At 48.1% G+C, this 144,179-nt stretch overlaps 3 protein-coding genes across 3 annotated transcripts; 1 reads left to right on the top strand and 2 right to left on the bottom strand.

Annotated features, from left to right (window-relative positions):
* Positions 1–55,346: 55,346 nt before the first annotated feature.
* frk (fyn-related Src family tyrosine kinase) lies at positions 55,347–68,913 on the bottom strand. The gene is made up of 8 exons (XM_056295016.1): positions 68,191–68,913; positions 65,967–66,088; positions 63,320–63,483; positions 62,265–62,433; positions 59,514–59,672; positions 58,403–58,584; positions 57,985–58,150; positions 55,347–56,672 (listed from the first exon to the last, which is right to left on the bottom strand). Exons 1-8 carry the CDS (start codon positions 68,571–68,573, stop codon positions 56,464–56,466), a joined length of 1,554 nt encoding a protein of 517 aa, XP_056150991.1. The 5' UTR covers positions 68,574–68,913; the 3' UTR covers positions 55,347–56,463.
* A 1,564-nt stretch (positions 68,914–70,477) lies between these two features.
* Positions 70,478–141,766, top strand: nt5dc1 (5'-nucleotidase domain containing 1). The gene is made up of 12 exons (XM_056294449.1): positions 70,478–70,908; positions 72,248–72,339; positions 72,846–72,917; positions 73,087–73,196; positions 73,400–73,479; positions 73,579–73,660; positions 109,105–109,279; positions 114,436–114,533; positions 124,799–124,920; positions 133,858–134,031; positions 137,843–138,011; positions 140,378–141,766. Exons 1-12 carry the CDS (start codon positions 70,816–70,818, stop codon positions 140,494–140,496), a joined length of 1,386 nt encoding a protein of 461 aa, XP_056150424.1. The 5' UTR covers positions 70,478–70,815; the 3' UTR covers positions 140,497–141,766.
* col10a1b (collagen, type X, alpha 1b) lies at positions 73,853–80,613 on the bottom strand. Its single transcript, XM_056294448.1, has 2 exons — positions 80,493–80,613; positions 73,853–76,292 (listed from the first exon to the last, which is right to left on the bottom strand). Exons 1-2 carry the CDS (start codon positions 80,611–80,613, stop codon positions 74,437–74,439), a joined length of 1,977 nt encoding a protein of 658 aa, XP_056150423.1. The 3' UTR covers positions 73,853–74,436.
* Positions 141,767–144,179: the final 2,413 nt, after the last annotated feature.

Genomic DNA, 144,179 nt, shown 5'->3' with positions numbered 1-144,179 from the left:
GGCCTCTTTGACTCCCCGTTCAAATCAGCGTTCCTCCCTATCAAGTATACGTGCACATCCTCATCCTTGAAAGAGCGGCCACTGGTCTGTAGATGGTGTAGACTGAGTCCTGGCCTGACGCATTAGCTCTTCTGTGTTGTGCCATCCTCTTGGCCAGCATCTGTTTGGTTCCCCCTATGTACAAGTCACGGCAATCCTCCTGGCACTCTGTGAATAGTACACACGGCCACTGAAACTCTAGTTAATGGTCATGCCTATTTGCATATGAAACCGATCATTGGTTTCAGTCATTATGCCACTGTATTGTTTATAAGGGTGGGGACACCTGCAGTTAGCTCAGACTGAAGAGGCCACTTAGATGAGGGATGAAACGTATCTGTCAATAAATGTTGTGTCCAGATGAACTGATTCACCTTCCTGGTATGTTCAGATCAACACATTCCTCCATTTAATGAGTGATAAGACCACATGAACCCGCCGTTTAATAAGGTCACAATAAACTTCTGTAACGACCACGAATGACTAGACACGCTTGCCCTTGGCTAACGGGCTGGACCCTTTAGTTGACTGGTTAGCGCAGTCACCCGTGGTGCGGGTAACCCCGGTTCGCTTCCCGGCTGCCCCTGAATTCGCTACACTTCCTCACTCAGGACGCCCACCTAACGTTAGCGGGCGTTGTGCTAAACACTGGGATCAAAATGAGCAAAACCTTCGATAGCTACCATTCAACTCTGCAAAGGTGTGCTGCCATGGAACACTCGCATGTGCTGTGACATTTATTTTTATTATTTATGCAGAAAACGATCGCCACTTGTAACAAAGCAATCCAGTGGGTTTTAATAAATTGGCCCTGGGGTCGCGTAGCACGTTTACTTCCTTTCAGTTTGTGATGGCTGTCACAGGAAGTGCCATTTCAGTTATGACTTCAAAGCATTTTCACTTGTCACCGAGATCATTTCCTTGTGGCATTCCCTTTGACTGCTGACAACAACAAAAAAAAGCCTGGCTATGAAAAGACAAGCACAATGAACCAAAGCATTTGCAGAGAAGAAAAAAAAATCAGGAAAACAGTTGGACTCCCTGGTCCATTTGCTGGGGATGGACACCCCCCTGTTAAAAAGCAACCTTGACCTTTTTCTGTGACATTCTCTAATTTGGTCTGAAAGGTAATTGGATGGATGATGGATGTCTCGCTCTTTTATTATGTTGATTCACCACTGGATCCCAAACTGTCTGTCAGGGTATCTTTTTATAACGCTCCATCATGGGCACTTTGAATTGTAACGATCCTCTTAAATGGCTTTAATTGATGCCCGCTGGAAATAAATTATCGTGAGAGAGGCTAGTGGGGTCATATTGTCGAGGCGGCTTGCTCTAACGCCTTCCTATTATTGTCGCGTCAAGCTAAATATTTTAACCCGTCACCAAAATGTGCTCGTGACTCATATAGGTCTCCCCTTTGCCGGAGTTCAAGTTTGACTCTTGCACCCGGTAACAGTGGGATGACTGAATGGGATGACTCATTGGTCCACCCAGAACCAATGTAATTCTGTGTATAGATAAAAGCACCGCATTCAATTTCCCATGCGGTGATGGGCTCTGCCGCCCGGAGTGGTGATACAACCCAGAAACTCAGTAACAGATGATGGTGTCCAGTTTCCAGTAGTGTGGAAAATGAAGGCTGCCTGCGGAAGAGAGAAAAATTCGCTCGCGGTCACGCTGGGAGTTCAAGTGCCACTGGCGCTGGTTAGCCAGCACTGCATTAACATAGTGACTGGGTCCACAATGGAGCCTGACTCTGTCTGCATGTCTATGTGTGGATCTGTCCTTCTGTCCTGTCTGTCTTACTGACAACCTGTCTGTCTTTTTGTCTGTCTCACTGTCTGCATGTCTATATATGGATCTGTCTTACTGTCTGTCTCACCGTCTGCCTTTCAATGTGTGTACCTGTGGGCATGGCTGTGTGAGTGTCTATCTAGCTGTCTGCTTGTAGTGTTTGTCTGCAAGACTATCGGTCCTGCCTTCTGTCTGTCTCACTGTCCGCCTGTCCAGATGTGGATCTGTCTGCATGTCCATGAGTGTTTAGCTGTCTGTCTCTCTGTGTATGAATGACTTTTTCTGTGAAAATGAAAAATGCACCATCTCTCATTATAGTCTGTCTGTCTATATGTGTCTGTCTGTCTTCACGCATGCTCAATAATCCAGGTAAGGAAATCACAGAGAGGTGAATCAGTTCATCTGGACACAACATTTATTGAGAGAAACATTTCATCACTCGTCTAAGTGACCTCTTCGGTCTCAACCAACTGCAGGTATCCCCACCCTTATAAACAATACACTGGCATAACAACCGAAAGAACCCGATTGTTGGTTTCAGTCGTTATGCCACTGTATTGTTTATAAGGGTGGGGATACCTGCAGTCAGCTGAGACTGAAGAGGTGTGTGTCTATCTGTACATCTAGCTGTCTGTTTCTGTATCTATCTGTGTGTGTTCTTTTGTACATTTAGCTGTATCTCTGTCTGTCTCACTTTTCTCACTGTCTACCTGTTGACTATGCCTGTGTCTGTCTATCTGTTTGTGTGTCTAGCAGTTACTTGTGTCTGGACATTTTGCTGTCTTGCTCTTTCTCACTGTCCACCTGCCTTACTAGCTGTGCTGTTCTCTGCGTGACTATCCGTCTAGCTATCAGTCTGTCTGTCTCAGTGTGCCTATGAGGTTATCGGTCTATCTTCCTGTCTTTCAATCTGTTCATCGATCTTTCTCACTGTCGGCCTCTATATATGTGCGCATCAGTCGGCAGGTCTCTGTCTGTTTGTCTATCTGTCTATCCTCATCATCAGGTCTGTTTGTCTATCTGTCTATCCTCATCATCCTGTTCTTTGACAGAAGATGGAGCTGACAGATTTGCTCCCAATGCTCTCAGAGTGTCACTACCGCTCACACACGACATGTGTGCGTGTGCGCGTGCACGTGTTGGTGAGCATCACCAAATACAGACAGGCTCAGGAGAATGCCGGCGAGGCACATCGCTCTGCCAGCTGTTACATGGAAGAGCTAAAGCAAATTTTCTGGGCAAGCAGGCCCTGCGTATTTATCTATTTTATTCATCTATTTATTTACTTATCTGTTTTCCTCTGCGGCATTTATATGTCATGTGGAAGATGGAGCATTATGTGACCTCCTGCATAAACTTCCCCTCCCGCTGATGAGGACGGATAGTGATGGCCCTGAGGAGGGAGGCAGAACAGAGTCAAGGTCAAAAGTAGTCCGTCATCTCGTGCACCCGAGGGTTTGGTAGCATTATCAAAATGCACCCACCCATATAACCTGGGGAGGCTTCATGGCCCTTATTTCATGGTATGCTCAAAGCTAAAATCCACAATTTCCCTTATCTGTCCCTCCCTCTGTTAGTGAGAACTACAAACAAGGTGCAGCAGCCATTGTGTACCGTCCATCCAGTGTCTTTGTCCACATCCACGTCTAAGTTTGTGTCTTCGTTTGATGGCTGGGAGAGCTGGCACTGGATTAGCTGGGAGAGCTTGGTCTGCTGCGTCCTGTGGGCCCAGGGACCACGGCCCTGCCCGGAGCTGCACCTGAAGAGGAAACACCAAGGGCGGTGTGACAGGACGCGGAAGCGGGGTAGGCTAAGCTAACTGCTAGCCCATGCAGACCAGCAGTTCCGATAGCACCAAGGGCGGTCTGGCAATGGCCTTGCCTAGCGTTGACTGTATCTTAATGCCGTCGTGTGGAGTGCGGGGAGGTGTGTCAAAGGTGTCTGGCTGGGAGAGCTGGCGTTGGATTGGCTGGGGGGGCCTGGTCTGCTGCATCCGGTGGGCCCAAGGACCATGGCCCTGCCTGGAGCTGCACACAAAGAGAACACCGAGGGTGGTCTGACAGGACGCAGAAGCGGGGCAGGCTAAGCTAACTGCTAGCCCATGCAGACCGGCAGTTCCGACAGTCATCCTGGCTGGCATTCGTTCTTTTGGACATTGATTTTTTTGTTTAGTTTGGATATATGTGTTAGTTTGGATATGTGTTCTTGTAGTTTTTGGATGTGTTTTTTTCTTTGTGTTGTGCTGCTGTGGGCTGGGGGAAATTATATTTGCATTTAATTTCATGTACGCAAGTACATAAAATAAAATGACAAATAAAGTGTTCCTGATTCCGGAGCATCACGTTTCAATCTTGTTTCCTGTTTGAGTAGGAACGTGTTTGCTGCTGCACCAGTGTTCATCCTACCTGGTCATAAATTTCAACAGCGGTATATGGAGTGTCTCCAGCTATGCTGAAGATGCCAGTTGGTATCATGTAACTTAACTCCATTGTCCAGATGGATATAATAACTATCTGTTAATGTGGAAAAATCCCAGATTTCTGCCATGGCTCCCTTATACAAGCAGGGAGACGACAAATAGGGGGCTGTGTATGTTAAAGTACAGCGACACCCATTTTGCGGTGATGATGACTGCAGGGCCACACTGATAAACTCCTATGGCTGTCACTCATGCACACATAGAGACCAAATTGAGTTGGCAGCTACAGGGGATTAACTGCGCATGGCGAAGCCCCATAACGGCATGAGCATGGCTGATTACCTTCCTCTCTCGTCAGCATGGACTACATGGAGGGGAAGGAAATAAAAGAGTGATGCTGCTCCGACATGTCCGAGCTGTTTCATAATCAGGCGAGGATGAATTGGGTTGGGACAGCTCTCTCTTCACCACACTGACGGGCACGCTCTCCGCCCATCTGCCACTTCCTGTTGTCACGCGCAGTGGCCCTCCGCCACCTCTCAATTGGCCCCCGTGTGCCTGCCTGTCAAACTGATATTCAAAAAAAGGCAGACAGCCCTGTTTTATCGCCTGCTTGCACCACCCCAGATGCCTAATTACAGGAGTACCATTAACATATGGCAGTGTCAGGGCGAATATTTCTCCACCTCTTCTTTCTACATGCTTTAATTTGCAGTGTTTTTACCAGGTCCAACACCCGTGTCAGAATTTGGACCAGTGCTCTCTGCTGGTATTGGTGACCCAGAGGGGAAGAGGGGGAAAGCACTTTCATCTCATTTTCTTTGCCTCATGATTATTTTGGCTAGCTTTCTGCAGTCTGCTGTAGCTGCCTTTCACAGGGCCTACCTATTTGAGTTGCAGAAATCTGTGAGGTACATGAACCTCAGATTCCACCCCCCACCCCAAGGTGAAGCAACTTACTACCCATGTTTTGACCTTTTAATTTTTTCAGGTAAAATGAGCAGTCTGCAATTGAGTAGAAACAGAGACAGCATAGTGGAGCTAGTAGTGGCGACATGTCAAAGAGAGGAGGTTGTATGATTCAAAGCCAGTGTCGCCACGTATTTGGCTCCAGACACGAGGATTAAACTGCTGTGGGTGTGATGATATCTGCATATCACGACTTACAAAAGTATGAGTCACACCATACAAGTGGATTAGCATGTTGGCTCAGTGGTTAGCACTGTTGTCTCAACATGAGGGGATCCTACGTTGAGTTCCGGCCCTTTCTGTGTTGCTGTTTGCACATCACTCTTGTTGGTTTCCTCCAATAACACATAGATGGATAAGAGTACAAGTGAATTACCTAAGGTATGCTGATGTGTGATGGAAAATAACCTCTAAAACATTTTTATAGTTTTTTTTCCGAACTTGAAATCACCAAACACCAAACATGGATCTTGCAGGACCAGATATGTACAAGAGTGATGACAGCCTTCAGACGCCCACATGCTGAAAATGTGTAAATACACCTCAGATCATTACATTAGTTACCTATAATAAGATCCTTTCAACAAATTTACAAGCTAATGAACTTTTTTTCCACGCAAGCAGAAGATTTACTGAACCTCTTTTGGAAAGTTCTACACTCAAGTCTCTATGATGGTGGATTTCATCTAGAACTCTTGTTATTCAGTGAATAGCTCATGTTGTACAGTGATGTTATTGAAGTTGTTAGGTGTTATATAACGCTTGCTTGCAAAACAGCAACCTTTCCGAGGATGTAGTCTTAATTTTTTCCTTCTTGTTTGTTTGTTTTTTAAACTTTCTGCAGCACATTTCTCTCAAAGTGAAAGCCCTGCTGGATTTAATAGCATCAGAATATTATTCTATACTCACTGATGAGTCCTCAAAAGCCTCAGGAAAACTTTGGCTGAGGTTCTCGCTCCAGGAGACGAAATTGAACGTAGAAGTCTTACTTTGATCTATCATTTAGTACCTTAGGAGCATTGCCTTTGATCAGCCTGTTGTCCTCCGCCTGGTAAGAAATAAGCCTGACTACTCCTGTCAAGTGTATTGAGCATTGCAACAAGTGTCAGAATAATCCCCAGTAAGAGATGAGGGTGAGGAAGTGGAATTGGAGTGGGAGAAGTAAAGTCTGTGAGAGAAAGCTAAGTTTGAATAAAGTAACAAAGGGAATCACAATGCAAGCTGTAGAAAACTAGACCCCTTAAGTGTCATTTCGGGGCTCTCAGGCCACCATGCGGGTCCATTTATTTTTCAGCTGTGATCCAAATAAAAAGTGGTTCCAGGCAACTTTTCTGCTTTAACATAGCCGACTCAACTTTGGTGGCATAGTGTGACCATAGTGTGCACCCAATGCCACCTTAATCTGTCACCATTTTACAATGCTGTGATTGCAACTATTCCCTTATCCTCTGTGAACAGTACACATGGCCTTTGTAACTCTTGTTAATGGTCATGCCCATATTTGCATATGAAACCGATCGTTGGTTTCGGTCAGCATGTCACTGTATTGCTTATAAAGGCCCTGACACACCAGGCCAATAGTCGGCCAATGTCGGGCCATCGGTGAGCGTCTGTGACCCTAGTTTTTGCGGTGTGTCCCACACCGTCGGCACTAGCCGGACCCATCGACAGCTTTTCGGCCAGTTCAGTATGCTGAATCAGTGCTAAGCTAGCGAATCAAGGCTGTTGGCTGTAGTCTTTGAGGTGTGTTAAGTGCTACTTTTTGGCCCAGACAGCAGGCAATGTGAGGCGATGCAACAGTCGGCCATCATCGCTGCTAGTCGGTTTGGTGTGTCTGGGCCCTAAGGGTGGGGATACCTGCAGTAAACATTGTGTCCAGATGAACTGATTCAACTTTCTGCGACCACCTTAATAGGGTTTTTGGGTCCTGTTTGCTGATCATTCTGCTTTTAAAACATATTGAGTGATACAATTAGAAATTACATGTGACGAGGTTAATACAAATTTTAAGATGTGAGTGAGTTTTGAAGAAATATCTTGCACACAACCATGCATGTTGCATCACTGGGCTGTGAGAGCACACTTTTGTCCAATCTGCCGCTTGTCGGCACTATCCTTTCCACTAATTTTTATGACATTAACCAATTATAAATATTCTTGTAGACATGTTATATGATTAGCTGTTGATTGTTCATACTGTTATTGAAGAAGTTTGATGTAGTCTTGGTTTGTCAGTAGACATAAAATTTCTTCTCGGGGATGACTAAAGAATTCTGATTCTGCAAGAAAAAAAAACATGCTAACGACTGCTAGCTGTATCTTAATGCATCTTCTAAATCAACCAAATCCTCCTCAACAATGGTAAAAAAAATGTGTATCAGAGCAATCTTCAAATGAGAAGAGTCAATATTAGTGTTGGAGATAGTAAATATTTTACACCCCTGTGCTTTTTTATATCAGCCTGAAAGATGACTGGAATCCGCAATCCCTTATTTAACCATAAAATTTATGTTACAGTTTAGAAGTTTAGAGAGAGAGAGCGAAGACAGAGGATGGATAGATAGATAGATAGATAGATAGATAGATAGATAGATAGATAGATAGATAGATAGATAGATAGATAGATAGATAGATAGATAGATAGATAGATAGAAAGATAGATAGATAAATAGATAAGAGACAGACAGACAGATAGATGGATAGATGGATAGATAGATAGATAGATAGATAGATAGATAGATAGATAGATAGATAGATAGATAGATAGATAGATAGATAGATAGAGTCATTGGAATCCAGCTCAGGACATCTGTTGCATGTCTTCCCCTTCTCTCTCCATTACATTCACCATCCCGTGTAATAAAGACTAAAATCTCCCTGAAGAAATAAAATGAAGAAAGACAGTTAATAGGACTTGTCTTTATATGATCTTTACATGCAAAAAAAGCTGTTAATTTATGGAGCTAGTTTTTCAGACAACACGTGAGTGATAAATATCAAGATGTCATATCAAATCAATATCAAGAAGATCCATAGATCATAGCACTCCTGTTCTTCAGCAACTCCACTGGCTCCCTGTTAAATACCGTATTGACTTCAGGATCCGGCTCCTCGCCTTTAAGGCCCTTAATAACCTACACTACCGTTCAAAAGTTTGGGATCACCCAAACAATTTTGTGTTTTCCATGAAAAGTCACACTTATTCACCACCATATGTTGTGAAATGAATAGAAAATAGAGTCAAGACATTGACAAGGTTAGAAATAATGATTTGTATTTGAAATAAGATTTTTTTTACATCAAACTTTGCTTTCGTCAAAGAATCCTCCATTTGCAGCAATTACAGCATTGCAGACCTTTGGCATTCTAGCTGTTAATTTGTTGAGGTAATCTGGAGAAATTGCACCCCACGCTTCCAGAAGCAGCTCCCACAAGTTGGATTGGTTGGATGGGCACTTCTTTGAGCAGATTGAGTTTCTGGAGCATCACATTTGTGGGGTCAATTAAACGCTCAAAATGGCCAGAAAAAGAGAACTTTCATCTGAAACTCGACAGTCTATTCTTTTTCTTAGAAATGAAGGCTATTCCATGCGAGAAATTGCTAAGAAATTGAAGATTTCCTACACCGGTGTGTACTACTCCCTTCAGAGGACAGCACAAACAGGCTCTAACCAGAGTAGAAAAAGAAGTGGGAGGCCGCGTTGCACAACTGAGCAAGAAGATAAGTACATTAGAGTCTCTAGTTTGAGAAACAGACGCCTCACAGGTCCCCAACTGGCATCTTCATTAAATAGTACCTGTTAGAGCCTGTTTGTGCTGTCCTCTGAAGGGAGTAGTACACACCGGTGTAGGAAATCTTCAATTTCTTAGCAATTTCTCGCATGGAATAGCCTTCATTTCTAAGAACAAGAATAGACTGTCGAGTTTCAGATGAAAGTTCTCTTTTTCTGGCCATTTTGAGCGTTTAATTGACCCCACAAATGTGATGCTCCAGAAACTCAATCTGCTCAAAGAAGTGCCCATCCAACCAATCCAACTTGTGGGAGCTGCTTCTGGAAGCGTGGGGTGCAATTTCTCCAGATTACCTCAACAAATTAACAGCTAGAATGCCAAAGGTCTGCAATGCTGTAATTGCTGCAAATGGAGGATTCTTTGACGAAAGCAAAGTTTGATGTAAAAAAAATCTTATTTCAAATACAAATCATTATTTCTAACCTTGTCAATGTCTTGACTCTATTTTCTATTCATTTCACAACATATGGTGGTGAATAAGTGTGACTTTTCATGGAAAACACGAAATTGTTTGGGTGATCCCAAACTTTTGAACGGTAGTGTAGCTCCTTCACATCTTTCTGAACCCCTTCATATCCACACGCCCTCCTGCACTCTCAGATCCTCTTCTGCTCTCCAACTCACTACACCATCAGCCCACTTGACTACCATGGGGTCTGGACCTTCAGTCGTTCTTCGCCCCCCCACCCGCCTATGGAACTCTCTCTCACAAGAAATTCACAACATTGACTCTCTTTCAACCTTCAAATCCCATCTCAAAACGTACTTTTTCAAACTGGCATATTCAGTCTGATACACGCTTCATTGAGTTTAGTGCAGATGATGATTTTATACTTTTCTGTTGTATTAACTTTTTATCATCTACCCTGCTTTGTTTTGATGCTGTCTGATACAGTGCTGCTTGTTTTTTTAACTGTGTTCTGTAAGGTGTCCTTGAGTGCTCTGAAAGGCACCCACAAATAAAATGTATTTTTTCTTTTTTATTATTATTATCATGGATGACCACGCCCATGTCAGTTTTGCCTCATGAAGTCTTGTAAAAGGGAACCCTGCATGTTCATTAGTCTATAAGGAAGCTCATAGTCAGTATGCCTAATCCACACCATTGGACTGTGCCAAGTACCCCATCAGTAGTCACGGCAGCAGCCTGGTCGGTGCTCCTGCACACCCTGGCCTGCTTATTGTCCACACCCACTTCCTTTTAAAGATATTGCACATCAGCTGAGGTGTCTATGTCAAGATATTGCACAGCTCAGCCCTACTTCATCAGCAGGTCTCTGAGGTCGTCTGATCAGGGTTTGCCGGTTGCTCCTCAATCGAGGCTTCAAACTAAAGGAGATTATGCTTTTGACGTTGTGGCTCGTGAACTTTGGAACTCTCTCCCTTTGGACTTAAGATCTGTGGACACCTTTAAAAAGCAGCCCGAGAGGGGTGAGAGTTTAGACTTGCCTGTCCAATTTTTCTTTTTATTAGGTTTTACATCTGTATGTTTGTTTATGATTTATTTCCTCTGCGAAGCACTTTGTCACATCTCTGCTCTCAAGAGGTGCGATATAAATAAAGCTATTTATTTACTCATGGAAGAGAAACCACACTGACCGCTTTGGACGACAAGAGGTGGTGACAGGAGGATCGGGTGTCGAGCCAAAGGCTGTCGCCTCACTGTGGCAGTCCTGCAGCTCAATGTCAGTGTGACATGAGTCCAAAATGCAAAATGTCTCCCAGACCCCCTGTTGTGTCACTAGGATGTACTGCACACGGGGTCTTTCTCTCCTCACTCACTGTGTGTGTGTGTGCGCGTGCATGTGTGTGCATACATCTCACCCTCCTCCATCACACAATTATATTCAGTGCGCTTGTATTGTGTGACTGCAAGATGAACAACTCCGTTAAAGGCATCATAACATGCCTACACTGATCTCTAGATCCTCCTGTCTCTGACTGTCTTTCTCAATCTCTCTCCCTGTCTCTCCCTCTCTCATGTGGTCTTTTCTCACCCATCAGTAAGGGCCTGAGATGCCAGCCCCGGGGCCTGTGTTGTTGACTGCGTGGCCGGCGGCCGTGCCACATGGGCAATTTTCTTCCTCAGGCAATCAACACATGACCAGATGGACTTGAGGAAAGGCCACTCTGCTCCATCCCTGCAGATTGGATACACACTGGTCCATGGCGAAGGGTGGAAATGAACTGACGCCCTAAGGTGAAAATTCTCCATATCACGGAGAAATGGTTCTTAATCTAGGGGAAAATAACGACACATTTCCTGTTCTCGTTCGTCCCACGACAGCAAATGTCAGTGATTTTTAAAACTCATAGCTTTTGTGTGTCCAATTATCAGTTTCCCGCATTCCTGAATTGTGTCCACATGTAGTGCACTTGCAAATGGCATCAGAAGTCGCATTCTGTCTCTTCCATCATGGCAGTAGTAGAGGTAGGGAGACATGGTAGTAGTCTTGACTGGCATCATAAATAGAGTCAACGATATTGCACTGTTCATAGACGTATGACACGAAAGCATACGATAATCTCTCTGATGTATGACGCCATCTATTTATGTGGCCGTTTTCTTTTCCCCTGTATTTTCGACCGTATCTGCTTTTCACAAACCCTGAGAGTCCTCTGGAAGCCACAACCCATTACAGCAGTCATCGCACCCGAGTAACAAATGAGACCGAAACAGTCATAATAGACCACTCCGAATATAGTAAAGTGTGATTTTGTGTTTTTATGTAAAAAAATAAAATACACTGTCAATGGCATATGTCATCCGGGACCATCGGTCATACTGAAGAGAGAGAGAAAAAAACAAACAAGTGATGAAGGTGAAAAAAAAATTGAACTCACAACATCTCTGTAATTCTCCGCTAAAGGAATCATCGATGAAATAAGAACACCTTGCAGGTATTCTGCATCCCCCTCTCCAAGTAATGAATCATATCCTGAAAGAGTGTCTTTTTACCATCAATAGCCTGCGAGATATGAGTGTGGCGATGCGAGGGGGTTATTTATTCCTGTGGTATTGTCAAGAGTGTCTCCTCTCCACTGATCTCCAGCTGAATGGGGCTTGTAAGAAAAGCTTTTTCAGCCAGAACAAAGCAGGGCATTAATCATTCAGGAAAGAGCTCGCGTTGTCCTCGGGGATCCAACAGGGGCTCAATTCTAAAAAAAAAAAAACATTTGTTAAAAAGAAATTGTTTTGGCAACTCTGCCAAAAGGTCAAGCAGATGGATGAAGAGGTAAAAGTCTGATGAGATAGAGGTCCACCGTACAAACCGATAACGCCAAGGTGTGGGAAGCCTTGACCTTTCCCGGATCCCACGAGAGGATGCCCCTCCCTGACCCCACCCCCAAACAAATTAGCACAATTTGTCTCGACTTCACTAAGTACGCCGCTCCTGCTCTTGGCTGACAGCTTGCACACTGGGTAATTTCTAAGGTGGGTTGAATAAGACTTTGGACCCTGTGAGTTTTTGAGGTTGTGCGGGAATAACAACCCTCTTCAGTCTCCTCTGCCTCACTTTGCCAAAGTGTGGCACGGTGCCGCGGACAAGGTGAGGGAACGTTGCAGTCTGAAGATCTCCGAATACCTCTTTGCTCTGCGATCAAGGGCCCTTGAAAGGCTTTCTCATCTGAGAGCACTCATGTGGAGTTGCCAATTAGAGCCTGTTTGTTTCCTTGATGGAATCTCGTGTTATTTCCTTTTTTTGGGGGGGGGGGGTATAAGTGGTTCATGCTGCTCCAAAACAAGACACAAAATGTTTGGTATTTTCTCAGGGGTCACGGCAAAATGTCGTCCTTTTATTCTCTCTGAGAAGAATAGCTCCATCAGCCTGAGAAAGAGGCCTTTTTTTTTCCGAGAGCTTTACCCTTGAGATGAAAGCAGAGGAGTGAAGTGGTCCTCACTGTGAACATCACACATCCACAGCACATCAGTGCTTCTACCAGCTACGCTGCATCGTTGCTGGCTGACATCAAAGTGCTGTGTTGAAAACCGTCAGGAAATGCTATAACTGTAGATGCTTTCATCGCTCTCTGCCGTCCGGGTGGTGACAACAATCGAGCCGACAGCGGAGGTCAACCTGTTTATCACCTTAAACCAAGGGCATCTTCACACAAATCTGGAGAAACCGGAAACCAACTTTTTCTTTTTTGTTTGTTGGAATTTTCCCCCTTTTTCTCCCCAATCGTATCTGGCCAATTACCCTACTCTTCGGAGCCGTCCCGGTCGCTGCTCCACCCCCACTGCTGATCCGGGGAGGGCTGCAGACTACCACATGTCTCCTCCGATACATGTGGAGTCGCCAGCCGCTTCTTTTCACCTGACAGTGAGGAGTTTTGCCAGGGGAACGTAGCGCATTGGAGGATCACGCCCCCCCCCCCCAGTTTCCCCCCCCCCCCGAACAGGCGCCCCCACCAACCAGAGGAGGTGCTAGTGTAGCAGCCAGGACACATACCCACATCCAGCTTCCCACCAGCAGACACGGCCAATTGTGTTTGTTGGGATGCCCAACCAAGCCGGCGGTAACATCGGGATTCGAACCAGCGATCCCCATGTTGGTAGGCAAGGGAATAGACTGCCACGCTACCCAGACGCCTTTTCCAAAACACCTTTTCCAAGTTGAAAATTGAGTTTTCCATCCACGCCAGTGTGCTAGCACTATCATTTCTGAAAAGATTCCCTGTCCACGTTGGAAGACCGAGACAACAGAAAAACATCTTTTCTATTGGATATGAACAGGCTAACACAGCCTGGATCACATGACAATCATACACCTGCAATCACACGATAACCATGTGCCAGCTTTTTCAAAAAACTCTTGTTTTCCCATCCACATTACAACGCTATAGCAGTGTTTTCAGATTTGTCCACTTTTGAGAGCGTTCTCAAAAAGATCAATTTTCTGTGGAAGAAAACGCTGACTTTGTGTGAATGGAAGGCCAAAATGGAGAAAAAGAAAGATGCATTTTCAAATTAATCTGCGTTTGTGTTGACGTGGCCTAATTAAAGCTCAGCGTAACGAGTTGTGTTGGACACCGAGGGCTGATCTAAATGTCAGCAGCAGTGACGAGCTCCAAAGATGACGTCAGCAGCAGCGGTAAAGGTAATATCCATCCAGTGGGCTGACCGGTTTCACACTGGCTTTTACCGTGGGTTAAAAGACTTCTAAGGCCGATTATTCCACAGTATAGAAATGTCCTGCTGCAGAATTCAGCCAAAGCAGAAACATCCCAGACCGTCCGACAGGAAGTATAAAATACTCGTCAGGCCTTGTCACAGAGGCATTGGTTGTTAAACACCCTCCCAACACACACACACACACACGTCTACATCTCCAACTATAGATGCAGAATTGTGATTTCAATTCTACACAACACTATGAGACTCACCCTGTTTATGTTTGTGCGTGCTCGAGCACCTCCACCATCCACGTGCATGTTCATATATACAAACACAGACACGTACTGAGGAGGAGTCTCCTTCCTCACCAACTCCCATTTCACACCCTAGTCAGCTAATGAACGCTGGCGGAATGAGGAACTCTAATGGAATTACACTTTAATGATGTTTCTTTTTTTTTTTACGACATTAATTAATTAGATCAGTCCAATCTCCAACTCCTCAAAATGTTCTCACCAGACACCCATAAGGCACTCAATACCGTCGATGACATCCATCCCAAACAACCTCCCTTCCCGAAAGGATGCACAAGGAGCATGGGAGGGAGAAAGAGCATTTCGGTAGTCAAGAACCAACGCGAACTCCATCACTTATCACATTGCCTCCACGTCTTTAGCCCTAATAGGTTATTCTGTACCGCTGACATTCATAGACCAATTAACTGAGCGCTCGGCGTGCATTTTAATTTGAGATGCTGTTAACGGCTGAAGTCTCTGAGATCTGGGTCACTTAGTGCTCCTTCAAAGCGCCTACTTGTATGGGTTTTTTTCCTGTCTTTACTCAAGAGTGTGGTCTTTCAATCTGAGTGTATGACTTACTGATTTCACGTTCAGATTTTGTAATGCTTTCCCTCAAAACCTTGCCCTCGCACTCAAATAGCCCCTGCTTGCACTCAGATTTGCTCTGCTTCTGCTCAAGCTGTATGTTTGCACTCACGTATATAGTTGCTTGGACAGATTTGCCGCGTTCCAGCTTCGGCTGTTCTCCTCGCACTCAGGCTGCTTTTGTATGCTTGCGATGAAACGTCTGCTCTCAGGTTTCTGCTCTGCCCTTGGTTTTTTTTGCAATAACCCTGTCAAAATTCCCCAACCAATAGAATGCCAGGTGTAGGGCGTCCGGGTAGCGTAGCGGTCCATTCCGTTACATACCAACACGAGGATCGCCAGTTTGAATCCCCGCTTTACCTCCGGCTTGGTTGGGCGTCTCTAGAGACACAATTGGCCGTGTCTGCGGGTGGGAAGCTGGATGTGTGTATGTGTCCTGGTCGCTGCACTAGCGCCTCCTCTGGCCGGTCAGGGTGCCTGTTCAGGGGGGAGGGGGAACTAGGGGGAATAGTGTGATCCTTCCATGCACTACATTCCCCTGGTGAAACTCCTCACTGCCAGGTGAAAAGAAGCAAAGAAAGAAGCACTCCACATGTATCGGAGGAGGCATGTGGCAGTCTGCATCCCCCACGGATAAGCGGGGGTGGGGTGGAGCAGCGACCGGGATGGCTCGGAAGAGTGGGGTAACTGGCCGGATACAACTGGGGAGAAAAAAGGGGAGGGGAAAAAAAAGAAAAAGAATGCCAGGTGTAGTGTTGACCAATGAAAGATCCTTGCCTGTTGCAGGTGCGTTTGCTTTTCTTCTTAGAGCGTCCCGTACGAGCGGTTAGGATTCATCCACCCCTTGCATTCTTTACGACTTTTGGAATATAAGCACAGTTTATATACCAGTGCCCGTACATTTTACTATCCTACTTACATAAAATAGTAGACGTATAGCACACCAGCCTCCCGTCGTTGTGCCCAACATGGACCACCTCAATCGAGGACCTCGAATAAGTTTTGTTTTTTTATAGTGCTACCAACATTACTTCCTTCAAACTGAATTGCTAAAGTCATAATTGCGGAACAAGAATATATCTATGATAATATCCTTGGATTTCAAGCGTTGTATGTTATGGAAACACTGTTGCTAGGCAACTAAGAACAAAATGGCACCGCCATTTTTCTTTTTTCCCCCCTGTATTTTAGTGTTTAGGAATGGGAAAAATACCAGCAGCAAAAGTAACCAGCTAAAACAACAAGACTTAAAAAAAAAGAGAAGTAAATTAAATGAGCTACTACACTTTAAATACGCACTTGGTGTATTGTGTATTATATACATTTATAAAACCCAGCCACTGAGGATACACAAGCCAGTGCATTCTTAGTGCCAGTCCCAAGCCTGGATAAAGGGGTTGCATCAGGAAGGGCATCCTTGCCAAATTAAATATGCGGATCATAAATCTGATCATAAATCAGATATATATCCATCCATTATCCAAACCACTTATCAGGATGCTGGAACCTATCCCAGCAGTCATTGGGCAGCAGGCAGGGAGACACCCCGTACAGGCCGGCAGACCATCACAGGGCCTCATATATATATATATATATATATATATATGTGTGTGTGTGTGTGTGTGTGTGTGTGTGTATATATATATATATATGTGTGTGTGTGTGTGTGTATATATATATATATATGTGTGTGTGTGTGTGTGTATATATATATATATATGTGTGTGTGTGCATATATATATATATATATATATAAAAACTTTGTTAAAAGAAACACTCAATGGTAGGGAAAGTGCTCAACAAATAAGGAGCAAAATAATCCAGTGAGTCAAGTAAATTCTTTACGAGACAGTACAAGTCTATTTCATGCCATAAGCAAAGAAACGGAAGCAGTGAGTCATAATTTATGCCTAACCTTGCTGAAAATTTTACTGCTTACAGTTTTCTCAAGAACCGTTCATCCAAACAACTTCACACTACATACTGCATTTCCTTGGGTCCTCAGCAATACAACCGCCACGTGTGAAGTCAATCAGATGAACGGTTGTCGAGAAAATCGAAGGACAGACATACATACAGACAGACAAGATTCCTTCCGTTTTAATTAGACGAGAAATGAAATTATATATTTACACCGCCACCATGAACAATACTGTGGCAGAAGTGATTCAATTTCAGGAGTTTGTGCGCGATAAGGTGAACACATTGGCAGTTGCTTAAACTCTTGAGGTGAAGAAAATTGCAGACCGTGTCACAGCTCTACGCCTTTTCCTTACCATTCCAGCCACCAATGCAAGCAGAGCGCGATCTTTCTCTAAACTTTCCTTTGTTAGAAGTAGACTGGAGCCAACTATGCAGCAAGAAAGACTGAGCCACTTCACCCTAATGTACATCACGCATGACGTCCTGCGGGCCGTGGATTTTAAAAACAGAATCAACGGGTTTGCAGCAAAGAAGACCAGAAGAAAGCACTTCTGAACGTAAGACAATGTGCTCTTCTTTACCGGTTCTTTGTCTTTGCGGGTTTGATCTTCTTGTGTTACCACTGTGCACACAAGCCTTGGCTGACTTGCCTGATAACCCAGCTTTGTCTCGACTTATTGCAGATAGTCTTAATTTGATGAGTTTCATATTCTGTTTACTGATAAGAATGGCACTCCATCTACTATTTGTCGCTGTCCATTGATGCAGGGTGCTGAATGTTGCCAATACTGATCTTCTTGTGTTGCTGTTGTCTTTTTTTGACCCGATTACTTACATCATTGCTGTAATGATAGGGGATGGGGGTGGGGCAAAATGTCCGTAGCCCCAGCTCATTAAGTTATGTTAAGGCGCCTTTGGGGGTCCTTGACTTTGGCGGTCCATTTTGGCCAGCGGTCCACTAGACTCCTGCTCCTGACAGTGAGGAGTTTCGCCAGGGGGATGTAGCACGTGGGAGGATCACTCTATCCCCCCCCCCCCCCCGAACAGGTGCCCCGACCGACCAGAGAAGGCACTAGCGCAGCGACCAGGATACATACTCACATCTGGCTTCCCACCTGCAGACACGGCCAATTGTGTCTGTAGGGACACCTGACATAGCTGGAAGTAACATGGGGATTCGAACCGGAGAGCCCTGTGTTGGTAGGCAACGGAATAGACCGCTACGCAATCCGGATGCCCTTATGTAGCTTTTAAAATGACAAGTATGGGCACTGGTATATATATTAACTGTCCTTTTATTCCAAAAGTAGTAAAAAAAAAGGGGTGGATGAATCCGGTTAAATAGTAACCGCCGGTAAGGGACGCTCTAAGAAGTAAAGCGAACGCACCCGCAGCAGGTAGGGATCGTTTCATTGGTCAACACTACAACCTGCATTCTATTGGTTGGGGAATTTTGACAAGGTCATTGCAAAAAAATCCGAGAGCAGAGCAGAAACCCGAGAGCAGATGTTTCATCACGAGTGCACAGAAGCAGCCTGAATGCGAGCAGAAGAGCTGAAGCTGCAGCGCAGGAAATCTGTGCAAGCAACAACATATCCAAGTGCAAACATAGTTTGAACAGACGCAGAGGAAATCTAAGTGAATGAGAGGCTATAGGAGTGCGAGGGCAAGGTTTTGAGGGAAAGCCTTACAAAATCTGAATGTGAAATCAACCGGTAATGTACTCAAATTGAAAGACCACTGTGAAGGCAATTTGTCCGCCATACAATCATATATGATGTTTGCTTACTTTTAATCTTTGAGCGTGTATGATCTATATTATGTTTAACGTTAGTCTATATTGCTTGAATAGATGCTTGAAGATCATGTGTAGCAGAACAAAGGTAGTGTTATTAAGTGTTTTCTCAAAATCAACTAATGAAAGCCTATTATTAACTGTTAGCTGATAGTAGAGGGATGTATGGGAAGCTCACTTGTCTGCAGCAAGGTCTGAAGGAACGGCCCTGGAGAATTACAAGCTGGAAGATTAGGACGAGAGGAGACCTGATCTATGAACTCCTTGAACAATATGCAAGTTCTGTTATCCTTTGGGATGACAGTCCAGCGATAAAAGATAAACTACTTCCTCCAACCAGGATTAGGGAGAAACTGGGCACATACCATTGTGATCTTGACAATAAGCATGTTTGGGCTGCAAGGTATAAAGGGAGTGCGCTCTGAGATCAGGGCATGCACTTAAGTATCTCGGCTTTGTGTGTTTTGTTCATGAATATATTAAAGTGTGACAACACTGTAGGAGATTTTTGTCTCGTTCCTCATTTATTGTCAGAGTGGACCTGAATAATTGCCACAACACCATGCTCTTGAATAAAGATAGGAAAAAAAGCTCCACACTCTTGGACGTAAAACTAGAACGTGTGTGTGTGTGCGCACGCATTCAAATGAGGCTGTTGTTGGTTTGCTGCAAAAGCCTCCGGTAGCTTCTGGATTTGTTACACACACGCACACACACACACACACCCATAACCACATGCAAAACACTTTCATCTTCAGCCACTGCAGTTGGTGCCTCCGCCCCATCCCCACCCCACCTCCAAAAGCAGGTAGGGTTTAAGTATCTTGTCCAAGGACACTTCAAGAGATATAGCTACACAGGGTATTGCATCCCGCCCACCACCATCTCGTTGGAGGAGGGGGGGGGGCACAATCTTACTAGCCCTTCTGGGCCCCTTAAAAAAAGACCCTGCTCTTAAATGTGAGGAGCACAACCCATTTACTTATGAGCAAGAGTGCCAATGGCCTATTCACATGAGTAATGTGAGCAGGCAGTTGTTATGGAGCAGCAGGACAAGGAGAGAGGAAGAAAGGAGGGGAATACGAGACTCGAGTGATCATCAACTCCCTTCCACTGGCATTTGTGAAGCCTTTTCTTTTTCTTTTTTTTTGCTGAAGTGTCCTTTGTTCACCATTATACTGTTAACATCAGCAGTCATGTTTTTCAAAATGCTTCATAAATTTATGTCACTCGACTGGACGCCACAATCCTGATGACATTCATTTTTGTTTAACTGACTGACAACGCCATATAAACACTGTGGTCATTTTAGTGGTGTCGGACTAGTTCTCCTCCCAGAGAGCTATTTGAAATGAATGTCGCCAGTGTTTATTGGGTGCCTTCTTCACCGCCAAACAAACAGGGCTGAACCTGAGTTTTAGTCACTGATGCTTCAGTATCCAATGGTAAAGTTTTTTTATGCGTCAGTTTTACCCCATCTACTTGATAGCCACAACAACTTCACTTATTTTTCAAACCCATCGCTACCTCTTCGTCTCTGTGTTTGGCTGCTGTGGATGAAACACTGTGGCTTTTCTCTGGAGAAAACCAGTAAATCATCATCCGTCAAAATTGAGCAACTCTGGGGCACCCGGGTGGCGTGGTGGTCTATTCCATTGCCTATCAACACGGGGATCGCCGGTTCGAATCCCCGTGTTACCGGGTGGCTTTGCTGGGCGTCTCTAGAGACACAATTGGCCGTGTCTGCAGGTGGGAAGCTGGATGTGAGTATGTGTCCTGGTCGATGCACTAGCGCCCCCTCTGGTCGGTCGGGGCACCTGTTCAGGGGGGAGGGGGAATTGGGGGGAATAGCGTGATCCTCCCACGTGCTACGACATCCCCCTGGCGAAACTCCTCACTGTCAGGTGAAAAGAAGCGGCTGGCGACTCCACATGTATCAGAAGAGGCATGTGGTAGTCTGCAGCCCTCCCCAGATCGGCACAGGAGGTGGAGCAGCGACTGGGATGGCTCGGAAGAGTGGAGTAATTGGTGGGATACAACTGGGGGGAAATTTTTTGAGCAACTCCAAAAGCCTCCATGGTTTGGACATTCCTGGATCAACTACTGTATTAAATACAGGGTTGAAAGGACGTATCACAAAATACATTTTGTGTACCTATATTTTCAGGTTAGTAGTTTTAAGTTGATTTGACTGATGGGCTGTTAAGACATCCCAGAAAAAAGAAAAAAAAAACATCAGAGGATTGACTTGGGAACTTTTACCTACACCATTTGATAAAATAGTGTTCTTGGCACCAAAGACTATCCCAACCGCTGCTCCCAATACAGCTTGAATACATATGCATATTGATTCATCTCCATCTCTTGTTTTCAATTTGCATCTACAATGCGGCTGTCGAGTAGATTGTCAACCGCGAAAGTGAAACACCTGCCCTTTTGTTCATGCAACTGACATTGCGAGCGCCGTGCAAGGCAAGTGGAAACAAACACCGCAAATGAGTCGGTCGCATGGCGAAGACGACCTTGCTTTATGACTTAAGTGCTTCCCGTCTTCCCCATGTCCAATCTGCCAATTCAATCTATCATTCTAATGATGTGGCGGAGGGCCAGACCAATCAAGCCCAATTACTTTGGCCCTCATCTGTGACTGACAGTGACACAGCATCGTCCCCTCTCTGGACAGAATGTCATAAGTGTTAGACAACAGTCAACAGTTGGGAAGAGAAACCTTCCTGCTAAGGCATTTAGCTGGCATCCCTTTATTTGGATGGACTTGGTGAGACTCGGTGAGGGGTCAGATGATTTGCCTGATAACACTTAAACATACGTAGTTACAGTACAAACATGCATCTCTGACAGAGTTCAGTTTGTTATTGAAATGGTTGCCCACAATGATTAAACATGATTGGACAGATGAATGGCAGCAGCTCAGTGACTCGATCCCTGCGAAGCACAACAAAACAAACACACTGCACATCAGTGTTTATGAAAACAATGCAGAACGAGTATTCTTTGCTTTTTCACAAAATATAACAAGTTTTAACCCCATAATGATACGTATATAATTTGAAAAATAACTGATCTTTACTTTCACAAAACGTATTGGTGCATGTCATGAGGCCACATTATAAAATAACAAACATTATTCTGTTTTTTTTTTCTTTTGGATTTTTTCCCCCTTTTCCTTGCCAATCTATACCTGCCCAAATACCCCACTCTTCCGAGCTGTCCCGGTCGCTGCTCCACCCCCTCTGCCGATCCGGGGAGGGCTGCAGACTACCGCATGTCTCTTCCTCCTTTTATCCTGACAGTGAGGAGTTTCACCAGGGGGACGTAGCACGTGGGAGGATCACACTATACCCCCCAATTCCCCCTCCCCCCCGAACAGGCATCCAGACCGACCAGAGGAAGCGCTAGTGCAGCAACCAGGACACATACCCACATCCGGCTTCCCACCTGCAGACACAGCCAATTGTATCTGTAGGGACGCCCGACCAAGCGGGGATTCAAACTGGCGATCCCCGTGTTGGTATGCAACAGAATAGACCACTACACTAGCTGGATGCCGTATTCCTCCATACAACTTTGACAAGATTCTTTCCACAAGGATTTCCTCATTTCTCATTTCTGTGTTCCTGACATGTTTATCCCATACAGACAGTGACCACCAGTAGTTAAAGCTGGGCTAGGCAACTTAATTCCATTGTTATTTATGAAAAATGTCATATTCCTTTAGTAGCTGTGAGTATTCCAAATGGTCTGAGAGAAAATCAAGCCTCTTTATTTCACCCTGCATCTGTATTCAGAAGCTCCAAATCTCACCTGAGCTCCCCTAATTGGTCGAGGCTTTACTGCTCTGAGTAGGCCTCAACCAATCAGGGGAGTTCTCTGTGTTGGGGCGGTCCTACTGCCTGTCAATCATTTGTGTGCAATGTCAATGTTGGGCTAACTAAGAGATTCCCTAAAAAAATATATTTTTACATGCAAAGATTATCAAGGAAAGTACAAGTTTTGTCAGCTACAACAGCCAAACTCAAGACATGAGCATGAACCTGGTTTGGAGGGATGGGGGGCAGAGAAAGTAGCAAGGGTGGGTGTGTGTGTGGGGGGGGGGGCATGTCAAAATTGCTCACTTCTCCAAAGTTGCCTGCCCCAGTTTTAATGTGATGGAGAAACAATGGACAGACAGATGGAAAACTTCATTGTGGTTGGTGAGATCATTTCCAAACCACAGTTTTCAGGTTCAACATATGGCCATATCTGTTGACGTACCCTTTCAGATATTACTGGCCCAACCCCAACTAGGACCAGAGGTCAAAAACAGAATGTCTGTCCGTGTTGGTGTAGCAGTCTAAGCATCGGCTTTGTGTCGATGCAGTTGCCCACTGGGGACCGGGGTTCGCGCCCCGGTCTCGTCAGATCCGACTATGGCCGGACTGGATGAAGCAGCAATAATTGTCAACGCTGTCTCCGGGAGGGGGGCGGAGTCGGCTTGTGTTCGTCACATGAAAGTGTCTCTGGGTGTGTGGGAAAAAGCAGTGGTTCGACCTGGATTCGCCTTGTCACAAAAGTGGCGAGGCGTCTCCTTCGAGACTGCCGGCTGGAGAGATGCAGTTGGCGAACGCATGCAGTATGAGGGTGGGTGTTCGAATTAGAATAGGGAGCGACTGGCCACTAAATTGGGAGAAGAAGGGAAAAATCAGAAATAAAAAACAAAAAGAAAAAACAGAATGTCCCATTGAGGGAATAAGAAAGTCTATCGTGTTCAAGTATTTTTTTAATCATAAATATAGTAACTTTAAACAAATGAGGAAACTGAGATGACGGAATGCTCAACATAAAGAAGTCAAAGGACAGAAACTTGACATTATAAAATATCAAGAGTATCGAAGAATATCGATGAAAATACCAGATAAGAATATCTGTCAGTAATAATAAGTATGTAGTTAGCCCTTGTTAGTGATCATCCTCTGTGCCCCTGGGCAGCTGTAAAATGCCCCTGCTAGTAAAGCTCTCATCTCTGGCCAGCCTCCCCCTAACTCCAGATCAGGTTTCATCACAGCGGAGGAGGAGAGGTCAAATCCCACTGGATCAACAGGCTTCGGCATATGTCATCTACTTGAAATGTCATGTTTTCAAATCCGTCACGGGTCCTTGACCCATCCTTGGATCAGAGAAATAGGACTTGCACACTTAATTAAATGCTCCAAAATAGATTTGTTCCAGCCCGGCTAATGTTTGGACTCAAACCAACATGGGAAATATTTAGATTAACAATATTAACCGTGCAGGGATAGATGTTTCAAAGCACTTCATTAAGAATTATCTGATGCGCATTTGATTTCTTTTGACTCTCCACCTGAAGTCAGTGGAAGTTTTTAGGTGTGTGTGTCATTGGGACATCTTAACCCATTCTTACCATCAACCACTGCAGTCTTTCCAATGGAGTTAAGTGTAAGGATGGCTTACACCAGAATGAACTTTTAGGTCTTCCTTAAACTTGTGTTTCCACGATGCCATGAAGAAAAAAAACTGCTTTGCAAGATCTATATGTATTGTGACTATTCCAATCATCTAGATAGTCAACAGGGATTTTTATACAGTAACATGAGTATTAATGTCATCATATTTGACAACCATTTTTGCAAGACCACACCTAACACTCTTTCTGATGTCTTCATCCATCCATCCATTATCCGAACTGCTTATCCTGCTCTAAGGGTCGCAGGGATGCTGGAGCCTATCCCAGCAGTCATTGGGTGGCAGGCGGGGAGACACCCTGGATAGGCCGCCAGGCCATCACACAGGGCCCACCCACACACACACACACACACACACCTAGGGACAATTTAGTATGGCCGATTCACCTGACCTACATGTCTTTGGACTGTGGGAGGAAACCGGAGCACCCGGAGGAAACCCACGCAGACACTAGGAGAACATGCAAACTCCACACAGAGGATGACCCCAAAGGTTTGACTATCCTGGGGCTCGAACCCAGAACCTGCATGCTGTGAGGTGACCGCACTAACCACTGCACCACCGCGCCACTCCTGATGTCCTCAGTCCTCTTACAATTTAATTCAGGGGAGGCTTAATCCAAAGCGACGTGCATCTGAGAGCTGATACACCACAAGCAAGGATCTAGGTAGGAGAGACCAACATGAGTAAGTGTTATAAAGCTAAGTTAAGCGACTGACAGGACGTAGGTTCCAACAGGCACTGCACAGAGGCAACACATAAGAGTGCAGAGAAGCAGATTTTTTTTCATCAGTCCATCAAGTGCAGAGGTGTTTGTGAAAGAGCTGGGTCTTTAGTCTTTTCTTAAAAGATTGAGAGGGACTCTGCTGATCTTCTACACACGGCTTCATGTTCAAACCTCTCCTTTCTATTCAACCCCATATCCCTCTAACCTTTCCTCCCATTTTATCTAGACTATGATGTTACTGGCTCCTCCTGACCCTCCTAATTTATGTTTGGCTGCCGCACGCTGCTGGCAGAGAGAAGCCTAAGGGCCCCTATCAGCCGGCCAGATCATTAGGCTGAAGCTCATGCTTTCATGCTTGTTCACATCAAAACATGCTGGTTTCTGACCTCCAGGAAGGAAAGAGGGAGGGGGAATGAGATTCGATAAATACTGCATGGCACGGAAGGCCCACCTTGAGAGAGAGAGAGAGAGAGAGAGAGAGAAAGCGAGAGAGAGACAGACAGAGAGTAAGAGAGAGAAAACTGACACGTGTACTCTGATAACGGTAATTTTAACGATTGCCATCTAATCTGATCGAGGGCATCTTTGCTACGTCTGGCTTTTATAGGCAGAGGAAGTGCTTCATTAGCTGATAACATGAAAAGGTGGGTCATGTGAAACACACTTTGTTACTATATCAGTGTCAGCCACTCTTTGGGTTCCGATAACGCACAACATGTTGTTTACAGCGCATAAAAAAGTCCTATGGTATGTTACATAAACAGGAAATAGATGCACCACTGGTTCCACATTTTTTTATTTTTTTGGATATTTCTCCCTTTTTCTCCCCAATCGTACTTGGCCAATTACCCTATTTTCCGAGCCATCCCGGTTGCTGCCCCACCCCCTCTGCCAATCCGGGGAGGGCAGAGGGGGTAGCCTTTCTTATTCCCTCAATGGGACATTCTATTTTTTCTTTTTGTTTTTTATTTCTGATTTTCTCCCAATTTAGTGGCCAATCGCTCCCTATTCTAATTCGAACACCCACCCTCACACTACATGTGGAGTCGCCAGCCACTTCCTTTCACCTGACAGTGAGGAGTTTCGCCAGGGGGGTGTAGTGCATGGGAGGATCATGCTATTCCCCCCAGTCCCCCCGAACAGGCACCCCGACCAACCAGAGGCACTAGTGGAGTGACCAGGACAATTACCCACAACCGGTTTCCCACCCGCAGACATAGCCAATTGTGTCTGTAGAGACGCCCAACCAAGCCAGAGGTAATACAGGGATTCAAACCAGCGATCCCCGCCGGTTCCACTTTTTGATCATTTTGTTTACCCAATTAAAATTAGCTTTCGCGATGGATGTACAGGAGTCAGTTTCCTGTTTTGTCGCGATTGTTCGACTTGGAAAAAAAATGACCACACTTCTGTGTTGAGAAATGTACTTGGTGAAATGTATGCTGTTTTAAAAGAACTTGTAAAAAAAACTATACTATTTGTCTGGTCTGTTCATAGATGGCGCATCACCTCTCCACGTAATGCAATCGCTGGAGGAGCTTGTTCTTCACTTATAGGGTGATCCTGGTCCATGTCATCTGACACAATGCTAGTAGTACAAATATTTTGATGGTTTGTTGAATGGTAATGCTTGTGATTGACAAAAGCAAACTCGTTCTCATTTGGTGCTTGTATCGGAAAATGAGTGCAGTCAATTACTCCAATTACACTTGGAAAACCAGACATTGGGTGGCATGGCTGACACAGTGGTTAACACTATTGCTTCGCAGCAAGAAGGTCCTGGGTTCGAACCCCAGGCCATCCCAGGTCCTTTCTGTATGGAGTTTGTATGTTCTCCCCCGTGTCTGCATGGGTTTCCTCCGGGTGCTCCGGTTTCCTCACACCATCAAAAAGACATGCGTGTTAGGGTTAATACTCCTGTCTGTGCACCTGAGCAAGGCAATGGAAAGAAGAACTGGAGCTGGTCCCCGGGTGCTGCAGCTGCCCACTGCTCCTATCCAATAGGATGGGTGACATGCAGAGAACAAATTCATTGTAACCAAAACAACTGTATAATTACAAAAATAAAGTGGCTTTCTTTTCTTAAACTGGACACTACTGCAAATTGCATTGTGATGTCGGCCTGCTCATCCACAGCTGTGAGATCTAGGGCCAGGTAAACAGTTGCAGACCGGGGCACACAACCAAATGAGTATTTCATATGTGTCGGCAGGCAAGTAGTGCACAAAGCATTCTAAGAGAATACTTCAAAATCAAGATTGTAACAATTACTCCATAACGGTCCACTACACTCTCCCAATAGGCTACATCTCCTAACACTGCAGTGCATTGTTTGTGTAAGACAGACAAAGAGACAGACAAAGAGACAGAGAGAGAGAGAGCGAGAGAGAGAGAGCGAGAGAGCGACGGCTCTAGCGAGAGGGGGCAGAGAGAGCAAAAACTTAACAAATAGGCTTATGCACAATAGTCTACACAGCTTTACATATTCAAAATGTGCAACATCTCCCGATAATTCATGCCATCCATACAGTTATCCTGACATCGGCTTATACAAACATGCAATTCAAATCAAACTTAACTTGCAACACAAGATCACAATCATTGACCATGTACAATATTTCACAACGACCGCCGCTGTAATCACACAACAAACAATGAACAATACAACTTAAAAAAAAATAAAAATCCACACTCAAACCGAAGCAACAAGAATGGGAAACTGCACTCACAAGGCTATTACCACTATTATACTATCATACTACCCCCGGGTGCTGCACGGCGGCTGCCCACTGCTGTTAGCTACACAGCTAGGATGGATTAAATGCAGAGCGGAATTTCCCCACGGGGATTAATAAAGTATATCAAATTATTAGAAGGTTAACAACACATATGATATGACAATCTGTGCAGTTTGTGTGTGTATGTTTGAGATAGCGAGAGCAAGAGAGATAGAGAGGGGTAGAGAGAGAGAGAATGAAAAGAGGGAAAGAGAGAAAGCGAACATTAAGGCTTGCTTACTTTATTTGAAAATTAAGTCCATGCACCTGTCCTTCTTGACAAAGATGACCCCCCCCCATTATATAAGGGTTCCTTATACTGTGTCCCACAGTATAAGGAACCCTTATATAATGGGGAGGGGGGGTCAATTCAATAAGGCAATTCAAGACAGCAGGCATAATAGCGCTAAGGGATTGCTGCGATATTCCAGACCTTTCAGCCAGTTTGCATTGGAACGTCCCAGTTGCCAGAAAGCCCAGACTGGTCAATAAGGATCTGCACAGGGATGGACCTGTTCCACCGGGTGGGTCGTTCCAAAGCTGGGCCCAGTTCAGCACAGATTTCCAGGAGAGGGGCTCTTGGTAATCTGAATCAATTTATTAGCCATTCATCATCATGGGCTAGGAAGTCCTCATGGTCCCTGAACACGCATTCACGTCTAAATCTTCCATTTACCAACTCTGCAAGCAATGCCAAAGTAGCCATAATTTAGCATTACATAAATCACCATAAGCACTATTTATAGCCCTTGTGCCAATCAACGAGATTGATTTCAATACCACCATAGTTGTAAGGGCTGAGAGAGCCAGGGCACATACATTTCACTGCATTGGAAGGTACATGGTGCTTTTTATATGAATATGATACTGAAGTGAAACTTGAACTTGTACTTGAGAAGAGGAACAGTATGAACCGGCCCCTTACTGTGTTTATTTTTTATTCCTTTATTTGCAAAACATGTTGGCCTGCAGCATCAAGCACTCTCTGGGCTTTGTTTAGTGTGTCATGTTTTCCACAAGCATAAAATAAAGATAAGATCAATTTAATTAATCCCCATCAGGAGAAATCAAAGGACGAGATAGACTCAAAAACAATGCACCAATGCAGATCTAAACAGCGCATGAGACAAAAAACAAAAACAAACGTAATACAAGTTCAGGTTCAAGTTTTATTTATCAACATCTAAATTTGGAAATAAAGGAAATCTGACTTATGTGATGTTAATATAAAAAGATAAAAATTCCCCCATTCACACGCACGCACAAACAAGCAAACACACACGCACGCATGCACAGGACAAAATGAAACCAGCTTCAAGAGGGGAGACTAAGATCTCCTAAAAAAATATGAGTACCTCAGAATTACACAAATAGCAGCTGGACCGGTGTTACCTCCGGCTTGGTCGGGCGTTCCTACAGACACAATTGGCCATGTATGCGGCTGGGAAGCCAGATGTGGGTATGTGCCCTGGTCGCTTCACTAGCGCCTCTTCTGGTCGGTCGGGGCACCTGTTTAGGGGGGAGGGGGAACTGGGAGGAATAGCGTGATCCCCCCACGTGCTATGTGCCCCTGGTGAAACTCCTCACTGCCAGGTGAAAAGAAGCAGCTGGCGACTCCACATGTATCGGAGGAGGTATGTGGTAGTCTGCAGCCCTCCCCGGATCGGCAGAGGGGGGTGAAGCAGCGACCGGGATGGCTCGAAGAGCTGGGTAATTGGCCAGGTACAATTGGGGAGAAAGGGGGGGGGGATAAAAAATAGATGGACTGTATTTATATAGAGCTTTTCTAGTCTACTGACCACTCAGAATGCTTTACAGTGTGTGGTATGCCTCACATTCACCTATTCACACACACAGTCATACACTGATGGAGGGGGCTGCCATGCAAGGCACCAACCTGCCCATCAGGAGCAACTAAGGGTTCAGTGTCTTGCTCAAGGACACTTCGACACGCTCTCTGGAGGAGCCGGGGATCTAACCGGCGACCTTCTGATTACTGGACGACCCGCTCTACCTCCTGAGCCATGCCGCCCCGAGATGGTGAAACACACCCTAACAGTTGTGCGCGGCGCCATCTTGGATTCAAGATCACAGAGACAGGAATGTTTCCTTATGTATAAGGGTGCAGTCACATGACATCTTCATTACAATCTTGTCACGCCTCTACAGTCCCCCCCCCCCCTCCCAGTGCTCAGGGACTATTTCTGGAGGGGGTCAGGAATGATTTCATGCTTCTTTTGGTTAAGCCGCCTGTTCCGTCAGCTATTTGAAATACATCAAGCTAAACCTCTTCCAGAAGAGAAAAAAAAGGAAACCCTGTTGCAAACGCATAAGCGGGTGGTTGTTGCTGCTGCTGAAAAATAAATAAATAAACAAACTGAATGAACTTCATTAAAAATGGAAATCTTGCAGAGGATTAGTAAGGGCGGGCTGGAAGGGGCCCGCGGGGACTTCTCCCTATGAAAACCCTCCTCAGCATCAACACACAAAATGGTGTCAGTGCTGTTAATTGCCCCCCAAGTCCCCGTCCCATAGTGCGCCTCTCAATTGTCTTTCAGCTCTGTCTGACTAATCCGTGTACCAGTGTTAATCAATGGCACTGCCATCTCTGGAACAAGCAAACGACTCTGTCAATGTTTGCTGAAAGGATTTTTACATTCTGCACGTCATTTAATTCAGCAGGCTGAGGTCCGGGGAAAGGCCTTTACTCAAGCTTTGCTCCTGAGCAGGTGTTCTTCAATCAATAGCTCAACAGATCAGTCAATCCATCTTTGTATAGCACCCTCCATACATCATAATGCAATGGGCGTCACATGAAAGCATGTCAAAAGTGGAGTTACAAGATGAGCATTTACTTTTAAGTACAATACGATAGAGAGAGAGAGAGAGAGAGAGAGAGAGAGAGAGAGAGAGAGAGAGAGAGAGAGAGAGAGAGAGAGAGAGAGAGAGAAAGAGTGAGTATATGTTCCCCTGAATCGCCACCTTGCTGTGGTGGAGAAGCTTGCATGTACTAATGATCCCAAGAGCTATGCTGTCCGGAGCGTTTGCTCCTGGAAGGGTCACTAGAGGCGGATAGGTCAAGGGGGAGGTTCAAGACGAAGCGCGATCCAACAAAGACCTCAACGGCTGGCAGAAGACAATGCCAGTGAAGGTGGATGAAGGCTGCAACAGAGGGTGGTCCCAAATCGTCTTGGTTATCCATGCCATTGGACTCTGCACCCCCACCCCGCCAAGGACCATCTGGTGGCTGCATGCACACCAGCCACTCCACGTAAAAAGCTGTCACGCACAGGTGTCCTCCCATTATGCGGCTCCAGGATCGGCCTCTACACCCACCTGAGGACCCAGAGGGACCCAGAAGGAGGGCAGTCATACCTGACCCTGAGTGACCGCTGATGATGATGATGGTGTGTGTGTTCGTGTATATCTTTTTAAGCCATGGAATAAAAAAGAGTAACTTCAATATTATCCTGAGGCCCAGACTCATGAAAACATACTATTATTTGACCAGAAACCCATTTTAAACATAGTGTGAGATGCCTGCTGTCAGAATATTTTCTTTTAAGAGCAAACACATAGACATCTATATCTATCTATCATCCATCCAGCCATCTACCCATCCATCTATCCACCTAACCTACCTGTCTGTCGCTCTGTGCATATTGCACAACTACCCCCACACACACACACACACACACACACACACACACACACACACACACACACACACAGTTTATTCCAACAACTTCTTTGGAGGCATTATAATTTATCAATAGCAGGATATTTCCACTGCACTGTGTTTAGCAGAGACTCTCCGGGGACCCGGCAACGCCCCATTCTCTCCCCGCGATTTTGAAATGACAGCCCCAACCATGAGTTTAGGGCTCTCATCATGTGGCCCCTGTTTAATAATACGGACCTAAAGAGAACAGATGTGCTTGTCACAACATTATCAGGCTGGAGAAAAGGCATGACGAGGCCACTTGTCTGAGGGGAAACCACTGCAATTTTCTGGAAGTCAAATTATTCATCTGCGCCGGGGCCAGCCATTTGTCTGTGTCACAGTTTATGTGATGCTCCCAAACACTTTGCCTAGCCCCCAACTTTCCTGTCTCCCACGCTTGAAAGCCAAATCAATCAAGCTTCGCCATGCAGCAAAGTGCCGAAATAAAGAGACAATGAAGTGGAATGGGGGAAAAGCAGGATTGATAGCATTAAGGGGAATTGGGACAGGTTGTGAGGAATTTTCCGGGCTGCAGTCTTGGGGTGCAGTGCATACTCTGGCCCCGCATTGTTGAATAGGGAGACAGTGTAGACAAATAAAGTCGCCGGCATGTAATTGTATATTCAGGTGGAGGGAAGTCATAGCGACCCCTGATGTAATGAATGATTGCCTATCTTCATTTGCAGGGGTTAAGAATCACTAAGGGGCAATGCATAATGGGATTGATGATGTAGTTTCTCTGCCCTCAGGTTTGGGCACCAGATCAGAAGTACGACGGAAGCCTGGAGGAACACGAAACAGTGATTTTTTTTCCCCTATCCACCCTAAGAGAAGTTGTACTTAACATCAATAAACTTAATAAATTTTATTGCCACTTATGCAACAGTTTACATATTTTTTGCTAGCAATTTGAATTTAAGGAGGAAGGAACAGAGCGATTCTAATAACAAACTTTATCTGTGTAGTGAAGTTTTTTTGGCAAAGCGCCAAAGGGAAAAACAATATCTAGCCCAGAGCTCAGAAATATTCAAATAGGAATGTCAGCTACCCCTGGAGGTACACGTATATCTTTCACTGACTTGGCTCAAATCCCAACAGGAAGTTTCTTTTTTTGTGTCGCGCCTTCTCCGATTCTCTTTAAGCCTTCTTGTTAGTCAGAGACAGCGAGAAAGAAAGAGAGAGAGAGATGTCGTGTCTCACAACTTCAGAATCAGAATCATGTTTTTTGGCCATGTTGGTTTCCACTACATGGAATTTGACTCCGGTTTCATGGCTCTCTCAGTGTACTTAACATAGAGTAACAACACAACACAACAATCTTCAGCTATATACACAAGGATTGACTTATACAGACGAAAGATATCAGAGATGCTGACATAGATGTCACATGTATTGTAACACTTGGCTCGTGTAGGTGGAGAGCTAGCAGCATGTGGCTAGTTAGCAAGAGTCCCGGGATAGCTGATTAGCTCAGATAGGCGACACACAACGACGTGGGAATTTACACACTGCTACTTCATTCTATTGTACATACATCGACCACACAATGCCAGGTCTCCAAAGCACTACGATCACCAACCATACAGGAACAGTAAGACATAAAAATCATAACCTGCACCAACTTGTTACGGTGAGAGTTCGTCCTTGTGAAACGTTGGTCGAAGAAGCACTGAGAACGGCTCTACTCTAGTGCGTCACAACAAAAAGGGGAGCCACCCTGTGGCGCTATTTGGCATTGCATGTATATTTACCGGACTAAATATGTATGCATATGTGCATATGTATATATATATATGTGTGTGTGTGTGTGTGTACATGCAGCTGTGACACCTGGGTCAGTGTTGCAGATACCATCCATTATAACCTCAAAGGTCCATTCAGACTTGCCGTTATTAGAGGAAAAAGAAGGTCTGTACTAGAAAGTCACTGTGATGATGGCACTACGGATGTATGAACGGCGTTAATGTGCATAGTTGAATTTCAAAGAGTTTTTATGATTAAGTAATCTAAATACACTACTATCTTGGCTTGAACTTTTCCAATCCACTACAATGCGGATGGAGACGTTGGTTAGACACGTTGCCGTTAACGGACTTTCATCTCAACTGCCTTTTGGCTCCAGAGCCTCCAAACGATTTCAACTAGCATGTAATATTTGATCTGAACTGCATCACTGATCAGGTTAAATTAGGAAGATCACCATTTCATTCAACATTTAATTCATCAGAACTTGGTAGAGATCATCAAAAGACCATTAAAAAAAAAAAAAAACAGCAGGCCTGTCTACAGCGACTACACAGACATTCACACCTGCCCATGACAATGACATGCTTTGCACCATTCAAGCGGATGAAAAATGAGAGGACACCTCATGTGAAGGACATTCTCCTTTTTTTTCATTTTAAGTGACAAAGGCCCCTGTAGCAGATTAGAAAATCCAAGTGCTTTCTTGGCTGGCTCCGCCAAACTGTCATGGCGGCCCTTGAACACCATTTGATAGACTTGGACATCTGTGCCAATGTCAGAGAGTGCTTGGCAAGGCCGATATTTTATTGTAAAGAGGTAAAAGGGACATTTTCTGGCTGTTGTTCAGATGCTTAATCTCCCCGAGAAACACAAGCACTTGATCAGCATCTGTTTTCAAGTTCATTTTTCAAATTGGTGAAAGCTGATTAGCCCTTTATGGAGCGCTGCAGCGCCCGGACCTCCTCCGAGAATCCACGAAGATACTACAGTCCTGTTTCATCACTCTTATTAATTACTTTGATGCCGACCAGAGAGAGGAGAACTAAATGATACTTTGAAGTAGGTTGTGTTAACGGAATGGGATTATTTCACATCCATCACGGCACTTTGAAAGAATTTGGGGGCTTTAACAGCATCATTCTTGGCCTGGGTATATTTTTCTCTGTCTTTGTACTAATGGACCTCCTTTGATCTCATCCAGTTAGCAGCAGACCGCTCCTCAATGTGAGCCTTTGACAAAATGGGGTGAACCATATGGGGGCACAGTGGGATTCTGGGTAATTTAGCCCCCTTTCTGCAATACCGCTCTGCATGCGAATTGAAACCTTGACAGGAGAGGTGAAGCAACTTGGGCTGTGTTCAAAAATCTTGCTGCTGTAATATTCCCACCAGCGATGTACTCTATCGCTCCCCCGCCCACCTCAACAAAGCTAACTGAACCCTACAGCTCTCCGGACTTCTATAAACATATTAGTCATCCATCTCATTATTGTCTGCTACAGATGAATCCTATTACCATTCAAAACTTTTGATTCGATCAAGTGAAATTGCCCTCTAATTCAGTCACAAACTGACATTTAGTCTCACGTTTTTGGCTGTCTCACCTATGTAGTTTCGGGCGGGTTAACCTTTCCAAAAACGTTTGACTGAGTGAATCTATATGGTGTAAGACGTTAAAGATTCTTTTTCTTTCTTAATTATCATAATAATCCCCGTTGTATTTTATCACTTGGTATTTCACAGATGTAAGACGTGCTCTTTGCGATGCGTTTTCGTTGTGTGAGCTAGCTTTTCCGTCAGCTAAACACAATTCAGACGAGCTAGCTTTAGCGCTGTTGAACTGGTGCAAAAGCACCTATTTTACAATGTTAATGTTAAGTGCCAGTCAGAATATGATGTAAATAATATGTAATGTTAGCTTCTTAGTGGAAAATATGCAGTCAATACTAGACCTACTTTCAATCACCGTTTCCGGTGTGGGAAGACGGCGGCGCGAATTCACTTTGCAGCGGCCTAATCCAGTACCGGTGTGGGAAGATGGCGACGCGAATTTACGTTTGCGGCGGCCTCACCCAGTACCGTCCATGTATACCATCTTTTGTCCATGTCTGGGTCTAAATTTGTGTCTTCGTTTGATGGCTGGGAGAACTGGCACTGGATCGGCTGGGAGAGCTTGGTCTGCTGCGTCCTCTGAGCCCAGGGACCACATCCTTGCGGAGCTGTGCCTGAGGGGGAAACACCAAGGGCGGTCTAACAGGACGTGGAAGCACGGCAGGCTAAGCTAACTGCTAGCCCACGCAGACCGGCAGTTCCAACAGTCATCCTAGCGTTCGATCTCTCGGACAGTTTTTTTTTTTTTGTAGTTTGATATATGTGTTCTTGTAGTTTTTTGTCTTTATGTTGCACTACTGTGGGCTGGGGTAAACGGTATTTCGTTTTATTTCATGTACTCAAGTACATGAAATGATATGACAAAGTATTCCTGATTCCTCAATTAAAAATTTAAGACGATGATCTTGTAATCTGTTCACAACAAAAATCTCTCAACAGCTGTGTTTCGCATCTATTACAGTATGAATCCTTGTTTCTCATTCTTTATGCTTTAACACTGGAGGCTGCGACTGCCAAGTATTCCTCTGATAGTGAGTGACGGGTGCGGCTGTCAATGACGGACAGGTCACATGACCTCTACAGAGACTGTGGAAACCCATCCCGACAGCCGTGGGTGACTAGTAGTCCGGGCCGCCTGTGGATGGGACAGGTGGCCATTGTAACACACTGAGGCAACAGCTTGTCTCAGTTCGCGGGACCGGGGCAGGTGTCACTGGGCCTGGACAAATTACTCCTCGTAGAATCACCCCCAATGTCATCGGCCCCATTTAACCAGAATGTCATCCGGAAACATTTTCTCATAAGATGAATCCTTTTTTCTTTTTTTTTTTTAATCTGCAAAACTGCGGATAAAACATCAATGACCCAAACTCGTAAATGGGCTAATAAAATTCCAATTAACATGCATAGATTTTGATCTTTAATTGAGGATGTGAGTGAAAGGAACTGATGGGCTAAATGTTTAAACGAGCGGAGTCTCGGGAGAAGTTGGGAATTGTGTTTCAAAAAAGAAAAAAAAAATCAAATTAGACCTTGGACTTTAGTACTCTATCTATATTAGTCAGTCTAAGTATGAATCTTGCAGAGGTTTTCCCTTTAATTACTTGCTACGTTTTGTTCTGTGTGTCATTGCTGCTAAGATGGTGCATAGAGACTGCGTAATGTACCGTCGATCCAAGACGGGCTGAGCCTTACGTCCTCCACAGATCTTCCAGTCAACGCCAGTTCCAGACACACTCCAGTCCCCAAACTGTAGAACACAGTTGTCTGATTGGGACCCAGTCTTCGTTTAAGGCCTTTGATCACACTGTCTGTTATCCTGAGTGCATCTTTGATGTAAATCCCAGATGCTCATATTATCCTATGCGTGTAATGAGAAGTTCAAAAAGCTGTCACTGTCAGTCACCAAGCTGGCCTACTGTACGCTAGCACACCACCGTGCCCCGTCTCGTTCTGCAGCGCCTGACTTTGCCATAAAGGGAGTATGTGTAATATCTCACCTTTCCCGAAGCGAAATATTACTAGTAAATATTAATAGGGGTTTGCTGCGCTGTATATTGAAACCAACGCTTCACAATAAAAATAAACTATTAGCACTTGTCACAGTGTTTAACAAAGTGTTTCACCGAATAAAAGTACACAAAATAAAATGGTAGAAGAGCCTCTCGAAAACAGGATGAAACAGAAAGCAGGATAAGACAGAGAAAGAGCACTCTCCCACTCCCCACAGGTATGCATTCAAAAACAAAGAAGCCAGGCTGCCATGCCATCCTCACTGAACTGTGCAGTCACTGCAAGCTGACATCTATCTGAAATCAACAGTCAACAAATGTGAATCCGTTACCTCTCTAATTGAATGTGTTCATCTTTTATATTAGGATTTAGTGTTGTTGTCCACATTGCTGAATGATAGAGGAAGCCATCAGGGGGAAAGAATATCACATAGCTCCTTTAAAGCTGCGACAAGAAGTTTTTCCACTCACTATTTATCTGCCTCAATTTAGTTTTAATGCCTCTATACAACCAACCAAGTCAAATGAGACCATCCGCGAGAAGACTAGAGTTTGCTAGATGAAGAACCTAAATGCTTATCTCCAGGTCGGACTTCCTGCAAAATATGACAAAACAATTTTCTACACACAGAGGCCACAATTAGAGATAAATTACCTCATTGCTGTATATCTTACAAACAGCTATTTTTCCTAATCAGGAATCAGGAACAATTTATTGTCATTTCATCTCATGTACTTGCCTAAACAAAAAAATTAAATTTAGTTTCCCCCAGCCCACAGCAATGCAACACAACAGACAAAAAGACACATCCACAACTTCCCAAAAACGCCACCAAAAACATTTTAAAAAAAAAACCCAGAGAGAACAAAGCAAAAAAACACAAACAGTTAACAACACAATCCTCCCAGTGCAACACAGTCCAAAAATTCCACTGTCCAGAGAACGAATGCCGGCCAGGATGACTGTTGGAACTGCCGGTCTGCAAAGGCTAGCAGTTAGCTTAGCCTGCCCCGCTTCCAGGCAGGGCCGTGGGAATTGGGCCCACCGGACACAGCAGACAAGGCTCCCGCAGCCGTTCCAACACCAGCTCTCCCAGCCAGACACCCTCGACATACCTCCCCGCACTCCACACGATGACACAAACGCAGACGCAGCAAAAACACCACAGTCGACGCTAGGCGAGGCCACCGCCTGACCGCCTCGGTGTTTCCTCTCGGGCGCAGCTCCGGGCAGGGCTGCGGTCCCTGGGTCCACAGGACGAAGCAGACCAAGCTCTCTCAGTCGCTCCAACGCCACCTCTCCCAGCCATTAAATTAAATCAACGATCAAAATAAAAAATTTCACATGATGACACAAATTTAGACGTAGACGTGGACAAAGACACTGCATAGTCGGTACTGGGTGAGGCTGCCGCAAACGTGAGTTTACACTAAACACCCCTACACACATGACTCGCTATTCGTTTCAAGACAAGTGCACTGTCTACCAGAGGTTGAATGGAGATTTTTGCAACAAGAGGCAATGCTTATGCGAAATAAAGTCTTTCTACAATCAGAATCAGAACCCTGTTTATTGGCCATGTAGGTTTGCACCCCCATGGAATTTGACTCTGGTTTCGTGGCTATCTCTGTGTACTTAACATAGAATAACAACACTACAACACAACAATATTCAGATATATACGCAAGGTTTGACTATATACAGGCAAAATAAGAGGTGATAAAGTGCAATGGTGCAGAGAATATATCAGAGATGCTGAAATAGATGTTAGCAGCTGCTAACAGCAAACAAAAAAATGGCCCTAGCATGCCCTCAAAAGGTCCTCTCTGAACGTCCGGTAACTTTGTAGGATTCTCATTACGTCATGGGGACGCAATTGCGGGACGAACGTCCTGAGGAAATTACAGGGACGTTAGGGAAAAGTCTTCTAGGCGTCCCTGGGACGTCATTTGGGGATGTTCAAGGGACACTTGGGGAAAAATAATAATGATAATAATAATGATAATATTAATATTATTAATAATAACAATGATAATAATAATGTTATCATTATTATTACTACTACAACCATTACAAATACTGTTAATATTATCAACAAAATTTACTGAAAGTATCTGAAAGTAAAGTACAAGTACTCATTGTGCATTAAAATTGTTCCTGTCAGAGATTTATCATCATATATGATGTTTTTGGATTAATATTAACTCTGAATTAATGTCTATGTTGCATGTTACTGCTTTAGATGTATAAGGTTGAGCGAATTTGAACTACTTTATATACTGTTAAGTAGTTTGATCTAGCAGGAACATGTTAAAATTATGATGCATGCTCAATCAATGCATCATAATCTAGAAGTAGAATTTTCTCAACAAATATAAGAACAATCCCTGTTTATTAGAACATTCACATTTAAAATCAATACATTTGGATTTACACGGTTTTCACTGGACAGGAAGGGTATGAAAATTGTAACTGTCAAGTAACTAGTATCTAAAGCTCTCAGACAAATGTAGTGGAGTAAAAACTATTTGTCTGGGATATAGTAAAGATGGAGTAGAATTATTAAACAGAATAAAATGTTAATACTCAAGTAAAGTACAAGTACCTCGAATTTGTACTTCAATATTTGAATAAATGTAGTTAGTAACATTCCACCACTGCTAATCAGCTAATTTTGAGTCCAACAAAAGTCATTTTTATATTGTATATAATAGGTTAGAACTTTTAAAATGTATGTGTATACAGATGGGTGACAAAAGAAAAACTATCAAACTGTCTTAGTAAGCTGTTAGGCCACTATAAGCTTCCAGCCATACTTTTGAGGAAGCATCCGTACTAATCCTTTAATTTGTCACCCATCTGTGTGCTTGAGAAGGGTACCTGCCCAGGTGGTGTCCCACAACGTGGGACATACTTCAGCATGACAGCAATGAGCTCCTCCACACACCGGGTTTTTGTCTTGGGATATGCCTTGTGGCATGCTCCTGTATGATTTCTTCTTCTTCTTCCCTGTTTACTAAGATGTAGTGTTTTCAGAGTCACTGCGAGTTGGAAGTCAGATCAGACAAAAAAGTGAATTTTGACACCCACTCTTGAGCATTGAAGGGATTTTTATAATTGAAAATTGTGAAGGTTAGATAGATTACCCTTAACCCACTTATTACTTTGTAAATTGTTTTGTAAAAACAGAATTTGACTGATTCCAAAGTGGACAATGTTATCTTATACGATCTATATATTAAAATATGACATTTGTATCCAGCTACTTTCTAATGATTAAGATAGGACACAAGTGGGAAGAAACCCATCCAGGACCGCTTCGCTATGTTTGAAGCTGGGCTATGCCTTTCTCTTTTAATATGTAGTTTTTCACTGAACGGTCTGACATTGACCCCTGTCTGAAAAGTTTAAGTCGTGAAACTGTCCATCTTATATTACATTATAAAGTATAATGTTGAGTATCAAGTTCCTACTGAATTGGCTCGCTCTTTAAGCTTTCAGTATCTTCAGCACAACCAAGACAAATTAAGTGTTATGGCTGAATTTAGGATAGGGTGATATTGGGAATGAGGACAACCTGGCTGTTGGAGTTAAAACTTAAATGGCCTCAGATGACCACACGAACCATTTCAGAACAGAGATGGTGGTGTGTGATTTGACATGGAATGACACTGATGGAGCTAGAATTTGTTATTGCTATTATACAGTACAATCTGGAAAATTTTCTCTGAGCACAGACTCTATGTTTATGTCAAAATTACTTGACAAATACTTATCACTTCATTTAATGACAGCTTACAAAAAGGCCTCTTTCCCTTTCTCCCCTTGTAGCTGTATTTGCCCCAGAGTGAGTTGCTCCCAATTTTCCTTCACATCCTCCTAACACCATCGCCCTGGCTCACTCCAGCTTGCAGGCTCGGGTACTGAATCTGTAGAAATCAAAAGATATGTTTCTGTGGTGTGTCATTTGTCAAAATACCAGGAAAGAAAGGTCAGCGCACTCACTGTTATCTCAAGGTTGGGCAATCTTACCCAGAAAGGGCCAGTGTGGGTGCAGGTCTTTGTTCCAACCAAGCACACCTGTGTCTCCTAATGAAGTTCCTCAGCAAAGACTCTACTGGTTGATTAGTGGGATCAGGTGTGTAACCTCCCTTCTTTCAAAAGCTTCAAACAACTTTAAAAAAAAAAGTAGGAAAGTAGAAACTGATAACGCCGAGCTCTCTGACGCGCTGTTAGCTTGATTAAGGCGTAATTTTCTAAATATATGAAGGTCAGCTATTTGTTATACTTAATCTCATGCTGCAATAAGTCATGTTTAAGTCAATGGCTAGCGCTAGTTGCACATGCTGGCACGTCTCACACACGAAGCTCAAGTTAGCTCGGCTACAAGCTAACGCACGTTAGGTTACGTAGCGTACAGCTATTACCAGCAAGTTAGCTCTTACCAGCGAACTAAGCTAACACTTTAGCTATGTATATGATACGTGCTAGCATTCGCGGTGCAACGTTATCGACAATATATTAATTAATGACCTTACTTAACTAATTAGTTTGGCCAACTTGGAGTCCTTTGTATATAAAACTGTTTAAAAATTCAAAGAGAACTTGCACTAGCAAAAACTTGCTAATGCAGACTAGCTAACATTACCGGTAGCCGCTAATTTACCGTAAGCGCCGGAAACGTTAAATTAATAAACTTCTTTTGATCTAATAACTGGTAAAACTATATTCAGAACTTGTCTTTAACGACAAAAACATTAAGACACAGATTTTTAATTAAACATAGAGCAGGGTCTGTTGTAAAATTTGAGGACGTCTCAAACCTGACCTGTCGCCGCCCAAGTTCATTTGAGGTCTCCCGCCTCACACCAGCAGGGGCGAGCTGATCGAGTAGTTCGTCATCATCATCATCATCATCATCATCATCATCATCATCTTCTTCTTCTTCTTCTTCTTCTTCTTCTTCTTCCTCTTCTGCTTCTTCTTCTCTTCCCCGTTTACCGGCGGATCGAAAACAACTTTGATAATAATAATAATAATAACAAACTTTATTTGTATAGCACCTTTCATACATAAAATGCAGCTCAAAGTGCTTTATATTAAAAACAAGGGAAACAACAAAACAACAATACAGCTAAAATAAGTTAAAAGTAATAAAACAGAACTAGGCAAAAAAACATAAGGCAATAAGTAAAACCACAGTACAAGATAAAAAAATAAGAGGAAAAGAAATATAAAATGGAATTAACTAAAAGCAAGAGCATAACAATGGGTCTGCATACCGCTACCTACTGCACAAGAGTGTAACAGCATGTCATGTTACCCTATTAAATTCTACCCACCAACCTCGTGTCAAAGTAAAGAGTCGGAGGGAGTGGTGCTTTAAATCGGTAGAGACTAGTTCCCATCGACGCAGAGAACGGAAATGGAGTAGAGAACGGTCAACTGAGCATGCGCGAAATGCCTCTACCACGCCTCCACACGCCCCGCGTAGCACCCAGGCGCTAGGAATCTAGGAAGACCCGCCCCCTACTCTGCGTCTGATTAGCTAACTTTAACCCTAACCCCGCCCTAACCCTAACCTTAACCTATCCAAACAACGGAGGCAACGAGTACTTGCGCATGCTCAGTTGACCGTTCTCTGCATCGCTGGGAACTAGCCTCTACCGCTTTAAATCCCCTCTCGCTCTCCTTCTGTTCCCCAGTATCCCCATCAGATTTCTCTTCCCACTTCATACATGTTACAACGTAATATTACATGTTCCGCGTTTTCTTTAACTCCACTTATCACTGTCCCTTTTCCGCATTATAAGCAAAATGTCATTTAATCCTGTGTAAGCCAATCTTAGTCTTGTTATGATTTCCTCCCTTGAGTAGTGCACAGCGCACTTGCTGCCATTCAATGGCTCGTCTTCTTCTATTTTATTTGGCGTTTGGCAAACAGCTTTTTGGCCCATTACCGCCACCTTCAGTGACTCGTTGTATTAGGTTAGCCGTGTGTGTGTGTTTGTGGTCATGGAAAACGTCTTACCTCCCATAGGTGAGATGTCCTGCTGATCTCGCTGAGGATCAATCTCTGCTCCTCCATTAAAGAACTGCTAGACCAGTGTTTCTCAACCCAGTCCTCAAGGAACCCCTATCCTGCAGATTTTCTTTGCAATCCTGAATAGGTACCTGTTTGTAGTTATTCAACCAATCAGCAATGAATGTCTGAGTTTGCACACCTTGCATAATTAAGTGCTATGAAATGACTGGTTGAGTAAGTACAAGCAGGGCTACCTATGCAGGGTTACAATGAAAATCTGCAGGATAGGGGTTCCTTGAGGACTGGGTTGAGAAACACTGTGCTAGACAGTATGCAGAGGTGAGGAAGTTGGATCAGTGTTTCCTCCAATTCTATGACGCCGTGGTGCTTTGGCAAACAATTCTTGTTTTTGGTCACATCTGTCACTATGCGGGTCTAACTATATTTCAATATTGTTTTCAAATACTGAAAATGTTTGTAATGATAATCAGCAGTCTACTTTTAAAACATTATGACTGGACCTCGGTGAGTTGTCGGGTTGTCTTTCATTTCCAAAGTCCCAATTTAAATGTGTGTTTGTTGGCAAAACTTTAGACGTTTTCGGGGTGTCTGTATACCCTAATCACAACAAAAATCAACTGCCTTGTTCTCATGCACGGCCAATATTTGTTGAGTTTTGCACACACCCAGGATTTGCTGTTCCTTCATATTCATTCAATTTAGGATACATATTTTTTTTCAGAGTCTTATCATTTTTATTATTTAAGAAAGAAAACTTCCTGAATTTAAAGGAAAATGAGAGGATTAAAGCCAACCCTAGATTCAAAAGGGGATTTCTCAAACTTACTGTTTGTTATCGCCACCTCCCTCTCTCTCTCTCAGACCTGAGTCCAACCAGACGGAGCAGAGCACGAGGAGCACCCTCACACCCCCCACCAGGACCACCCTGACCACAGCATCAGACCAGGGCCAGACTTCCACAAGCTATCTCTTGGTGTCCCCAGAGAATTGCACCGTGGCTGAGTTGTACAGCTCCAGCATGGTTTGGTGCACCGTACGGAGACTGAGCAGAGCAGAGTTGACAGTTCAGGCTGTTCCTCCTCCCAGGACTGGTACAGGGAGCCCAAACCTGCCACTGCCAGTGGGATTAGCACTATAGGTGGTGTATCAATGTCTATGATTATGCTCTACATATTGGCAGGTTGAGACAGATTTTGCATTTGCGTACACACACATCTACGTGAGTACATGTACACACTTGCTGCACAGGTTCACCGACTGCATGTGGTTCAACTTGGCTCCAGCCTGTCAAATTCCTTGCATTTCAACTTTGTTCCTCTCCCCCTGCAGATAACACTTCATTCAACAATTTCGAGTAAGTGACATTATACTGACATTTAATTTTTGGGTTTGCAACCTCAGTGTTTTACCAGCATTATTTTTCCCCCCTATGGTTTAGAGACACGTTGTCATCTGGAAATATCTCTTCATGGTAACACTGGAGCTAACTGAACAGGGTTATTTTTAACAAGCAAGGTGCTAACAGACAAATTTGTGATAACTGATCTGAAGTAGTTTTTTTTTTGTTACCACTTTACAAAGTGGCCTATTCTCTTTTGAAATGTTGAAATGGAATTTGCCGTCAGGCCGTCAGATCTAGTGGTTATAGGGAATTTTAAATGGTCGAGGTTCCCACCCCGGCGTCTCTGCTCTGAGGGTTTACGGATTTGGCAGCTCGTTCTTTGCAGCAGTGTTCTCTCCGTTTATCATTGCAACCGGCACCCTGTGTTTTTTCCCCAGATATTGGGTTCCTTCTTGACCTCAGCTCCTCCATGACCAGCTTGAAGACATCGTCAATGACGAAAACAGAGTCGACACGTTTCCCCTACCACTCCTCCTCCTCAACCCGAGCACAAGGCGTCCTGTAGTGTTTCAATTCAAGATCTCTGCGGTTATCCTTCTGTGTGGGTTAGATGGATGGGTGAGAGACGTGGGCGAGTAGAACCGGAGGGTCTAACTGATGACTACTAACCACACAGTGTAACGGCCCCAGAGCCTCGGTCCTGTGTACTATGTGTGTGTGTTTTGTGTCTCGTGCAGGCCCTTGGCAAGGTGGAGCTGAGGTGTCATCACAACAACCGGGCAAACCTGACCGGTGATGTAAGTTGCTGAAACCCAGACTTCCGACACAATCACCCTTCACCGCGCTCCACGTGCGCCTTTCTTTTGTGTTACCTCATTTTTGCTTTACACCGACAACACACATCTGCCCTCATGCGCTTTCATACACCACCGACTCTGACCTCCACACCTCGTTGCCATTATTATTATTGTTGTTCTTTACTTTAATAAATCTCAGTTTGTTACTGCTAAATTCAGTGTGCATCTTCCTCCGTTGCTGTGGCCCACAAGCCGGTTGTAGCTAATTGGGTGATCGTCATTGGCACCTCAGCTCCATCCACCAAGGACACACAAAACACCCACAATGCACAGGACCAAGGCTCTGGGGCTGTCACAAGAGAAACCGCTGAAACTGAAGGCACTTGGACAGCACAAACCTCCTCCGGTACTGAGCAGTTTCTCCACCCAGCCAGAGACATCGTCCCTGAAAAGTGCGTCCGCAGGACTAGCTCCACTGATGGAGAGACACAAAATGCTGATAATTATACACTTTAATCGACATGTTAGTCGTCCCACCAGGTAAGCAGAATTTAATTTTTAGTGTCTCGGTTTCTTTTTTTCAGCCAAGCATTGATGTTAACTGAAGGGAAGGCAGAAGTCTAGGAAACCTTCATTAGGAAACAGTGTAATGTTAAATCTCGGTTTTCCCATATCTTTTTTCTGTCGACAGTCATTTATCACTTTTAATAATATGTATATCCTTCTTTTCGTCTAAGTAAAACGGTCTTCTGATAGCTTTAAATCTCAGGACATTAATCAGCTTTCATTATGAGATTCGTGAATCTGGTTTAGCCTATACGGCATGTTCTCCCCTTGAACTACGGAGTAAATAAACAAACTGAGGTCTACGAAGAAGCACGCACTATTGTGCGTTTCCCAGGTGCCAAATTTGTCAGAGATTGCATTTGGAGGTTGTGACACTCAAAGTCAAATGAAGCAAAATGACTAAGAATGCAAAATAAATTTCTAATATTTTTCCTCTCTGCATATTCTCGTGGTACTTGCAAGGACGAGAAAGCCGCTTGGGGAGCAAAAGTCGGCGTCTGAAAGGTGAGGTGGGGCAGATATAGTGCTGCACTGTTGTAAAGGAGTAAATGCAAAGGAAATCCGCACCCGGTTTAATTTTTATTCGTTCGGTCGAGTCAAAGTGTTGAGCGGTTTCTGTATTTGTGGTGGAGAGCGATGACTATCTATTTCATGCCGTGACAAACGTAAACTCGAAGGATGCAGTGTGGTTTCTGAACGTTTTGTTGCAGTCCCCGCTGCTGCTGAGTTTAGCTAAGTCTCCCCTGCATACTGGACATTACAACATGCAGTTGCCTATGTCTACACAAACTACACACAACGTGAATGCTGACGGTTGCATTTGCAGTTTTCATCTAGATGTGTAGTGTCAATGGTAACAGTAGCGATATGATAATAACGATGACCGTGTTAATGACATGCAAAGGGTTTTTCACATGGCCCAGACTCGGGTGACTGGGTTGGGAACTGTTCCAACCCAGTCGTGCACTCAGTTGTGGGACATACGTAGGACTATTTAAAAAAAAAATATATATATATATATATATATATATATAGGAATAGCCTTGTTCGCAATTGTCATGTGAGGAGATGTAGACAAGCATACACACATACACACACACACACATATATATATATATATATATATATATATATACTAGAAGAACCCCGCTACAATGTAGCGGTTTGGTTCTCCACCCGTCTAAATCTCCCTCCTCTTCATCCTGCCAGCTAACCGCCTTCCCCCTGCCCCTAAACCCCCCCCCTCCAACTCCCTCCCCCCCAAATGCTCAGAATCATCTGAAATGCCGAGAAAAGTGGTTTTTAGCCATTTTTAGAAAAGGCATATTTTGCATTATTATTATAATTAGATTTTAATTTTCTGCTATTTTTCTGGTCCTCATATGTACCATCCCTCAGAGAACGTGTGGGGGACGTTATAAATGTCACGTAAACGTCCCGCGGACGTCCCCACCCAGCTGGGAGGTTACTTACATACATGGCTGAGGTAAACGGACATGACAGTGTACCGGTATACGTACAGTATACAGTACAGTACAGTATACAGTACAGTACACACGACATGGTTGGGTTTATTTGACAGTGTTAAGCGTTCGTTTGAGTGACAGCCCGCGGAAAGAAACTGTTTTTATATATCTGGTTGTTTTGGGGGTACAGTGCTCTGTAGCGCCTGCCAGAGGGGAGGAGCTGGAACAGGTTGTGACCAGGGTGCGATGGGTCTGCGGTGATGCTGCCTGCCCGTTTCCTGAGTCTGGAGGTGTACAAGTCCTGAACGGAGGCCACCAATGATCTATAGAAGGTAAACAAAACCCCCAAACTCCTCACAGCAGCTTTAACTAAAAACAAACACCCGTTGAAATTCTCCTCTGGAACCCAAACAGAGCAGAGAGAATTAGATAGCGGGCCTTCAGTACCGGCTCACGACCGCTGTGGTTTCGCTAATAAAGGCCGGGATTGGCTTCCCATTTTAAACGGCCGCGGCGGTCGATGTGTGATGAAGATGTGATGGTTGGGACCTGGGTGGGGGTGGAGGGTGGGGTGGTGGGGCGTTCTAGGTCTGCGTGAGGCTCAATCGTCTCTGGCTGGAGGAGTCTCCAATACTGCCCCTCTCCTTGGATCATTAGGGTTGGCCGAGGTTCAATACGAGTGGCCGGGGAGGAGTCCATCCATCATGTCGCCCGCGCACAGCTGCGTGTTCCCACCTCGCCGGCATCAGCTTCCTGGACCCGCCGTGACCCCGTCCTGACCCCCAGACAGCAAATATAATTACACTCCGCTATGGCCGCCTCACACCGCACCACCTCCGAGGACATTCCTCATCTCCCGATCAGCGGGAGGTCCTCACGTGTCCACGGGTTGGACCGTGCGAGGAGTCGTCCAGCTCAGCGGATTTAACCTTGAGCGGATATGCAGCGTTAGAGGATGTTTTGGTTTGGTGCTGCAAAAAAAAAAGGTGTTAATTTTGTTCAGCTTTAAAACTTATACAAGCTCTGGACTTGAGTCGCTGTGACTTTGACTCGACTTTGACTCGAGTCTTCTGTCTGAAGACTTTTGATGACGTTTGAAAAAACCAAACAAACCAAAAAGCTGCGATATGATTTACCTCAGACCTTTTTTTCAGGATCCCCCCCACCCCTTCTCCCCAATTACCCCACTCTTCCGAGCCGTCCCGACCTCTGCTCCGCCCCCTCTGCCCATCCGGGGAGGGCTGCAGACTACCACATGCCTCCTCCCATACATGTGGAGTCACCAGCTGCTTCTTTTCACCTGACAGTGAGGAGTTTCACCAGGGGGACCTAGCGCATGGGAGGATCACGCTATCTCCCCCCAGTTCCGCCCCCCCCCCAACAGGTGCCTCGACTGACCAGAAGAGGCACTAGTGCGGCGACCAGGACACATACCCACATCCGGCTTCCCACCCGCAGACACGGCCAATTGTGTCTGTAGGGATGCTCGACCAAGCCGGAGGCAACACGGGGATTCGAACCAGCGATCCTCATGTTGGTAGGCACCGGAATGGACCGGCACGTCACCCAGACGCTCCTTACCTCAGACTTTTGATAAAATGACATTAGTTTGCCCCACAAAAATAAGTGGAAAAAGTAAATTTTCCCCCGCTTACAAGGGAAAACAAATTTCTGCTGGTTTGGGAAGTAAAAAAAAAAAATTGTATTTAAAATGAAATATTTTACAAAATTAAACTTGATTAAAACACATGAAGACTTGTTCAGGACTCAAAAATAAAAGTTAAGGGCTTCCGACTCGACCTGATCAGTGTACTTGTGACTCGAGACTTAGCCATCTTTACTCGGGACTTGACTTGGACGTCAGTTTCTTGGCTTAAGACGAGCTCGTTGACTTGGTCCAGCCTCTGTTATACAATAGCGGGGATCCACCGGCTTCTCCTTCCAGAGGCAATACGCGACGCCCTGGCAGCCTTCACCTGCACTTCCGTGTACTCGTGCCTGGTACGAGAGTCGACGGTGAACCCTTCTAGACCAGTATGATGAACTGGCCGGGGTAGATTTTGCACGGGCAGGGCGAGCGATGCTGGTAAACAGACCAAGACCTGATCAAATAAATCATATCCGCACAAGAAAACCAGGTTAGATATCGACCGGCGAGTTCGCAGAGTACACATTCAGCAGGACGGGGGAAGCCGATATGATTGGTCCATCATCTCCCCCCTGTATCGACACCACCTACAACCGATCCCGACTCAGATCCCCTATCTGGGCTGAGACGAGCTTCAACGCGATAAGATGAAGGAGGGTGGACATCCAAGTAAGGTTTCGATTTCAAGACACACGGCTTGACCCCCGTGTGAGTGTTGGTCACAACCATGGGCCACGGAGCAGCAGTTTCCAAAGTAAGGGTCGGGACCCCCAAGCGGGTCATAGCATGAGGCCGCGTGGGTCGCAGGATGTCAACAATAAAACCCATTTTGTTTGGAGACAGAGAGTTGACATACCTTGTGTAATAGTTAGTACTGCCCGATGAAGGGGCGACTACTACATTACCCACAATGCACTAACCGCATGGTCCCGTTAGACATTACACCTTGTCTGCATTATCTGACTGAAAAGGGGAATTCCTTCATTGTTCGATGAACAGTACAGAGAAGATCGTTGATTATCTCACTTGTTGACAATGAGGATTTATTGCTTCTTTTACAGGGAGGCACGGTGGCACAGTGGTTAGCGCAGTCGCCTCACAGCAAGAAGGTCCTGGGTTCGAATCCCAGGGTTGTCCAACCTTGAGGGTTGTCCCAGGTTTTCCTCTGTGTGGAGTTTGCATGTTCTCCCCATGTCTTTGTGGGTTTCCTCTGGGTGCTCCGGTTTCCCCCCACAGTCCAAAGACATGTAGGTCAAGTGAATCGGCCGTACTGAATTGTCCCTAGGTGGTGGGGGGCTGGAGGGGGCCCTGTGATGGCCTGGCGGCCTGTCCAGGGTGTCTCCCCGCCTGCCGCCCAATGACTGATGGGATAGGCTCCAGCATCTCCGTGACCCTGAGAGCAGGGTAAGCAGTTCGGATAACGGCTGGTTGGATGGATGGATGGATGGATGGATGGATGGATGGATGGATGCTTCTTTTACTTCACAACATATTCGGTGGGCACCAGACCAAAATCATCTCCACAGGTCAGTCACGGCATGAAAAAGACGGAGAACCCCAGTATGTTATGCAGGTTTTCTCTCCAACCCAAACTATAACCACCGATTTCAGTAAATAGTCCTCACCTGTCTGGTTGGAGGTGTGTTAAATCGGTGAATTCGGCTGGTGCAGTCCAGGGTTGGAATGAAAACCTGCATGCACATGGCTCTCTACGCTGGTTCAATACCACCGAGTCTCCACACACATGCAAACTCTCTGCCTTCTGTCTTTGCGGGGCTGTCGCGGTTCTGAAAACGGGCGGCTGTGCCGAGCTTCCACGTGGAGGCTTTTTACTCGACAGAAGAATCGTGCCGTCGCTTTTCAAGATGGGCCGCATGCTTTCAAACAGCGAGGCTTCGCTCCTTGACCGTCGCCAACACGTTTCTGGCACTGGGAAAAGAAAAACAGCCTCCGCTGCCTTCTCTCCGCTGATAAGGAAAGGCCGGGCTTCGGATTAGAAGAATGAGTCTGACTGTCTCTCTCCGCCAGGCGCTTGCCTCTGACATGCGGTGGCATTCACACAAATGACTTGAAGTGAATGATTGGTACCCCGCCCCCCCCCCCCAAAAAAAAAAAAACCTGGGCATCATTTCAAAATAGAATAATATGAGATTACTACAACAGTGGAATGAGTCAAACACCAAGTCCGCCAGGCCAAGGCCTCATCCACAGCGGACGAGGTTTGAACTGCTTTTGTCGGTCCAGGAGGGAGGATCGTGTCCGTCGCATCAATCAGATGCATAACCAGTATGATTAACTGGCTTAACTGGCTGGGACAGACCTCACCCAGCAGCACACACCAATGACACAATAACACAGCGATAAACTAACCCGCAACAAGCGCTGCTGTCAGAACCCACATTTTCACTCCTGATCTTAAGCCATTGGCTGGATCACTGACCGGGCACAGTGGACACCTGCCCGGGGGCCTTGGACCCCAGGGGCCCCAACTGACACCATTTAAACACAATATGACATGAAATGAAAGACGTCTTAAGAGGGGCCCATATCTGCCCTTTGAGAAGAGAGCCTTTTTCGTTAAAACTACTTTCTTAATCCCCCATGGGGCAATTCTTTTTCTGCATTTGACCCATCCTAGCTGTGTAGCTAGGAGCAGTGGGCGGCACCTTTCCTTCGGCTCCCGGGGACCAATTCCAGGTGGACGTCCGTGTCGTGGTCAGGGTCGGGGCAGGAGATCGTTCTGCGTGTTTTGTTTGGGGTTCTTCTCGGATGTTGGAAGAAACCCATGTGAGCACGGGGAGAGCATGCAAACTCCACACAGAAAGGCCTCTAGTCGAGAGATAACCCAGCTGAGCACGGGGGGGAACATGCAGAGTACACACGGACAGTCATGGCCGGATTAGCCCACCAGGGGGCCCTGGGCCATGCATGGCCATTGCCCCCCCCCCCCTCCCCCGCCCTATCAGGTAGGGTATGCAAACAATACTAAACATTGTTAAATGTAAAACCAATGCAAATACCCTCTAAAGCATCAGTAGAGACTTTGTAGCTTGGGGCCCTGCATCAGTAGAGACTAGCTTGGGCCCTGCATCAGTAGAGACTGTAGCTTGGGGCCCCTGCATCAATAGAGACTAGCTTGGGCCCTGCATCAGTAGAGACTGTAGCTTGGGGCCCCCGCATCAATAGAGACTAGCTTGGGGCCCTGCATCAGTAGAGACTAGCTTGGGCCCTGCATCAGTAGAGACTGTAGCTTGGGGCCCTGCATCAGTCGAGACTGTAGCTTGGGGCCCCTGCATCAATAGAGACTAGCTTGGGGCCCCCGCATCAATAGAGACTGTAGCTTGGGCCCTGCATCAGTAGAGACTGTAGCTTGGGGCCCTGCATCAATAGAGACTAGCTTGGGCCCTGCATCAGTAGAGACTGTAGCTTGGGCCCTGCATCAGTAGAGACTGTAGCTTGGGGCCCCCGCATCAATAGAGACTGTAGCCTGGGGCCCCTGCATCAGTAGAGACTGTAGCCTGGGGCCCCCGCATCAATAGAGACTGTAGCCTCGGGCCCCTGCATCAGTAGAGACTGTAGCTTGGGCCCTGCATCAGTAGAGACTGTAGCTTGGGGCCCCTGCATCAGTAGAGACTGTAGCTTGGGCCCTGCATCAGTAGAGACTGTAGCCTGGGGCCCCCGCATCAATAGAGACTGTAGCCTGGGGCCCCTGCATCAGTAGAGACTGTAGCTTGGGCCCTGCATCAGTAGAGACTGTAGCTTGGGCTCTGCACCAGTAGAGACTGCAGCTTGGGCCCTGCATCAGTAGAGACTGTAGCCTGGGGCCCCTGCATCAGTAGAGACTGTAGCTTGGGCCCTGTATCAGTAGAGACTGTAGCTTGGGGCCCTGCATCAATAGAGACTGTAGCTTGGGCCCTGCATCGGTACAGACTGTAGCTTGGGGCCCCTGCATCGTGACGCAGGGTTAGAACAAACGTCTCTTGTAGGGTATGATCGGGGATCCCTACTATCCGCGAACACAATACCCCTGACCTTTTGGCCCCTCGTGGTCCGGGGACCCGGGGCACTCGCCCGGCATGCCTGGTCCGTAATCCAGCCTCTCAGACAGCCACTGCACACCGACGGGCCTGGGGGAGAGGATGCAACTCCCCCCGTGGCAACTTCACCCCAGGCGGGAATCAAACCCAGGACCTTCTTGCTGTGAGCAGTGCACCACCATGTCATGCACGATGTACAGAGCTTGTACAACCGGTTGGGCCGGTAATGGCCCACAGTACATTTTTGCCCCGGGGCCCCTTAGGCGGGTTAATCCGACCATGAATATTCAACACAATATATGACAACAAAAGGGCATATTAACAACTTACTGATCATAATAAGTGCATTTTCAGGTGAGCGTCAAGCCAGCTTTCGGCTCTACGTGCCTTTTGAAAGCCAAGCAGAAAAGCATCGATTCTGTCGACGGCCCCGTCGCACTCATACATCACCCAAAGGGGGTTTTAACCACACCGCAGCGCCATTGGCTCTCACGTAGAGTCCACGACACCGAGGCATCGTGGCACTGACGCCAGCCCGCGTTAAGCCGGCCTGATTGAAACTGTACTGAACAACGCCCCGAACTGCACTGTGCGTCCTCCCCACACCGGGGGGGGGGGGGGGGTTGCCACAGTCAATCACGACGCCCGCAGACGGGAGGGGGAGAGGGGAGGGGCCGCGTCTCGAGTCTCCGCGTGCCTCCATGAACGGGGGAATTAACCGCGCGCGCATAAATATGTCGGCTAGGAGAAAGAATTAGCCGTCCCGTTCTCGGCAGCGTATCTCCCCGAAAATCCCCCTTTCTCTATGCAAACAAGAGCAATTCATTTGAATAATTCTCACTAAACCTGTCTCATCCACTTGTTTTCCCTTTGAGAAGCAATCACCCGTTGTCTACTTGTAATTTATGACCACGGGCAAATCTGCTGCGGCCTTCCCTTTTTTTTTTTTTTTCCTCACAGCGCCGCATTAGAAGCCGCTCTTGTTATTGCGCGGCGTCACGGCAAATGGGGAAAAATACACGTTTCGATGGGAGAAGACAGGTGTGCTCCGGAGCCGGATCCTCGGCCTCATGCCTCGCTCCGAGACCCGCACGAAGACCGATTCTTCTGCGGCGCCGCTTTGACGTGATGCTTCATTATCCGAATTATGCAAACAGTTTAAGCGGTGCGAGGAGGAGGGAGGAGGGAGGGAGGAGGGGGGGGGGGTTGGACTGAAACACAGAGTAAATAAGCACTTTGATTTAGTCCATCCGCCGACTCACCCTTACAGAAAGGCTATAAAGAGGTGAGGACGTAGAGGACGGTGATGGCGGCCACCTGTGCATGCATAAGAAAGGCTGTCCATCACTGGTCGCTGTATGCAAAGAGCACACGTGCAAGACCAGCAGAGGTGGAAAAACCCGGTCCAGAAAGTAAAAACCCTAACCGTGTCTTTACTCCACCCATGTACTAAACCATCAGATTGCACTGACTAGTTTCCCAAATTAGCTGGTTTAATACATGGATGGAGTAAAGACATGGTTAGGGTTTTTACTTTCTGGACCGGGTTTTTCCACCTCTGATTAGACCAGTAACCAAGGAGTCATTAATAGACTACATTACTAGTCTATTAAATGATCTAGGACCAGATGTCCCCCCTGATTAGCCTTGACACATTTTTCTGATAACTTCCTTTTCTCTCAAGCGGTTAAACGGTTTCAGCGTAACATGACCGACAGGCCCTTTTTGCTTTGCGTCGCATCCTTTGGCCACGTGACTGCAGCTCGTGCGCGCCATCGTGCGGTCGGTGCGGGAACTACACGCACACTCTTCATTCAAACGAGCGCAAAGCGGCCAGCCGCACGACGCGTCTCACTTTTCACCGACTTTCTCTTCAAGGCGTTCGGGTTTCTCCTCCGCCGCTCACGCCAGCACGTGGACGGGTCCCCACAAAGCGAGAGTGGGGGGGGGGCGGAGGAGGCGGAGGAGGAGGCGGGGGTTACTACCCCTATAACCACCGGGAGGGCAGCTAGTGAAGGATGGGCTTCGTGAGTATCTTGGCCCGTGCGCGAGGTCACGCGGGTCACCGGGGCAATTATGGCCTGTAAGCCCCCCCCCCCGCCACCCGCCCGTCATGGCACACAGGCGCGCGTGTGACGGTGATGATTGAAGGGGCTCGCGGGAGAGGGGGATTCTTTTGAACGTGTGCACCGGCGAGACGGCCCCACAACAGCCCCGCCACCGCGCCGGCACACAAGGCTGAGGATCGGGACCGCCGCAGAGGACTGGCCCCGAGTCTCGACAAGATTCAGAGGGGGTTTTGTTGCTTCTCGGGTCTGAGAGTCAGAGGAAGAGCCCCCGGGGTTTAACGAGTGTGTCCGAGCTCATGAGCAGGAGTAACAGCGCCACCGCGTGGTCAATATTGGAAAACGCATTTAAATGTTCCTGCTGGAGGGGGGGGGGGATAGCTGGGATAGAATTTCAAGATTTCCTGTTAAGTTGGACACACTGCAGCACAGCTATAACACACACACACTCAAACATGAATCACAGCAAAATACACCTTAAACATGTCTGCGAGTGTCCCCATTCATCCAGGTCACGGCTATCCGGAGGAGTTGAATCAAGCGCAGCCGGACATCTTAAATAAAAGTGATTTAATTATTTGCATACATAAAGAGTAATATTCCGTTTGTGTGGAGACAAAATGATCACATGAACACAAGAGATGATAAAGGCTACAATGAACAGGAAATACAACTTTCTGCTCCTGACATCTAAAAAAAAAAAAAGAACAAGCGAAAGATTAAACCCATGCAACGAAACGTTTTTGCACAACAGAGGAGGTATTTTAATCATCAAGCATTTCAGATTCCGCTACACCGATTTCATTTAGTTACTGTACCCTTCCCACGCCACGGACGGTGGTTCTCAGCAGGGGTCCCGGTCAGCGATGCCGGACCGACACCAGTTGTCGGACAGGGTCGACAAGTGCAGGCACAGATCCCTCCCTTCACGTCCGGTGTCGAAATCTCAAATCAGCTTTTTTTGAGCCACAGAAAAGACCCGACGCTCGGTCCATGGTTTAGCCCACATGCTAGGCCCCTGCAGCTTAGCTAGAGCCTCCTCCGTTTGCTGTTGCGCAGAGGAGCAACCCCCAAACTGCAGTGTGAGCGCCCGCCACTTCCTCTCGCGCTCTCTGAGTCAGAGTCTCTCACACGTGGATAAGCCAGACACGCCGAGCTGGTACACGAACACAATTTGAGCTCATCCGCCGAGGTCGGGCCCCGATAAGGAGCTCGGCGGCGAAACGGCGGTGGCAAAAATGCACGCAATGCCAAGTTCACGCACAAACCGGTCCGTCAGGATGGGCGGACAGACAGACGGGTGAGACAGACAGCGCCCGAGAGCCGAGGGCGGCGGGTTGCAGGCGCCCTCCCGAGGGGCCGTCCCGTCTAGAGAGTTAGACCGGAGCGGAGGTGTCACGGCGCGTGTCGCCCGATCACCGAAAGTGCGCTCGGCCGGCAAACGACACAGAACAGGAAGTGTCACAAACAACTTGTTGGCGGGGTAAAAGCAACACCGCCGCAAAACGACAAAGCCACAACGAGGCAGCGGAGGTATCGGGTCGTAGTCACGTTGTAATCCTGTGTCACACATTCTTCGCTTAAACATTAATTTGATAGAGTTTTTCTTTTCCCCCCCCCCCTTTCTTTCTTATTCTGCACATTCTCGTGCGAGTTTCCGCGCACTCAGCGCACCGCGCTAGTAGCGGTTGGCATCGTCGTAGGACGACACGTCCATGTCGAAGAAGTCCTCCAGCTTCCACTGGAGGGTCTCGAACGTGGGCCTCTCCTGCTCGTTCTGCTTCCAGCAGTCGCTCATGATCTCGTACAGCACCTTGGGGCAGTGGGGCGGACACGGCATCCTGTAGCCGGTGGGGACTCGCTGCACCACCTGGTAGTTGCTCATGGCTGCAAGAGTCAAGGGGAGACGAGATGAAACCCGGCAACCACTTTAAAGCTGATGGCGGGAATTCACGCGAGGTTATAAACGAAAATCAACGGGAATTTGACCCCGAAACGCACGATCCCATTATGGCCTCCCTCCTTCGGGCTGCGGTTGTGTTTTTATTCACCCGTCCCCATTTTTGTGTGTAGTAGATGCCGTATGCGTTCAATCTACCTTTTTTTTTTTTTTTGCTGTTGAATTTCCCCCCTTTCCCCCCCCCCCCAGTTGTATCCGGCCAATTACCCCCCCTCTTGCGAGCCGTCCCGGTTGCTGCCCCACCCCCTCTGCTGATCCGGACCACCACATGCCTCCTCTGATACATGTTGAGTCGCCCCCCCCACTTCTCTGCCCCCCTGAACAGGCACCCCGACCGACCAGAGGGGGCGCTAGTGCAGCGACCAGGACACGTACCCACATTTGGCTTCCCACCCGCAGACACGGCCAATTGTGTCTGTAGGGACGCCCGACCAAGCCGGAGGCAACGCGGGGATTTGAACCGGTGATCCCCGGGTTGGCGGGCAACGGAATAGACCGCCACGCTACCCGGACGACCCCAAATCTACCTTTTAAGTTCTGTTTTGGCTGAAGTACAGTGGGGCGCACTGCCACCAGAATTCACCTACATACATTTAATTCCTGTATCTTTTAATTTTATATATATATATATATATATATATATATATATATTAATGCACCTTTTTTTTAACATTTTTATGTATTCTTGTGTTTATGTCTCTCCCCCGTTACCTTTTAACGCGCAGGGTGTCGAGACCTTGTTGGTGATGATGCACGTTAAGCATCACCCCCAACAAGGAAAGGCCAATAAAGAACAAGTAAGTGTGAATATCCTGTCCAGAGCGCCATCTTCACTGGTTACAGTGAGATTCTCTGCGTTCCAGAAAACGATGCGCTCATCGGTTTGATACGCCACTTTCAGCGACTCGCGGATGAAAAGCATGTGATCTACCACCGGAGGACATTTCACTGAGAAGAGGTGATAAGGAACATTTCTGGCTTCCCCCCCCCCCCCCCGACACATTTAATCTCTCGGAGAAACACAAGCACTTTACCAGCATCTGCCCGAGTTCACTTTCCAGATCGATGAACGCTGGTTTACCTTATTCCAGCAGCTTAACCTCACAGAAATGTTCTCTGTCCGACTCTATTGTCCCACTCCATCAGTCTTACTACGTGGACTTTACCGTGACTCAAGGCTAAGACTCACATTGGCATGGTTAAAACACAGCCTGGGGGATAAAGGACAAAGGGTCTTACTTGGATAAGGCATCTGGCCGAAGGTCATGATCTCGTACAGCAAGATGCCAAAGGACCAGATGTCAGATTTGATGGTGAACTTGTTGTCGTTGATGGCCTCCGGAGCGGTCCACTTCACAGGGAACTTTGTGCCCTCTTTGGCTTCATATACGTTTTCATTCTCCATCTAAAAAAAACAAACAAACGAAACAAAAACAAGGAAGAGAATAAGGAGCTTTACTCAGCCACAGTCGCAGCAGTAATCATCTATAACACTATTCAGTAGAAATCAGCTTGTGTAGGGCATCTGGTTGGCATGGCAATCTATTCCGTCGCCTACCAACACGGGGCTCGCCGGTTCGAATCCCCGAACCAGAGGCTTTGCATGGTGTAGCTGCACGTGTGAAAGGAATTTGAGATTCAAACTGTAGACACCCACCATGAAGACCCGGGCGAGGCCAAAGTCGGCCACTTTGCAGATGTTGTTCTCTCCCACAAGGACATTTCTGGCGGCCAGGTCTCGGTGGATGTAGTTCTGCAGCTCCAAGAATGCCATGCCCGCCGCCACCTGGGCGGCGGTCTCGATCTGGTCTGCGATCCGCAGCTTGACTCCGTTGTCCTCTAACAGAAACGAATAGATGAGTCATGGTTGGTTTCTATGCCAGGGAAGCAGAGATTATCAATAAATGAAGTCCGGTACGATGGTATAGATAACTGACGTCTACGGGGTTTGATTATGAACCCGCGGCACTCGACCAATCAGAACCAACGACCCAGCCGCTGAGGATGCACAAGCCAGCGCATTCTAAGCTGCCGGTCCCCAAACCCGGATAAATGGAGGACGGGGGTTTGCTTCAGGAAGGGCGTCCGGCGTTCGCCACCTTCGCCGTATCAAATATGTGGATCATAAACGTTTGATAAAATTATATTTATGAACTCACAACGCTAAACCGGTCAGACACCAACAGATTATTCCAGAAGTTTCCAATCCACCTTTATGTCCACACACACACACCGGTGATATATCATGCTAATCTTGACTGGAAACGTGATAAATTGTGCTAATCTCTTGTGAATGGAAATGACTGTAATGCTTCCTTCCTGTCCGCGGTTTCAACCGGTCACGCCACTCTAGCTCGAGGCCAAGAGATAAAAAGTACGCTGGCACCAGCAAATCTCTTCCTTCTTCAAGCTCAGCGGAGAACGAGCGGCGTCTGGACCGGGCCAGTCTGACGTCTCTAAGAGCGCTCCCACATTCTGATCTCCTCTCCCGCTTTAAAAAATGTGTAAGAGCCAAACGAAGCCCCGGGAAGACGACGAGACATTTGCCGCCCACACTTCCTGCACAATTCACCCCCATTGGAGAGAAAGAGCTACGTAGTCCGGTCTAATCATTACACCGACCCTCGGTTACCGAGTTAAACATCAACTTCCGCGCCGAGTCACGACCCGCGCCGCAGCCAGGGGAGGGAGCGAGTTCAGGAAGAAGGACCGCGGACGACTCGGGTTCCCGTCACGAGTTAGCCGTGCGTTCGGCTAGCGGCTCTTACTCTGGAGGTACTCCAGCAGGCTGCCGTTGCTCATCAGCTCGGTGATGATGTAGATGGGCTCGCCCACGGTGCACACAGCGTACAGCTGGATCAGCTTGGGGTGCCGCAGCTTCTTCATGATCTGGGCCTCCCTCAGGAAGTCCTTTGGGTCCATGGAACCTGGGGGCGGGGACGGCAAAATGATGGTGACAATGGTAAAATAAGGACCTCATTTAAAACCTTCATTCGCTCAATCGTTCGTTCATTCATTCACTGCCTTAATCCAAATCAGGGCCTGCCAGGCTGCAGCCTATCCCAGCAGGCACTGGGCCAAATGCAGGCAAACACCCTGGACACCAAAATGCTAAATGGACCTCATAAAGTACTCCCCCCCCCCCCCCAAAAGCACTTCACAGTTACGACTCACGTTTCGCCCACGCACACCGATGCCGGTGTCCACCCTGCAAGGTGACAACCAGCTCATCTGGAGCAGTTAGGGGTTAGGTGTCTTGCTCAGGGACACCTCGGCAACCAGCAACCCTCCATTTTTTGGGATGCACCAACACTGGTATCGGGCTGATACCAGGTTTAACTGGAGTGATCTGATGCCAATGTAATCCAATCTGCTGCTAACATGTCATAAATAAAACCTAACTGGTTTGATTTACTGCACTTTTGGATCCCCCCCCCCCCATTTTTCTCCCCAATTGTACTTGGCCAAATTACCCCACCCTTCCGAGCCGTCCCGGCCGCTGCTCCACCCCCTCTGTCGATCCGGGGAGGGCTGCAGACTACCACACCGGGGGGACGTAGCATGTGGGAGGATCGCGCTATTCTCCCCAGTTCCCCCCCTCCTCTCCAAACAGGCGTCCCGACCGACCAGAGGAGGCGCTAGTGCAGCAACCAGGACACATACCCTGCAGACACGGCCAATTGTGTCTGTAGGGACGCCCGACCAAGCCGAGGGTAACACGGGGATTCGAACCGGCGATCCCCGTGTTGGTAGGCAACGGAATAAACCGCTACGCCACCTGGAGGCCCTACTATGCCTGTGGTTCTTTAATGGTTTAAAGAAATGATTTGATTTCAATTAATTTGCCCACTGACCCCAAAGTAAGGGTCTATGTCTGCACTGTCCAGCAAATATAACGGGTTGGGTCGGTACCGTGTATCAGCTGTTAAAGACTTGTACTGCAAATCAGTATTGGCAGTGGAAAATGTGATATTGGTGCATCCCTAAATACTTCCAGCTGAAGTGTTGTGTTTTGTTTTTTTGTACGTGGAGAGGTGCTAAATCTGTGTAGCTGGTCATGTGGCCATTTTGAAAGGTTATATACTAAGACTATATTATATACTATAGCTTCACCATATAGAAAGCATAGAGCAACTCAGTCTGTTTTTTTATTAATTTAAAATACACTTTACAATTGTACACAAAAACACACACACATGCACCTGTCGCATGCTTACTCATGCGGCATTTGTGTCTGTTTGTGTTGTTTCCAGCCATTTGAGTTCTTAATCCAATCTGGTGTAGTTATGTACATTTTTTTACACTAACGTCTCTCCTCCTTCCACTCTTTCCTGTTAAGACCAGTAGAAAACGTGAGGACACTTCCTGAAACCATATAAAAAAAAGGATCCTGTCTACATCTTGTGAAAATGAAGTGTGGAAATGCTCCTAATTTACGCATCTCTGTGGATTAATATGACTACAGTTAATAAACCTGCAGAATGAGTTATGCAAATTCAACCTGACGGGAACTGCAGGCGGCAAATGGCAATCAAACATGTTTCACAATTTAGATTAGTGTCCCCATTCGACACGTCACCTGCACATAGAAAAACACAACTTTTCTATCTAGGGTCATTTATAGAGTCTCCGATTCACAAAACCTGTATTTCTTTTGGGTTGAAACCCTGAAAAAGTGTCCCCAGATTGCTTATCAATAAAAGGCGCAGATTAAATGGTTCTTAAGTAAATGAAACAGGACTATAAAACGGTCATCCGCCGGGCGTCATGATGAAGGCACGGCCAGCATCCGCGACCACGCACATCTCAGCAGCTGGCTTGTATTAGCTGACAAAGTGCCAACTTCCAAGGACCTACATCGCTGTGACGGCCATTTGGTGATGAATCAACCAATCAGATTTAAGACCGTCCCGTTTCATTGTCCATTCATCCGTTCATTATCCAAGCCGCTTATCCCGATCGGGGTGGCAGGGATGCTGGAGCCTATCCCAGCAGTCGTCGGGCGACACCCTGGACAGGCCGCCAGGCCGTCACAGGGCCCACAAACTCACACCTAGGGGCAATTTAGTACGGCCGATTCGCCTGACCTACATGTCTTTGGACTGCGGGAGGAAACCGGAGCACCCGGAGGAAACCCACTTGTCTCGATTAAGCCGCGGATAAATTTCGAGACATCCAGCACGTATTGCCTGCAAAGCGCTTCAGTGTCGGTAAGGGTATGTGGATTTCTGGATTTCAGGGGGCAGGTATAATTTAAGTAAAGACTAGACCTTATTGACAAGGTGGCAGAATCGCACGTGGTAAACAGAAAATTTGGCCGCAGGCGAGCCTGTAAATAAGAATCGGTACGGGTTTTACAACCGAGAGAGTGTGAAGGTGCAGTGACCGTGATTACACATTAATTTAAATCATACACCGATATGAGAAATTAATAATACTGCCCCATGGACAAGCCACGCTCATAAATTCGTTATCCCTGGCAAGGATTGACTTGTGTTGTAAAGGCGTTAAAAGTTTACCGGGTTTGAGCGTCTTCACTGCCACCGCCGTGGTTTCATTCCAGAGGCCCTCGTAGACTTCTCCAAACTGCCCCGCGCCCAGCTTCCTCAGCAGCCTTATGGAGGTCCGGTTAATCTCCCACTGGTCGACGGTGTTGTAGGACAGGCCGTGGGTCTGCGGGGCCTCTATCTACAGACGGCAAGAACAGTCAGCAACACAGCAAGCCGAACGCAGTAAATCGCAATTATGTTTGTTTGGGGTTGTCGGTGATTTATGCTCCGATGGGAAATTATTTTGCTAGGGATGATAAAAACACTAGATAGAGAGATAAAGAAGGAAGAAAGGAAGATAGCGATAGATGGGGAAGAGAGGAAGGAGGAGCGAGATAAAGAGAGATAAACCTAGACAGGAAGAGAAAGGGCAGGAGAAAGAGAGATGCGAACTGATCGGTCTCAGCACCCGGAGGCTAAACCACGGCCGAGGTGTCGGGGCTCCCAGCGGGGCCGCTCGCTTCCGCTTCCTACGAAAACTTCCTCTTCCCCTCCGTGTATTTTTGGTTTGATTTCCTTGACGGGGGGCGGGGGGGGGGGGTTGGAGGCCATGCCAAAGCCTACAGGTTCCCTCACTATTTTCTGTCTTGTCTATATGTGTGTTAATATTTTATGACTTTGATTTGATGGGGGGGTGGGGAGGGGCTGTGGGATGGCAGCCAAGAAAAAGCCTGTAGGTTATACTGCACTATTGTACCGTCTTGTCTATCTGTGGTTTTTTTTTTTAATTGGATTTCTTTGATTTGGTGGAGGGCGGCACAGTGGTTAGCGCGGTCGCCTCACAGCAAGGAGGTCCTGGGTTCGAGCCCCGGGGGAGTCCAACCTTGGTGGGTCGTCCCGTGTCGTCCGCTGTATGGAGTCCGCATGTTCTCCCCGTGTCTGCGTGGGTTTCCTCCCACCGTCCGAAGACATGTGGGTCAGGTGACTTGGCTGTACTAAATTGTCCCTAGGTATGAATGGCCGTGTGTGTGTGTGTGGACAAACGGAAATGGAAAATTGGTCGATGGCATGACATTGTATTTTACCTTTTTGCACGGTTCACCCAGACGCACACAAAGCCCGGCCTCCTGCTGGGAGTAGTGAGCCACCAACTCCTTTATCGTCTCAAAGGGTTTGGTTTTCGACACATAATAGTGGCCGCTGTCCGTCCTTCTCAGCTTGTAATGCTTCACGGTCCTGCTGTCCAGCACTGGAAGAAAATATTCACAGCATATTCAATTCCACGCTCCACAGTCGACCGTTTACATCGGGGAGATTCCTCAAAGTCACACAATGGTCACAATCCCAAATCTACCGCGGCACCGGCGGTGAAAATCCACAGCTTTACATGTCTGCCAGTGTCAGGTTTATTCATCATGGCGTCCAAATCAATTACGTAGGGGGCCGCTGCTGCAGCTAATAGAATTACTACATACACAAGGCTCAGCGTTTCCCATTTTCACCGGAAAATACCCAGATTTTTTAAAAGGAGCCGATCGGTTTAAACTGATTTTCCCCCGGATTTCATGTTTCCACGGATCCAAAAGTTGTTCCTGCTCGTGTGAGGTTACACAACAGTGCCCTCTTGTGGCGAAATTCGGCATGCTGGATGGCTTTGAAAAATAAAAACCGAAAAGCCTTGTACATACATACTGAGCGCCCTACTGGAGTGCCCCACTTAGCTTGACGCCGCCCGTGACCCGACCCCCGGAAAAGAGGCTGAAGATGAGATGAGATGAGACCTACTGATTAATATGTCACTATGTCCTCCGGTTTACTTGGGCACACGATAAGAGATGTAACTTAAGGAACCCTGAGGGCACATTAAACCCAGCAGGATTTTGAAGATTGGGTTTGATCCTTCGCTTATCGTGTACCGATGTAGAACTAGTGGGGATCAATCAAAGCGTGGAAGAACGCAGGGTGACGTTCATATCAAAATGAAAGGAAAGAATGAAGAAATGTGGGTTTTCAGTATCCGGCTCCTACGACGCTTCAGGAACTTGGCACAGAGCTCTATGGATCGTCTCACACGACACGACATGACTCAGGATGATAAATATATGGCGTCATTATGTTGTGTAACAGGTATTAATTGGTACCTGGGCGATAGCAAAACTGCCTTGTCAAGTTATACGGATGCCAGTGGAGTCGGCAAGTGCACGTCTTCCCTTTATCAGCGTGGTCATTTTATCTTCATGTCAGGAATATAGGAACGCATAAGGTCAACAAAGTTCATGGCACGGTGTCACAGTGAAGAAGAAAGAAGACAAAAACACCAAAGATAAAACGACGCATGGTGGAAGCGTCGTAGTAAACCTCTTTCTTTTTTTTTGACATGTTATGAGCTTCAAAACATGTTGGTATGGGTCTAGGACGACTGCCCCGGGAACCGTCATCGAGAGAACGTCAACAAAATGTTGACCGAAAACACAGCCGCTTTGAGGGAGAAAAGCTACACATTTTCTTATTTCTGGGTAAAAACACACAGTATGATTAACCCCTTCTGGACTGCCAGCGGCGTATGGGGGACATCAAAGATGGCGACACCATCATCACTGTCCTCTACATCTACACCCCTTTATGTCCTTTATACATGGACACCACCATCACTGTCCTCCACATCTACACCCCTTTATGTATAGCCTTTATACATGGACACCACCATCAATGTCTACATCTACACCCCTTTATATCCTTTATACATGGACACCTCCATCACTGTCCTCTACACCCCTTTATATCCTTTATAAATGGACACCTCCATCACTGTCCTCCACATCTACACTCCTTTATATCCTTTATACATGGACACCACCATCACTGTCTACATCTACACCCCTTTATATCCTTTATTATACATGGACACCTCCATCGCTGTCCTCTACACCCCTTTATATCCTTTATAAATGGACACCTCCATCACTGTCCTCTACATCTGCACCCCTTTATACATGGACACCTCCATCACTGTCTTCGACATCTACACTCCTTTATACATGGACACCACCATCACTATCTTCTACATCTACATCCCTTTATATCCTTTATACATGGACATCACCATCACTGTCTACATCTACACCCCTTTATATCCTTTATACATGGACATCACCATCACTGTCCTCTACACCCCTTTATATCCTTTATACATGGACATCACCATCACTGTCCTCTACATCTACACCCCTTTATATCCTTTATACATGGACACCACCATCACTGTCCTCTACATGGACACCCCTTCATATCCTTTATACACGGACACCACCATCACTGTCTTCGACATCTACACTCCTTTATACATGGACACCACCATCACTATCTTCTACATCTACATCCCTTTATATCCTTTATACATGGACACCACCATCACTGTCCTCTACATCTACACCCCTTTATATCCTTTATACATGGACATCACCATCACTGTCCTCTACATCTACACCCCTTTATATCCTTTATACATGGACATCACCATCATTGTCCTCTACATCTACACCCCTTTATATCCTTTATACATGGACACCACCATCACTGTCCTCTACATGGACACCCCTTCATATCCTTTATACACGGACACCACCATCACTATCCTCTACATCTACACCCCTTTTTAAAAATCGACGTGAGTAGGCGGGGACAATATAAAAACGGGTGCTTACTTACTCCCTAAACAGGAGCTGTACTGACCTGAGAGAGAGAGCTCCCCTTTCTGGCTTTCACAGTTGCGGATGAGGAAGGCTCCATGCTGGTTTCCCTCAGCCAACAGCAGCTTTTCTGCATCAAGTCTCTTGGTTTCGGCAAAATACCATCTGCAAATCATAACAGAGGCAAATTAAAAATAAAAAAACCCATTATTTTGTGATCTGTGACACTCCGTGATTACATGTACATAAGAGACGGGTCCAAATATTCAAGAAGTCTCAAAAATTGATTCATAGAAACTGATATCGGCGTCCTGGTACCATGTTAGCATGACTCAATATGATTTAAAGCCATTTCCAATAGTTTGAGACATTAAAAGGGATGCACAGCGTGTGACGTTGAAGGTAATGGGAGTGGGAAGCAAATTCTTCCAACGGCAGAAACACACCGGCGTTCAAAACTTTAAAGTCCTTTAAATAAAGTGTCATAATTAAGGCAATCTATATTCATGACTGTACCAAAGTCATCCACACGGTGCTGAATAAACACACCCGGAACAGGCCATTTAAAATGTTCTGGAGACCTGCCTCATACAGGATCATCCTCCTCAATAGTTAGACTAACCCCAGCATCACGAGATACCCCAGAAACCTTATCCAAAATCAAATTTAAAAAATAAAAAGGTGTTGGCAAACCACTGCCCTTGCTGTCAGGATGCTTATCCCTCTACTTCAAGAAAGGTGACTTGACTTATGATCTCATGAGGGATGGGGGGGGGGGGTAAAGAGGTGTCAATCAAATTCTACCCTTTACAGACACAAACTGTGTTAAATCAAGTTTGTGCACTAGTGATACTGTGGCGCAAGTGTGACTGCTCTCAAACAGAAGGACGTGGTTGAGCAAACAGGAAAAACAGGAACTAGTTCCATAGGAATGCCAGGTAGGCTGGGAATGCTTCACATATGGGCAGGACTCTGTGTGACAATACTTGGAAACTGTAGCTGATGCATCATATGTCACACCACACTGCTGTGTTTTCTGACACGGACAACACATTTATTGATTTATAAAACATCTACCAGTCTCACTTAAGTTAGCGAATGCGCTCACATTCTCAAAATGCCTCTAACAAAAATGTACTTGTGGACAGAAACCAAGCAGGTTGGATTGGAGCCAATGTTGGGTATCGCCATGTCACGCGACCGAGGTGTATAATTGGATGACATAACCGGTTTCTGGTGAAATAAACACCATTTTTGGCATTTTGACACTGCAAACATAGTCCAGGAAATGCCCGCAACAGTATATTCATAATCTAGGGGCTGTCCAGGTCCTCAGATTTTTTTTTAAACTGTTATGGTCCCATTATGAGAATTATTAACTCATTCCCATACTTCCCATACTTCCTGGTCATAGACACTTATTAACCAGTTGAAACGAGCACCAAACTCTCGACACAGCCACTATCCATCTACAACAGCCGGATGAAAATCATCTCACTTTGAGAAGAAAAGCAGAAATGAAATAAAAAATTGAAACGCCGCAAGAGCAGGCCAAAATGATGCAGTTTTGGGGCGTAGTCCTTAGACTGAGAGAGCCCCAAAGTCTGCAAAACTGCAGTAGATGATGATGGGGACCTTTGGGTCTACACTGATGCTCACAGTCTCTTCTCACCCATGCAACCAAAAACACCCATCCATACCTCAGTGTGACTGGCAAATACATTGGCACAACGTTTTACGTCATCGTTAGGCCCATTTTATTGATTCTATCATATTTCACTGTCCCGCCTTTGTTGTAATGCCTCTTGTTTTTCCCCCCCAGCTTGTGATCGCTGCTCTTTCCCCAGTGTGAGTCACTTTGAGCAGCAATGCATGCATGAAAAGTGCTATACAAACACATGTCTTCATCGTCGTCGTCTTCATCACCACCACCACCGTCACCATCTTCTTCACCACCACCACCGTCATCTTCTTCACCACCACCATCATCTTCTTCACCACCACCATCTTCTTCACCACCACCACCGTCATCTTCTTCACCACCACCACCACCATCATCTTCACCACCACCACCACCATCATCTTCACCACCACCACCGTCATCTTCTTCACCACCACCATCATCTTCTTCACCCACCACCACCATCACCATCATCTTCACCACCACCACCCGTCATCTTCTTCACCACCACCACCACCACCACCACCATTATATCATTGTTACAATAAACACCAGACCCACGAAGACCACCAAAAGTTGTACGTACGGCTCAGCGTCAATGCTCTCCACAGGGGCCACGTAATTGGCCGGGATGTAACCCCGCCGGGCAACGCGGAGTCCGGTGAGGGCTTTGGCGTACCACCAATCGCCGGCGCTTTTGTCCAAAACCTCCAACTTGTCCCCGGCGCTGAAGCTCAGGTCCTCCTCCGTCCGGGCGGTGTAGTCGTACAGGGCGATGTAAACGTCGGTCTTCTCCACCGCGAGCGGTCGCAGGGACACCCCGGGTCCGGTCTGCCGCGCGTGGGGGTTCACGATCACCTCGATGTCCTTGCGCCGGACCGCCTGTCGCGTGTCTTCGGCGGAGCGCGTCTTCTTAAAGCACACCAGGACGGGCTGGCAGCACCGGAGGCACCGCTCGCGGAGATCCATAGCGGCACGGTCGCAGTCGGGTCAGCTCGCGTCTCCGGGTCACGAAGAGAAGCCGGCCGCTTCGCACATCTCTGGGTTCTCCGACGTGAGCCCGGCACCGCGGACGGAACTTGCGCAATCGTTCGGCGGGCCCGCTCAAGTCTACGAGCAAGCCGGCTGGACAAAAGCCAGAAACGATTAGAGACTCTCCCGGGTAGCGCGACACCCCGGGGTCATTTACGGCCCCTCGCTTCCTCCTCGGTAACCGCGTCCGGCTCGCCGCCGCGTCCCAGCAATCAGCGCACCTGTACCACCCGACGCTCAAGCACAGGCGGCCGCGCCGGTGGCGTGCGCCGTCAGATTTGGCATCCCCAAAGAATGTTGCCCGCCATATGCAAATTTGCATCGCGCCCGCGCATGCTTACTTGCCGCCGGTGTTGGAGCGCTTTTAACCGTTTTGTGATCCGTTTCAGATTTACTGACACGCTGTTACAAGCAAAGAAAGCAGGCGAGTTGTGATCGGAAAACGCCAGCGCTTTTCCCGTACTACTTGTTGCCACTTGTTTGTAATACCGCGTTAATAAGCCGAAACAAGTAAAAACAACAAAAGTCGCTCATTTTAACTCCTTTACGTGACATTTAGGGGCGATTGAGTGGACGCTTGCGAAGCACGAACGCGAATACACACGTGGGGATGCATATTGTTTAGGGCAGTGTTTCTCAACCGGGGGTCCGCCGTGGTGTAATTGCAAGGGGTCCGTGAAAATAAAATATTGTAGCGAATTCGGGGTGGGGGGGGGACAACGCAACCGCAGGAACTGCCGCGGCCGGGAGGCGAACCTGTATCGCCCGCACCGCAGAAGACATCGCTAACCGCTAGACTAAAGGGTCAGACCCGCCAGGCAGTGGCCAGCGTGTCTTCTTATCCATGCACGTTACAATATCTTAAAAAAAAAGATCCTATGACATTTGTAGAAATAGGATTATTTTACTCAAATGTGGCTGAGACCTTTATCTACCTAAACTATAAAGGGTAACAGGACTTTTTTCTCTAATTACATCTGTTTCACAAGTGTAATTTATTGTATTTTAATAAGAGATCTCGCTCCCGTTTGCATTGTTAAAAGTTACTGCATAAAAATCCTGTTGTTACATATATCTGAAAGTTACTGAATACATATTCTGTTTTGTTACATATATCTGAAAGTTACTGCATAAGAATTCTGTTTTGTTAACTATAAGTTACAACTGAAAGCTCTTATTTGTGCCCCAAAGAGTGAATAAATGCTATAATGCAATTTAAAATGCAGTTTCTACTTTTTCTATCAAATTGCAACCCCTCTCCCCCAAGATCAGGTGGAGGGGTCCTCAGGGTAGATCAAACCTACGCAGGGGGTCCAGGACCCCAAAAAGGTTGAGAACCACTGGTTTAGGGGATACAACATTTAGCTATACGGGCCACCTAGATGTCACGCATGGAGAATGGGAGTAACGGCCCTGTTTCGTTGAGCCGTCGCATAGGTCAAATATGCCTCCTAATGCGTCCCTGATGCACCGAATTAGAGTTAGCAACGTGAATTATCTGGAGTTATTCATGGCTCGGTGAAAGAGAATCGCCTTCTTATTGTCGCCTGCGCCTCTACATCGTGTAGTACGGTTTCTTCTCGTTCCAGGGAGAAGGCTTCCTTAGACATTCTGTTGGAAACCACGTGTTACACAAAAACAGCTGAACCAACCAGTGCCAAACTTTAAGATGGAAGAAATCCACGCCCTACCCTAACCCTTGACCCCTGCGACTCAGCGCGTTGCTTTGGGGTCTATATCGCACGCTTCGAAAAACATTGGTCATTTTTACGCCGTTCATTGAGAACGCCAATCGACGGGCTTCGCCGGTCACGTGGTTTTCGAGAGAATGTCCGCGTAGACTTTCGGCGCCTATCCGCCGCCTTCCCTTGGCAGCAGCCCGGCCGGACCCGCGGTGCACATGATGCGAGTTACGGACACGCTTCTTTCAACCCCCTCATATTAACGCTTCGGGCTCGCCAGGCGGTTTTGGGGGGGCCACGCTTTTGACGCAGGAACCCGCCGGCTTTCGGAAGGGCGAATACTCGGCAGCGCTTTTGCGGATCCCCGCCGTCGCCGTCGACGCCGAAGGGATCAGCTGGTGCCGCGCGGGCAGGCGCGTGCGCAGGTCGATGCGTATCTACAGCAGCCTTCATTCCGCGTCCCCCCCCCCCCCCTCTCTCGCGTGTGCCTCGCGACAATGAGTGAATACTTCACCCTCTCGGATTGCGACGTTATTGGCTTCGATTTGGACCACACTCTCTGCCGGTACCATTTGAAGGAGACCTCCAGGGTGAGTTCGCGGCTGCAGCGTGGGCGCGGGAACCGTCGGCGGTGGGTTACGTTGGCGCGGTTACCCCGGAACGAGTCTCACCCGTCTGCACGGCACGGTCTGTCGGGGGCCAAGTGCACGGGCCGGACTGGCTAGCACGCGATTGCAAAGGTGGATCTCCATGCACGGGCGACTCGGTGCCTTGCGCGTGGAGATGTTGCACGAGCCGATGCGATGTTCCAGCGAGCCTGATGCTGCGGTCGCTTCTGCGTGACTCACGGGTTTAACGATGGAGACGATCCCTAAAATGGGCAGCTTCCTCTGCTGTGATGACGTTTGACATTAGGCTTGCAGGCACCGTACCTCTCTTAAGTCGTACGAATTACTTGTCTATTCAAGTAAAAGAAAAAAAAGACAGTTAAATCGAGCTGGTCGTTATGTCATGCATGTCATAACGCAGGTGCGTTATGTCAATGCATGTCAGAACGCAGGTGCGTTATGTCAGGCCTAGTTCTTGCGCAGGCCTAACGACATCAGTGTCATCTTTTAAGTCGCTGCCTAAAACTTATTGTTATTTGAAGGCTTTTTCATTGTGCATCTTTTGTGCCTTCTCTCTCTCTCACCATTTTCTCTCTCACTTGTATCCCTGGCCCGTCTCATATTCTCAAGTCCTCCTTTAGGCTCTGGTCTGGTGTTATTTCGAACCCTGTTGATTTTATATTGTTTTGCAACACACGTACACCGGTTATGAAAGGCACAACATACAAATAATCGTTTTCATTATTGGTTAGAGTTTGATTGTGGCACAGAGGCGCAGTGGTTAGCGCGGTCGCCTCACAGCAAGAAGGTCCTGGGTTCGAGCCCCCGGGGTAGCCCAACCTTGGTGGGTCGTCCCGGGTCGTCCTCTGTGTGGGGGTTGCATGTTCTCCCCGTGTCTGCGTGGGTTTCCTCCGGGGGCTCCGGTTTCCTCCCACCGTCCAAAGACATGTAGGTCAGGTGAATCGGCCATACTAAATTGTCCCTAGGTGTGTGTGTGTGTGTGTGTGTGTGTGTGTGTGTGTGTGCGTGTGGGCCCTGTGAGGGCCTGGCGGGCTGTCCAGGGTGTCTCCCCGCCTGCCGCCCAGTGACTGCTGGGAAAGGCCCCAGCATCCCTGCGACCCTGAGAGCAGGACAAGCGGTTCGGATAATGGATGGATGGATAACTGTGGCACAGCTCTCTGTGGTCATGTTACAGTAATTTCCATTGAAAGATCCAATTCATGTCAATGCGAAAGCCAGCCACAGTACGATTGTTTGGTTAAGCCTGACTCTTGCAACCACTTCAATTCTTTCCACTTTTTTTTTTTTTTTTGCTTCGCAGTTGATCTATGAGAGCTTCGCCAGGTATCTGGTGGAGCATAAGGGCTATGACAGTGACCTCCTGAACTTAACCCCTGCTACTTGGGATTTCTGGTGAGTCATCCGAAGCCAACACCCCCGACAGCACAAACCAATTGCATTCTGAAGGGGTAAATCGGTGTTATCTGAATACTCGTTTTATTTAGGAAAATTTGACTCGGACCTCCTGATTTGAGCTACGATACACATAAAACACTTCATTCAGCAGCATTCCTACCTGCAGCCCTGCAAAAACAGACGCGCAACTTGTGGAACTTGTTCTGTGCAGCAGTTGGGTGTCGCACGGTACAATCAGGAGTCACAACAGTGATGCACAAGTGGAATCACTTTATTTGTCAACGCTTTGATAAGGGTGACGTTTGGCTGGCACCCTTCATGGGTTAGAATAGAATACTGTCAAACTGCCTGATCTGGTCTTGTTTCAGCCACAGTGATTTCTCCTGCTGAAGTTGACGGCCTGTTGAACGACTCATTTTTATTGTTACGCCGACAATAGGGCGGCGTTCGAGATGCCGCCATTGTTTGCCCCAGAATTATGACGCAATCGCTGTTGTCTTCAGTTTCAAAGGGCTGGTGGTGGACCTCGAGGATGGGAACCTGGTGAAGTTGGCTGAAGATGGGACTGTCTTAAGGTGGGACCAGCAGATGATCGCTGTGTGGTGTATAATGGATAATATATTTGATTTGCTGACCCCAAAGGCATTATTGTGGCTTTTTCATAAGTCATTTTTATAAACAGTATTCTATGTAAAACAGGAGAATAAGACTTTTCTTTTTTTGTGTGTGTGTGTGTGTGATTAGAGCAACACATGGGACCAATGACCTCAGCACAGAAGAGATCATTAAACACTACGGTCAGAATAGGGAATGGAAGCACTTCAACAGCCTCAGTACCTCCTTCACAAGATCTGGTATGGTGTCCTATACAGCTTTCTTTAATGCTGTTAACCACTCTTCTCATATCATATTAATCACATCTTATCATAGAGTGTCTTTGGCTACGTCATGATTTTAAAATGTTGACTGTGACAATTTACTTTTTTGCTGGATTTACTCATTATAGTCATTTTATAGTCACTCATAGTCTTACTTCTTTGTATTGGTCTTTTTGCAGCAAAATATTATTTCTATGACAATTATTTTGATCTACCTGGGGCTCTTCTGTGCGGAAGGGTTGTGGACATGTTGCACAAGGTAAAATTGAATGTGATTTCTTTTTTTTTAATCAATAAAGGTTACAAGTGTCCAGGTTTTTTTTTTTTTTTTACAAAGGTGCTTTTTTTTTGTGAACAGCGTGGAATTGAAGTGAATTCTGACTTTTGGAAGGACATGGTTGCTGCCATTGACCACAACTACAACACATCTGCATTTAAAGGTATGTGTTTTATTGTAAACTTGTGCTGTGATGGTTGGCCCGATGAGTTTTGAATGATGTCTGACTATAAATGATTTGGATATATCTTATATTTTACTCAGCACACACACACGCACACACACACACACACACACACAAATCCAGCCTGCTCATTTTTTAGAACTAGAACTTTATTTGTTTTGGTCAGTCATTTGTTCATTACTTAATACATCCAATGGGACAGTTTTTGAAGACAAAATGCATTTTGAATTACTCATCCTGTGTTGTTTTTCTAATCACAGTGCTCGTGAAGATGTGTTGACCATAATAACAACCTATCTTAATACAAGTGTTTTCTTGCTTGCATGTACATTACAGGTAAAGCTTTATCAACGACAGACATTAATAAACACAAACACAAAAACAAGATCTGCTGTAAATGTTACAGGCATTTGTAGAGCACCACTGACGATATCTTCCAGTATTGTTTCAATGTTTTTGTTGAAATTGTGCTTTCACACACGCTGCATCGGGAAAAGAGAACAACTGGAACCATACATTTCTAAATTTAACTGAACCCTTAATTCAATGTCTCTCTTACTGGACAACTTTGGCAAATTCTTGCTCTAGCCTTTGATGTAAAAATTTGATTGAGGCAGATAAGCTCTTAGAAATTACGACAAAATTTTCTTTACCCTGCAATTATGACAACCCTATTGGCATTTTGTAAACTGGACTATATTACTGAGTAGTTCGTATGTTTTTGAAGATTTTGAGGTTTCATCGGATTTGAGAAATCACGTGGAGGCAATAAGGAACCCAGAGAAAGAGCAGTGAACGTTGTCTGCAGCAAAAATGCCATTGCTCTCCTCATCAGGGACCTGGATGTAGACTCTGTCATGTGGCTGCAGCATAAGAACTGCACTGCCAGACATCTGATCCAGGAAGCCCTTGTTGTACTCATCATAGGAGAACACAATTGGCTCCTCATTTTTGTAAAGGGCCACCAATGCATTGGCACCATTGACATGCATATGGTAGGAGAAAAAGTAGAGGCCTGGGATCTGGCAGGTGAACACACCACTGTGGGGGTCATAGTGGTTCTCCCCATTGTACAGAACCTGGTTGAACTGAATAGGGGTTCCGGCTTGGGGGTAAGCCACAGTCAGCACAGCACTAAAAGCAGACATGGGGGCCTTGATCATCTGGTGAGGCATAACCACTTCATGGGACTTGATGGGCATGCTCTTCTCATGGTGGTAGATCACCTCTCCAGGGGGTCCAGGTGGGCCAGGAGGACCAGCAGGTCCTGGGACACCATCATGACCTCTGGCACCTGGAATTCCAGGAGCACCATGGGGACCGGAGATGCCCTTAGCTGTGATGCCGGCTGGACCGGGTGGTCCTGGAAGACCTGGGTGGCCCTTGTTCCCTGAGGGACCAGATGGACCTGGGGGCCCGACAGGTCCCCTCGCACCTGGAATTCCATTCTCACCACTTTTTCCTGGTGCTCCTGAACTACCTGTGTGTCCCTTTGCCCCTGGAAGGCCCGTAGCCCCTGGGATTCCTGGGGCGCCAGTGTGGCCTTGTGTACCCTTGGGGCCCTGGGGACCGGTGTGACCTGTAGCTCCTGAAGGACCTGCTGCTCCAGGGATACCTGGCTTTCCTGAGAAACCCTGGGCTCCTTGGTCTCCTTTTGTTCCCCTAGGTCCTGGTGCGCCTACCATACCAGTGTCACCCTTAGGTCCCTGTGAGCCTGACTCACCTTGGAATCCTCTTGAACCTTGTGGACCAGATGGGCCGATAGGACCAGGAGCACCTGGTTGACCAGTGAAACCAGTGGGGCCTGGTTCTCCCTTCTGACCAGTGGTCCCTGAAGTGCCGGGTGCTCCTCTGTCACCTGGCATTCCGGGGATGCCTGGTTTACCAACACCTGGCATGCCAGGGGCACCAGCCTGACCAGCTGGACCCTGTGGGCCTTTAGCACCCATGGGCCCAGGCATACCGGGGGTACCATTTTGACCTGGTTTTCCTGATGCACTTATGCCAGCTGGTCCAGGGTGTCCTTTGGGCCCTGGCATACCCATTGCTCCAGGGGCACCATCTCTACCTGGTGATCCAGATTTTCCAGGGTCTCCGGGGTAGCCAGGAGCACCAGACTTGCCAACTCCAGGTGTGCCAGGCATACCAGCTGGGCCCATTGGACCGGCTGGGCCTGGTGATCCTGGGCCCCCAGGAATACCATGTCCCCTCTCTCCTTTTTGGCCAGGCAGACCAGGAATACCGGGGTGTCCCTTTAGACCGGTCTCTCCTCTTGGTCCCATTGATCCAGGGAGGCCATGTGGTCCAGGTTTTCCAACAGAAGTAAGTCCAGCAGGTCCGGGTGTTCCAGGGGATCCAGGTCCACCTCTTGGGCCCATTGGTCCAGATGCACCAGGTGCACCTCTCTCACCTGGAGCACCATTGCTACCTGGTTTTCCAGGGCCACCTGGTATACCAGGTTTGCCAGCTTGAGAGTAGCCAGCGGGACCGGGAGGTCCAGGTGGTCCTTTTGGGCCTGGGTGTCCCATACCGCTCTTTCCTGGGGGACCAGGTGGGCCCATGGGTCCTTGCTCACCTGGGGCACCAGGAGAACCTGGCTCACCTGCAACGGCTGGGAAAATGCATCAATATGGTTACATATACTGTAGGTACAACGACTGAGAAATCCTCATATAACAGGTGTACATTTATCTCATGAATGGTAAACTATTATACCAAGGTATTAAGTTTGCATTAATGTACAATATGGGATTGTTTCATTGTTCATGTGCAGTATTCTCAGTGATGGTGTAAACTGATTGTGAAGGATGCCCATGGATCTAATAGAGGCGCCCCAATTTGTATGAATATTGATAAACTGTTATGTCATGCACCACTTGTTACAGTATTGATCAGGTTTTTTTTTTTTACTTTGACTGAGCACTGAGCGAATCAAACAGGCATTCATGTGAATATGTCTGCTCTGTGAAGTACAAACTCGTTAAAGAAAATCGCCCAGCAGTTGGTTCACAGAAAAATATTCTTTGGTATTTCTCATAAAGAGAAAATACACAAACGTGTAGCCAAGGCTTTGTTACATCTTCTCCACATCCTTTCACGTCAAGTCCTGTCCTGACCACTTGACTCTTAAGATGGCTCTGTGGACCCAGAATGCCCCTAGGTTTGGTATTCTACTTCATAAGACCACATTCTGATTTAAAATGCAGAGCAGTCCACTCCCTGTGATTATGGGGAGGGTTGTGGGGGTATAACTTTTCTTTCTCAGGGCTAGTCTCAACAGAGCCAGTGGTTGGAGAGGATGTTCCCACCGATCCAAACCAGCTCCTGTACATTTTAGTTTAATTCGCCCACAGCTCACTGCACTCTTTAATTCCCTGCGCTGCCCATGATGGTGAATGTATAGTTAGTGGTCTACAAGTTGTTGACATCACCTTCAACCGTTTTTTGCCACTTCACGTTGAGTTCGGGAACAAGAGCGTGGTAGAGTAAAGGGTGTTTATTTACGGTGCGGCTTGTAATATGATGTCAAGTTCATTGCTTTGATAGGTTCTATCCTTGATTTAAATGTCAACTAAAGGAATAGCCCTGCCTCATCGGAACAACATAAGGGACCGTAGACAGTTTTCATCATTTAGCTGCTAGCTAGGAACTTTGATGCACCGGCTGATAGAGGGAGAGGGCTCAGCACAAGGTTTTGAATTTCTGTGACGAATCAGCATCAGAATCTTCACTAAGGACACGTGTATATACACAATTTATGTTGTGATAACAAAAATATGAGGGTTGATTTTTTTGGTTAATCGGGGACTAGGACTGCTCACTTTCAAATGGCCTATACCGCTAGCAGATAGGTCCATGGGTCCCAGCTGTTCCAATAAGTCAGCAAGTTCAAATCCTTAGCATTTGACACATTTAGGTTACAGAACAGTATCTGCCCTGGGAATTAACATAGGTATTAATGAGGAGAATAGAGGCACTAGCCACTCTTGGATTCTTTTTTTTCTTCTTTTCTTGACTTCCCTGGAGATTTGAGTTGGTGACAGTTCATCTACAAAAAAAAAAACGCGATTCTCTAACTCACAGCCTGCCGCTGTCCACAAAGTCAACGCTTAAAAGCCAAATTTGAATCACAGTAAACAAAAAAAAAATGGACCCTCATATTATCTACTTATACATAGATACATTTAAAATAGTGAGCCGCCAAGGTAACCTTACTCAAAGAAGTGAGAAAGTGTGAGCTTTATAAAAAAGTGTCAGGATGTTTTGTTGTTGTTGTTGTTTTTTCTCTCTCGCTTGCATCATTGCTTTGACAGTAAGATGGCTTGACGGGGCTGTCGTTTTCAAGCCACGCAAGACCTTGCCTGAAACCCCATAGGGAGAATTTTGGGCCAACTTTGGACTCTTTTTGGCAGCCAGAGAGACCGCAGACCGGAGGCGATGATGCAGACCGTGGTCGGCATGGCAGCCTAACCGTGACCAGACTCTATATAATTCACGGTGCTCTTGCTCTTACACAAACTGCAGGACCTATAGCCATTTCCAGTCGATTTACTTTGCTCAGTGCTCGCCTCAGCCATGATCCGCTGTTTTCAAAACACATCGTGTTTCTGAAATATTAACCTATAATCTCCGATACAGCAGCGAGGTACCGTGGAAGTGTTATGTTGTGGTTTCTTTAACCTTTGAGCCGAATTTCCTACGAGACAGCGTGAGAGAAATGTGCAAGTTCCTTCTCCCAAAGTGTGTGGTTTAACGCCACAAAGTGGTTTGTTTGGGTGTGGCCGTTCCAGCTCGGCAGCATCATCTGGTTTGGAGATTTTTCAAATCGGGGGGCCCCCATTGTTGACCGAACGTTTCTATTTTTGTGCTGAAACAAGTTGTAAAACCACATCAGAACATGTTACTGGCTTCAAGGGCGGGGGCGTTATTTGTGCTGGGAAATAAATTTCATGCTCGCTTTCATTCACAGAGGTATTTGCAACGTTTACACGTTGGCTAACAATTACACCAAGGCCACTGCTTTTGGGCGTTTTTTTATGAGACATGCAAAAGGCGGTTTTAGCTTTTATTTATCCAGGAAGGCTTGCAGAGTACAAATGCCCCCCCCCCCCCCCAGCGATGCCCTGATTCCCTATAGTCACAGCCGGGGGCTGCCCGGTACTACCACAGCCCTCTGCTGTTTGACAAAGGGCGGCTACACTGGCCCTTCTGCAGCACATGTGCCTTGCTCAAGAGGTCTTAGATGGTAGCTGGTGAGGGAGGAGAGGGCATTGCTCATTCACTCTGACCGGCCTTTAGAGATGGTGTGTGAGACCTGGTTACTTCCATGGGAATGTCTCTTTCCAGAAGGTCAGAGGTGAAGATGACCAATTCAAACCAAGGTGAATCAAAGTTTGCTCATGAGAGATATTCCTAAAAGAGATGCTGAAATTGAATTCCCCCCCCCCCCCAATTGCACTTGGCCAATTACCCCACTCTTCTGAGCCAACCCGGTCGCTGCTGCTGCACCCCCCTCCACCCCCGCCCCCCGCCAATCCAGGGAGGGCTGCAGACTACCACGTCTCCTCCGCTACATGTAGAGTCACCAGCCGCCTCTGTTTCACCTGACAGTGGGGCGTTTCGCCAGGGGGACGTAGCGCGTGGGAGGGTCACGCTGTTCCCCCCAGTTCCCCCTCCCCCCCCCGAACAGGCACCCTGACCAACCAGAGGAGGCGCTAGTGCAGCGACCAAGACGCATACCCACACCCGGCTTCCCACCCGCAGACACGGCCAATTGTGTCTGTAGAGACGCCCGACCAAGCCGGAGGTAACACGGGGATTGGAACCGGCAGTCAGCGTGTTGCTAGGCAACAGAATAGACCGCTACGCCACCCGGACACCCGGGATTGTTCTTATACATTTTTCGATCAAGTGTGGAGGTTAAAGTCTTTGTAAGCTGTAACTGAAATAATACTGGCGGATTGATGCAGAAAACCAGTCACTTATTCACTGATTTAGGAGATTGAGTCACATATCCTACTCGGTTTTTACATCTCGTGAGAGATGAGTAATAAACGGGATATGACAAAGTGTAGGCTACAGTTTAATGCATGCAACCGTTTGTGGACTGAGATATGACTTTCTTAACTGCTGCCTTGCTTTGCAGCCTCACAGCAGAAGGCCTTGATATACCTTGAACCTAAGATATACCTCAGTAATAGAGGCATTCACAACATAAAGTACAACTTAAAGTGTCATCTACCATCATTTGACCCACTCTTGATGGCCTAAATTTGTTTTATTATCGTACAATAAAATTATGAATTACTGAATTAACAAGGCATGAAAGTAGCTTTGCGGGCAGGCTGCTGCGATTTGAAATGAGGAAGAGGCTCGGCTGGATTCTCATTTCTGAGATAAAGATGAAACAAGTGCCATGCTTAGTGGCAAGCCATATTTTCAGCAAATGCCAATCTGACGACGTGGAATTTAAACCTGGCTTTTCTCTGAGTTGTTAATTTTAGCATCTCTCTCACCATCAAATTATTGGCCCAATGAAGCCATAGAATTTGGATAAATGAAAGTTTTTGCATGAATAATGGAGTGAGATCTGCGCACTAAAAATGTATTTGGCAGCAACGAATCGAAATGTTGCTGACGAATAGATGAGTTTTGGGAGCATTTCAGTGTGCAGACCTCACTCCTTTTGCTCTAGATTTGCAATTTCTGTCTTGCCCTTAATAATTTTCCCTGGATGTGTGCACACTTGGTTGCTCTTCTGAAGTTTGAATATGAACGGTATCCAGAATGAGAAGCAAGATAGGTGACTTACCATGGCTCTTGACGGGGTAGTGTTGTTTGGTTACTTTTGGCACATGGTGGTAGTACCTATCAGGGGTCGCCTCTGCCAGAGCGAGGAGGACGAGGAGAATGCTTGCTACCCTCAGGTCCATCTTCTGAAGCTAAACCTGAAAAGACAGAATCAGTTTACAACAAACATCACATTTCTCTCTCTCTCTCTTGTCAGTTTTCCAGTGACCACACAAAGTAATGGCACATTGGCAAGGTCATGGTATTGGCTGTGGTCTACCTGGCCCCATACAACGGCAGCGATCCCAGACTGATCTGACGTTAACCCAAAAAAAGAAAAATCTTTGCTAAGTTCTTGCATCACAAAGAGAACTGAACAGTCGCCACTAAAAGTAGCCTTAGGACCTAAGACGAAGGCTGTGCTCACACAAAAGGAGAATTTCTTTCAAGCTTTTTTTTTTAAATTTGATTTTTAGCTCAGAAAGATCTGACATTAGTCACGCAGGTATAACAAAAAATCGTTCACTTTTAAAGCGTTTTAAGGAAAAATTGGTTTCGTGTCCGCACTCGGCCTCGGCACCTGACGCACGGCGCTCATCTAAGACCAGCGTGCTCGCTGGAGTCAGCCTCACGCTCGAAATGCTCAGCCTCCTCCTCCTCCTCCTCAGTGAGGAGAAGAAGACCTGCAGCTTGCAACCTGGGTAAGCCCAGCTTGCAAGCTGCAGCAAGGCCCAACTAAGTGCTGTCTGGAAGCCAGGGGAGGTTCACCTTACCGGAAGGTTTACACTCCCGAGGAACAAAAAGGAGTTGGGAAGGCTGCTGTCCCGGTCAGTGCTGCTATATCCTTTAGGTGTGGAGTCTGTCTGAGCGGCAGCTGCTGCTTCCCAGGGCGTTGGGCTCAAGGTATTTATACCAAGTCAGCCTCCAGCATCCTATGGAGGATCTACCTAGCAGAGGAAGGCCCGCCCTGCTCTGATGTCATCTGTAATGAGGGGTGCCGTGTCCTCAGGGAGGCATGTCACTTCAGTGTGATAGCCTTCCTTCCCTCCCTCCCTCCCTCCCTTTCTCCTGCTGTCTTTTACTCCCTCTTTTCCCCTCTGTCTGTGGAGCAGTGCTGAGGAGATCAGTGAAACAAAAATCTTTTTTTGGGGGATGACATTTTTCCCTCATTGTGTGTTTGTGTTTTCGTTATTCCTGATTGCTTCTCAGCTTGGTTTCGGGTCGAACTTATTATAAGCCTTTCATCTTGAGCTCGACGTCTTGGCCGCTTCGCGTGTGCTTTGTGACAGATCACTTGGTTTTGCTAAATTGCTTCCTCGGGTTTCTTTTTCGGGATGATTAGTTTGCTGAGCTGCTCAAAACAGCGTGTCAGTCGTTTCCTTGCCGAGAATAAACGTGTTTGTTGACAGAACGACTATTGACGGAGCGCTCGCGTGGAAAAATAAAGACTGAGTCGGACAATGTTTTCCCCCAGTCTCGTCCACGGTGCCGTGGTGTTTTGTATTATTTGTGATGATATTTTCAGGGGAAACCAGTTTCTTTTTTCCCCCTGCCAGTTATTCGATGGAGAGAAAGAGGAATTCAGGACTTCATATTTGTTCTTTTGTCCTACTTGACAAGGGGGGTGTGACCTTGTGGCGTAAAAGCGGCACATATTGTGATGTCGCGCCTTATTTCCGTCGGCCGGAGAAAGAAGTTGATATTAAATTATACGGGCTCGACGATCCCAAATTAGATGACTGGGACCTTTCTAAGACTTAATTCAGCAGCTCCCCCGTCTGAGCTGCACAGTGAACGATGGCACTTTGCTAGCTGAAGTTGTGAGCCATTGTTAAACCTGCCTAGTCTCAGAAAGTTGTGCAAGTGTGTGCCTTTCGGTCCTCACTCGCAGATGCTGTTCCAGGACGCCGCAGTGCCTCGCTTGCACAGCAGGGGGCAGAGTCGAGTTTTGATCTGCAGGCCCGTTGGCGTTCTGGTTGTTGCAGGCTTCACCTTCGAGGTTGGCAAACGGGTTAGAGCAGTGTTTCTCAACCCAGTCCTCAAGGACCCCCTATCCTGCATATTTCCTTTGTAGGTACCTGTCTGTAGTTATTCAACCAATCAGCAATGAGTTTTGTCAGACGTTGCACACCTTGCATAATTAAGTGCTGCGAGATGATTGGTCGAGTAAGTACAAGCAGGGCTACCTATGCAGGGTTACAATGGAAATCTGCAGGATAGGGGGGGTCCTTGAGGACTGGGTTGAGAAACACTGGGTTAGAGGGAGAAAGCCTCTCTGAAGGCGACTCTCTCACGGTCGAGATGGTCACCATCTGGCGTTTGTGGTTCTCCGGTCCGTCTCTTGATTGTGAATGAGTATGTATGTACCCCCCCCCCTTCCCCGTGTGCCTCCCGAGTTTGTTACTGTAAGATGTCCCTACCCGGCCTGTTTAGGGTCGGAGCAAAGCCAGCGGTTTCAAAATCTGCTTCAGCCGCCGCCATACATGAAGGTAGTAAACGGTGCCGAGGCGTCAGATGAGGCGGTTTGGGGTTTGACATGGTGGGGGGGGGGGATGCCACGGCTTTCTCTGCAGCTTTGGGAAGCCAGCCGCTGAAATCTCCTCAGCGTCCTCCGTCGTTGCCGTGACTGCGGCCTCCGCCCCCGGGGGTGATGACACGCCCGCGGCGCGCCAGATAGCACCGGAGAGCGGCCTCGGCTCCCGTCTGCGTAGCGCCGAGCCATCAAAGACGCCGCTGTAATGTATTTTAATCCCCGCGTTATTTCCCCGCCTCGTTTTAATCACCTCGCCGTCTCCTTCAGGGACACGCTGACGTCATCCTGCTCGAACCCTGCTATTTACACGGCAGAGTCGCAGCACGGGCGCGTTTTGAAGCGGGGTTTTCGGGGAAACACTTTTTTTTTTTTTTTCTTCTTCTTCTAAATCTTTTTATTTCTTTTTATGGTGTATTATTTCAACCGTCACAGTTTTAACAAGCCGCAGCAGAAGGAGGTCTGCTGAGCCACGGGCATCTTTGGCAAACTCCTTCAGCGAAATGACAGAGTTGCAGGGGGAGGCGGAGTCGACGCTTAACAACTTTGGGAGCTCCGGGCGCTTTTTTTTTTTTTTTTTGCACTTCGCCATGAAAGTGGCGCTAACCACGCCGTGGTTTGAGTAGGGTTTTTTTCTTTTTTAATCTTAAATTATTTTTTTTTATTTCATTTGGATCTAGTTTTTATTTATTTATTTCTCCTTTTGTGCGTTACGATTTCATCCCCGCGGTCTAAATTTGGGCGCCGTGTCATTTGAATTGACGGACGCCTACTCAGATGGATACCCTGCGTCCTGGAAAGACTCCCGCTGAAATGTGGCAAAAGACAATCGCAGTGTGCTCGAGTAGGAGGAAGGGATCGTTCGTGCACGGCAGTTTGTTTCCCCTTGTCATTTTTCAGACCCTTTATGATGACAGGGTATGAAAAGTCGCTATTCTTCTCCTGGCTTCTGGGCAGGGTCTGGCCTAACCACTGTTTTCTTTTTCTGAACCTTGTTAGACGGTGTCCCCGCTCCAGACGTGACATAATGCACTTTTTAATAGATTTTAACTACCAGGATAATGAAGGAGCGCGGGGGGGGGGGAGGGGGGGTAGTCAGACAGCGTGGAAGGAGAGGTATCTCTTTACACCTATCGTGATAGGAAAACTGCTTTGGAAAAGGCCTGTTCCTCTTGGCAATTATCTTTATTGGTTAAAAAAAAAAAGTCCTGGAAATATTATTGAGCTCGTGAAAAACTGTGAAGTTAGGCTATGAAATCTTATCACTACCTGCTGAGATGGCGTATTTTCAGCCATCCACAGAGATTGCGCATCGGTGCTCTTTAAGTGTGAGGACTATGTTCAGTTCCATAGTGCATTTAGAGGCTATTTTGAGACTTCCACTGACATTTAACTATGTGTAATGGCCACGGTGGCCCAGTGGTTAGCGCTGTCGCCTCACAGCAAGAAGGTCCTGGGTTCAAACCCCAGGCCGTCCCAGCTCCTTTCTGTGTGGCGTTTGCATGTTCCCCCCCGTGTCTGCGTGGGGTTTCCTCCGGGTGCTCCGGTTTCCTCCCACCATCAGAAAGACACGCATGTTAGGGTTAACATTCCTGCCTGTGCCCCTGAGCAAGGCAGTGGAAAGAAGAACCGGAGTTGGTCCCCGGGTGCTGCAGCTGCCCACTGCCGTTACACAATAGGATGGGTTAAATGCAGAAGACACATTCGTTGTAAGAATACAATGTCGAATAAAGTGGCTTTCGTGATATGACCCTATATGAGCAATGGCTGTCATATATATATATATATATATATATATATATATATATATATATATATCCAGCCAAAAGTCCTGGAAGATGTCCTTGAAAAGTCCTGGAAGGTGACTTCCTTCAAAGAGTGTGAACCCTATACATGAGCGTTTAGACGAGTTGGGTCTGTCGTCACTTATCGTCGTTCTGAGATGGCTTTTGACACATCTTAAGGCCGAAAACCATCTCCGATCCGATGCCGTTGGTGTCATGCGGCAGCAGTGCAGAAAAGCCCGCAGATCTCCACGCATGATAAGGGCGTCGAGTTGGGTTTGAAGGAGGAAGAAAGCAAGCCCTCTTCCTCACTGCCATGGTTGACAAGCTCGTGTCTGCTCCCTCACATTAGTGTAAGCCGGCGTTCCCCAACCCAGTCCTCAAGGACCCCCTATCCTGCAGATTTTCTTTGCAACCCTGAATCGGTACCCGTTTGTAGTCATTCAAATGAATTATGTCAGATGTTGCACACTTTGCATAATTAAGTGTCGTGGGATGATTGGTCGAGTAAGTACAAGCAGGGTTACCTATGCAGGGTTACAATGAAAATCTGCAGGATAGGGGGTCCTTGAGGACTGGTTTGGGGAACGCCGGCGTCATCGTACAACGACCGAAGCCTGAAACGAACACGACGGATTGCTGCGCAGCACGTAACCGCATCAGAACTTTCATAACTGGACCAGTACATTTTGTGTCCTTGTGAAATTGCACGTTGTGGTTTTGATGAAGGGGGAGAACATGAATTGTTCTCGGCTAATTTATTTGGAATTTAGAGAAAAGATGGGATGCCAAATTCTTTATTCGTTTGAATGCCGTTTATTTTCAGAAAATTAGCTCCAGGAAGCCGAGTTTTGGCAACTGCAATTCACACCTATGGCTGAAATATTCGGGAAATGTAATCTTCTTGGCAGCACGGTGGCGCAGTGGTTAGCGCGGTCGCCTCACAGCAAGAAGGTCCTGGGTTCGAGCCCCGGGGTAGTCCAACCTTGGGGGTCGTCCCAGGTCATCCTGTGTGGAGTTTGCATGCGCTCCCCGTGTCTGTTTCCTCCGGGGGCTCCGGTTTCATCCCGCAGTCCAAACACATGTAGGGCAGGTGAACTGGCCGCACTAAATTGTCCCTAAGTGTGAATGGATGTGTGTGTGTGTGTGTGTGTTGGCCCTGTGATAGCCTGTCCAGGGTGTCTCCCTGCCTGCTACCCAATGACTGCTGGAATAGGCTCCAGCATCCCCGCGACCCTGACAGCAGGATAAGCGGTCAAGGTAATGGATGGATGGATGTCATCTTTTTTCTTTTCTTTTTTTAAAGTTTTCCCCCCTTTTCTCCCCAATTGTACCCAGCCAATTACCCCATTCTTGCAAGCAGCCCAACTGCTCCACCCCCTCTGCTGATTTGGGGGGGGGGGGGGCTGCAGACTACCACATGCCTCCTCCGATACATGTGGAGTCGCCAGCTGCTTCTTTTCACCTGACAGTGAGGAGTTTTGCCAGGGGGACGTAGCGCGTGGGAGGATCTAGCTGTTCCCCCCAGTTTCCCCCCACCCCCACCCCCGAACAGGTGCCCCAACCAACCAGTGCAGCGACCAGAACAGATACCCACATCCGGTTTGCCACCCGCAGACACGGCCAATTGTGTCTGTAGGGACGCCCGACTAACCCGCACGTAACACGGGGATTCGAACCAGCAATCCCCATGTTGGTAAGCGACCCGGACACCCTAAATCTAGCCTTCTTAAACATCAGTTTTCGTATCATACTCCTTCACCGAGCGGCCTCGTAGTGCACAGCAAAGACGACCTTGTTCAATTCCTTCTTTTTGTTTTGGAACTTATAAAGGTCCATTCACTGTTCCACCAAGCTTTTCTGAATTAACTGCTGATGCTTTTTCTCCCAAGCAAGTGTAATTCAGCAGTAGTCTGTCCTGATGCCTGTGCAGACTGTTCACATGTTGAACATACGTCCCTCTGGCTCCACTGCCGGGCATCATAGCCACTGTTGCAGCGCAAAATTGGCATAATTATGGCCATTATGCTTATTTTAGGTCCTCTCATAGATTGTCTTCACAAAATGCGCACACGAAGGGGAACCTTCTGTGCAGTAATTTACCCAGTTATTACCGCTTTGCGGGTTATTTCTGCAGTCAGCGTTTTGCTAGCATGGCTACTGATGTTATTGCGATCTCATGGGAGAGGAGCGTAAACCTGATGATGCTACAATAATGCCTTATTTTCTGTTTTCTCTCCCTGCAATCAGTATCCATGGAATTATTGTGGCGATTGTTTACCCAATATTCAAAGTCTCCGTCAGCGAGGCAGACAAAACATGTTTTCATCTGTTTTTTTGGAAGCCTCTTGTCTCCATTTAGCCCCGGTGTTTTGAGGATGCCACGCCGACTGAGAGAAAGGAGGAAAATAATTGCAGGTTGATGTGACTAAGCTGGTGGGAAGAGTGGAAAGTGGGCACTAAAGATAGACCGTTCTGGCTGGGAAGTGCCTGGGCCGCAGATTTAACGTTTTAATAAACCCAGAAGGCCACTAAGAGGCACGTTGAGCTTCATGAATGGAAGGACTGGAGTTTGGACCTCCAGGCTGTGTGTGGGTGCAATTATAGGGACCCGAAGACAAAGATCACGGTTGCAAGCATGGCCGAGCGTTGGCCTAGCTGGGACTCCGAACGCTAACCAGAGCCCGAAACCAAACCCCGCTCGATTTAGTTTATTATCCTTATGTTTCATTTTATTCACTTTTTGTCACCTTGATTAAAAGCTAGAACGGTCGGGACTGAGGCCAGAGACGACGCGTTTCTCTTTCTTTTTTTTCCCCCAAAACGATTCCAAATCAGATTTCGCTGTCATTTTAAGCTCTTTTAAAACGACATAATGGAATAGTTTAAAGTCAATTACTTAGGCCGTGGCGGCATAACTCTGTCTCCCGCAAAATACGCCCATCGCTTTATCAGTTCGCTGAAGGGTGAAAAGGTGATTAGACACATTAAATCTCCTCTCGTTAGTCCTTTTTAATTTGCTTCACATACCACATCCTTCATTATTCAGTCGCACACATATCGCATTTTGCCAGCGGGCTCCAAGGCTGCGAGCTCCGTAGCGTGGACTTCCTGTGGAATTATTTTTGTCCTTTTACAATGGGAAGTGGGCGGCGCGGTGGTTAGCGCGGTCGCTTCACAGCAAGAAGGTCCTGGGTTCGAGCCCCGCGGTTGTCCGACCTTGGGGGTCGTCCCGGGTCATCCTCTCGTGTGGCGTTTGCACGTTCTCCCCGTGTCTGCGTGGGTTTCCCCCGGGGGCTCCGGTTTCCTCCCACAGTCCAAAGACATGGGGGTCGGGTGAATCGGCCGTACTAAATTGTCCCTAGGTATGAATGTGTGTGTGTGTGTGTGTGTGTGTGTGGGCCCTGTGATGGCCCGGCGGCCTGTCCAGGGTGTCTCCCCGCCTGTCGCCCAATGACTGCTGGGATAGTCTCCAGCATCCCCTCTTAAATCTGATTGGCTCGCGACCACATTTAGCGCGTCCGGCTTGTGTGAGATCCGCAGCAAGCCGCCGCTACCGTGTCTGCATGTTCGATTTGACAATACCCCAAACCCTTTGTTGTAATGGTTGCCGTAAAGTCCTGTGTGTGTGTGCTTTGATTCAGACGTCCACGGTGTTGCTGTCGCGTGTCCGGACTCCTTCCACCCACCAGAGTCCAGTTGGCCCTCCCGGGCTGGACGACCGCTGCACCGCCGTGCTGTCAGCTGGCCTCTGCAGCGCCTCTGTGGAGGTGGAGTTGGGAACTGGTGGTGGGAAAAGGGTGTCGCAAGCCAAACCCACCGTCTTAAACAGCTACGGCACTAGTATGTTTATATTTTTCTGGAAGGGTGGCCGGTGTTTACCAAATTATGAAGCTCCCGAAATAATTATGGTTGACAAAAGACGCACACACACACAAAAAAAAAAAAGGAAAACGGAAAGGGGGCCTGATTTTCTTTCAGATCGGTAAACACCCGAGACTCACGCATTTCAGAGTTATTTGTAAACTTTGGGGATTTTTAGTCCCAGAGACGGACCCTCCGAAACTAATCCGGGGGGAAGAGGGAGGAGAAACGCCAAGAGCGGGGGGGGTCCGGTGCCGATATGGGCGCGCAGTTCGGCTCAGGTTTAAACCGAGCCCCGCGTTTTATATTACAGATGGGAATGTGGGTGGGGTGGGGGTGGGGTGGGGGGGGGTTGGGCAGGGTTACCTCAAGATGGTTCAGCGTTTTCAGTCCCAACCCTTCTCTGGCAGGTTTGCATCCCCCCCCCCCCCCGGGGTTCGTGTGGGTCTCCTCCAAGTGGTCAGGCCTCCTTCTGTAGGCCGAAGACATGCATCTTAGGTTAATAAGAGACTCTAAATCCCCACGGTTGTGTGTGTCTGTGTGTGTGTGTGTGTGTCTGTGTGTGTGTGTTGCAGCCTGTCCAGGGTGTCTCCCCCTTACTTCCACCAGACGATTGATTGCCCGGACAGGCTCCAGCCCTCTGCGACTCCGAACAGAGTCTAAATCGGCACGGGCGACAGATGGAATATCGCGGAATGCTGGAAAACTCAGACCGTCCCAGAAGGGCGCTAACGTCCGAGTTAGCGCCGAGCAAACCAAAAAAACCATCCGCCGCTCCTACGAAGCTTTGCGTCAACCCAAACCCTTCGCTTGTTTTTGCGATGCCCATCTCCGCAGTGCCGTGCCTACTGCTGATAAATCTTGCCGTCCCGCATCAGCTCATAAGTTATAGGATGTCTTTATGGTACTACTAAAACCCGTGCTTATCAGCCCCGGTGGCCCTCGTCCTAAATATAACGCCATCCATGTGGATTTCCTCCTCCGGGCCGCTCAGGTCTGTTGTTGTTTTTGTCGGTTTGGATTTTATTTTAGGTGTCGGTCTGGGAAGAATTCATGCGTACCATTCTTAGTACAGTGGGAGGAATGCTTTGGGGGAAATTCAGAAGCACTCAACTCCCCCTTTTTTCTTCTTCTTCTTCTTCTTCTTTTTTTTTTTCCTGTCCCAAGAAATCGAGGGCCTCTCATTGGAGATGAATAAGGGGCAAGACACACAAATAGCATTTATCTGCCGAACCGTAAAGCTACGCCTGGTTTTATTCCTGCCGCAGCTGATGGATAGATAGTAGATAGGGGCATGCGTCGGCACGGCGGTGCGAGCCGTTCTCACACCCACGGCGCTGGCCGGGAAAAGGGCTTCCTATCTACGTGCATCTGGGTTTGGTGGTGCACAATGATCTGGTTTTAAATGTTTTCGCTGATTTTTGTCTTTTCAAAAAAATTTGGCGGCATTTGAGAGCAGTAGTTAAGCATCAGGTTATCAGCGTCCTCTTTTTTTATTTTTTTTTACCGCCGTTGGGGTTGATTTTTTTAATTTATTTTATTCACACTTCCTATTTAAGTTCTGGCTTAAGCCCATGGCACTGTTGACATAATGTCAGGACTTAAAGCTCACTTTGCTTGTGGTGCGTCCTCTGTGGAGGACAGACTGACCTTTTGTCGAGCCGATACAAAGACTTGAACTGTGTCAGCACGAGACACATCAACGTCCCATGAAATGGAAGATGCTCTTTGATTTTTGTTATCTCTTTTACCGGCACTTAATTTACATCTATTTAGTACTACTACTACTACTACTACTACTACCAAGTTCTATAAATTAAAAAAAAGTTTTTGGTTGTGTTAATCAGAATGCTCCTCTTCTTGACATATACGATGATATGATTTTTTTTTGGTCAATTTTCCCCCTTTTTTCTCCCCAATTGTATCCAGCCAGTTACCCCGAGCCGTCCTGGTCGCTGCTCCACCCCCTCTCTGCCGATCCGGGGAGCGCCCCGGCCAACCAGGGGAGGCGCTAGTGCAGCGACCAGGACGAATACCCACATCCGACTTCCCACCCACAGACACGGCCGATTCTGTCTGTAGGGACGCCCGACCAAGCCGGCGGTAACGCGGGGATTCGAACCGGCGGCCCCCATGTGGGTAGGCAACGGAATAGACTGCCACGCTACCCGGACACCCCGTCCACGTTCTTCTCAGAATGCCCGGCCGTTACTGGCTGTCAGTCAAATCAAACTCCCTCCCCTCACAAAATGCCGCCATCTTGTTCTGCTCCGATATATATACGCCAAGTCACAGAAGTTCGTGGCGCCGTTTTTTTAGGACCTTTAAAGCGGCCCTGAGGTTGCTGCTCTTCTGGTAATCAACAGCTAGTATATAGAAGGACAGTGTTGAGACCTTGAATCTCTCGGTGTTGACACTGACAATTGCATGGGGTAAAAAAACATAATAAATGCTGTATAATTAGTATACATTCGAGCCTGTTGTTTGTGCGCTTTACTATTTAGGATAGCTGCAATCAAAGTGGACCAGTCAGAATTATGAAACATGGCGCGGCAGTGGTTTACATAAAGGCTGGTATAAAATCATGCTAGGGTAAAAAAAAAACAAAAAAAACTGTTTTGTTCCAGCAGCTCTTTTCACTGGTCACCAAGTAAGTTGCACATTCTTATGCTTGCATAATAAAAAGGAAATGGTGCGCGCACACGCACACACACACCCATATACATATATATATATATATATATATATATATATATGTGTGTGTGTGTGACCACTCATGGGTGACCCAGGTAACGTTGGTTATCTCCAAACAAGGGCACATGTCAAGGTCTGGGTAGATGAGAGGGTAAGGGCACAATCGGTACTCATATCAACGTGTTGGATGCAGGAGAAACGGGAAGGAGTAAAGACCTGAGCGACTCTGACAAGGGCCAAATTTGTTACGGGTCAGAGCATCTCTGAAATGGCAAGGCTTGCGGGGTGCTTCAGGTCAGCAGTGGTGAGTCCATACCGACCGTGGTCCAAAGGAGAGACAAACCGGCGTCAGGGTATGGGGCGCCCAAGACTCATCGATGCACCGGGGGGGGGGGGGGGGGTGACGGCTATCCCGTCTGGTCCGAACCGACAGGGTGTCTACTGTGGCACAAGTCGCAGAAAATTTTACTGATGGTTACGGGGGGAACGTGTCACAACACACAGTGCATCGCACCCCGCCGCATATGGGGCTGCGTAGCCACAGACCGGTCAGAGTGCCCATGATGGCCCCTGTCCACCGTCAACAGCACCTACAATGGGCATGTGAGCATCGGAACATGACCTTGGAGCTGTGGAAGGAGGTCGCCTGGTCCGATGAGTCCCGTTTTCTTTTACACCACATGGAATGCGGTGTACGTGTGCACAGTTTACCTGGGGAAGTGATGGCACCAGGATGCACTGTGGAGAGATGACAAGCCGGTGGAGGCAGTGTGATGCTCCGGGCGATATTCTGCTGGGAAACCCTGGGTCCTGGTATTCATATGGATGTTACTTTGACAGGTACCACCTACCTAAACGTTGTTGCAGACCAGGTCCACCCCTTCGTGGCAGTGGTATTCCCTGATGGCAGTGGCCTCTTACAGCAGGACATTGTGTCCTGCCACTCTGCAAAAATTATCCAGGAATGGTTTGAGGAACATGATGAAGTGTTCAAGGTGTTGCCCTTGCCTCCAAATTCTCCAGATCCCAGTCTGATTGAGCATCTGTGGGACCGACAAGTCTGATCCATAGCAGCTCCACCCCGCAATTTACAGGACTTGAAGAATCTGCAGCAAATGTTTTGGTGCCAGATACCACAGGACACCTTCAGGGGTCTTGTGTAGTCCACGCCTTGACGGGTCGGTGCTTTTTTGGTGGCACACGGAGGACCAACAATATACACTCACCGGCCACTTTATTAGGCACACCTGTCCAACTGCTCGTTAACGCAAATTTCTAATCAGCCAATCACATGGCAGCAACTCAATGCATTTAGGCATGTAGACATGGTCAAGACGATCTGCTGCAGTTCAAACCGAGCATCAGAATGGGGAAGAAAGGTGATTTAAGTGACTTTGAACGTGGCATGGTTGTTGGTGGCAGACGGGCTGGTCTGAGTATTTCAGAAACTGCTGATCTGCTGGGATTTTCACACACAACCATCTCTAGGGTTTACAGAGAATGGTCCGAAAAAGAGAAAATATCCAGTGAGCGGCAGTTCTGTGGGCGAAAATGCCTTGTTGATGCCAGAGGTCAGAGGAGAATGGCCAGACTGGTTCGAGCTGATAGAAAGGCAACAGTAACTCAAATAACCACTCATTACAACCGAGGTATGCAGAAGAGCATCTCTGAACGCACAACACGTCGAACCTTGAGGCAGATGGGCTACAGCAGCAGAAGACCACACCGGGTGCCACTCCTGTCAGCTAAGAACAAGAAACTGAGGCTACAATTCGCACAGGCTCACCAAAATTGGACAATAGAAGACTGGAAAAACGTTGCCTGGTCTGATGAGTCTCGATTTCTGCTGCGACATTCGGATGGTAGGGTCAGAATTTGGCGTCAACAACATGAAAGCATGGATCCATCCTGCCTTGTATCAACGGTTCAGGCTGGTGGTGGTGGTGGTGTAATGGTGTGGGGGATATTTTCTTGGCACACTTTGGGCCCCTTAGTACCAATTGAGCATCGTGTCAACGCCACAGCCTACCTGAGTATTGTTGCTGACCATGTCCATCCCTTTATGACCACAGTGTTCCCATCTTCTGATGGCTACTTCCAGCAGGATAACGCGCCATGTCATAAAGCTCCAATCATCTCAGACTGGTTTCTTGAACATGACAATGAGTTCACTGTACTCAAATGGCCTCCACAGTCACCAGATCTCAATCCAATAGAGCACCTTTGGGATGTGGTGGACCGGGAGATTCGCATCATGGATGTGCAGCCGACAAATCTGCAGCAACTGCGTGATGCTGTCATGTCAATATGGACCAAACTCTCTGAGGAATGTTTCCAGTACCTTGTTGAATCTATGCCACGAAGGATTAAGGCAGTTCTGAAGGCAAAAGGGGGTCCAACCCGGTACTAGCAAGGTGTACCTAATAAAGTGGCCAGTGAGTGTATTAGGCAGGTCGGTCATAATGTTTTGGCTCATCAGTGTATCTACATGTATATAAATATTGCAAATTTGGAATAAATAGTGCATAATATCTTGAAAAGAGTATTTAACAATCGCATCATGCACAATTTAAAAACTAACTATACGTATTCTTGAACGCCTGCATGAGAACAAATCCGTGATTTGAGGGTCTTTCACACATTTGGTGTTTTATTGTTAAGAGTCGTTTGCCACTGTTGAAATAAATAAATTGCACAAATCTACACGGCAGTGATTATTGACCTTGACTTAAGTTTTTTTTTTTTTTGCATTATTATTATTTTTGCAGTACAGTTACATGGGTAAGGTGTGACTCGGCGCAGTGCATTCTGCAGAGAGCTTCCTTACAAAATTGTAATGACCACTGGCAAGGGGCCCCTCGACACCCCACCCGACTCCACCCCACCACCCCGGCCGTAATTACTCTACGGACTTCAAGGCCACACTCTGTCAGTCACAGGCTTGTGCAAAGGAAATCCAAATCAGTTGCTGGACTGTTGGTTTCGTCTATGTGGACTGTGGCCGTAGCAAGATTTTAGAATTGAATCGTTGCGTAGCCGGAGTTTTTTCTCCACAGCGGATTTAAAGCTGTTTCGTCTCAAAACTCAGAAACCAGTTGGAGAGCGTTTTGAAGGCCAGGCAACAATGCTTGGGCACAGCTGTTTTGGTTTGCAGCCGCTTGAGAGTGTCACTTTGTCTGTTTTACGGGCCAAATGGGAGGCACAACTGAAAAGGGGGGGGAAGAACAACTCCTTAATTTTGCATGTGAAACAGGGGGGACGAGCTTTTAAAAGGGACATGTGCATTGGTTTTGATGGTCATCCTACAAATCTATATAAATAGGGCTGGTTTTAAATCAGCACTTTCATTTCCAACGTGGTATTAAGATGCAAAAAATACCAGAGTGCTCTCATCAAACCCACCGCGGCCCTGGCCACTGATTTACCTCAGTGTCCACGACAAAACCCGCCACCAAATCTGCCCGAAGCCCAGTGTAGAAGGATTTCAAGTTGCTTCCTGTGACCGATAGGTTGGCCTTTTATTTGTTCGGGTTGGAGGCTGTTCTGGTGCTGGAGGGACCAAAGAACTGTGGTCGACTAAGGGTTTTGTGTTGGATCTCATCCTGTCCTTTTTGCTTTGGCAAAATCCACGTTCGGCGTCCCAAATTTAGTAAACGGCGTGCTGGGTTTTTCTTACTTTTTGACAAATCCAACCAGTCTGCCGGGCTGCGAGTTAACCATCACCATCCTACCCTCTGGCAGTGGTTTTTGTTTTATTTTTTCTGGAAATCCTGGTCTCGTTCTTCCTTCGGTCGAACCACAGTTGAGTTTTCCCAGTCAGCTCTTTGCACCGTTCCTACACTGCCCTTTAGACCTTCACTGCTGCTCCTCGAGGCAGCTCTTAGACGCTGTTAAAACACGTGTCTCTCTTTGAGGATTTAATTGCCGTGAGTTTGTTCCCATACATGTTGCACACAGGCACGCTGACGGTTAACATGTGCTTGTCATGAATCGACCGTGTTGACAGAGCAGCCCCGTAGCCATGGTTTTTTTTATAGCTTCATAGGGAGACAAGTTAGACGGTGATGTCATTCGTGTCACAGGCTTTTATGTCGTGGTCTGGAAAGTGGCATTTTGAGTTAATTTGGTGTTTATGTTTGTATTTAAATCGGGGCCTCGCTCTGGAGTATGGAAACAAAGGATGAGACATGGGGAGGGGACATGAAGGTACGTTAAATATAGTACAAAGGGCCAGAGCAGCCCCCTTCTGTGGTCATTATTGAATTACCCTCTCTACGGTACTTTGTATTTTTAACCAAAGCTATCAGGTTAGGCCTGAATTTACACTGAACTCAGTTGACCTTTTGGGCCCACAAGGGCAAATAAATGCTGTCTCTGCCAGACATACCGACCATGTATATCCATCCAGCTATGAGTCCTTATAGATTTTTAACAATCAAATCTACCCCCCCTCCCCTCTTTCTCCCCAATTGTATCCGGCCAATTACCCCACTTTTCCGAGCCGTCCCGGTCGCTGCTCCACCCCCTCTGCCGATCCGGGGAGGGCTGCAGACTACCACACGCCTCCTCCGATACATGTGGAGTCGCCAGCCGCTTCTTTTCACCTGACAGTGAGGAGTTTCACCGGGGGGGGGGGACATAGCACGTGGGAGGATCACGCTACCCCCCCCCTGAACAGGCGCCCTGACTGACCAGAGGAGGCCCTAGTCCAGCAACCAGGACACACACCCACATCCGGCTTCCCATCCGCAGACACGGCCAATTGTGTCTGTAGGGCTGCCCGACCAAGCCGGAGGTAACGCTGGGATTCGAACCGGCGATCCCCGTGTTGGTAGGCAACGGAATAGACCGCCACACCACCCGGACACCCTACTCTATGTCATTCTGAAAAAGGAATTGCATCAGCTAGATTCACGATAGATACATCAGTAGATACTGATGACAGACAGAGCCAGTACAGACAGTTGTCAATATGGCTGTCAGTGCTGGTTCGTTAACACACCTACATACAACAGAGCCGGTTGTTAACGCTCATCACCGCAGTTGTGTTTATCCCGCTATGCTAACACCCCAGCCCGGCATGCTTTTAACCTCGACACGGTACTTCAACCGATGGCAAATTCCCTCAAATGGTCCTCGGGTTCATGTTATTTCTCATTTGAAGGAAAACCCACACGTGTTTATTCGGAGGGGTTCGGACACGGGGCTTTCACGTTACATCGCTACGTAAAACACCCGAGACGTCGGCTGTGTGTGTCTGCTCCTGTTTCCCGGGGCCGCTTTGAAAGTTTAAAGTGCCCCGGGTTGCGTGCAGGAAAAGCACAATTTACCTTCAGCCGTCCGGCCGCCACTTCCTGTCTCCGCGGACGGGGGGTCATTTCAGGAGGGAGCGAGGCCCAGAGCACAAACACTCCTTACACGGTGATGACCGCCGGTCCGTTTCCATAGCTTAATGTGTCCCTCAGGCGGTCGGCCCCGCCCCGACGTATGCTTCTGCTTATGTATGTACTTCCTGGTAGGACGCCATTGGTCAGGGTGGGAACGTCCACTGTTATGTCTGACATACTAGATTATGTCCCGGTTTGCTTGGCGCTTTGATCTGTGTTGTGTTTGCGCGCAGATAAGCTAAGCTTCTGTTTTGCGTGAAACAATAACAGCCCCAGCCACATGCCACACAATACCAAATAATGCCGTTAAAAGAAACACATTGAAGCGGTGGTCTCGCTCTTCGGTGGGGTTTATTTTCAAGGGAGGGGCACTCTTTGATCCAAAAAAAAAATAAAAATAAAATCTGCCTGCGCCATCACGGTGGTTCACAGGCATCCGCCATAATGGATCTCGGAGCTGAGATGTTTGCAAAGCTTTCCTCCACGTTAGGACCGCCGGAGGTCACCAAACCCGGCGAGTTAAACGCACGTTTCTCCCACAAGCGGGAGCAGCGTCCCCGCTGCTGGAGGTGGACGCTCGCCATACGGGTCCTCGCGTGGGCATGCTCATAAAGCCCGCTCCTGAAGGGGGGTTTTCCCGTTACCGTCCTGCTTTTAAGGTGTCGAGAGATATTAGGATTTAGTTAAACGGACTCCCATTTATAAAAGCATTTTTTTTGGGACAGTACTTGCATTTCTGCTGATGGTATCCTGCCCCCTCTCTGATGCTCGGTCTATACAATCTCATTAATACACTTATTTTACACATCAGAGGATGCCTTGCCTTGTCAATGAGTCAGCAAAATAAAATAAACGATGGTGGAAATTAAAAACGGAATAAAAATAAGAAAAATAGTGGAAAAAGCAAAGGGATTAAAGCAACACGGGAAACAAGCGAGAAAGAAACCCAGGTAATAAACGCAATAATAAGGGTGTACCATTAGAAAAAGAAAGGTGACGGCAATAAAATACTGAAAATGAATAAATAAATAAATAAATGAGTGAATGGGCCCCAAGCGGTGGTGTGGCTGAAAGCCTCGCTCGCGTTTGGCCCCACTTCCTTGAAAGTGAAACCAGGCCGGAGAGCTGAAACGTCCAAGCGCCAACGCTTCTCCTATGAACCGTATTCCCGTCACATGACCAAGATGCAAGTGTGCAAAGTTACTCAGCATTTGGCGCCGAGTGAAAGCTGTGGTCAACAAAGAGATTATTTACCGTCGCTGATTAGCGGACACAGCTGTGGCGGCTTCCTCTGCTAACTCGATCCTGGAACGGTGAACTCCCGCCATTACTGTGGGCGTCACCAATACAGGACATTTTTGAAGTGGCTGGCACGGCGAAGGATAACATGGAAACTTAAAAGGGGCGTCCGGGTAGCGTGGCGGTCTATTCCGTTGCCTACCAACACGGGGATCGCCGGTTCGAATCCCCGTGTTACCTCCGGCGTGGTCGGGCGTCCCTACAGACGCTATTGGCCGTGTCTGCGGGTGGGAAGCCGGATGTGGGTATGTGTCCTGGTCGCTGCACTAGCGCCTCCTCTGGTCAGTTGGGGCGCCTGTTTGGGGGGGATAGCATGCTCCTCCCACGCCTACGTCCCCCTGGGGAAACTCCTCACTGTCAGGTGAAAAGAAGCGGCTGGCGACTCCACATGTATGGGAGGAGGCAATGCGGTAGTCTGCAGCCCTCCCCGGATCAGCAGAGGGGGTGGGGCAGCGACCGGGACGGAGCGGAAGAGTGGGGTGATTGGCCAAGTACAATCGGGGAGCCACTGGTCTCCACATAGGGATCAGCTACGGCAGGTGTCCCATGCTGAGCTGGAGGCAAAGCAGGGAGCGGCGTTACATCCGGGTTATCTGCATGGCTCTTGATCCAGCAGTTTGCATCGTGCATTTCATCACCGCCTCTATTTTTTTTTTGCTTTTTTTAATGGCGTTCTTTATGTTGCAAAATTGGCCTTTCAGGTTGTTAAGTAGGGGGAGATAAATTCCTCCCGTCGCGGGCGTCTCGTCTGCCAGGGCCGCTATGTGGATCGAGATCACACGCCAGTCTCTCTCTGCACCCGGCATGCTCCGGGAGGCAGATGGTGAGCTATTGTTTATGGAGATTGCACCTTGAGACAGGAGGATCATTCATCACTATAAGTACCATAACCCCACCCCACCACCCCACCCCACCACCCCACCCCCCATAATTAAAAGGAAGAAAACGAGCCAGGAGGAACTTGCTTAGGGGTTTAACCAGCGCTTTTCGCCGTCGGCTCTCTTCGCCTCCGCTCCTGGGCGAGTCGGCGGCATCAAGCCGAGCCGCGGACACTTCCAGCACCGTCAGGACGGAGACCAGTTTTACTGGGTGGGTGCCGTGTTCGACTGCGCATGCGCGTTTTTTAAGTTGGCAGGGTAATTCTGAGTATCACATCGGCCCTGCTTGGCCTGTGCTGTTCACCTCGTGTCTCGTCTGTTGAGCGGCGGAGTAGAGTTTTCCTCTGTCACCTTGCGTCGCGGCGTTGTGATCCCTTCAGGGTGGGGGGGGGCTCCTGAAATACAGATCCAACCGAGCTCCTCTTGCTCACCATATCTTCAGCTAAATATAGCCACGGTTTGCCTATAATGACAGATTGCGGTGGCCCTCACTCTCGCTCCGAGGGGAGAGCGACTACGCAACTGGCGTCAGTGGCTCTCGCTGAGGGCTCATGTCAGAGTGTCCTAAAACCGCCAGCTCCCTTTCTTCTCAGCCGCCATTGTTCTTTCTGCTGCCCTGGCGTCTTTCTCTCCTCGGTATCACACTTGTGAATTGCAGGCGAGGGTTTTATCCGTTTATTTTTCCCGAAAAAAGAGGTTAGTCACACAGAGAGAGTTGTTTTTAACTTTGGGGTTTTTTTTGAGGGGGGGGGTATTATTCATGTGAGAGTTTTGCCTTTTCAGAGAGAAGCGATCTAGAGAATGTCGCTCACAAATGACCTTATGAATATTTGGCAGCCCAGTGGGTCAGCGCTGTCGCCTCACAACAAGGAGGTCCTGGGTTCGAACCCCAGGCCGTCCCAGGTCCTTTCTGTGTGGAGTTTGCATGTGCTCCCCGTGTCTGCGTGGGTTTCCCCTCACCATCAAAAAAGACATGCATGTTAGGGTTAATACTCCTGCCTGTGCCCCTGAGCAAGGCAGCGGAAAGGAGAACTGGAGTTGGGCCCCGGGTGCTGCGGCTGCCCACTGCTCCTGTACAACAGGACGGGATAAATGCAGAGAAAACTTTCATTGTAAGAATGCAATGTCGAATAAAGTGCCCCCCGCCCCCTTTTCCCCCCAATTTTATCCGGCAAATTGCCCCACTCTTCCGAGCCGTCCCGGTCGCTGCTCCACCCCCCTCTGCCGATCCGGGGAGGGCTGCAGACTACCACATGCCTCCTCCCATACATGTGGCGTCACCAGCCGCTTCTTTTCACCTGACAGTGAGGAGTTTCACCAGGGGGACGTAGCACGTGGGAGGGTCACGCTATTTCCACCAGTTCCCCCTCCCTTCAGAACAGGCACCCATGTCTGACCAGAGGAGGCGCTAGTGCAGTGACCAGGACACGTACCCACATCCGGCCTCCCACCCGTAGACGCGGCCAGTTGTGTCTGTAGGGACACCTGACCGAGCACGAGGTAACGTAGGGATTCGAACCGGCGATCCCCGTGTTGGTAGGCAACAGAACAGAACGCTACGCCCCAGATCTCAGTGACTTTCAACATGTCTCTGTCATAGGATGCCACCTTTCCAGCGACTCAGTTGGTCAAATTTGTGCCCTGCTAGATCTGCTCTGGTCCACTGTACGTCTGTTATTGTGAGGTGGAAATGTCTCGGAGCAACAACAGCTCGGCCGTGAAGCGGTAGAACACACAAGACCACAGGACGGAACCGCTGAGGTGCATAAAAATCGTCTGTGCTTGGTCGCGACACCGAGCTACAAACTGCCTCTGGAAGCAACGTCGGCGCAGGAGCTGTTCGTCGGGAGTTTCATGAATTGGGTTTCCATGGCCGAGCAGCCGTTCCCAAGCCTAAGATCACTGTGCGCAATGCCAAGCGTCGGCTGGAGTGGTGTAAAGCTAAACCGCCATTGGAGTCTGGAGCAGTGGAAACGTTCTCCGGCATGATGAATCACTCACTATCTGGCAGTCTGACAGATGAATCTGGGTTTGGTGGGTGCCAGGAGAACTCTACCTGCCCAAATGCACAGTGCCAACTGCAAAGTTTGATGGAGGAGGAATAATGGTTTGGGGCTGTTTTTCATGGTTTGGGCTAGCCCCCTTAGTTCCAGTGAAGGGAAATCTTAACGCTCCAACATACAATGACCTTCTAGAGACGTGTGTGCTTCCAACTTTGTGGCAGCAGTTTGGGGAAGGCCTGTCTCCTGTCTCAGTATGAGAATGCCCCCATGCACAAAGTGAGGTCCATAAAGACATGGTTTGCTGAGTTTGGTGTTGAAGAACTTGACTGGCCTGCACAGAGCCCTGATGACCTCAACCCCATCCAACACCTTTGGGATTCATGTGAACGCCGACTGCGAGCCAGGCCTTCTCGCCCATCATCAGTGCCCAACCTGACTAGTGCTCTTGTGGCTGAATGGGAGTGAATCCCTGCAGCCATGTTCCAAAACCTAGTGGAAAACCTTCCCAGAAGAGCGGAGGTTGTTACAGCAGCAAAGGGGCCAACTCCATATTAATGCCCACGGTGTTGGAATGAGATGTTCAACAAGCACATATGCAGTTGATGTCCAAGTGTCCGTGTCCTTAGTGTATGAAAATGAATGGTATGGTGTGCTTCCATGTTTTTGTGTGTTTTTCGGTTCGCACTGCTTTACAAAAGAATTGACCGGCGTCACACTCGAGGAAAAACTCAGGATTGGGTTACATTTTCGGTGCGGTCTAAACACTGAAGCCATACTATATGCCCCCGAGATGTTATCGATTAAATTTTGGTAAAACCAAAATGATTACCCTCCTCACCCGGCCCCCCTCTCTTGCTTGTTTCCTGCCACCTTTCCACAATGTGTTGTTGAAGAAAGCTCCACAAAAGATATAAAAAAAACTATGCAAAGATGCCACATATTGCCCATTAATGGTTGCAATTAAGTGTCATATTCACACTAAAATGTGGTCCTCTGCAGCTCAACGGGTAGGGCATTGCACTAATACTGTTAGGGTTGCAGGTTCGATAGCCATCCCGGTGGATCCCAGTTCACACATCCACACGTGGGAACTCAGTGGACCTTTTAGACGTGTATTCGTACACTTTATATACCGTCTATTTAGGTGCCGTAAGAGCACACTGTGAGATGAGCCTGATGTTCCATGTGCTCAGGGTTTTATTGAACCATAGCATTTTTGTTATCACGTGTCACAAATTAAGATTCTCCCTGTCTGACGCTAACCAAAGACGGGAGAAAAAATGCGTCACATGGGACACGATGCAGTATTTAGTGGTCGGGCTGCTAAAAATGGCAAGTCGACAGACAACATGGCTGTGGTTACTGTTTTTTTTTTTTTTTTTCAGCCTCAAGCAGGTGCAGAAAAAAAAGTCCCTGTTAAACTAGGTTTGACTTGCATGCGTCTTAAATCACGTCAGATTATAAGTTTGCTCTAAAAATGGGATTTATATATTCAAAGGGGGAGCGTTGTCATTTAGCTTATTAACTATAATCACGGTTCGTGATTATAGTTAATATAATCAGGAACCGCGTATTTTCGTTTTCGATCACTTCATATCCTCCACGATGATTAGCCGGGCAATAAAGAAAATGAGGGTGCATCTAAGCCCTCCTGCGCCACTTTTGGTGTGTTTGTTTGAACCGGTTCCTGTGCTCTGCCCTAATTTGCACGGCAACTGTTGATTTGTGCATCCTGTCGGCCTGCTTTGATGCGTGTGAGAGACTGGTTTGCCTGCAAGCCGTGCGCTTACTCACATATGCCAGGCAGCTCCCCAGCCACCCAAGTGCCCAGCTGTAAGCCTGAGAGTCCCCCGGGGCGAGGGGGGGGGGGTTCTGCCTCATATTTGCACCCGAAGCCTGCAGAGAGACGCATTAACTCCCATCACAGGGACATCCACATACATGTACACACACAAGTTGGCGTAGGCAGAGGTCAGAGCAGGAATCAAAGTGTGCATTCATCTGTGCAACCCCGCGATCGATAACGCGTCCCCGGTGTGCCAGAACGACCCGCCAGTGGCGCCCCCGAGGGGTGGCCATGGCCACCCTGATACTACCCCTGCCCCCCCCCCCCCAGCCACGAGTTGCATATGCAGAATATGCTTCTGATTATGCAGAATATGCTTCTGATTATGTGCTTCTATGTGATATTTTCATTTTTCATTTCTGGACATACACGGTGTAACAAGGAATCGTCTAACCCGTTACAACATATACTGATACACGACGCATTGAAACTCAAACTGTTAACCGTGCCGTATTAGTCTATTCAGTAGCATTGACTGTGAAAACTAAGAAGCCAACTTTTTTCCAGTGTGCGATAACTTGGACAGTTTTCAGCTAGCCTGTACAGAATACTGCAACAGCATGATAGACCTCCTGCAAGGCAGTCCTGGCTTTTGGTTTTGGTGGGCCACCCCAAGATTTTCAGGGGCCCCGTTCGGCCACCCTTATGCAAAATTTCCGGGGGCGCCACTGCCACCCGCTGAACGCCGAGGAGTTAGCCCCGCCCACATTGCAACAGGTGCCAAATGGTAGGGGATAGGAGACACTGCATTACAGGATGGGATCTGTGCCAACGGGGTAATTGTCTTTGGGGAGCGACCGTGGGCCACTATCGGTGCTGGAGCCAGTTCACCCAAACCAGTAAATAAGTTCAGGTCGCTGTCGGTGCAGCAGGAGCTTTGTGATGGTGTAACCTGACGTCCTCCATGGTATCTACAGGTTTCTGGGGTCAGGATTCAAACCTGAATTGGGTGTTTGTTTTGGTGCTCACTCTGGAGTACGGCATCAGGGTTGCTTCGTCGCGTCCTTTGTAATGGTAAACATCAATATCTCAATCAGTTGGCAATAGAAAGCTTCTTTGTTTTTGGCAAAAAGATATTTTGAAAGCTATCTGCTCCCTGTTGTGCTTGAATATGAAGCGAATTAACTCCAACCTTTACCCTTGTTTCGGCTTTGCAACATATCTGGCTAAAGACAAAAATTTGCCTATTAAAAACTCATTACTTGCGTCCGTCCACCTGCAGCGTGTGGCTTGGCACAGTTTAACAAGAATAAAATAATGGCTTTCCCTTTTCCACCCTCGCCTTAAAGCAGTGGTGGGTGTGTTGGCTAATTTGCGCTGGGGGGGGGGGGCTTCCTGGGGCTTTCCTTCCCTTTGAGGACCTCCTTCATGGGGGTTACGAGGCAGGCCTGGGTCGGGTCTCTGTGGCTGCAGGAGCCTGAGCAGGCTTGACTAGCCTCCCTTGTTTTAACTGAGAGTGAAATGGTCTGTGGAGAATGGGAGGGCGGGGGTGTACCAAAATAAAAACAGCAACAGTTACGCAGAACTGTGTGGGAATCGGGGCCGGATAGCGAAAACGTGCCAAACACTCAACTCTTTCCCATCCTGTCTTTGGTACGAATTTGAAATGGCTCATGGGAATTTTAAATTGAGCTTCATCGTTCTGGGCTTTCTGCTGCAGGTTCGGTTTTCTTCCACTGCCCAGGCCCCGTTTCCAGCGCCGCCGGTTGTTCCTCCTTGTGTTTGCTGCCACCCGGTGGTTGAAACGCAGCGGCGCCTTCTCTCGCCGGTGAAACGTGTGGAACCCCCTTTCCCGTGTGGTGCGCCACCTCGGGTGCGCCACAAGAGGGCGACATGCTCACATCTTTCACAGCCTCGACACAGGCGCTCTCAAAAGCCGCCCGTGGAAGAAGGGAAGCTCATAGTTTGGGTTCTCTATGGCTGTTGATCATCAGCACACACCCAAGTCCGTGGAAAATGAACACACAGATGCAAGGCTGTTGTCAGACAGCTATAAGGGACGTGGGTCCCCCCCCCCCCCCCGAAAGCGGACCTTTTTATTCCAAGCACAGGCCGGCCTAGGACCTACTATGGCTATGAATGCGCTATACTTAACAGTATACTAAAACTTGCGTGGAAATTCAGTGGAAGGATGTCCTAATAATGGATATTTCAGGCCTATAAACATCTCATGGAAGTGGCTGTGAGTGTATGTTGTTTCCTATAGTGGGGCTTCTGCTTGGCTTCGTTGAGTACACTTTAGCTAACCCTCCTACAAGCCCTTGGCCACACCCATGATTTTCCCGAGGTGTACTCTGGGGCTACTGTGCATTTAGCTGTTACTGAGTACATCAGACAGTACCAGTACCAGTTAACCATGACCTCACAGGGAGGGGTGGGTGGGTTTGGCACTCTAACACTTGACTGCATCTCCACAGTCTCCTCCACATCCTCAGTTCCCCCCCCCCTCTCTCTCTCGCTCTCGCTCTCTCTCTCTCTCTCTCTCTCTCTCTCTCTCTCTCTCTCTCTCTCTCTCTCTCTCTCAATCTTGCTCACTCACACACTCTCTCTCACTCTCTCACACACACACTCTCACTCGCTCACTACTCTTTCCACGTCCTCAGTTCCTCTCTCTCTCTCTCTCTCTCTGTCTGTCTCTCTCTCTCTCTCTCACTCTACACGGGCCCAGTGATGCTCCTGAGCAGGCTGTGTGGCCTGTGCCAGGGTAAACACCTGGACTCATGAATACATGCCACTCATCTCCACCCTGTCCCTGTTTTGCTAAGCCCTCTTTTACCCTGCTTGTGAAAGAAGCAACTCCACTTATCGTGTATTGGGTACATTCTCCAGCGCCAGAGCAGAGCAAACACCATAGGCAGGTAGCCTGGAAGGATTTTTTTTTTTTTATGAGAGTCTGTTAACATTTCAATTCAAATCCAAGCTCTTTATCATTTTAATGGGACAAGTTATGTGCACAGAGTCAAATGTGTTTTCGGTGGGTGTTGGACTCCGCCAAGGTTGTCCCTTGCCTCTGATTCTGTTTTTGATATTCATGGACAGGATCTCAAGGCGGAGCCAAGGTGAGGAGTGTGTCCGTTTTGGGAACCTCAGAATCGCATCTCTGCTCTTCGCAGATGATGTGGTTTTGTTGGCTTCATCAGAACACGACCTCCAGTGTGCACTGGGGCGGTTCGCAGCTGAGTGTGAAATGGCCGGGATGAGAGTCAGCACCTCCAAGTCTGAGGCCATGGTTCTCTGCTGGAAAATAGTGCATTGCTCCCTCCCGGTTGGGGATGAGTAGTTGCCTCAAGTAAAGGAGTTCAAGTATCTCGGGCTCTTGCTCACGAGTGAGGGTAGGATGGAGCAGGAGATTGACAGATGGATTGGTGCAGCATCAGCAGTAATGTGGACATTGTACCGGACCGTTGTGGTGAAGAGGGAGCTGAGCCGGAAGGCAAAGCTCTCAATTTACTAAGTCAGTGTTCGTTCCAACCCTCACCGATGGTCATGAGCTTTGGGTAGTGACCAAAAGTGTGACATCACGGATACAAGTAGCTAAAATGAGTTTCCTCCATAGGGCGTCTGGGCTCAGCCTTAGAGATAGGGTGAGGAGCTCGGACAGCTGGAGGGAGCTCGGCGTAGAGCCAGTTGAGGTGGTTCGGGCATCTGATTAGGATGCCTCCTGGGCGCCTTCCTTTGGAGGTTTACCAGGTGCGGCCGACTGGGAGGAGACCCCTGGGTAGAGCCAGAACTCGCTGGAGGGACTACATGTCCAGTCCTGCCTGGGAATGCCTTGGGATCCCCCAGGAGGAGCTGGAGGGCGTTGTTAGGGAGAGGGACGTCTGGAGTGCCCTACTTAGCTTGCTGCCACCGCGACCCGGCCCCAGGGAAGCGGCTGAAAATGAATGAATGAAAGTTATGTGCCAAATAACACCATACCCTCTGTTACAAATGAGACGAAAATTGGCCTCAATGTAGCCAGCCAGTACAAAGTGCATTTACTCAGTGTAAGCTATGTTTTATTCATGGTTTCAGTTTCCACGAGGCTTCACAGAGCCGCCTGGTCAGGAGGGACATGATGAGATGGACTCGGCTTGTGTAACGGCAGATCTGAGCGGAGCCGCATTTAGCTCCATACATTCGGGTTCACTGTAAGAGCAGCTCTGTGAGGCCCAGCTTGACAGGATGTGCCAAAGAGCAGCCAGGCAGCCTTTGAAGACGAGGCAGCCCATCCGCGGGGCCTCAGAAGTGGGGGACATGACCCTGTCACTCCCCTTACCCCCTGTGGACACGGATGGAGAAGCGAGGGTAAAGACCTGCAAAACACTTGCTAGCCGGGCGCACACTGGTTGGTCCCCGGTAGAGTCAGTAGCTTTGTAGCGCTGTTTGGTGTAAAGCTAGCGCGGCTGCATCGCTAGCAGGGTAACTGTAGCCTGAATAAGACCTGCAGGGCTGCTGGTCGGTTGTTGATGGCCAGTGTACAGTGAATATACAAAGACGCAGACAAAAATACAAAGACGCACACAAGACATGTGCCACGCACACACACACACACATACACACTTTTGTATGTATGCTTCCCTGGGTAAATATTCAAACATTTCATATTCAGAGATGAAGAAGAAATCATTAGAAAGAAGAAGAAAGCCCTTTTATTTTCTCATTGTATTATTTTGGGGGGGGCAGGGGGGGATTTCCCCCCTTTTTCCTCCTTTTTCTCCCTAATTGTACTTGGCTAATTACCCCACTCCTCCAAGCCGTCTTGGTCGCCGCCCCACCCCCTCTCTGCCGATCCGGGGAGGCCTGCAGACTACCACGTGCCTCCTCCGATACATGTGGAGTCGCCCGCCGCTTCTTTTCACCTGACAGTGAGGAGTTTCGCCAGGGGGACGTAGTGCTTGGGAGGATCACGCTATTCCCCCCAGCCCCCCCCCCCCAACAGGTGCCCTGACCGACCAGAGGAGGCGCTAGTGCAGCGAGACCAGGACACATACACACATCCGGCTACCCCCCGCAGACACGGCCAATTGTGTCTGTAGGGATGCCCGACCAAGCCGGAGGTAACACAGGGATTCGAACCGGCGATCCCCGTGTTGGTAGGCAACGGAATAGACCGCCACACCACCCCGACGCCCTTTGACATCGTATTCTTACATCGAATCGGTCTTCTGCATTTAACCCATCATCCTATTGTACCGGAGCAGTGGGCAGCTGCAGCACCCGGGGACCAAATCCAGTTCTTCTTTCCGTTGCCTTGCTCAGGGGCACAGACAGGAGCATTAACCCTGACATGCATGTCTTTTTAATGGTGGGAGGACACCGGAGCGTGCGGAGGAAACCCACGCAGACACGGGGAGAACATGCGAACTCCACACGGAGAGGAGCTGGGACGGGCCGGGGTTCGAACCCAGGACCTTGTCCCCAGTGTCTGTTTGTTGCGCTCCAACATCGCAAGTCAGGGGAGATGCTGTGATAGGGAATTTGTCACGGCTTCGTCTCACGTGCTGTGGCGTATTGTGGGGTTTGCACAAACGACGGCTGTTCAGAATCGTGCGCTAAACCCCCGCGTCACAAAGCGGCGCCACGCACGGACTCTATTCGGTTTGGTTCTCTAAGCAACAGGAGACACGGTTCATCCGTCCAGTTGGAGATGCAGACCATATGAGTCGAGAGGTCTCCGGGACGCTCGTGGAAACGTCTTCAGGAGGGCCGCTGATCACGCTCGGTCTCACCGGAACGAAAATGGAAGCACGTGTGCTTCGATTCCTCCAAACCTGTTGTTCATTTTTCTCTGAAATTCGCTGTCGGTCAGGAATTTAATCCCACTTATAGGTTCGTTTCGCCTGAGACTCGACACAGCGCGGTTTAAAGACTCGTAAAATCCTCATCGGCCTCCTTTTCCTGCTGCAGGTTTGTGTGTGTTTGCTGGTTTGCCGTTGTTTTTGTGTTTTTGGGATTGGTTTTTTTTGTCTTCGGGGTGCCGGACTGGACAATTTCTTTCCCTCTTTCAAACTCACTAACGTCGTCCCATTCGCTCGCTCGTCACAGCTGATGACTGATGGAGGGACTGGCTGCTAAACACGTGTCCTAAATGTGTTACGGGGGCCATAAAAGGTTGTTTTCGTTTGTGTCGATGACTGTCGAAACCAGAAGGGACCCGTGTTTGGAATTAAAATCGGGTGCAAGAGTTGAAAATGAGATGTGTTTGCCAAAGTCAGTGCCCGCAGACGTGCAAACAACTTCTTTAATAGGACTAACACTGATGTTGTCAAATACATTCTGCACGGAGGCCTTGGCTTCCAAGCCAGACTTGGCATGACATCTGTGTGTGTGTGTGTGTGTGTGTGTGTGTGTTTGTGTGTGTCTCCAGATGACTCGGGTACTTACTTCCCCAGTGTGAAGAGGGACCCCGGCCGGTACCTGCAGCCCTGCTCCGACTCGGTCAAGAGCTGGCTGCGCAGCATGAAGAACGCCGGGAAGGTCCTGCTGCTCATCACCAGCTCTCACAGTGACTACTGCAGGCTCATCTGTGAACACATCCTGGGGTGAGCCTGTCACACACACACACAACATAACCACGTCACTATCGACAACCTTACCCTCCCGCATACGTAAAAGAAAGTCACAGAACAGCCCAGTCAGACATTCAACACCCCCCCACCCCCACCCCCACCCCCACCCGATCCTGCACACCCGCCCACCGTCACCATCATCACCAAACCCCCCCCCCCAACATTCCTCACAGCTCTTGCATACCACCGGTCGCGCCTTCAGTCATCCGGGGGGGTTCGCATGTCTGCCCTGAGTTTCGCCGTACTCATCGCACACATGTGCTACACAACAGTCGCACCCCGGGCCGCCTACGCACCGGAATAGCCCGTAAACGGCGCGCACACGGATTTCCCTACGAACGACAGGCACCGTCTCTTAACAAGCGGCCCATTGGCTTTTATAGGTTCAGGTGTATCGTGGGGATTTTTCGTCTTAGCGAGACCCTGCGCCGAGTTACTGGTTTTATATTGTAGTCTTGCGCCGTAATTAGCAGAGTATTATATCATAATAGTGTTGTAGCTATTTTTCTTGGCCAAAGGCGGTATTGTGTTAACCTAGCGGAAAGCGGTGTGTGTTTGTGTAACGGCCCTCCAGCCCTTTGCAGTATACACAGTGTGGTCAGGCCTTGTTATTCCAGCGAAAAGCCTGTTATGCGCTCGATCAAGCAGCGAGAAGGCTGCAGAAAAACACAAGTCTGCTGTAGCCTCGGTGAAGCGCGCTTCGCCTCAGGACCACTTTGCAATGATTAGATGCGTACCCGCATGCATATGCACTCACACACACACACACACACTTCTTGGTCTACATGAGTTGTGCGAACAGGTTGCAACAGAGGAAGCTCTTTATGAACAAGGTGGGGGAAACTGGGGCATCGCAACCGCACTACTGAAGCTTAATACAACCGAGTGGTTACAGCTACGGCAGTAAACAAATATGAAGTTACACCATCATGAGATGGTGTAGAGTTTAATATGTAAAAAAAAATGATATGATAAAGTGATGACCCAACATTATGGAGTTGGGGTTTTTTTTGGGGGGGGGGGTATTTTTCTCCCCAATTGTACCTGGCCAATTACCCTATTTTCCGAGTCATCCCAGTTGCTGCTCCACCCCCTCTGCCGATCCAGGGAGGGCTGCAGACTGGGTTGGCGCTAGAACGCATCGTCCGGAGGGGAGGGAGGTGGGCGGGAACGCCGCTGCACCTCATCAAATGCTCGCAGCAGAGTCAACCGATCTTAGACATGTCAGCGTGGATTGTAAAACACACAGCTAAATAACTATAAAGCTAGCGTTGAACAACGCTAGCTAGCAACGTAATCCGTGACTCCACTGTGAGCATTTGATGACGTGCAGCGGAGTTCCCTCCCACCTCCCTCCAGACGATGCATTCTAGCACCGACCTGCAGACTACCACGCGCCTCCTCCGATACACGTGGAGTCGCCAGCCGCTTCTTTTCACCTGACAGTGAGGAGTTTCACCAGGGGGGATGTAGCACGTGGGAGGATCACGCTATTCCCCCCAGTCCCCCCCCCTCCCCGAACAGGCGCCCCAACCGACCGGAGGAGGCACTAGTGCAGCGACCAGGACACATACCCACATCCGGCCTCCTACCTGCAGACACGGAAAATTGTGCCTGTAGGGGGCGCCCGACCAAGCCGGTGGTAACACGGGCATTCGAACCGGCGAGCCCCTTGTTGGTATGCAACGGCACCCGGACACCCCAACATTATGGAAAGTTAAGCTGTATGTGTTTGTGTGCATCACCACCGCTCTCACCTCGGTCCCAGTGGGGAGGAGGAGTTATGTAGCGACATGTATTTGTGCTTATTTGAAAAACACAAGCTTGTGTTTAAAGCCCTGTAAATGTGGACTTGCCTTGACAGTTTCGGCGTGTAGCTCAACAACCCTGCTCAGAGACCTCATAGGTGTTATTGTGGCGTGTGCTGCCAGGTGGTTTCAGTCCTGTCTTGTTGCAAACGGCAGGAGTAACAGATGGAAAGGGCAACGGATTCAGATCTGGGTGGCAATAGAAATCCAGAAACGAGCCCAGCAGGCTGTAAACTGGGATGAGGGGAGGCTGCAAATTACCCCACACCTGCGACGCCGCGCTAAAAGAAAGCTGCCAAGGTTCTTCACGCTGTTTTATTTTTATTTGATTTTATCATTTATCTCGTCGTTTACTCTGTCTGCCAGAGAAGTTGAATCGGTTCATGTGGACACGGGGTTTAGTGGGATTACCCTCCCCGCACTCGTCGAAGTGACTCAGTCGGTCTCAGCTGCAGGTATCCCCGTCCTATAAACAGCACAGCTGCATAACGACCGAAACTGGCGTTCGAACGCGGGTTTCGTATGCAAATTGCAGGGACCACTGATTAGCGTTACATTGGGAGTGTGTCCTGTTAACACTGGCTGGGGAATAACGGCATCACGGCGTTGTAAGATCGCTGCCATATAAATAAAGTCATTGCCGTATAAATACGGATTGATTGATTGGGTCTGAGGTTACACCAGATGTCACAGTCTCGCCACTCGTCGACTCATAGGCAGAATCTTCAAAGGTAATTCAAACCCGTGTTTGTTTAAAGGCGACATAATACATCCCTTGTCTCTTGTCTTTGCATGCCGACTTGTGTTCTCTGTTGCCGAAGATGAGATCTACTCCCTCACGCTGTCCTTTGAGCTGATTGGCTCTTCTTTCTTCTGTAGCCGAGCAGAAAAGAGAAGGAGTTCGCTTTTGCTCTGGATGCCAATCTGCCTCGTGGGACCTCCGCGGCCCCGGCTCAACCCTCTCCTCCCCCTTCAGCGTTTCCTGTTCAACTATAAGCAGAGCAACGCGCTCGCTCTGCACTTCTTTTCTGCCTTTCCCCCATTTCCCTGCAGCTTCGCCGGCCTGCGCTCACCTCGGCCTGCTTCTCGACCTTTGACACCACAGCATGTGTTGCCTCCCGAGCAGTCAAGCCGGAGCCCAGCTGCGTGTTTTTCTGTGCGTCTGTCTGCCTGTGTTTCGGTCTCTTCTACGGTTGTGGCCATGTTTTTGGATTGGCCCCTCATGAGGTCGGGCGATGCCAGTTCTCTCTGCGGTAAATTAGAAGAGGAAATCATTCGGTTCTAATCTCGACGGTTGAGGGCAGTTGTTCTGGGAAAGTGTTGCTTTGTTCTTAGAAAAACAGTGATACGCATGTTTGCAGAGAGCTCTCTTCTCTCTCAGTGAGCTGGTTTTTGAAAATCTGATCCCGCAAATCCTGAGGACCCCCCCCCCCCCCAAAATCTGACTCTCTTTTTATGTGACTGACTCCATGTTTAGAGGCTACTCTTGTGGACGGGTGCTCTTGTCCCCCACATCTGAGTCACTTTATTTGGAGACCTCCCAGACCTTGTGATCCAGTCTAAAAATATGACTTCCTCACAATGGGAAATCCACTCTTTCCCCTCCAGCTAGCAGGAGGATCACGGAGCCTCTGGTTGAGATCGGAAGCCGTGCTGCCCTCTGGCTCCTCTCTCACCCCCTGTCAGCTCCTCCAGGCTGGAGGCCAGCGACAGTCAGCCGTGAGAAGTAACACAACAAGGCCAGGGCTGTTGGACAGGCCCTCACCAGCCAACTCCCACCAGCTCTTCCAGGGAGGCTGTCAGTAATCGTTAGCTGCTTCTGACAGGTGTTGCATACATTACCAGTTTTATCGGTTGTTGTTAAAGGGATAATTTGGTCTCTGGGGTTTTTACTAAGTGTCCTACTTACATGGAGTCAGACAAACTCGCGCATACCTTTTTTTTTTAATGTCTTTGCGTGCAGTTGGATGGTATGTTGAATGGTGAGCTTAGCCCAGTTGCTGGATGTCTACAGGGATCATTAGCACCTCCTCTAAAGCGAAGGGAACTAGACCTTCTCCGAAGCCAACTGCTAATCATTTTTACTTGTTAGCATAGCATTAACAATTTTGCTCAAACGTTTTCTCAGGCACATGTCCTAGCTTAGCCCCGTTGCTGGATTTCTACAGGGATCATTAGCACCTCCTCTAAAGCGAAGGGAACTAGACCTTCTCCGAAGCCAACTGCTAATCATTTTTACTTGTTAGCATAGCATTAACAATGTTGCTCAAACGATTTCTCAGGCACATGTCCTAGCTTAGCCCCGTTGCTGGATTTCTACAGGGATCATTAGCACCTCCTCTAAAGCAAAGGGAACTAGACCTTCTCCGAAGCCAACTGCTAATCATTTTTACTTGTTAGCATAGCATTAACAATTTTGCTCAAACGTTTTCTCAGGCACATGTCCTAGCTTAGCCCCGTTGCTGGACGTCTACAGGGATCATTAGCACCTCCTCTAAAGCGAAGGGAAATAGACCTTCTCCGAAGCCAACTGCTAATCCTTTCTACTTGTTAGCATAGCATTAACAGTTGTGCTCCAACATTTTCACAGGCATATGCAAAATCCTAAAAATCACATTACAGTTCACTCTCAGTCTCTCTAGCCTGAATAAAATGCAGTCTGACCAGGGTGAGGAAGTGTTTGGGAAGTTTGACATAATCTCATTTCTTGGTTTATAGTGAAGTTAGTGACTTTATAAATACATGAATCACAACATTTTGTTTCGTTAGACCAGCCATCCATCTTTCTCTCCTGCGTTTTGTTGTTGTTTTTTCTAAATGGCTCTAGCATAGAGAATTTAACTACACGGAGAAGTGTCCTTCATAGCCTATAAACCCCAGGCCGGTCTGGGGTTGACAGAAAACACAAGAGAGCGAGTGAGTCAGTAAGCTCACCCACGTACGAGAGAGCTGGGTGAATGCCAGCAGATATGATACAGCTACGCGGGCCTACACAGTGCCGGAAAGCACGTTTTCTGTACCGGTTGGCCTATATTGGTGGGTGTGCTGCCTTCTTGAAAAGTTTACTTTGTCAGGCGGAGAATCGCTCTGGATGCTGCAGCTTTGCACACGCACACCATACCCGTCCGTGGTCGGTGTTTTCCTTCGGCTCTACACAAGTGTTTGTCTACAACAATGTTCTTGTTTTTTCCTTTTGCTTGTGTAACGCAAGACCTTTGGATGCTGTATAAGGGTGGTCCTTAAGACTGAGCCCACTCTGAGAGGTTTAATTTCCTTCCTACCGACCCCTCCCCCCCCCCACCCCATCTCACTTCATTACAGGAAGGACTTCGAGGAGCTTTTCGACGTCGTCATCACGAACGCCCTGAAGCCTGGCTTTTTCTCCCTGGTTCCCCAGCAGAGGCCCTTCAGAACCCTGGGTGAGTGCCATTTACCCCAACCCCACGTCCCCACGCCGCAATTCCTCCAATTATTCAGGCATCAACAGTTGCACCACACACAGATATGGACACACACCACACACACACACATGCGGTGGTACACTGCACTCAGCCCACATCAAAGACATAGCTATACGGCCGCCCCAAGAGGAATATCAGTGCTAATCACATGATGGAAATTGTAAAAGCTTTTCGGAGGATGCACGGAGGCAAGAGAGGTCAAGTCCAACTCGAACCTCCCCAAATGTTCTTTCCCTGTTGTCAAACTCGGCGTGGTCCGTGTGTTGTGTTTTCGCACAGCGTGTTATAACAGCCGTTTCGAAAAGTGCTATGCAAACACCGATCCGGAGATAATTCCCGCATTTTATATAAGCGGTGAGGCTTTTGCCCAGCGTAGCTGTGGTCAGCGAGGGTAAAGTCCACCGCCCGCAATCCCTTTGTTAAAGCCCCCGTGACGTTGGGAGCCGGGAAATCCTCATTTTCTCCCCTTTTCCCCCCGTGGGTTTTCTCCCCCTCGCATTAGCTCACATGTCTGATATTGGATCCCGAACACTGAAGGTGTGCACTGGCATGGGCATGAATGCTGGAATGCCCCCACCACCACCACCACCAGACACACACACACAAACACACACACACACACACACACACTCGTGCACACATCCTCTGTCTTCCTGCCAGGAATAACACTTTTGGTATGTGTTATGTGTAAAAACACAGTGATCCAGCCCCTATAACATCCCCCTCTCTCGCTCGCTCTCTCTCTCTCTCTTGTGCTCTCACTCACTCTCTCGCTCTCTCTCACTGTCTCTCTCGCTCACTCTCTCGCTCTCTCTCTCTCTCTCGCTCTCTCTCTCTCTCTCTCTCTCACTGTCTCTCTCGCTCACTTACTCTCGCTCTCTCTCTCGTGCTCTCTCTCACTCTCTCTCTCGCTCTCTCTCTCTCTCTCTCTCACTGTGTCTCTCGCTCACTTACTCTCGCTCGCTCTCTCTCTCACTCACTCTCTCTCGTGCTCTCACTCGCTCTCTCTCTCTCTCTCTCTCACTGTCTCTCGCTCACTTACTCTCGCTCTCTCTCTCGTGCTCTCTCTTGCTCTCTCTCTCTCTCTCTCTCTCTGTCACTGTCTCTCTCGCTCACTTACTCTCACTCTCTCTCTCGTGCTCTCTTGCTCTCTCTCTCTCACTTGCTCTTTCTCTCTCACTCTCTTGTGCTCTCACTCTCTCGCTCTCTCTCTCTCTCACTGTCTCTGTCGCTCACTTACTCTCGCTCTCTCTCTCTCTCACTCACTCTCTCTCGTGCTCTCACTCGCTCTCACTCACTCTCTCTCTTGCTCTTTCTCTCTCACTCTCTTGTGCTCTCACTCTCTCGCTCTCTCTCTCTCACTGTCTCTGTTGCTCACTTACTCTCTCTCTCTCTCTCTCTCACTCACTCACTCTCTCTCGTGCTCTCACTCGCTCTCTCACTTGCTCTTTCTCTCTCACTCTCTTGTGCTCTCACTCTCTCGCTCTCTCTCTCTCTCACTGTCTCTGTCGCTCACTTACTCTCTCTCTCTCTCTCTCTCACTCACTCACTCTCTCTCGTGCTCTCACTCGCTCTCTCACTTGCTCTTTCTCTCTCACTCTCTTGTGCTCTCACTCTCTCGCTCTCTCTCTCTCTCACTGTCTCTGTCGCTCACTTACTCTCTCTCTCTCTCTCTCTCACTCACTCTCTCTTGTGCTCTCACTTACTCTCTCTCTCTCTCTCACTCACTCTCTCTCGTGCTCTCTCTCTCTCTCACTCACTCTCTCTTGTGCTCTCACTCTCTCTCTCTCTCTCTCACGGTCTCTCTCGCTCACTTACTCTCTCTCTCTCTCTCTCTCTCTCACGGTCTCTCTCGCTCACTTACTCTCGCTCGCTCTCTCTCTCACTCTCTCTCGTGCTCTCACTTGCTCTCTCTCTCTCTCACTGTCTCTCTCGCTCACTTACTCTCGCTCTCTCTCTCTCTCTCACTCACTCTCTCTCGTGCTCTAACTCGCTCTCTCTCTCTCTCTCACTGTCTCTCTCGCTCACTTACTCTCGCTCTCTCTCTCTCTCTCACTCACTCTCTCTCGTGCTCTAACTCACTCTCTCTCTCTCTCTCACTGTCTCTCTCGCTCACTTACTCTCGCTCTCTCTCTCTCTCTCTCTCACTCACTGTCTCTCGTGCTCTCACTTGCTCGCTCTCTCTCTCTCTCTCACTCACTCTCTCTCGCGCTCTCACTTTCTCGCCACGTTGGCAAAAATAGTACCAGATCCTGCTCTTCTTCTGGCGCGCACAGATATTGGCAACTCCTTTTCATATTTCATATTTGGAGAGATGTTTTATTCTTTCCTCACTCTGTTTATCTCTTCTTCTTCTTTTTTTATCTTTCTAATGGCCGCCGCGTGATACGAAAAAGCAGATAAAGATCAGGCAATTAGCTTTTGACGCTTAAGTTTGGTTTATTTTTGGGGGGACTGTTGATGAAATCGTTTCGCGGCGGTTTCGGCTCGGGACCGTCTCGCGGCTCCCGTACGTTGTATTGGATCAGATTCGAAGACCACAGAGCTTTGCACCGGCTGCAGAAGTGTGCAGGGTTTGAAGCCGCGCCGTGTGCTGCCCGAGCGATGTATCGGAGAAAGCAGCTTCATTATTCAACCCTCCTCTTTGCTGCTCCGGACCGTGAACACGAGTTCGAGTCTCTGGTTAACGGCTCGCGAAAAGCAGCCATTTGCTCAGACGCCGCCGGGGCTGTATGAATATTCATCCCATGCAGTCACAGCCATACCTTGGCCTCGGTGACGGCGTGGTACGGCTGCACTTTCAAGGGTTGTCTGGTCATCTTAACCGGTGCAGTTTGCTGTTCTGCGGGTTTGTACAGACAGACCACGTATCCCTCATTCCTTTCTCTCTCAGGCCAGCGGCCTGACAGCTGTGTGTGTGTGTGTGTGTGTGTGTGTGCGTTCGTGTCTAAGTTAACACGTGTGCAGACGCTCAAGTCTGTTCTTTCTCTCTCCTCTGTCATAATATTTAAAACATATTTGACCCCCGTTTGAACCTGCAGCGGCCGATGGTCTTCAGAACACCGTCGTTTTCTCGAATGGAAGTGTTTTCTTCCCCCCACGCTGCCGGTGTTCAGCAACAATCGGTTCCCCTGAAAGACCGCTCTTCTCCCGTCTGTGCTCCCCTGTTGGGGGAAAAGCTACTACCCACTTCAAAGAGCGTTGTCCATTCCTGAGTTAACAGCCATGACGAGATAACAGCGTGAGCAGAGCCGTCCAGCGGTCCGGCGAGACGCCGTGCACCTTCTGCTGCACAATCACGGCCGTCCAGTTCAGAAGAGAATTCCATCATGCGGACGTCACAAAAGCTAATATATTCAGATGCTGGCATCCTCAACCTTCTGTTATATTCTCTCCAGCGACACGAGCTGTTTTGCAGAGTTGTAGTAAAAGCGCTGGCCTCTTTCTGCTCCTCGGGGGAATGTTCTGGGCCTCCCTTTGCATCGTTGGTATATGAGTAATGGTTTGGGTGCAGCATAATTATCAATCGTCTGTTCTCTCTATATCTAGTCTTGCAGCCTCTCGCCACATGCTGTCGAAATATTGTGAAATGACCTTTCAGCTCCGGTCAGGCCTGCAGAGTCACTCCCCCGTCTTCAAACGCGGACCCAAAACCCGTCTTTCAGAAAAGGGTAGCTGTGGCTAGTTTAGTGGGGGAAACGTGTCGTCGTTCATCTAGTTGACTTAGTGGACGAGGTTGGGGACGATCTGCAGTCAGCTGAGACTAACGAAGTCGCTTAGATGAGCGGTGCAACGTTTCTCGCACTTAACTTTGAGTCCAGGGCGTCCGGGTGGCCTACCAACACAGGGATCGGTGGTTCGATTCCCCGCGTTACCTCCGGCTTGGTCGGGCATCCCTACAGACACAATTGGCCGTGTCGGCGGGTGGGAAGCCGGATGTGGGTATGTGTCCTGGTCGCTGCGCTAGCGCCTCCTCTGGTCGGTCGGGGTGCCTGTTCAGAGGGGAGGGGGAGCAGGGGGTTATAGCGTGATCCTCCTACGTGCTACGTCCCCCTGGCGAAACTCCTCACTGTCAGGTGAAAAGAAGCGGCTGGTGACTCCACATGTATGGGAGGAGGCATGTGGTAGTCTGCAGCCCTCCCCGGATCTGCGGAGGGGGTGGAGCAGCGAAAGGGACGGCTCGGGAAGAGTCAGGAGAAAAAGGGGGAGGGAAATCCACTACAAAACAAAAAAAACAAGCAAACTTTGAGTCCAGATGAACTGATTCAACTTTCTGGGATCACATCCTGATATATAATGACAGCAATTGGTTTATGAAACCGGCAGTCGCCAACCCGATCATGAGTTTCGGGTGATGGCTACTGCCAGCCAAAGAAGCTGGTTCACCCTCCTCTGCCTGTTGCCCCTCTCTCGCTCTCCTCGTCCTCTCTTCAGTTTCTAGGAGCCCCTTATCCTCCGTATACTCGGGCTCAAATAAACACAAGTGGCCATCGAATTCACATGTCTCATCCACGCTGTCGAAATCGGCTAAATATCCAGCCGTGATTTTGGAAATGAATTATTGCTAGCAGTTCCTCTGTGTCTGAGGCTATGCTAACTCAGATGAATGGTCAGCTCTGATGAGATTCGGTGCGACGTCTTTTGTAAACATGTGGAACCAGCAGTAAAAGGGATGTTGCAACACAGACTGGAAGAAACGAAGTGTAAAGAAAAGGGTCTATCTCTGTAGGGATCCGTTCCATCATGTTGACAGACATTGATAGTAAGAGTCTGAACCTATCGGTGGCAAAAACAAGCACTTTTAGTGGACGTACTTTGACGGGCGTAATTGGCCCCAAGGATACATTGCAGCACATTTTGTGGCTGCCGGCTGAAGCGTTCTCGTTCAATACTGGACCGACTCAAAACAAGTTTTAGTCCCTATTAGTCATCCATCCATCCATTATCCGAGCCACTTATCCCAATTGGGGTCACGGGATGCTGGAGCCTAGCCCAGCAGTCATTGGGCGGGAGGCAGGGAGACACCCTGGACAGGCCATCACAGGGCCGACACATTCGCACCTAGGGACAATTTAGTATTTCACCTGACCTACATGTCTTTGGACTGTGGGAGGAAACCGGAGCACCCGGAGGAAACCCACGCAGACACGGGGGGAACATGCAGACTCCACACAGAGGATGACCTGGGATGACCCCCAAGGTTGGACAACCCCGGGGTTCGAACCCCGGACTTTCTTGCTGTAAGGCGACCGCGCTAACCACTGTGCCACTGTGCCTCCTCCCCCTATTAGTCATTGAGACCCCGAATGATGATGAAACAGGGCCCGGGTTTAAAAATACCGGAATTACCCTTTAATATTAAATATAATGTATTTTACTTTGTACTAAAGATAACTTAATCGGTGAACTTTTTGCTCATCTTTCATTCCCGAGGATCTCAAGTAGGGAGGACACATTGAGACTGACAGTGTAGGACAGCGTGCCCGCCCTGTGTCGGGCTTAAGAAAACCAATTGGTTAGAGGCTGTCATCAAGCTACACAGCCGTGTCTTAGTCTCGCCTTCCCCATAACTCTCGGGTTTGGCGCTGTCATTAATCCAGGCAATGACTGGCACTTATCTTTTTAGCGGAGAGGATCACTGACCCGCTCAAAATCCAGAACATCAATCAGCCATTCAGTCAGACTCCATTTTTTGTGCACATTTGAGTACATAAAAATGCAATGCAATGCGCTTTACATGATAGCAGGTTGAAGGCGAAGACAACAAAAGGGAAGTGAACCCAAACCCTGGTTGGTGTAAGGGTTAACCGTATGTACTTAAGCGTGTATGTGAATGTGCCGATGGGCAGTGTTGGTGCAGGATAGGAACCCCCCATTTAGGTAAATTCAAAGTGATTGAGGTTGAGATAGGGAGGATGCCCAGCACCAAGTCGACCCTCCAACAAACGGTTCTGGATGATGAATAGTGCTGCGTATGTTTGGTTCTGTCTGTATGTTCATGCTTGGGCGGCACGGTGGCCCAGTGGTCAGCGCTGTTGCCTCACAGAAAGAAGGTCCTGGGTTCAAACCCCAAGCTGTCCCAGGTCCCTTCTGTGTGGAGTTTGCATGTTCTCCCCGTGTCTGTGTGGGTTTCCTCCGGGTGCTCCGGTTTCCTCCCACCATCAAAAAGACATGCCTGTTGGGGTTGACACTCCTTCCTGTCCGTGACCCTGACCAAGGCAATGGAAAGAGGAACTGGAGTTGGTCCCCGGGTGCCGCAGCTGCCCACTGCTCCTATACAATAGGACGGGTCAAATGCAGAGAACACATTTCATTGTAAGAATACAATTCGCTTTAAGGTACAATGACAAAATAGAAAAGTGGCTTGGCGTGTCAGAATATTGCCCCTGCCAACCGTCTGTCAGCAGGTTTATTTACTGGTACATGTTTGGTCAATGGGATTTTAAGTCTGATTCTCCTTCTGGCTCCAGGTTCTTTTTTATAATTCTGAAGGAACATGAAACATGTACTTAATGGCTGGAAAAACTCTGGTCATTATTCATGAACTGTGAATGCCTCTGTGAGGTAATTCTTGCTCTTTTTTTCCCCTTTTTGGCGACTGTGTGTGACTGTTGTAATTTCTTAGTCACCCTCAAAAAGACGCGGACGGAGGCGCTCGGGTGGCACAGTGGAAAAACACATTCGATTCCCTACAGTTAGGTTCACGATTTGGACTCTGGTGTCGGTTCCAGCTTGGCTGGGTGTTGCAGGAAGCAGGATTGTCACTGTTCCACGGTGGGGAGTCGGTAGGGATTTATGTGTCCCAACACCATTGACTCCTACAGCTGACGGGGCACCTGTGAAGTTGGATCTGGTGGGAAAAGCGTAGGGCTCTGCATGCATTATGCGCCACCAGAGAAACCGGCTGGCGGGAAGAAAAAAAAAAGGAAGTGGTTGGCTGCCGCCACATATACCAGAGATAGGAATGGGTTACAAAATACTATTAAAGGTACTGGTACCAAAGGGGGAGGTACTGACCAGACTGATAAGGTCTTTACTAACTGCATTTCTTATTATGCCACGGCTCACACAAACATACATAATTTCCAAAGCAGGTAATACAGTCACCCAAGAGTGGTTACACGTTCTGCCACAAAGGGCGGATGTGCGAATTATTCAACAGAAATATTATTAAAAGCCAATGTCAACCAGTAATTGCAATGCATTAAAGCTGTTAGCTACTGTACATGATCCAGCACATTACTTAATATGCTGCTGTTACACTTATTGTATTGATGCCTACTTGTTACCAACATTATATTTGTTAAATATGACAATATTTTGGATATTACCGGCAATAATAAGCATTTTCTACACGATGACAGACAGAGGGTACTGCTGATTGATATCGTCAGGCGCTGGTGTTGATGAAGGGTCCCCGTATTAGTAGGGACACCAGTTATGTGTCGCCTCACTTTGCTTCGTGGGTTTGGTCGCTTACCTGAAAAATGAACAGGCCAATTTTGCGCCACGTCACAGCGAGCATATTCGATTACAGCGATGCTGCTAGCATGAGTCCGGCTGGCATGGCGGTCTACTCCGTTGCCTACCGACACAGGGATCGCCGGTTTGAATCCCCATGTTACTTTCGGCTTGGTCGGGCGTCCCTACAGTCACAGGCCCAATGTCAAACCACCCCCTATCCACTCCCCCTCCGTTTGCGCGTTCAGGCCGAGGTTCGCCATGTTAAGGGCTGTCCCAACCCAATTAGCGTGGAGTGCGACTATCAAACCCTTAAATAGCGAGTCTGCATCGGTGCAAGCGCAGTATGGAAGGGCGCCTGCGAACGCGATGCCTGAAGAAACCACGTATAAATATAAGTTCCGTCTCCCTACGCTGTCAGTTGTTTTAGACCGGCCACAGGACTCAAACTTGTGTCTTCCTCGCACTGTGATTTCACAGCCTCAAACAAAATCACAGAACGTGGCGTCAAAAGATGAAACCAAAAATAGAAGAGCATCACTTTATCCCTAGATGGCTTGACTTGTAGCCAACTCACACGCCTGCATTCGTGCATAGCCGACGTAAAAATAAATCAAAATAGATCTAGGGCCGCGTCAAGTTTACATCATCCGTGCCATTATTTACAGTGGCAGTGGAGCAGACAAGGCAGCTGATTAGGCTGCGGCATGAAAAGGCAAGCCTATTCACAAAGACAAGAAATGCTGCCAAAGAGGCACGGGAGTAAGTTTGATCATTGCTCATTATATAGCCTATTTATGCAGGCTATCTAATTATATTGATTCATATTTGTTATTACAAGTCATAATGTAAACGATTTCTTCCCATAAATCACCTACGTCTTTTTCCTGTGTGCACTCCAGGGAGTCCCAAACAGGTTTTGTTCATTATAAGAATGGCCCATTTATCAGGTTTTGCAAATGAGCTCTTCATATGAAATACGATGAGCTAATTGTGGCTCGTGTTACCCCAGGCTCCCTTAAGAGGGCTGGGTAGCCCACTCACACCAAGCACGTTCTTGCATCGTGCACATCGTGTAAAAGCAGTGCAGCCATGCAAACAAGGGTTGCGTGGCGTCTGTCTGTTGCCATGGTAACGGCTGCCTCCCCGTCCCGGTCGGTTCCGGTGGAGTGGGGAGTCCGTCCCACATCTGGCTGTGCATTTATACACTCTCCCCCTCAATTGAGAGGGCCCTCCACAGCTGCGAGTGGAAAAACTTCACTTGGAGTGACACTCGGAGGTGGAGTGGGAGTGGGTAAGGGGGGTGGTTTGGGATTGGGCCACAATTGGCCGTGTCTGCGGGTGGGAAGCCGGATGTAGGTATGTGTCCTGGTTGCTGCACTAGCGCTTGCTCTGGTCAGTCAGGGCACCTGTTCGGGGGGGAGGGGGAACTGAGGGGGATAGCGTGATCCTCCCACGCGCTACGTCCCCCTGGCGAAACTCCCCGCTGTCAGGTGAAAAGAAGCGGCTGGCGACTCCACATGTATCGGAGGAGGCGTGTGGCAGTCTGCAGCCCTCCCCGGATCAGCAGAGGGGGTGGAGCAGCGACCGGGACGGCTCGGAAGAGTGGGGTAATTGGACAGGATACAATTGGGGAGAAAAGGGGGGGGGGTAAAAAATACTGCTAGCAAGTTTGCTAGACACAGTAGAAGACGGCTAAGGTATCTTGTGCTGCTAGCTAGCTAGTTAATTAGCACGCCTTCTCCTTTTTCAGTTTGTCCCAGTAAGCCGTTGTATCATACAGCTCGGACAAAGAGCACACGGCCACGATCAGCTGGTCTTCCATCTTGACTGGGGAGTTTTCGGGAAAACGGGGCGTGGCTTCTGGCCCTCCTTGAAGGTGATTGGCTCTCACCAGGCACAATTCTCGCTTGAGTTGAACATTTTTTAACTCAAGCCAACGCCCATTTCGCATCACTCGCCGTTTCGCCGCGATTAACCCCGCCCATTTGGCCTCCCGCCTTTGGCTTTTTACAGTAAAAAAACAAAACAAACCACATCACCAGTACCCACCCCTAACCAGAGCACTAACGTGACGACCTCCCCGACCGCTGAAGGGGGCCGTGCAATGAAAGGGGGACCTTAGAGAGATAGAGAGTCGTGACATGCCAAACTGGAATGAAAATAAGAGGGAGAGGAAAAAAAAAAAGAGGTCATGTTATTTGGGGAACAAAAATGCGAGGCTCTGGAAATGTTCCTCGCTCACACGTGGTCCCGGGGACTGGGGTGAGGAGGTGCTGGGCGAGTATCGGAGGGGAGCTGAACTCGGGCCAGGAAGCATGAAATCACACAGGGGCTGGTTTTCCCCTGTCATGAGACTGCGATGCTGTAATGTGTGTCACCAACAAAGGTTAGCGGGCAGAATAAAACGCCTGACCTACGACACAAAAACACAACACAACACTACATGTCACACACAAACCCTAAATAAGCTGCTTCGTTTGACACAACAGAGCGACGTAACCTCCACTTAAGTACGCGGTCTATTGTAAACACGCTATGTGCATTATTATAACCCGGCGCTTCTCGCTGAAGTCTTCTTGTGGCTCCGCTGGTGAGCGGTGTGGCGACGAGGCCGCGACAGAAGGGTTTTCGCCGGCGTTGTGTGCGTATGTGTGTGTGTGTGTGGTCATGTCTGCTCTTGCCCTCTAACAGAAGCAGCTGGCTCTCTGTTGTGAGCTGTGGTGACCGTGCGGTCTTGGGTTCTGTCCCTCTTCTTGCAGTGAACGACGTGGAGGAGAGCGAGGGTCTGCCGTCGCTGGACAAGCCCGGCTGGTATTCGCAGGGAAACTGGCCGCATCTCCACGAGCTGCTCAGAACCATGACCGGAAAGGCCGACCCCAAGGTGAGACAGCAGTGTTTCTTCTATTAGCCGCCACCGGTGCTGTTATCCACAGCGGTTCATTCCCCACCGGGTTTCACCTTTCAAGTACCCGTCTCTCCGGATGATTTCAGGCTCGCTTTGAGGTGGAGTCAAGCTCCCATTTTTGGCAGATGTTTAAAGAGATAGGCTTGGCTGTAAATCAGCTCGGGGAGATTCACACTGGTGTGAGGGGGGGGGGGGGGGGAGCGGAGCGGGGCCGCGCACACCTGCAGTCTTTTGGCACAGCTGTGGACCAGAGCTGCTGTTCGCCAGCAGGCTGCCGACCGAGACTTGCCCAGGTAATGGGTCTCAAAGCGCCGGCCGCCGCCGCCGCCGCCTTTTCACAGTCTGAACAAGAACAATTGCATTGGGCTGTAGTTAGTTTCTTCACAGAAGTTTTTTTTTCTTTTTTTTAGCTTCTCCGTTCAATCATGTTTATTGCCCCTCCGGTGGGAATCTTGGTTGCAGCCAGCGATCGGAAAATAACACAGGAACAATACAAGTCTGATTATAGCAGAAGACGGCTAGAAACAAGGCCTCCGAGGGAACTGATCTGAGGGGCGGTTGTGTTGCTCTCCCACAGCCATCATCACACTATGCCACCAAAATGAACTTGATGATGTCTTAAAATTAAAAAAAAGTCGGCGTCCGGGTAGCGTAGCGGTCTCTTCCGTTGCCTACCAACACGGGGATCGCCGGTTCGAATCCCCCACGTTACTTCCGGCTTGGTCGGGTATCCCTACAGACACAATTGGCCGTGTCTGCGGGTGGGAAGCCGGATGTGGGTGCCGCACTAGCGCCTCCTCCGGTGGGTCGGGGCACCTGTACGGGGGGGAGGGAGAACTGGGGGGGGGGGGTAGCGGGATCCTCCCACGCGCTACATGGTGAAACTGCTCACTGTCAGGTGAAAAGAAGCGGCTGGCGACTCCACGTGTATGGGAGGAGGCGTGTGGCAGTCTGCAGCCCTCCCCGGATCGGCAGAGGGGGTGGAGCAGCGACCGGGACGGCTCAGAAGAGTGGGGTAATTGGCCGGATACAACTAAAACCCAAAAAAAGTCACCTGTGGTTGCTATAAAATACGTCATGGCACCAAGGAGGAAGAGGACAACACACCTAGTCAGTGGTAACTAGAAGCTAAGGGGTTTTTCACAGACCTGTTTGGTGAGTCAGTACGAGCTAAAACAAGAAAGACCCCCCCTCCCCCCCCCCCCGTGCTGCCGCAGATCTTCCACTCAAAACGCCGAACTGTAGTTGTTAGTAACCCCTCCCTTTTCCTCATTGTGGACTTTGACCCAATTCTGTTGGAGAAGAGCGAGTCAGCGGTACGTCTTTACCTGGAGGAACTGCTGCATCAACAGCACATCCAGGTAGGGATCGCTCGTCCTCCTCCACGTCCTCAGTTCCTCTCTCTCCCTCTCTCTCCCTCTCTCTCCGTCTCTCTCACTCTCACTCTCACTCTCTGACTCCTCCCACACTCCTCTCTCTCCACGCTCAATGCCCCCTCTGTTCCCCGGGGCCACGTGGAGAAAGCACTCGAGGAATGCGAGCGTCAACCCGCACTTCGGGCCACTTTAAGCGCTCCTCTGGGGATGACCCGAGGTGCTCTCGTGTTTTCGGCCCTCTGCACTTTCACCTGGCGGGACGCCGGTGCAGGTGGGCTGAATGGAGGCATTCAGGGTGAGATGGCAGTCCCGCGGCGCGCGCTCCTGGAACAGCCGGGGTCAGACGCCGGTGCGTCGGGACACGGTCGTGGGTTCGGCGGCTGGAATATGGCCGCTGGCAGCGGAAATGGGCGGAACAGGCGTCCTCGTTTGCGGGTTGAGTCAGGGCAGGAATTCTGTGATCGCTTGTCATGGCGGAGATAAACCTGCAATTAAGCCGCCATAAAACATCCCAACGTAGTCCTCGTTCTTTTTCAGTGATATGTTAATTTAGTGTGTGTGTGTGTGTGTGTGTGCATATTTTTATGAATGGATACTGCATTTGTATGCATGTATGGTGTATATTGCATGTGTGTATATGTGTGCATTTTGTCTCTTTATGTACAGTGTACATACATACGGCTTAAAGTCCTTATCTCCCTGACCTTCATTTCCAGTGGTGTGGACCCCCCCCACCCCCACCCACCATGTACCAGACCCCACACACGCTGCGGAGCACAATGGACGCATTAAGGTCTGGCTGCATGCCTGCAGCTCAGGAGGGGCTTTAACTTAAAACGCTATTATGAGTGATGGGCTGATAACAGGGGAGGCACACAGGGGAAAAGGGAAAAAAATAGAGAAAATGTCTGCGTTAACTCTGCAAGCTGTAGAGTCGTAATTTTTCTCCGAACTTGTGAAAATGTTTGCCCATCGGCGGAGGCGATATCATTTGATCCGAATGCAAAGATTTTTTTTTTCCTGTAATGTTTCCGCTGGACGCGCGATCGCATCAGTTTAAGATACCGTAACTGGTTTCGCAATGATCTTACCCCAGATTGTTCCCCTTCCCCCTTCTCATAAGAAGCCCTGACATATTGGTACTGGATTAAATAACGCATACCGGTGTTGTAGTCGAGTCACTAAGCCTCGAGTCTGAGTCGAGTCTCGAGTCCCCAGTGTTCGAGTCCGAGTCCCCGAAGAAGAGTCCAAATCAAGTCCCCGTTACCTCAGTCGAGTCATCAAGGTTGAGTCTGAGTCGAGTTCCAAGATGGGCTCCGGTGCTCCACTCTGGCACCGTAAAAAAAGCTGGCAAATAATTATTATAATTAAAAGTTAATATAGCTATCAATATCTTATGCCAAATTATTAGGGCCTATTACAAAAAAACTAACAAAAACAATAAAACAGTCTTTATCGATTAACAAGTCTGAGTCCTCATCTCCAACTTCCAAGTCCAAGTCTGAGTCGTCAGTGCTCAAGTGGAGTCACAGGACTCGAGTCGGACTCGAGCCCGAGTCCTGGACTCGAGTACTACAACACTGACTCATACAGTGGATATGTGTGGTGGGGCAGAAGTTGTCATATCTAACTGTAACTTCCTTTGACTACGAAGGAGGTGACCGGTGAGGGATGAGAGTGACAGTAGAACTGCATGAAGGTAGAATATTGCCTGCACCAAGTAAAACATAGGTACACTTAAAGCACACATTGACTCCATAGATCATAGTCCCTGCTTTGTCAGCTCAAATGGCTCATCTGCCCAAAGCTGAGCGAGTGTCCCCCCTCTTCCCGTACCACAAAAAGCAACTCCTAGATGAACCAGAACATTTGGCAATAGTCGCAATGTCAGTGAGCCTTAAATTTGAGGAACAAGATTAAGAATACAGAAATATCAGACACACATTGTGAATTATGTTGATTTCAAAAAGATATTAGCATAGGAAAATCAACTTGGATTGTTTTGGGTCCCACCCCCCCGTGATGGCCTGGCGGCCTGTCCAGGGTGTCTCCCCGCCTGCCACCCAATGACTGCTGGGATAGGCTCCATCCCCGCGCCCCTGAGAGCAGGATAAGCGGTTTGCACCCGGCCAATTACCTCACGTTTCTGAGCCATCCTGGTCATTGCTCCGACCCCTCTGCCAATCCCGGGAGGGCTGCAGATGACCACGTGCCTCCTCCCATACGTGTGGAGTCACCAGCCGCTTCTTTTCACCTGACAGTGAGGAGTTTTGCCAGGGGGACGTAGCGCATGGGAAGATCATGCTTTTCCCTACCCCCCACCCCCGAACAGGTGCCCCAACCAACCAGAGGAGGCACTAGTGCAGCGACCAGAACGCATACCCACATCCGGCTTCCCACCCACAGACACGGCCAATTGTGCCTGTAGGGATGCCCAACCAAGCCGGAGGTAACATGGGGATTCGAACCGGCGATCCTCATGTTGGTAGGCAACGGAATAGACTGCTACGCTGCCCGGACGCCCTTGACTTGAATTATTCCGTTTCAATTTCTGCTTTTAGCAAATGAGTCAGTTCTGTTAAATCAGTATGGCTCTGTGGACTGTAAAAAGCTCCATGTTGTCTCCGCCTGGGCCGTTGCTGGCGTGAGCTACCGTGCAAAGCTGGTGGGAAAACCTGTGAACGCATGAAAACTTTTGCTGGACTCGCCAAAACAAGCCGTACCACAGACGAGTAAACTATTTCGTTGCGATGATGCAGTAATAGGCGCCAACAGGAAATATGCATATATAAATATAAAAACAATGAACTGCATCATCTTGTGTAAGAGAGAGGGTGCGATGGTCAACACAATGCCCCCGTTGTCTTTTGGAGAAGATGATTTGAAGACGGGAGGGTTGTCTCCCCAACAGTGCAGGATCTCTGTTCCGGGACTCGTCTGGTTTCGCTGCAGCCTACAATCTTGATTCGCCTCATTGTGCTCCGCTACATTCGGGACTCAGTCCGGTCCAGGCTAATGAAACTGTGTCTCACCCCCGTGAAAGCACCTCCTATAATATTTTTTTGCCCCATGTTGGAATTCCTGGCCCCTGTAAATATTTATCGTACCGATCCGATGACTCTGGCGGCGGATGCCATTTTTGAGGTTGGATCTGGCTGCGCTGTAGGCCTCACAGTTACCTGACTTGAACGCTGCATCCCGAACTTTCAGCAGCTGCCGGACCTAACTGATCATCCAGGGTTTCTGGTTTGGAAAGGTGCAGATTGATTTTTTTGTTGTGACACTCTCAGTGCAAAAGTTCACGTCGGCTAGTATGGCAGATGTCTGTTCATTAATGTCTATATGGGAGCCATGGGTAGCTGAATGTGCAAAAATACTCCAGTCTGTGTTGTCAAAACAGTCCTGGATTTCAGAGACTGCTCCTTCTGGGCAAACAGTGATTGTCTTTACTGCTGGCTTGACCCGTTTTATTAGGGGTTTGTAGGCTGGGACCAGGAACAGGCAGAGGTGGTCAGAATGCCCCAGGTGGGGACAGGGAGTAGCTTTGTTTGAGTCCTTAATGTTTGTATAGAGATGGTTTGGGGTGTTTTTTCCCCTAGTGGGGCAGGAGACATGCTGATGGAATTTGGGCAAAACAGCCCTGAGGTTAGCCTGATTAAAGTCACCACCTATGATAAAGGCATTGTCCGGGTGTTTGGTCTGTTGTCTGCTGACGGCACATTGTAGCTGCTTAAGTGCTACCTTAGCATTAGAATGTGGGGGGATGTATACAGCGGCGATGGTAATGGCTGTTAGCTCCCTGGGCAGGTAAAAGCCCTGCGCTGAATCATAAGGAGCTGGAGATCAGCAGATCAATGCCTTTCAACAATCTTTATATTGTTGCACCAAGAGTTATTGACATAAATACTCAAACCTCCTCTGCGGATCTTGCCGGAGACCGCGTATATATTTACATATATATATATATATATATATATATATATATATATATATATATATATATATATATATATATATATATATATATATATATATATACACTACCGTTCAAAAGTTTGGGATCACATTGAAATGTCCATATTTTTGAAGGAAAAGCACTGTACTTTTCAATGAAGATAACTTTAAACTAGTCTTAACTTTAAAGAAATACACTCTATACATTGCTAATGTGGTAAATGACTATTCTAGCTGCAAATGTCTGGTTTTTGGTGCAATATCTACATAGGTGTATAGAGGCCCATTTCAAGCAACTATCACTCCAGTGTTCTAATGGTACAATGTGTTTGCTCATTGGCTCAGAAGGCTAATTGATGATTAGAAAACCCTTGTGCAATCATGTTCACACATCTGAAAACAGTTTAGCTCGTTACAGAAGCTACAAAACTGACCTTCCTTTGAGCAGATTGAGTTTCTGGAGCATCACATTTGTGGGGTCAATTAAACGCTCAAAATGGCCAGAAAAAGAGAACTTTCATCTGAAACTCGACAGTCTATTCTTGTTCTTAGAAATGAAGGCTATTCCATGCGAGAAATTGCTAAGAAATTGAAGATTTCCTACACCGGTGTGTACTACTCCCTTCAGAGGACAGCACAAACAGGCTCTAACCAGAGTAGAAAAAGAAGTGGGAGGCCGCGTTGCACAACTGAGCAAGAAGATAAGTACATTAGAGTCTCTAGTTTGAGAAACAGACGCCTCACAGGTCCCCAACTGGCATCTTCATTAAATAGTACCCGCAAAACACCAGTGTCAACATCTACAGTGAAGAGGCGGCTGCGGGATTCTGGGCTTCAGGGCAGAGTGGCAAAGAAAAAGCCATATCTGAGACTGACCAATAAAAGAAAAAGATTAAGATGGGCAAAAGAACACAGACATTGGACAGAGGAAGACTGGAAAAAAGTGTTGTGGACGGATGAATCCAAGTTTGAGGTGTTTGGATCACAAAGAAGAACGTTTGTGAGACGCAGAACAAATGAAAAGATGCTGGAAGAATGCCTGACGCCATCTGTTAAGCATGGTGGAGGTAATGTGATGGTCTGGGGTTGCTTTGGTGCTGGTAAGGTGGGAGATTTGTACAGGGTAAAAGGGATTCTGAATAAGGAAGGCTATCACTCCATTTTGCAACGCCATGCCATACCCAGTGGACAGCGCTTGATTGGAGCCAATTTCATCCTACAACAGGACAATGACCCTAAACACACCTCCAAATTGTGCAAGAACTATTTAGAGCAGAAGCAGGCAGCTGGTATTCTATCGGTAATGGAGTGGCCAGCGCAGTCACCAGATCTGAACCCCATTGAGCTGTTGTGGGAGCAGCTTGACCGTATGGTACGCAAGAAGTGCCCATCCAACCAATCCAACTTGTGGGAGCTGCTTCTGGAAGCGTGGGGTGCAATTTCTCCAGATTACCTCAACAAATTAACAGCTAGAATGCCAAAGGTCTGCAATGCTGTAATTGCTGCAAATGGAGGATTCTTTGACGAAAGCAAAGTTTGATGTTAAAAAAATCTTATTTCAAATACAAATCATTATTTCTAACCTTATCAATGTCTTGACTCTATTTTCTATTCATTTCACAACATATGGTGGTGAATAAGTGTGACTTTTCATGGAAAACACAAAATTGTTTGGGTGATCCCAAACTTTTGAACGGTAGTGTATATATATATATGTATATATATATATATATATATATATATATATATATATATATATATATATATACACAAACCATGTTCCTCTGCATTTTAGTTGTGCAGCAAGATTTAAGATTTAGATCGAGCATCTTGAGATTGGAAATGCTTAATCCGGTGAATCTGTCTACGTGCAAATTTTTGCTAGCTCCCTGCTGATCATCTGATCATCTTCAACTCGGCTACTCTCAAGTTACTCAATCATATGGGTGAGAAAGAGTACCTGCATTTACTGAAAAAACTGCTTGCGGGCCCAGCCAAAACAGCAGATTTTAAGAGCTGATGCACGGCAAAGAAAAAAAGCTGCGTTCAGAATGGGACTTCAGGCTTTTAGCTGTATGTGCCCCCTTGTTGGTTTTGAAATGCTGCCCATTCATTCCTGTCCCATCAGATGTGAGGGGACCAAAGGTTGTGATGAGTTTTCCAGTCTCATTGTGTCTGGTTTACCCTCCTGGGGGCCATTAGACGAATGTAGCCTTTATATTGAATTTTTTTGGGGGGAGGATTTTTCTCCCCAGTTGTACCCATGCAATTACCCCACACTTCCAAACCGTCCTGGTCGCTGCTCCAGCCCCTCTGCCGAGCCGTGTAGGGCCGCAGACTACCACATGCCTCCTCTGATACGGGTTGAGTCGCCAGCCGCTTCTTTTCACCTGACAGTGAGGAGTTTCACCAGGGGATGTAGCATGTGGGAGGATCACGCTATCCCCCCCATTTGCCCTCCCCCCTGAACTGGACGTCCTGCCTTTATTGAATTTGACTACCATTGAGAGTTGTGAAGAAAAGGATTCAGCCAAACGTTTCAATTTAATCAGTGCTAAATGTACAGCTGTCAAGATCTCAAATTTACACGCAGTGGTGATAAATATGATAATGATGAAATCATGAAAATTAACGCCACAATGCCAGGAGTCTTGTTCCCTTTTAACTTACTGACACCCCGTGGTATCGCTGGTTTATTCCAGTGGGGTTTGGCTGCTACAGATCCAGGTAGCCATTCAAAAAGCCACCAGTATGGCTGTGGGCACCGAATAAAACATTGTTGAAGGGGCTTCCGGGTAGCATGGCGGGCTACTCCATTACCTACCAACATGGGGGATCGCCGGTTCGAATCTCCGTGTTAACCTCCGGCTTGGTCGGGTGTCCCTACAGACACAATTGGCAGTGTCTGCGGGTGGAAAGCCAGATGTGGGTATGTGTCCGGGTTGCTGCACTAGCGCCTCCTCTGGTCAGTCAGGGCGCCTGTTTGGGGGGGGGGGGACTTGAGAGAATAGCGTGATCCTCCCACGCACTACGTCCCCCTGGTGAAACTCCCCACTGTCAGGTGAAAAGAAGCGGCTGGCGACTCCACACGTATCGGAGGAGGCGTGTGGTAGTCTGCAGCCCTCCCCCCGGATCGGCAGAGGGGGTGGAGCAGTAACTGGAACAGCTCGGAAGATTGGGGTAATTGGCCAAGTACAACAGGGGGGGAAATGGGGAGGAAACCCCCCCCCCCCAAAAAAATTTGTTAAACCTGGGTTTTGGACTTTTTGCTTCATCTTCAGAGTTGTTGCGACCTGCCTCCTCCTCTCAAATTTGGCTGCTATGATGAAGAAATGAAGCACGCTACAGTTTTTCCCCTTAGTGTAGGGAGAACAGGGAAGATATGCAAATTAAGCCCTGAGAAAGCCCCGCCCAACATTGTATGCGTTCGAGCCACCAGGATGCCGCTTTGACAGGCTTTGTTGATTACAGGTGCGAATGCAATGAGGGTAAATCGCATCTGGATCCAATCTGGATCCGAGTCACATCGGTTGCCAAGTGTAAATGGGGCTTCTGTTTCTCGGCTTTGCTAAATCCCCTGCAGGTGGTGTACTTCGGGGACAGCATGCGGTCAGACATGTTTCCCGCCAGCAGCTTCGGGAAGTGGGAGACGGTGATGATCGTGGAGGAAATGGAGGGAGAGGGCGTCCTAAGGAGCGACATGGCCACGTCCAACGAGGCCCAGGCGGAGCCGCTGGAGAAGAAGGGCAAGTTCGAGGTGAGTTAATGCGAGCGGCCACTTCCATTTAGAGTGCAGTCCACACACACCGTCCCTCGACCCCCTCCCCCCCCCAATCTACATGCTTAACACTTTTTACAGTGCGTGTGTGTGTGCGTGCGCATGAGTGATAGCCTGCGTGCCGGGTCTCAGAAAGCATCATGGGAAGGCTGACATCAATTACAACGTCATAAGCGCTCAGGCGCTGTTTCATATCGTTTACACTTTTGCCTGTGACGGTGAGACCAGAACTGACGGTGAGACCAGAACTGACGGTGAGACCAGAACTGACGGTGAGACCAGAACGTCAGGCGTGCAGAGACAGGCGGGCCCTGCACGCTGTGCTGACTGTCAGCATGCGCCGCCTTTCAGCGCAGCTGATGTGCAGCTGAGGAGGAAACAAAAGGGTAACGGCTCTGTTTGGATTTAGTGTCGCCCGGGGCGGCCCTCTCTCCCACTTAGCAGATTCCTGCTGTTAGCAAGCTTCTTCTTCTTCTTTCTTTTCCAACACATCGGGCCTTCTGTAAGAACGTCGGGCGGCAGGATGTTGTGTTTACGGACAAAAAGAGATGAGTCAGAAGGGAAAATTGGGACCATGACTGTTTCCCAGAAGAACAGTGTGCTGCCCAAATGTGTTAAAGGTTTTTCTTTGTTTTTTTGGGGGGGGGGGGTCGTTTTGGCTGGACCAACCCCGGTGTCGCCAACTGTTATTCCTATGAAAGTAGCTAGCACTAGCACTAGCGCCGAAAGTAAACGGACGACGTTGCACGATCCTTTGCGTGTTGATGCATCGCGCTATCACTTGCATGAAACTTAGCGGTTGTTTGGGTTGCAGCGAGGGGGAGATCGCCTGAAGCCGCGGAGAGGGCAGATTGGGAAATCTTTAGCCAAATGATCACAAACTCACTACGGGGACATGGTATATTTGAAGTAACACAGTTTAAAAAATGTATATACAAAGGGAGGGAGAAGGTCAGACAATATTTACAAGATCCAATGAGCTGTTTACAGATTTAAAAGCTATTAAAGCATAGGGGCATCCGGGTGGCTTGGCGGCCTATTCCGTTGCCGGCCAACACGGGGATCGCCGGGTCGAATCCCCGTGTTGCCCCCGGCTTGGTCAGGCATCTCTACAGACACAATTGGCCGTGTCTGCGGGTGGGAAGCCGGATGTGGTTATGTGTCCTGGTCGCCGCACTAGCACCTCCCCTGGTCAGTCGGGGCATCTGTTCAGGGGGGAGGGGGAACTGGGGGGGAACAGCGTGATCCTCCCACATGCTATGTCCCCCTGGGGAAACGCCTCACTGTCAGGTGAAACTCCTCACTGTCAGGTGAAAAGAAGCGACTGGCGACTCCACGTGTTTCGAAGGAGGCATGTGGTAGTCTGCAGCCCTCCTCGGCTCGGCGGAGGGGGTGGAGCAGCGACCGGGACGGCTCGGAAGGGTGGGGTAATTGACCGGATACAATTGGGAAGAAAAGGAGGGGGGGGGGGTCCAAAATGTTTTTTTCGCTGGTTGCTTTTTAGAAATAAAGTCTGTAAGAGGGTCTGAAAAGTCGCTAAATCCAGCGAGAAAGTTGCCGAGTTGGCAACACTGGCCAGCCTGACAAATGTGAAGGTCCGACTGACTGACTGACTGACTGACTGACTGACTGACTGACTGACTGACTGACTGACTGACTGACTGACTGACTGAGCGACCAAGTGAGTGTGGCTGACTGAGTCGAGAGAAAGAGATCTTTTTAATCGCAACTCCCGTGCCCCGTACGCCCCGGAGTGCTCATTTATTTACACAACAGCCAGAACAGACAACAACACAACGATTCACCCCCAATGTTGCAACTGGTGACGTCAGTCTTAAGTCACAGTCCTAAGGTCAGTCAGTCAGTAACAGTCCTCTACCCAGTCCGAGTCAAACCCCCAACTAGCAACACATCCCAACATGAACTTAACACTCGAACAAGCAGAAATATAACACAATCAACAACAATCCCAACTCGGACATTAGCAGTCCCGTGAGTCCTCGCGCTCCCCCAGTGCGTCTCCGCCGACAGTCAGAGCGACCACCTCCATCAGTCACTACAGTGTGTTTTGTTCTTGTTTCGAGCTTCCTTACGCAATATAACTCGTCTGGGCATTCTAAGCTACCTTTGTGTTACAACAGTTTGTCAATTTTCCACTGACATGTGATTCATCAGGGCCGGGTATCAAATGTTTACTGTTGGCTTTTACATGGAATTTGGGAGGATTCATGATTCATTTCATTCACTTAGCTTCCACCTAACCCAGTATTTATCCAACGTAGTAAAAACAATTGCGCAAGGTTTAATCTCAGTCTGTACCCTGGAACTGTTGTGTAGTTTATCATGGTGTTGGTCATTAAAACCCACAACCACATCCCTCTTTCAAGATGTTGCTCAAGTCTGCTCATCAGCACTGAGATCTGATGCATCAGCAGTGATTATGAGGGACAGGGTTGGTTTTTTTTGACGAAATAGTGACTGATTATGATTTCGGAGGAGGGCAAACCGCTCCTTCGGAGGCTTGTTGGGTTGAAGCCCTTTCGAAGTTACCGCAGAGGCCCTCGTTTTCGGTTTCCTGTCAGGCTCGCGCTTGTCAGGAAGTGAATCACTAATCTGCAGTTGCAATGCTTGAACTCCACACACATTCAGTGAGTTTTAAACAAGGTAAGTATTGGTTAGTTCATGTACATGTATTACAAAAGTAGTTATTTTTAATTACCACGCATTTTCTATGTGATTAACGCAAAAGCTTAAGCGCAGTGCGAAAACTCAGCTGAAAGAAGGGCAGTGTCAAGGAAGTGCATTTAACACACAAGTTGTGCCTTGTCAATGTTGCTTGTAAACTGTCTGTGAATGTTCTCATTCAGAGCCAGCTCTGACAACGACTCCAAGAGGATAAATCCTGAGTCTCATCACCGGCCAGTCAGACTAGCTTGGTCTGGTCAGAAAGGCGCGGACTGAGGAAGCCTCTTGGATGAGAGGCGAAACGTCTTCACGGATATATACCAAGTCCAGCTGCACTTGATCCAACTCCTTTTGGATTGCTTGTAAACTATTTCTGAAATACGACCGTGTCGGTTAAAAAGAAAATCGTAACTTGCTTGGTAACAGATAACATGACAGCGAGAAGAAGCCGCTAATTGGTTTGCTGACTATGACAAGCATGCTTCTTTTATTGCTTGTAGTGGGACTATTCAGCTATTAGAATTGAACACACGGCATCATTTTGCAACAAGGTTCAGATTTCAACCCGAGCAGGATAGCGCCGTTGAGATTCCCTACGCCTGTAGGTGGCGCCAAACACTACTACTACTACGCTCGGCTGCTCCCGTTAGGGGGCGCCACAGCGGATCATCCGTTTCCATCTCTTCCTGTCCTCTGCATCTTCCTCTGTCACACCAGCCACCTGCATGTCCTCCCTCACCACATCCATAAACCTCCTCTTTGGCCTTCCTCTTCTCCTCTTCCCTGGCAGCTCCATATTCACCATCCTTCTCCCAATATACTCAGCATCTCTCCTCCACACATGTCCAAGCCATCTCAATCTTGCCTCTCTTGCTTTGTCTGGGTGGCGCCAAACAAATAATAGTTAAAAAAAAAGAAGAAGAAACAAACGCAGCAAATTGAATCACCGCTTGTGCTGCGTCGGGACCGAAGTTGCTGAAACTGGTTCATTTTAACGTATTTAATTATATTTCACGATACATCTTTTCTCGCGTTGTATTAGGGAAGCAGTGCTTACTTGCGCGTCGCTTTTGATCTCTCACTTAAATATGAACTCCCCCTGCAGGACCAGGGTATGAAGACGCCCTCGGCCGTGTCCAAGCAGTGGGGCTCTTACTTTGTCGATGATCACAAGAGCGGTGGAGGGGATGAAGAAAGCCAGAAACTGACCTGGTGCTGCCACTGTATTCATAAATACAGCACCATGGCCATCCCCAGCGTGGAGCACATAGCAGGTATGCAGGGGGGGGGGGGCACCACAGACACAGACTGATAACCCAAGTTGCCAACCCGGACGAAACTGCAGATTCTTTTTCCGTTTTTAAGATCTCAAAAAAAATCTTGTACCTCCATTTCATTTTCAGGGTCCATCAAAAGGGGTGCGGTTGAAATTGGTTCCGTTGTTTGGCTAATATCCTTTCTAACCCTTTTACGGTCGCATTTTCCAGCCAGGGGAGTGGGTTTGTGGGTTATCTGTGTAAAGTGCTGGATATTGGCCGGGCAGTGTTTCGAAACTTGATGGGCCACAAAATAAAAAAAGAAAATCCATCACGGCTGGAGAAAATGTAAAATATACAATTCATTCATTCATTCATTCATTCATCTTCAGCCGCTTCTCCGGGGTCGGGTCGCAGTGGCAGCAAGCTAAGTAGGGCGCTCCAGACGTCCCTCTCCCCAGCAACACCCTCCAGCTCCTCCTGGGGGATCCCAAGGCATTCCCAGGCCAGATTGGACATGTAGTCCCTCCAGCGAGTTCTGGGTCTACCCCGGGGTCTCCTCCTAGTTGGCCGCACCCGGTAAACCTCCAGAGGAAGGCGCCCAGGAGGCATCCTAATCAGATGCTCAAACACCTCAGCCGGCTCCTTTTGACGCGAAGGAGCAGCGGCTCTGCTCCAAGCTCCCTCTGGATGCCGGAGCTCCTCACCATAAAAGAAGCAAATTCTATTGAAAATGACCAAAGCCAACTCCAAAACATAAATCCAGTATCTTCGTAGCAGGAGTGCTAAATAATCGTAGCCTGGCTTGCTTAACGCTGTGCCAGAAACAAGATAAATTTCTGGCTGTTGGGATAAATTATTTGGGGGAAAAGGAAAACAGATGGGGCAAATTTACATCTCTACAATCAACAACAATCCAGGGTGGCATTCTCAAACTAAGGGATTAAGGAACATACTATTTTCTGTTTATCCGAGCCAGCGTTTGATTGCCCAAAGCAACCAAGTGCATTTTAGGAGATTAATTAAGATCCCAGGATCAAATTAAGGGTATAACAAATAGATACGAGATAAAACCAGCTTGTGCTGGTTCGAAGATAGCCATTCCCAAATGACACATCAATAGTTGCAACATGCAATAGGTAGAACCACCAGTGAGCCCAAAACAGGAACAGATGTGGAACAAGGTCAGGGTTTGGAAAAGTTAGCTGAAGTTGGTTAAACTTGGGGGGGGGGGGGTGCCATTTCTTCTGGTTAGAATCAGATAAACTGAGGACTAAACTTGCAATTTGTCTTTCAAGAAAATCCCTACTTCTTTATTCTCAAAAGGATGTGTTGTGGTCTCTTTCTGCTGATGTTCAGGGTTTCTTTTGGCAGAACTTGAGTCATTTTCCAGAGATGTGGTGGAAAATCAGTTGAGCAACGCACCACTCCCACACTTGTTGGACGGTTCTGTGAATACAGTGCAATGGTGTTACTGATAGTGCACTGAAGCGAAGGGACGACAGGTTTCCTATGTAGACAAACATGTAAAACCAGTTTTGAAGACAGCACTCAAGCCAGTGTTCTAATTCAGATTTTGCTGTTGCGGCTCTTGCGGGGTAATCTCAGCATGCTAAACCTCCCATGGCCACAGGATGTTGTCTCAAAAACTAATACGAAAACAAACAACACAGTGGAGCATGGGAAAGGATGCCCAAAAATAACCTTCTTGATCTCTTAGTAATAAGCAAACAGAGCACCATTATGCAACACCATCCGTTTAGATCGTCTAAGGCCTGTCAGTAAGTACAATTATTACATACAAAAGTAATAATAATAATAAAAAAAAGACTAAAACCTTTTAAGTTTGAAAAATAAGGAACACGTCCGGGTAGCGTTTGCGGTCTATTCCGTTGCCTACCAACACGGGGATCGCCGGTTCGAATCCCTGTTTCCTCCGGCTTGGTCGGGCATCCCTACAGACACAATTGGCCGTGTCTGCAGGTGGAAAGCCGGATGTGGGTATGTGTCCTGATCGCTGCACTAGCGCCCCCTCTAGTCTGTCGGGGCACCTGTTTGGGAGGGAGAGGGAACTGGGGGGAATAGCGTGATCCTCCCACGTGCTACGTCCCCCTGGTGAAACTCCTCACTGTCAGGTGAAAATAAGCGGCTGGTGACTCCACATGTATGGGAGGAGGCATGTGCTGGTCTGCAGCCCTCCCCGGATCGGCAGAGGGGGTGGAGCAGCAACCGGGACGGCTCGGAAGAGTGGGGTAATTGGCCGGATACAGTTGGGGAGAAAAAGGGGGGGGAGGGCCACCAAAAAATAGCAATACTAAGGGTGGTAAAAAGGAACAAGAAATGATTTGTCGATTGTTGATTGATTTCTCTGCCTCTTCTCGCAGATCTCCCTTTGGACTACAAGTTCCCCAGGTTCTCCCCCGACAAGCCCTGCACCACCGGCTACTACCCCAGACCCCCGGATTCTCTGCTGAAAAGGTGCCAGAGTTTGTCTCAAGAATAACCGCCACCACCCAACAACTTTACCCCCCCCCCCCAGGCCTCAGGAGAGGAACGTGCCTCCATTTTCACCAGTTGTTTCCTCCTCACATGACCCGCCCTCCTTTCCAGTGCCCCCAACCACCGTATGAAGAGCACAGAAACCATCCTCCCGTTCAGAGAAACCACGTGAATGTAAAACCATAGTGTCTGTCCGTAGTTACACCCACCCACATACCTGAGCGTCGTTTTCGTGACTTATCGTAAACGTGCGTGTGAGTGTCGGCATATAGTAACGATAAAAGGTGTACTGTTATTGTTTTCGTGAGAAGCCCGCCCGCCCCCCCCCCCCCCAATCCCATTCTTTTGTATTGTAGAGAAGGTGGATCACGAGAAATTTCCAGAGCGAATATGTGTGTTGCACAAACAAAGCAAGTGTGTAAGTGTGGACTCTGGGACTCCCGGCACAGTGACGAGAACCTCCGAGTTTCCCTTCGGCATTATCTCGCGACTCGAACCCGACTTGTCACGCGAGCCATTATCCCGACATGAGAACCCCTCGTTAGTTGATCTTTCACATTAAGTGCAAATGGTGTTTGTATGTCAAGTAGGACTATTTGTAAAGCGACATGAGTTATGACATTGTTGTTGTGTGTTATCAGGGTTTTTATCGGTTATTATTTGGCTGTATCGCATTTCAGTGGTTTGGGCGTCACGTGGAAGGCCTGTCGTGTTCTCCCCCGTGTCAGTTTCGTGGACGGTTCTATTCGGGTCATTGTCGCCGAAGACGCGTAGCACAGTCCTGTCCTTGGTGTTGGCTGTGTCGATGAGCACAACTACTCCGGCCATGCGGGGAGCGTGTCGATCTGTTACCCGTCTCTTGTTATTTTAGTGCAACGGTGAAAAGTGTGCCCTTTGAGTGGGGGGGGGGGGGGAACCCCCCAATGTGTGTAAAACTGTGGCACACTTGTGCTTCGTAATGCGGTACCGAAGGTCGCCGTAACCGACTTCTGAATGGTTATTTTGTCGGTGTGCGTAGACGGGTCGTGCCGCGGTACCGACCGGACCCGTGTGTCACGGGCGAACGGCTGGTATTTGGACACCGAGAGGCGTACGCTAGCTCACAACACACGCGTTAAGATGTTGGTCATCCAAATTCAGCCCTGACTTGTGGCCCGGAAACGGTTGACATGCACATTTCTGCCTTATGTTGAACTCATCCGTGGTCTTACGTTCCTGAAAGCACAGGGGGCGCCTGCGTTGGAAGTGTTGAAGCACTGTCAATGGAATAAAATGTTCTACTGTTTTGTTACACGCCGCCTCTTGTCTTTTTCATTTCAAGTAGACAAGTTGAGAAGCCACGAAATAGCTCGTCATTATCCTGGTTTCTCATGGGGGGGGGGGGGTAAGTTTATATTGATGTGATGCTTGGGGGGGGTGCTCGACACTTCAATATATGTATCCTGCATTGTTTTGCTGTAACTAACTGCTCATGCTTCATTTTTTTTTGGGGGGGGGGTCCCCCCCTTTTTCTCCCCAATTGTATCCAGCCAGTTACCCCACTCTTCCGAGCCGTCCCGGTAGCTGCTCCACCCCCCTCTGCCGATCCGGGGAGGGCTGCAGACTACCACATGCCTCCTCCCATACATGTGGAGTCGCCAGCCGCTTCTCTTCACCTGACAGTGAGGAGTTTCACCAGGGGGGCGTAGCGCGTGGGATGACCACGCTATTTCCCCCCTCCCCCTCGAACAGACGCCTCGACCGACCAGAGGAGGCGCTAGTGCAGCGACCAGGACACATACCCACATCCGGCTTCCCACCTGCAGACACGGCCAATTGTGTCTGTAGGGACGCCCGACCAAGCCGGAGGTAACACGGGGATTCGAACCGGCGATCCCCGTGTTGGTAGGCAACAGGATAGACCGCCACGCCACCCGGACGCCCCCCCGCTCAGCTTCACTGAGCGGTCGGTGTTTGGGACTCTGTTGCTGTTTGTTTGCTGTGCACCTACCGCATCGCTTTGCATCAGCAGCGTGAGCTTCAATGCCAAGAGTGTGTTGGCTTGGCTCAGGTGGAGCAGCGTTGGACAGTACACAGCGCCGGCGAAGAGGGCCGGGACGTGAGGGAGGTTAAACGGTAATAATAAAAATGGAAGGTATTGGGTAATGCTGCCATAAACAGACACCATCCTGTACAGATTACATAGTATTGGACCTAAGGGGAATTATTACACTACAGCACACACACACACACACAGTTATGCATAAATACCGCACGGTGTTGACGTTAAAAAGCTGTAGGCTGAGTACTAATGTGGTACAGCTGAAGAAAATTGGACTTGTATTGGGATCAGTATACCCCCGGGGGGGGCAAAACCGCAATCACCTTTTAAATGGCAGCCATAGGCCTGCATGCACTTAACCATGAAAGGTTTTTCGAGTGTATTTAAACATTATGAGCGCTCTGGGAAAGAAAATACCTGATCTTATGGTTTAGTTGTGTGATTAGACTCCCCCCCCCCCCTTTAGTTTGTGTTATGACAGCATAGTTTAAGAACATTATATTCCACGCGCTTCTAGAACGTCTACACTCATCATACTTTTGAATGTGCTAAAAATGCGCTACATTACAACACTCGGTGTCCACGCAACATGACACACCGATCAGCCGGCACATTAAAACCACCTGTCTGATATCGTGTGGGTCCCCCCTCGTGCCGCCAAAACAGCTCTGACCCGTGGAGGCGTGGACTCCGCGAGACCTCTGAAGGTGTCCTCTGGTATCTGGCACCGAGACGTTAGCAGCAGATCCTTTAAGTCCTGCGAGTTGCGAGGTGGGGCCTCCGTGGATCGGACTTGTTTTCCCAGCACATCCCACCGACGCTGGATCGGATCGAGATCTGGGGAGTTTGGAGGCCGAGGCAACATCCTGAACTCTTTGTCGTGTTCCTCAAACCCTTCCTGAACAATGTGGGGCAGGGGGCGTTATCCCGCCGAAGGAGGCCACTGCCATCAGGGAATACCGTTGCCATGAAGGGGGGGGTACCTGGTCTGCGGTGGTGTGTAGGTTGGTGGTACGTGTCAAAGTAACATCCGCATGAGTACCAGGACCCGAGGTCTCCCAGCAGAACGTTGCCCAGAGCGTCACACTGCCCCCGCCGGCTCGCCTTCTTCCCATAGTGCATCCTGGGGCCATCTCTTCCCCAGGTGAAGGACACACACGTACCCGGCCGTCCACATGACGTAAAAGAAAACGTGATTCATCAGACCAGGCCACCTTCCACCGCTGCGTGGTCCGGTTCTGGCGCTCCCATGACCATTGTCGGTACTTTCGGCAGTGGACGGGGGGGGGGGGTCATCGTGGGCACGCTGACCGGTCTGCAGCTGCACAGCCCCATACGCAGCAAGCTGTGACGCACGGTGACACCTGTCTATCATAGCCAGCTTTACATTCTTTAAAGCAATCCGAGCTCCAGGAGCTCTTCTGTGGGATCGGACCACGGCTGATCCGTGTATTTACTGTACGCTTCGTGGACTTCAGGCCCAGAAAAAGCATGCTGCGTGTCAAACTGGGGTGATTTAGCGTTCAGGGGAGAATGGGGCAAATGATGCTTATCAACCTATCACGAGATCAACGGATTTTTTTTAGACGTTGTAACGTTCCTTGGTTACGGGGCATCACGTGGTGCCATTAAGCCGAGGTGGGTGG

This window comes from Lampris incognitus, chromosome 15 (genome assembly GCF_029633865.1).
Source record: "Lampris incognitus isolate fLamInc1 chromosome 15, fLamInc1.hap2, whole genome shotgun sequence".
NCBI classification, from domain to species: Eukaryota; Metazoa; Chordata; class Actinopteri; order Lampriformes; family Lampridae; genus Lampris; species Lampris incognitus.
This window is presented reverse-complemented; position numbering and strand designations above follow the sequence as displayed.

Coding starts and splice junctions, on each gene's coding strand:
- col10a1b (XM_056294448.1), bottom strand. CDS start 80,613: ATGGACCTGAGGGTAGCAAGCATTCTCCTCGTCCTCCTCGCTCTGGCA. Junction 76,293..80,492: donor CTACCCCGTCAAGAGCCATG/GTAAGTCACCTA, acceptor GCATTTTCCCAG/CCGTTGCAGGTGAGCCAGGT.
- nt5dc1 (XM_056294449.1), top strand. CDS start 70,816: ATGAGTGAATACTTCACCCTCTCGGATTGCGACGTTATTGGCTTCGAT. Junction 109,280..114,435: donor ATCTGTGAACACATCCTGGG/GTGAGCCTGTCA, acceptor ACTTCATTACAG/GAAGGACTTCGAGGAGCTTT. Junction 134,032..137,842: donor AGAAGAAGGGCAAGTTCGAG/GTGAGTTAATGC, acceptor CTCCCCCTGCAG/GACCAGGGTATGAAGACGCC.
- frk (XM_056295016.1), bottom strand. CDS start 68,573: ATGGATCTCCGCGAGCGGTGCCTCCGGTGCTGCCAGCCCGTCCTGGTG. Junction 66,089..68,190: donor GAGAGCATTGACGCTGAGCC/GTACGTACAACT, acceptor TATGATTTGCAG/ATGGTATTTTGCCGAAACCA. Junction 62,434..63,319: donor TGGGTGAACCGTGCAAAAAG/GTAAAATACAAT, acceptor TGCCGTCTGTAG/ATAGAGGCCCCGCAGACCCA.